Source organism: Mixophyes fleayi, chromosome 5, assembly GCF_038048845.1.
Source record: "Mixophyes fleayi isolate aMixFle1 chromosome 5, aMixFle1.hap1, whole genome shotgun sequence".
NCBI classification, from domain to species: domain Eukaryota; kingdom Metazoa; phylum Chordata; class Amphibia; order Anura; family Limnodynastidae; genus Mixophyes; species Mixophyes fleayi.
The window spans coordinates 220075433-220215125 of record NC_134406.1 but is presented as its reverse complement, the minus strand read 5'-3'; the positions used below and the strand labels follow the sequence as shown (position 1 = coordinate 220215125).

The 139693-nt window shown below is 40.8% G+C and overlaps 5 protein-coding genes and 1 non-coding gene across 6 annotated transcripts in view; 4 read left to right on the top strand and 2 right to left on the bottom strand.

Annotated features, from left to right (window-relative positions):
- Positions 1 to 28943: 28943 nt before the first annotated feature.
- Positions 28944 to 38061, bottom strand: UBE2V2 (ubiquitin conjugating enzyme E2 V2). The gene is made up of 4 exons (XM_075213497.1): positions 37954 to 38061; positions 34983 to 35128; positions 34318 to 34443; positions 28944 to 30723 (listed from the first exon to the last, which is right to left on the bottom strand). Exons 1-4 carry the CDS (start codon positions 37967 to 37969, stop codon positions 30577 to 30579), a joined length of 435 nt encoding a protein of 144 aa, XP_075069598.1. The 5' UTR covers positions 37970 to 38061; the 3' UTR covers positions 28944 to 30576.
- A 298-nt stretch (positions 38062 to 38359) lies between these two features.
- TRNAA-AGC (transfer RNA alanine (anticodon AGC)) lies at positions 38360 to 38432 on the top strand. The gene has a single exon. It is a non-coding gene; the product is annotated as a tRNA-Ala (tRNA).
- Positions 38433 to 42950: 4518 nt separating this feature from the next.
- Positions 42951 to 54578, bottom strand: MCM4 (minichromosome maintenance complex component 4). The gene is made up of 17 exons (XM_075213495.1): positions 54490 to 54578; positions 53169 to 53242; positions 52483 to 52638; positions 51740 to 51903; positions 51554 to 51655; positions 50084 to 50179; positions 49488 to 49583; positions 49221 to 49359; positions 48832 to 49052; positions 47786 to 47906; positions 47241 to 47500; positions 46420 to 46785; positions 45730 to 45857; positions 45395 to 45602; positions 44314 to 44542; positions 44024 to 44157; positions 42951 to 43327 (listed from the first exon to the last, which is right to left on the bottom strand). The coding sequence occupies exons 2-17, from the start codon at positions 53236 to 53238 to the stop codon at positions 43235 to 43237; spliced, it is 2583 nt and encodes an 860-aa protein (XP_075069596.1). The 5' UTR covers positions 53239 to 53242; positions 54490 to 54578; the 3' UTR covers positions 42951 to 43234.
- Positions 54579 to 59841: 5263 nt separating this feature from the next.
- Positions 59842 to 71242, top strand: LOC142159524 (DNA-dependent protein kinase catalytic subunit-like). The gene is made up of 6 exons (XM_075214419.1): positions 59842 to 60231; positions 60788 to 60864; positions 60966 to 61058; positions 69423 to 69497; positions 70246 to 70345; positions 71046 to 71242. Exons 1-6 carry the CDS (start codon positions 60015 to 60017, stop codon positions 71240 to 71242), a joined length of 759 nt encoding a protein of 252 aa, XP_075070520.1. The 5' UTR covers positions 59842 to 60014.
- An 11340-nt stretch (positions 71243 to 82582) lies between these two features.
- LOC142159523 (DNA-dependent protein kinase catalytic subunit-like) lies at positions 82583 to 93820 on the top strand. The gene is made up of 8 exons (XM_075214417.1): positions 82583 to 82651; positions 82758 to 82788; positions 84192 to 84349; positions 86655 to 86801; positions 87062 to 87226; positions 87596 to 87764; positions 92501 to 92550; positions 93605 to 93820. The coding sequence occupies exons 1-8, from the start codon at positions 82583 to 82585 to the stop codon at positions 93818 to 93820; spliced, it is 1005 nt and encodes a 334-aa protein (XP_075070518.1).
- Positions 93821 to 115478: 21658 nt separating this feature from the next.
- The window catches only part of PRKDC (protein kinase, DNA-activated, catalytic subunit), a 144042-nt gene continuing 119827 nt past the window's right edge, over positions 115479 to 139693 (top strand). The window contains exons 1-13 of the mRNA XM_075213494.1: positions 115479 to 115594; positions 117988 to 118147; positions 118867 to 118973; positions 119331 to 119421; positions 120523 to 120686; positions 121597 to 121749; positions 124561 to 124668; positions 129654 to 129880; positions 130085 to 130179; positions 130291 to 130390; positions 132234 to 132367; positions 137672 to 137926; positions 139182 to 139408. Coding sequence (XP_075069595.1) covers positions 115487 to 115594; positions 117988 to 118147; positions 118867 to 118973; positions 119331 to 119421; positions 120523 to 120686; positions 121597 to 121749; positions 124561 to 124668; positions 129654 to 129880; positions 130085 to 130179; positions 130291 to 130390; positions 132234 to 132367; positions 137672 to 137926; positions 139182 to 139408 — 1929 coding nt within the window. The 5' untranslated portion in view covers positions 115479 to 115486. The remainder of the gene's footprint in view (positions 115595 to 117987; positions 118148 to 118866; positions 118974 to 119330; positions 119422 to 120522; positions 120687 to 121596; positions 121750 to 124560; positions 124669 to 129653; positions 129881 to 130084; positions 130180 to 130290; positions 130391 to 132233; positions 132368 to 137671; positions 137927 to 139181; positions 139409 to 139693) is intronic.

Here is a 139693-nt window from a genome sequence, read left to right as displayed (position 1 = left end):
AGTAGAAAGGAATACAATAAAGAAAGCTATTTCCTATAATTGGAAATGTTCAAGAGATGCAGACCTGAGTTAGGATAGCAACATCAGAACATTATATCAGAAAAATATAAGGAAAACAGAAAACGTTATGAATTTATAAACATGGGTCCCGTTTCATTTTCAAACATAGCAACAAAATTCATGGTTTTCAGTATCCAAAACAGATTTATTATGTGGTGTGCATGCAATGATTTAACAAGGTAATACAGTGGGAAAAAAGGAATTGAAAATGCACACAACATTTTGTAAAGAAAAAAACAAACAAAAAAACAAGGATCTAAAACATTTCAGAACACAAATAACTGATTTACAAACTATTACAATATGAGAAGCATTACAGGGTTAGGATGAGATAACTTCTGTGCTTATGTCTAGAAGTCATTGCTCATACATATGTACTTTCTTTTTTACACATCTCTGGTTTAATTTGTATATACTAAGTATAGTCCTATAGACTCAAATTTGGAACTCGGAGCACTAGATTTTTTGACAGGCCCATATTAACACAGTCAATAGTCAGAAAAAAACTAGTTAAATAGTTAGACACGCTGGTACCTCAAGATAGGAAACACCTATAAAGTACTGGAAATCTACCAAAACTAACACAGTAGTGTTGTACTTACAGCATGTTACATGCACATGAAGAACAGGAACAATTATCAATGGACAGATAAACGGGATTGCCAAATTAATGTCACTGTATTTAAATCCCTATTAACTTCCCTATATAGGTACCCCCCCCCCCCCACCACCCCTGTTCCCTATGATGACCGCTGTTTTAAAGTCACTTTAAAGTGAAAATTCTATCTATGTGGTCCTTTTTTCCCAAGAAAAGACCAGGAAATGCTAAAAGATGAGACAAGATCAGAAGCCGTACCCTTCTGCTTCTGACAAATCATTGGAAAAGGACTGACGGGATACTGCATAAACAAATTATCACTACGTGCAGATAAGCGGATAATGTACATCCGACCACTGAGGAGCTTCCTGACTGACTGGCTTAGGCTGGGTACACACTACAGTGTTTTCAGCCGAGTATTCGGTCAATAAAACGATAAACGACTGTTCAGGCCGATATTGCATTTGTATGTACGCTCCAAAGCACAGAATATCTTTTAATTTGATTGTTCAGCAGAACAATCTCAAGCTCATTCAGCTATGGAACGTCGTCCTTCCAATCCAGCAGTGTGTATGCACTCACCATCAGGATCTCCATAGAGTTTACAGAGTAATGATCTTTTCAGCCGACGGTTATGACAGTTGAAGAGCACAGATCTGAGGGTAAATCTTTTAAAACATGTATAGTGTGTACGCATGAATCGGCATGCTGATTGTGACTTTTTTTTTTTCAGTCGTTGGTACAATCACACATTGGTCGGAAAATTCTGTAATATATACCCAGCCTTAGAGATTTGGTTACACTCATTTATGATCATACGATCTGCTCTTTTAACCAGCCTGGCACCTGAAACGCAAATACCTTCGAGCTGTGATACACTATCTTGCAATTGCAGCCACACAACCATCATCATCATCACCACAAAGCTACTCTGCAAAGGGAAGAGTTAAAGTATCCTGTAAAAATTATTTCACGTTCCAAAGGTACAAAACGATTTAAAAAAAATCTATGTGGGATTTAAAGTGAATATAAATAGCTCCCTGAAGCTGGCGTACATTAACATAATTGACAAGTTTTACTGTCAGCTCTGTTCCGAAGAGCAGAACTGGACAGCGCATGTGTGGAGGGATCATGTGATCCCTCCCTGTCACATTAATGTACTTTGGGGCATATTTAACAATTGACGGTATTGCACTATCGTGCACTTACCGTGTAATTAGGTAATGGAAGTCTCAAATTGATATTTATGAAAGCTCCATCGGACTGTTCAATCTCAAAAACCATTAATTTTCTCTGCACTTTGTTTTTTCTAGCAGTCACCATACAACAGTATGGTGACTGCTCGGGGCCGGCATTTAACAAGTTCCGAAAAAAATTTTTTTTCGGAAACTTGTAATGTAAATGTACGCCAGCAGCTGAAGCTGGCGTACTTCATCAGAACTGTTACAGAATCCTTTCTTCCTCGGTATGTCCAGCTCTGCTACGGAGAGAAGAGCTGGACAGCGCATGTCCAGGAAGTGATCTTGTGATCCCTCCCTGTCATCTGATCTCATTTCAGACTACAGATGCAGAAACACTAGTCTCGTGTCTGTGCACAGCCTGGAGGTCTCTAGACTGCACATGCGCAGTTGCATCTACAAATGAAAAAAAAAAAGAGGAGGAGGAGATGGGAATACAGCGCGTCCGAAGAGGCAGGTAAGTATGATTTTTTTTTTCACAGAAACAGCAGATTATCGGGACTGCTGTTTCTGTGCTCCGGTTTTGATAAATTTGAGAAATGAATCAATACTTATCCGTCCGATAAGGATTGATAACCATTTCTCTATTTCAACGATAAATGATAAATGTGCCCCTTTGTGAGGTTTCTCTGTTCGCATGCCCGAACTTTCCGGCCGGTGCATGCGCACAGGGATTTAAAGCAACCATGAATCCACATCAAAAAAGGACAGCAAGGGAGCCTGTGAAAAGTATTAAACTTGACAGGAACAGCCGTATTTTTGGAACGGCTTTTCCAGTGGATGTTTTCTGATAAATATGAAATATATTTCAATCCTTATCTATGAAATAAGGGTTGAAAAGTATCTTTCATATTATGTGGTGCTTCTTAAATAGACCCCATGTAGAGCACAGATCTGAAGGTAAATTGTGTAAAATCGTGTAAGTGTGTACGCATGAATCGCCATGCTGATGGTAACTTTCAGTTGTTGGTAAAATCGTTAAAGATATTGCACTGAGAGAACTTTTCTGTAGTGTGTACTTAGCTGTATTGGTGGTTTGACTGGCAAAAAAAAAAGGTAGTTTTTGGAGGTGTCCTGTTTTTTTGCAGCTCTTCTATTAGATAATCGAAATCCCCTTTCATCTGGGTTCAATCAACGTTCTAATCGGTAGAATCAACCCCTTCTCAGCACTTATATAGGTGGAAGCTTTTTTTTATCCAAGTTTCCTGAGCATTGTTTTATCAACATCGGGAGAGAGCCCTATTCAATACCTGGACCCGGGTGGGCAGCGGCCATACTCTCCCCAGGTGAGAGAGTCCCTTAGTTATCCATCTACCACCTGTCATTACACCGCCCAATATGGGCGCTTCTCATAGGAGTCGAACCTGAACCCTAACAATTAGACGTCCGAAATCTTGCAGCAATATCCTGGCAGCTCCTTCGAACTCCGTGAAATGTGCTGTGGTTATTATTACTAGGTTATTATTAGGTCCGAATGATCTCACCATACACTCCCTTCACTTTCCCACTAACTACCTTCTCCGGCCGTGGCCGACGACTGCATCACCCACCGCCGCTGCGTGGATCTAACAACAGCCACTGTTAAAGTCAGTTAAGCAGAATATCGCACCCGACCGGGTTCTCTTGTTTGAGAGGAGAACTCTGCTCCCGTTCGTCGCATTCCATCACCATACAAATATAACACCGCAGTATACTCTGCTATTATTTCCTTACATGATGCACATTCAAATCATCTATAACTATTCAAGTGAACACTTTACCTGTAGAGGTGAAAGAATTGAACAACATATTAGCAGCCATCTTGCTGTGGGCTATGCTTAACTGCATACCAACTATACTCATTTATGATCATACGATATTGATCCAAATTCTTTACCTTCAAGTGCACACTTTACCTGTAGAGGTGAAATACTTTAGCAAGATATGAGCAGCCATCCTGTTGTGGACTCTGTTTAACTACATATAAAGCAATACAGCTTAGACACAACATATACATTTCTCTACATCTTGTCATTCAGAACATAAGAGGATGCATTTTAACCATAGTCTGTGTACCAAAGGTGAGTATGTGGAAAATAAAGTTGAATAAAGTATATTTTATTGTATTTAGCCTTCAATAAATTCAATCAGAAAACTGACATAATGTAATCACCATACATCCATGGTGCCCAGCATCCAGCAGTCTAAATTTTAACACACCTGAAGCCGGACAAGAATAATTGTGTAGTTAAATCACAGAGGCCTAACTGTACTCCACCTCAAGATTAGTACTTCCTGATAACCAATTAAATGTATTGACACTAGTCTCTCTCCCATCTACTTGCTGACATAATATGCTATGGCAAATCAATGTAAAGCACCTTATTAGGCCAGGTCCTCCATCATGGTACTTTGACAGTTTGTGTTTAGCCTCCACTGGTCCCCCTGTGACATCTGTTCCAGCTTCAAGTACTTGCAGAGAACTCAGTGCATTGTGTCAAAAGAGTGGAGTGAGGCCAGGGGGTACTCTCAGGGCCGGATTAAGGGAATGGAGGCCCCTGGGCTAAGGGGCCCTCCATTCCCCGCGAGGCCCCCAATGTGAGCCGTCCGCCGCCCCCACCCCCCGCGAGGACCCCCCCAAGCACTTACCTGTCAGTGCAGTCCTCCGTCCCGGCGCGCTGTAAGCTCCTTACTGAGGAGATCTCGCGAGAGTTTGAACTCTCGCGAGATATCCTCAGTAAGCAGACTACAGCGCGCCGGGACGGAGGACTGCACTGACAGTACTCAGCAGCATCGATCGGGCCGGGGGCGCCCCCGCCCCCGACCGATCAATAATGCTGCTGAGGAGTTTGAAGGGCCCCCTGGATGCCCGAGGCCCCTGGGCTATAGCCCAGTTAGACCTCGGGTTAATCCGGCCCTGGGTACTCTCCATGCTTTGACTTGCTCCAGAACCCAGTACACAGAGTCCCCCTTAGAGCTTCCCTAAACCACAAAGGGCTAAACCACCAGCACCTGAGTGGACAAAAGTGACCCGGGGGTCCACCAGAGAGACCACACCACCCTGACCATGTAAACTCAGAGACGTGATATAACTATCTACATCATCCTTAGGTTGACAAATTGAAAGGACATCTAAGCTGAAGCTATAGTCTTACTTGGCCCACTTCAGTCATTTACTGGCTTTGAATGGTCTTTTCATCTACAAGATGGCTTGAAGTTTCCTTCTACATATTACTAAGATTCTAATCTAGTTTCTGAGTTCCTACATTTTCTTGCTTTCTGATAGGAGGTGGTAGTGTCCCCCTCTCATAATCTTGATCTCTTGTTACTTTGACATTCTTAGCCCCCATTCAGTTGTTCTACTTGCTTAGTCATATAATATGCAAGTTTATTGGTTGCTGAGTATCTCCATACCCCCCTATATTTTGTATACTCACTGTATTTTGGTGCTTCACTGTCTTGTATAATGACTCATTGTTTTTCCTAATATATGATGTCCTCCCCAACACTCCTTATCTTTCCACTTTACTCCCACTTCCCATTACCTACTGTTCTACTTCCCCTAGGGAAGGGATGGAGTGCCTATCTGCCCAATGCATCTCTTATGCCTCCTTCAATCCCAGGAACCCCCCCCCCCCCCTCCAAAATTAGTCACCTGTCCCTTCCCCTCCATGCTTCTCCCCTTAGTCTCCCTTCCGTCCCATAGACACAAACCTGCACATTCAGATTTCTCATACTCACCTCCGTGTGAACCAAGTGAGGCTTGTAGCCAGGAGCACTCAAATATTTTGCACTTAGTCACCCCCCAAGCACCTTTAATTCTTTAATAGAATAGTTTCTCCCATTCAAGATTTATTCATGAATCCTTCCAGAGCTTCTTTTTACAAGGATTATCAGGCTATCAGGCTCACCTTTCCCCAATACCCATCCTCATCTTCCCATGGCAACTACCATTTCTTCATTTCCATTCCCATCTCCCTTAGATCCACACAGACTTTTTTGATCTCGTCCAAGTGCTCATGCTGTAGAAATCTAAATAAATCTCCAATGGCATAAAACATTATCAACAGCAAGTGGTGTCAACGTTTGGCCTGAACTCACCTAGAAAGCAAACAATGGTCCTGGGGGCCTGTAGGATGGAGTACGCGGACATGTGTCAGATACACATTCCTAATCTCAAGGTAAGACATTTTCCTAGAGATTTTTTAGTCTGTTGACTGTAAAAAAAGAAAGATATCCTGCGCTAGGCTGTATACAATGTATATTAAATTAGTATATATGAAAGCAGCTGTGAAACAAGGGGCTAATTGCCAATCCCCAAACGGAGCAAAGCTCCAGACATACAACTATAAGCAAAACAGAGCGCTAAGCTACTTAATCAATTACTGTATGTATGAGCAAAAACCAGGGCAGAAAACATCAATAAATAAAAAAATATATGCAGAAATCGTCTGTTGTATCTAAAAATACAACAGACGATTTCTTTAATAAACTGCATATATTTTTTTATATATTGATGTTTTCTGCCCTAGTTTTTGTTCATACATATAGTAATTGATTAAGTAGCTTAGCGCTGTGTTCTGTTGACTGTAAGAAACCAATCCGGAAAGGGTGCATCTTACCATTAATACTGGTCAGCACTCTCAGTTCTGAAACGGTCACATTAGTCTTTATCTATGCTCCAAAACAAATGCATGACTCCTTTATCAACATTGTCATGTGCATTAAATAAGTTGTGTAGTGTCACATCCTCATAGGTGGTGACTTTAATATAGTATTAGACCTGGCAGGTGGTGGGGTTCAAATAAATTAACAACTGGTTCTCTGCCCTAATGACCGTTTTAAGTATACAAAAAGATATACCGAAAGGTAGTTTACTATTTCATGCATTTAATACTCAAATAAGAACAATAAAAGAGGTACACAAAACTAGATTATGCTATAAAAAAAGAGTTTTAAAATATTAATGAAAAAATATTAAATAACACCTGACAAAAAACTAAAAAAAATATAAAGCACCAACAATAGAAGTTACTTGGCAACACATACATTGAATCACATAAGGAATTAAATTTAAATAGAGGCAATAAAATAGTACAAATTATTAAGACATTACACAGACAATAGCAAAGTAATAAACAACAAATATTATGAAAAACTGCATAATGATAAATTATTTATATCAATATCAAAAGGCAGTTATCTAGTCAAACCCAGGTGTGCGTATAAAATATTTCTTATTTTATGCTGCTAATATCAAGATAATAATAGTAATGAGTCATGTTATGCCACACAGTAGTGCCCCCATCTCAAATTATGCCACAGGAATGTCCCTCTTCATCACACTGTGCCATGCTGCATTTACCCCCCTTCACACTGTGCCATGCTGCTTTTACCCCCCTTCACACTGTGCCATGCTGCTTTTACCCCCCTTCACACTGTGCCATGCTGCTTTTACCCCCCCCTTTACACTGTGCCATCCTGCTTTTACCCCCTTCACACTGTGCCATCCTGCTTTTACCCCCTTCACACTGCCATCCTGCTTTTACCCCCCTTCACACTGTGCCATGCTGCTTTTACCCCCCCCCCTTTACACTGTGCCATCCTGCTTTTACCCCCTTCACACTGTGCCATCCTGCTTTTACCCCCTTCACACTGCCATCCTGCTTTTACCCCCCTTCACACTGTGCCATCCTGCTTTTACCCCCTTCACACTCTACCATCCTGCTTTTACCCTCTTCACACCCTACCCTGCTGCTTTTGCCCCTCAAAACACTGTGCCATGCTGCCTTTGCTCCTCAAATCACTCTGCCATGCTGCCTTTGCTCCCCCTTCACACTCTGCCATGCTGCCTTTGCTCCCCCTTCACACTCTGCCATGCTGCCTTTGCTCCCCCTTCACACTCGGGCATGCTGCCTTTGCTCCCTCTTCACACTCTGCCATGCTGCCTTTGCTCCCCTTGCTTCCGTTCCTTCACTTACCTTTTCTGTCGGCTTTTTTCTTCTCTTCGCTTCTTGCCGACTCCTCTCTGCACCGCTCCTCACTGAACGTTGGGCATGATGACGTCACGCCCGACATTCAGTACGGATGGAGCAGGGAGGAGTGCCGACGTAGCGGACAGGTGAATATCTTTTTATTTATTTTTTTAAACGGCCTGCTCCCCCCACCAACGAAAAGGGTGGACTCAGTCTGTAGTCACCGATTCGCCAAACCGAGCCTTCAATTAGGTATCGATTCTGGTGAACCGGTGAGGACTGGCTGAATCTCACCACTGGACCTGGCACTAAATAATCCCCCCTCCCTCCAGCAAATTAGAATCCTTCCCCTTTAAAAGACACACAAATGCTTAAACGTTCTTACATTTAGGACCAGAATTCTTATTTAGATTCACTTTTAATTGGTCCTCCTGGTTCACAACCCTCCTTGTTCCACTCCATTCCTTAGTGGTAAATCAAAAGGAACCTTGAACAATCCAAAGAAATATAAAATATTTTGCATTGTGGTCTGATGCAGTTTGACATTAGGTTTAGGGAAGATCATCATCATCAGCATCTATTTATTTATATATATAGTGCCACGAATTCTGCAGCCCTGTACAGAGAACTCACTCACATCAGTCCCTGCCCCATTGGAGCTTACAATCTAAATCCCCTAAATTACACACACACAGATCGAGAGAGACTAAGAGCAATTAAATAGCAGCCAATTAACCAAAACTAGACGGATGCGCAAGTAACACATGTTATACAAGCTTCAGATACTTGAACGCTCTGAGGATTTTTCTATCTTGCAGATTCTTTTGTTACAATCAAGTGAAAGAAGTGGTTTACAATAATAAGAATCTCATAATTTCAAAATCTTTAAAGCTTATTCGTTAAGGTTTACATCTGGGATTGTTCTGTGTGTAGGGCTCATTGCTCTGCATTCTGGGAGATTCTTCTGAAAAGGAATTTCTTTATCCAACAGTCCGAAAACTGGCCCAAACCAGTTAATCTTATACCACATGAACTTTACTTCTCATCTAGTGCCCTCTAGTGTTCTCTTAATAAAACACATACATTAAACATTTTCAAAATGAAGATAATTATATTCATTCTACAATCTACTTTTAAATGTATACTTAACTTCATTCAAATATAATTATCTTTAACAAGAGCCACCTTACCTGTGTTACAAAATATTATCTCCTGTTTCACATAAACAAAGAATACATTGGCTATCCTGTCCCTCAAAGGGCAGCTGGATTTGGCGGTATTCATACCTAGACGTGTGTGTCCAAATCCAAAAGCTTGGATGTTACAGCACACCATCACAGCATATGTGTGGTCATCGTCTCACTGAATTCGGCATTCATCTTGGCCAACATCTGATGGCTTAATAGACCCGTACACACTGCATATTATGGCCAAATTTGCTGTCAAGATCAGAATGTAGGCTCTTACGGGCAGGGTCCTCTCTACTTATAGGGTCTACTCTCAGGCTTATAACTCTCAGCATATCATGAGATGGCAGAAAGGGAATGTCACAGTGCAGACAGAGCTCAGAGGGGTGTTCAAAGTCTCTGCTCAGTCAGTCATGTGACTGTGGTTACCATGGTAGTCCAGAGTAATAAGTCATTAATAGCATCCATAAGAAAAAAATTAATTAAATGTTATAACTGGAATTTTGATTTACACCTCCAAGATATTCACTGTTAGTTTTAAACAGGTTGTCCGCTGATTGTTAAGCAAACATACTAAGCTCCATACTTTTCTAACAATGAAACACTATAGAATTAACCAATTTATTTTATAAAGGGATTGGACCCCATATAATTTTTATCAACTACATGTGTTGTTAATTAAATAATTACTTAATCAGATTACTTAATTGTAATTACCAGGTGTTACAAATATCTCTGCACAAGGCCTAGACCAGCAGTGGGGAGTCTGTAGCCACTTGTGGCTTCGAGTGCGGTCTGCAGACAGGAGACTAATTTGTGTTCTGAAAACTGCCTCCTTGGAGCACTGTGTTAGCACTCTGATGAGGCAGTGCTCCATATCAGGGATCGGCAGGAGGGAGCTATAATAAACAGCTCCCTGATGTCAGCCCTTTAATAACTTGCCTTGCATTCTGGACCACCAATCAGAGAGGTCGCCTGCTCAGAGATGAGGAACTTCCTCTCTGAGCAGGCGAGGAGCAGACAGAAGAGATCAGAAGCAGTGCAGGTGGACCGGATGGCCTACAATTATAAAGAAAAAGTTTATTTAAAATAAATCAAGTGAATATCAGGTTTCTAAAATGAGAACATTACCAGATAGAAGCGTACTAAATTTTCTTAAATCTGTGCTGGTTAAGTGAAACAATTCTCATTAATATTTTCCCAAGTTTTAAAGGAAAAGAACATAATATGTAAAATATGGATATAAACTAATATGTAGATGTTTTTGATTCATTCATTGAAGTGTACAATTAGAGATTTAAAGATTTGGAAAGCAATGAATTCAAGGTAAAGTTGGCTTTGCAGCCACATCTGGTGAACATCGCCCAGGTACTTAAGAACTTACAGATGGAGCTGATCGAACCTTTGGCGGAGAACATTACAAAGACACTTTTTAATAGCAATGTAGATCCTGTAGAAATATGGCAATATGCTCAGCTTTTACTCTTGCTTTGGGACAACTTATTGATGCGTGTTTACGTTTTCGCACATGGGAAAAGCTGGAACTGAATATTACATTCCTAACACAAAGCAAACAGGAACAAAAAAAGTAATTTGATTTGTAAACCATTTTTTATTACCTTTTTTGTCTCAATAATAGAGTTGAGAGTAATTTAGTAACCTATTTTCCTCTCAAAGTTTAGTTTTGCGTTATAAAAGTGTGTTCTTATTTCTTTTCAATAAAGACGTATATACAGTGTATATATATATGTATAAATATATATATATATATATATATATATAGGAGGAGGAATTTATTAGTTTTACAATGAAGCAATGAAGGCAGTAGGAGAAGTGGCGGTATGACATACAACCATATACACCCCCACTTCCACCACTCTATATTTACACCGATCAGCCACAACATTAAAACCACTGACAAGTGAGGTGAATAACATTCATTATCTTGTTACGCTGGCACCTGTCAAGGGGTTGGATATATAAGGCAGCAAGTGAACAGTTAGTTCTGAAAGTTGATATGTCGGGTGGTCTGGACGCCATCTCGGGAGGTTGGGATCTTTCTGAGCTCCGTTCCAACTCCCAATTAGTGCAACTAAAGAGAGATTTACCCCGCAGAAAAGTACAAGTCACGGGGGTTAAACCCTCCAGGCACAGAATTGGCTCATCAGATCGGCAAGATACAGGCTCCAGGCTGTTTCCCCTCTACTTGTGTGCTGCCGGATAGCCTGACTCCCGAGACCGCAACGCCACGTGGCTTACCTGGGCTGCTGAGTGCTGGCGGGACTCCCACATCTTGCCTGGACAGGCAAAAACTGCCAGACTTCTCGGCGGGACCTCCGCGATCTGCGGCCTCGTAGCCGCGGCTGAAATTTCCCTGGGAGGTATGTGTGGCCCGACTTCCGGTATTCGGAAGTAGACTTCCGGTTGGCGGTGGGAGGCTGAAAGTTGGAGAGTGGTGGAGAGACGCCGTCCCGAGCGTTCCCAGCAGCGTATACATCCAGGGTCAAGAGATCTAACTACCCATAAGGCTTACTATCGCCCTGCTGCGGGGATCCCCACTGACAGAAACGAGGCTCAGCCTGCAGCCACCACAATCAAGAGGGACCCTGTTGATTGCAAAACAGGTCACCCTTGCAGGGTCTCATTTGGTGCTACATGAGTAATGTGATAACAGACCCCAATCCTGTGACCTGTTGCCCCCAAGTAGCACGCGCAGAGGTGCATCGAATTAAATTCATATTGCTCAGCTAAACCCTAGCCACAGATATCAGAGACTTTCTTTCTGCTGCAGATTCACTATCCAGTTCAAAGATCAATAACTGCATCATGATGATACCTGTTGCGTCTGAGGTCCAGTGGATGTGTGGATGCTGAGGGGTCTCTGGCAACTCCTGTTATGCTGGTGCAAACTCACCTCATGTATTCCTGTACCTGACATGGCTGTCTAGACCTCAAATGGGGGACGGGTCTAGTGACGACTAATCTATATGCTATAGTACTGACGAAGAAAAACAGTTTTTGTAACCTGCCAAAGATACCAGTCAGAGGCCCAGATGGGCAAGGATAAAAAAGGTTCCACCAAGTAAGCTTCTAAACAACCTGCGGCTACACCTCAGCGCTCGGATCTACGTGCCTTTCTGAAATCTTCATCTGGATTTGAAGCAAGTGACATGGCGGCATCCACTAGTCACTCGCGGGCATCTACACCCGATTCCCCAGTAACCATCTCCCAGGCCGCTGGAGCTTCTCCCGCCAAAGATCAGCTAGAACTATCCCAGATCATGGGCATGCTGCGGACGTTGCCAACGAAACAGGAGGTCCCCTCCAAAAAGGACTTTGAGATGTTGGAGACCAGACTGAAGGAGGTGGTCCGTCATGAGGTGGCTACTCTTCAAGCAGACCTGGCACACCTGGGGCACAGGTTGGTGGCTCTAGAGGAGGGCAAAGAGGCAGAGGAAAGCCGATTTACTACTCTTGAATCCACGGTGTCGGCCCAGGGAAAGGCTTTACAGTGGATGCACTACAAGATGAACGACATGGACAACCGTGGCCGCAGAAATAACCTGAGGATAAGGGGCCTACCTGAGGATGTTCCTATACAAGGTCTGGTGGACGCCCTTACGAAAATATTCAACTAAGTACTAGAGATGCCACCAGAGAATGTCATTACCTTTGATAGAGCACACAGGGCATTGCACCCACGAGGGGCCCCTTCAGAAAGACCTAGGGATGTCATCTGCCGCTTACATTACTTCACACAAAAAGATGAAATTTTGCGGAAGCTGCATCGTCTGGATGGTCTCCAATTTAATGGCCAAGAGATCCAGGTCTTCCAGGACTTATCCTGGCACACGCTTCAGCAAAGGCGGATGTTAAAGCCCGTTACAGAAGAACTACGGAAGAATAACATGAAGTATTGCTGGGGCTTCCCCTTTCAGCTGCAGGTGGTTCATGAAGGCAAATCAGCTGTTCTGATGGAACCAGCAGGTCTTTCGGACTTTTGCTCATTATTAGGCATCCCAAAGGTCACACTCCCAGAATGGCAAGAGTCTTTCTCACGTCTGACACTGATGGATGCCCCTCAAGGGGTGGATAGGTTTCGACAAGTGGGCAGTACGAAAAAGGCTCCTCAAAAGCGCCAAAATCAGCCAAACCAAAAGAGCACATGATCAACTCACAAAGGTCTCAAGAGACTTGATATTGCAGGGAGGCGACTCAAGAAGGCATATGTCGCTGCCTGTCTTCTGCTATTACACATGGGACACAGTAGAGTTGCCTTGCAGATAAGCTATTTGCTCTTCATGTTCCTTTGTTTCTCCCTCCTATTGCACTACTCCTCTCTTCTTCTCCCCCTCCCGGTACTTGTTTCCACAGGTGGACAGGTTTCGACTGTCAAGAGAATGGTCGTAAAGCCTCTGAAAGGAAGCACCAGTTTCCTGTGGTCTGTGTGGCATGGATCTTTCTGTGTCTTTTCATTGTTTTACCGCTGAGAGGTCGGGAGGTGGGGAGGGGGCCGCTCCCTGAGACCTGTTGTTAGTCAAAACATCTGTAAAGTTAGGTTATTTAGAAGCATAGCCAATGTTTTGTTCACCTGTATCAGTTTCGGATATGTTAGGTTACATATTATTCCTGTAATAAGTTGAAATAGCAGTACAGAAAAAGTCTATTACAAAGTTGTCACTGACATCGTATCCCCCCAGTACCCCCTGAACCAAAAGAGTTTTTCCGAGGCAAGAGGGATATTTGGTCCCTCTTGTTTCCCCGGAGCGGTTTGTTATTTCTGTTTAAAGTACCAAAAGGTTATTTTCAAATGCTACCACTATGTTATGATTCCCAGTAATCTCAGCAAGCAGCCACGGAAGTATAATACAAATGTCTTTATTCCAGCAAAATATATAAGCAAGGGTTTAGTTCAATGAACATGCAGGTTTTCATAAACAGGTATAACTCCCAACATAAACATGAACAGGTGTGGCAGGAAGGTACACAGAAATAACAGGTTCCACAGTATGCTAATGTAGTTTGAATGCAGGAATAAGAATGGTGAGTTACCCAGTTCCAGGATGCAAAAGTCTGTCCAGGAAGCAAACAGAGTCCAGGCAAAGTAACTGACACAAGCAAATAATCAAGGTCCAGAAGTCAGGCCATAAGGTCAGGGCAACAGGCAAAACAGCGTGGTCCAAGGTACAGGCAAATGATTCGGGGTCTCAGGCAAGCAGTCAAGGTCCAAGGTACTGGCAGGGGTCATACACAGAAGTTCAGTCCAGCAGGTATATATCAAATAACACAGGAGCAGGTTAGCAGCAGCCAGGAACAAACGGGATGAACTGCACAGAGCACAGCTTGAGGCAGGTATTTAAAGCAGTGTGACAGGTGCAGTTCTAATTAGGCCTCAGGCAAGAAGATTAATTCCTTCAGTCATGCTGAAGAGTTAGGAACAGAACAGCAGCACCTCTGGTGGTATAAGGTACTGCTGCTAGACACAAAACACAGGAAGAGTTGTAACATAGCTCCTCCTTTAAGGAGCGGATTTCAGACGCTCCATACAAGCTCACTTCAGGTCTTCCTCCTTTTCTTTTTCTTTTTATTGCAGGATGGTGATATATCCAAAATGCCAGCTACCAAGGTTGAGGTTTCTTGTGATTGAGGTGGCACAGAGAAAACTGGATCAGGTGTCTTGACTGGAGATGAAAGATATTTCTGACAGACTGCATTTATAAAGTCCATGGTGTTGTGGGTAATGGGATCATCAGATTTAAGAAGGGAAAAAGCCCAAGTCTGCGGCTCCCCTCTGAAATTCCTGATAATCATTCCAACTTGGTTAAATTGGTCAGAGAAATATCCTGGAAATTCTTCAAATTGCTTTATACAAACTTGAAGGACTAAAGCAAATTGTTTCAGGTCTCCGTCAAAGAAGGCTGGAGGAGGGTCTGAAGATTCATAAGAAGCCTTTGGGCGTTCAGGCTCAATAGCAGACTCTGAAGAGTTCCCAGCTTGTGCAGCAGTCTCTGGAGAGTCCCCGGCTGCGACGGCAAGTTGGGCACACTTGACGGGAAGCCTGGACTGGGCACAGCACACCGACTGGATAGCACTGTGAGATGCCTCAGAGCAGACAGCAGTGTGAGATGCCTCAGAGCAGACAGCACTGTGAGATGCCTCAGAGCAGACAGCACTGTGAGATGCCTCAGAGTAGACAGCACCAAGTGGTAACTCGGGCTGAACCGCATGGACAGGCAACTCGGGCTGAACCGCATGGACAGGCAACTCGGGCTGAACCGCATGGACAGGCAACTCGGGCTGAACCGCATGGACAGGCAACTCGGGCTGAATCGCATGGACAGTCAACTCGGGCTGAATCGCATGGACAGTCAACTCGGGCTGAAACGCATGGACAGGCAACTCTGGAGCGGACTGTAAGGGCAGCGCCCCCTCTGGAGCGGACTATAAGGGCAGTGCCCCCTCTGGAGCGGACTGTAAGGGCAGCGCCCCCTCTGGAGCGGACTGTAAGGGCAGCGCCCCCTCTGGAGCGGACTGTAAGGGCAGCGCCCCCTCTGGAGCTGAAGACTCGGGCGTAGAGGCAGCGTCTGAAGACTCGGGCCTGGAGGCAGCGGCTGAAGACTCGGGCGTGGAGGCAGCGGCTGAAGACCCGGGCGTGGAGGCAGCGGCTGAAGACCCGGGCGTGGAGGCAGCGGCTGAAGACTCGGGAGTGGACGCAGCAGCTGAAGACTCGGGAGTGGACGCAGCAGCTGAAGACTCGGGAGTGGACGCAGCAGCTGAAGACTCGGGAGTGGACGCAGCGGCTGAAGACTCGGGAGTGGACGCAGCGGCTGAAGACTCGGGAGTGGACGCAGCGGCTGAAGACTCCGGAGTAGACACAGCAGACTCAGGACCGGACACAGCGGACTCAGGACCGGACACAGCTGCAGGAGACTCAGTGCTGGCGGTAGCTGGAACTGGCACCACAGGACAGGCAGCAGCTGGAACTGGCACCGCAGGACAGGCGGCAACTGGAACTGGCACCGCAGGACAGGCGGCAACTGGAACTGGCACCGCAGGACAGGCGGCAACTGGAACTGGCAGATTAGGCTGAAGTAAAGCAGCAGGAGGTGACGTGCAGAACAATCCAGGGTCTGGAGAGGAGCACACTGAAGGCTGCTCCATAGGATGTTGTGGTCTGCGGAGCGGACAGCCTTGTAAGAAATGTTCGCCACTGGCGCAGTAGAGGCATAGTTTACCAATCGTTATGCGCCATCGTTCCTCCTCAGTGAGATGGGGACGCAGATAGCTTGGTCGTTTAGAATCCCTAATGGTAGGGACCGCAGGCAGTACCATAGATGCAGCACCACTGTCAGAAAAAGTTCTGGGAAGATTCTCTGCAGTCTGCATGCTTTCACCAGAGGAGTTTGTTGCTTTAAAATCAGAATTAGTGTTGAAACTACTTAACACAGCAGCAGGAAGGGTTTTAAGCAGTTCTTGGAGTAGAGTGGACACCTGTATGATTTGATAACGGAGCTGAATAATGTACATCTGCAGTATTTGTAGTTGTAGCCAAACACAGAGTTCAATACAAAAATACTAGGAATCACGGGACTAAGCAGAGGGCGTGCAGTCAGCAGGCCTAGATTGTATAGCAGTTCATCATGTTATGATTCCTAGTAAACTCAGCAAGCAGCCACGGAAGTATAATATAAATGTCTTTATTCCAGCAAAATATATAAGCAAGGGTTCAGTTCAATGAACATGCAGGTTTTCATAAACAGGTATAACTCCCAACATAAACATGAACAGGTGTGGCAGGAAGGTACACAGAAATAACAGGTTCCACAGAATGCTAATGTAGTTTGAATGCAAGAATAAGAATGGTGAGTTACCCAGTTCCAGGATGCAAAAGTCTGTCCAGGAAGCAAACAGAGTCCAGGCAAAGTAACTGACACAAGCAAATAATCAAGGTCCAGAAGTCAGGCCAAAAGGTCAGGGCAACAGGCAAAACAGCGTGGTCCAAGGTACAGGCAAATGATTCAGGGTCTCAGGCAAGGTCCAAGGTACAGGCAGGGGTCATACACAGAAGTTCAGTTCAGCAGGTATATATCAAATAACACAGGAGCAGGTTAGCAGCAGCCTGGAACAAACGGGATGAACTGCACAAAGCACATCTTGAGGCAGGTATTTAAAGCAGTGTGACAGGTGCAGCTCTAATTAGGCCTCAGGCAAGAAGACTAACTCCTTCAGTCATGCTGAAGAGTTAGGAACAGAACAGCAGCACCTCTGGTGGTATAAGGTACTGCTGCTAGACACAAAACGCAGGAAGAGTTGTAACACACTATCTGCATTTTCTCTCCCCATGTCCCTCTTTCCCAACCCCCTCTTTCCCTCCTCCCACCCAATCCCACTTCCATTGTTTTGGGCCACATGGAAACGCATTCCACAGAACAGTAGCTCTACCAGCATGTATTCCTTTCACAAAATAGATGACAATGGATAAACTTAAATGTATGACCCTTAACGTAAAGGGTCTCATTATACCAGAGAAGAGATCTAGGTTAATAAGGGATCTCATAGCAGCAAAAATAGATGTGGCTTTTCTGTAAGAGACACATTTTAAGCTGGGTGCGGAACCCCGCCTTCGTAGCCAACAATACCCACACAGTTTCACCTGCAACAATCCTGATGGCAAGACACTAGTGGTAGCTATTCTTCTTTCCAGATGACTACAGATTAAATATATAGTAACCCACAAGTTGCTAGCGGGTAGGGGTCTAGCTTTGACATGTAAAATTTTTGACCAGCCCTTTATCTTGGTGACCCTATACGTGCCTAATCATAATTAACCTGTTTTCCTATAAGCCATTCTGGACAAAGTGGATCCGTTGAGGGAAGGTATTCTCGTGCTAGGAGGAGACTTCAACTGGGTGCTTCATCCTGCCGTCGATGCCTCTTCCAGGTTGGCCAGGTACTCTGGTAAACTTTACCGCAAGGTGAGACGTACCATGCATGGACACCAGCTGGTCGACACATGGAGATTCAAACACCCTACAGAAAGAGATTATACTTTCTTCTCCCACCCCCACAATATATACTCACGATTAGACTACTTTTTCTTATCACACAACCACCTAGAACTGGTAAGGGAAGCAACAATAGGCCAAGTCACATGGTCGGACCATGCCCCAGTATACTTATCTCTTTCACTACCCCAACCTGGCCATAAAACATTTACTTGGAGGTTAAATGAGCTCCTTATTCAGAACTACAGTAAAACACAAATTGAGACAGCACTGGACGACTATACACTACTTAACGACACCCCCGACATATCAAAAATCTCATTATGGGAGGCCCACAAATGCATTATTAGGGGAAAGATTATTCAATTAGGTACATTTATGAAAAAAAGAATAGATAGCCTACCGAGATCTACTCTTGGAAAAAATCAAATCCCTTGAAATGAGGCACAAAGTCTCTAAAGAATCAGAAACCCTGGCTGAATTGGCGGAGGTGAGAAAGACCCTCAATAGGCTGATGTTGGGTAAGATACAGCTGGACTATCGCAAGTGCCTAAATAAATTCTGTCAGTGGGGTGATAAAGCCGGAAAGCTTTTGGCCCGAGCCCTTCGAGCTCAGAGATCTCAGTTGTATATATCACACATCAAATCAGACACCGGGAGACTCTGCATCACCTCCTCAGACATAGCTAGGACGTTCCACACATATTACTCAAATCTTTATAACCTTAATAAGAAGATATCGCTGTCGGAACACTCTGCTAAACAGGAGCGCATAGCGAGCTATCTTGAGAGGGTTCAATTTCGCAAACTAGACACAGATGCCAATACAATTGCTGGAGGCCCCTTTCACCCTAGAGGAACTAGAGGAAGCAATAAAAACAACACCCTCAGGGAAGAGTCCTGGTCCAGACGGTTTTACAATATCCTTTTATAAAACCTTTAAAGCCAAATTGATACCGCTCATGCTCCAGGCCTTCAATGCGATCTCGGCCCAAACTCACTTTTCACACCAATCCTTGTCAGCACACATCACAGTATTGCCTAAAGAAGGGAAAGACCCAGCGCTTTGTCCAAGCTATAGGCCAATATCTTTGCTTAATGTGGACATTAAATTATATGCCAAGCTCATAGCAAACAGAATGAAACCACTCCTGCCTAAAATTATCCACTCAGGCCAGGTAGGTTTTCTCCCAGGGCGCGAAGCTAGTGACAACACTACTAAAATAATTGATTTGATCCAGCAAGCCACTACTACCAAATCTTCCACCGTTTTATTATCTACAGATGCAGAGAAAGCCTTCGATAGAGTGGAATGGGATTTTATACAGGGAACACTTAGTCATTTGGGTCTGGGGACGGTGGGGTTGGCGAGAATTCAAACATTGTACACTCATCCAATGGCAAGAGTTAGAATTAATGGGGACTTATAAGAACCCTTTAATATAGCTAATGGAACGAGGAAGGGTTGTCCACTTTCTACCATGATTTTCATTCTATGTATGGAGGCACTCGCGCGATCTATTAGAGCAAACCCAGACATTTCAGGGGTCCGGGTGGGAGAGAGGGAATTCAAATTAGCCCTCTTTGCGGATGAACTTCTAGCCATCCTCACGAATCCGACCGTCTCAATTCCGAACCCTGTGTCGGAATTTCGTGTCTTTGGAGAATTATCCCACTTTAAAATTAATTATTCAAAGTCAGTGGCCCTTAATATTTCCTCCCCACCCAACATAATTGAAGGTCTGAAGTCGGCTTTTCCCTTTGTCTGGCACGCCACGCATCTCAAGTATCTGGGGGTGATCATAAACAAAGACAATTCAAAAATATTCGCAGATAACTTCCTACCTATTACTGCGACCAATATGCGCCAATCTGAGGGATTGGCTTCAGAAGGACTTTTCCCTGATAGGTAGAGTTAATGTCGTCAAAATGAACTTACTCCCGAGGGTGTTATACCTACTACATACGCTACCAATTCAGGTTCCCACCTCATGGTTCAATGAGCTACATAAGGCCATTAGACATTTTGTCTGTAGGGGTAGGACACCTCGCTTCAGCCACGACATATTATATAAACGCAAATGTGATGGTGGTCTGCAGCTCCCACATTTTTTAACATATTACGACGCTGCTATGCTGAACAGGGTTCTAGACTGGTCACGAGGAGGAGGGGACAGACAGTGGGTCTGGATTGAGGATTATGCCTTAAAGACAGCGATTGATCTTGTCCCATGGCAGCCTTCTCTTCCCATTGTTAAACACCCGACTATATCTCCCACCCTGGCCAGATGGTCAAAACTGCGTCATATCCCAAACATCTCCACAAAACACTCACCCTTGACGGCACTTTTTGATAATCCGGAATTTCCCCCCGGCTTATCGAGACAGTCATTTAAACATTGGATCCAGTCAGGGATAACCCGTGTTGGCCAGCTGGTGGGCAGGTCTGGGGTCATACCCTTTGTTGAGATACAGGCAAAGTGGGGTCTACCTAATGTGAAAATTTGGAGACATATCCAGTTGAGACACTTTGCCTGCTCCAGGGGAATCCGTGAGGAGGCTGGCAAGACTTGCACACAGTTTGAGGCCCTTTGTACTGCAGCACACCGCCCTAGGCATACTCTATCATCTATTTATAAGATATTGATCGAACAATCATCCAAAATGCTACCTAAATTCACAAGGGACTGGGAGCGGGAGTTAGACATAGCCATACCGGAATCAGAATGGGGAAACATATTTCAGCGTACCCATGTTAGTTCAGTCAGTGTGAGAGTGGTTGAAACTCATTTCAAGGTACTGACTAGGTGGTACCGTTGTCCCAGTCTCCTAGCAAAAATGATTCCCGGGTTCTCAGATCTATGCTGGAGGTGTCAGTGAGCTTTGGGCACTCCATTACATATCTGGTGGGATTGCCCGGTAATCAGACCCTTTTGGGATACGGTTATTCTCATCTCCAAAACGATTGTGGGAACTGAACTACCAAATTGCCCAAGGTTCTGGCTACTTAACGACACTAACATGCCAGTCTATAAATATAAAAAGTCCTTGGTAAAGTATCTTAATGGCGCTGCAAAGGCGGTGATTCCGGTACACTGGAGGTCACCGCTGGTCCCTACCATAAAAGAATAGTTTACACGGATAGATTTCTATATGGGAATGGATGAAATAATTTATTCGGCAGAAGATAAAAATAGAGCATTTTACATACTGTGGTCGGAATGGATTGAGTTAAAAAATAAAGTGTCGTACGCTCAGTGGGATGTATAAAGCTTTTCGCATACCCCCTCTCTTTCCCATACCCCCTTTTTTCACAATTACTCCACCTTATTTTATCGTATTTTCTCCTTTGAGAAAAATTAAGCGAATGTACCTCACCATGGGTGAAAACGCAATCTGCTGAAGTGCAATGTAAAGTTTAAAGTATTGGAATTTTGAGCTAATGTTATTGCATATACTTGTATATGATGTTAAACTTCAATAAAAACGGATTATATTAAAAAAAAAAAGTTGATATGTCGGAAGCAGGAAAAATGACCAAACGTAAGGATCTGTGCGACTTTGACAAGGACCAAATTATGATGGCTAGACGACTGGGTCAGAGCATCTCCACAGCGGCAGGTCTTGTGTGGTGCTCCGGGTACGCAGTGGTTAGTACCTACCAAAAGTGGTTCAAGGAAGGACAACCAGTGAACTGGCGACAGGGGCACGGGTGCCCAAGTCTTATTGATGCATGTGGGGAGCGAAAGCTAGCACATCTAATCCAATTCCTCGGAAGAGCTTCTGTACAACAAATTGCAGAGGATGGGGACAGAGAGCAGAGGATGGGGACAGCGGGGAATAGAAGGGGGACAGAGAGCAGAGGATGGGGACAGCGAGCAGAGAATGGGGACAGAGAGCAGAGGATGGGGACAGCGGGGCAGAGAAGGGGGACAGAAAGCAGAGGATGGGGACAGAGAGCAGAGGATGGGGGCAGAGAGCAGAGAATGGTGACAGCGGGGCAGAGGATGGGGACAGAGCAGAGGATGGTGACAGCGGGGAAGAGAAGGGGGACAGAGAGCAGAGGATGGGGACAGAGAGCAGAGGAGGGGCACAGGAGGGGCACACAGCGTGAGAGGGGCAGTGGAGGGGGACACAGCATGAGAGGGGCAGTGGAGGGGGACACAGCGTGAGAGGACAGAGTAGGGGGACACAGCATGAGAAGGCAGAGGAGGGGAACACAGCGTGATAGAGGGCAGAGGAGGGGGACAGCGTGTGAGAGGGCAGAGGAGGGGGACATTGTGAGAGAGGGCAGAGGAGGGGGGACAGCGTGACAGAGCAGAGGAGGGGGGGTGGCGTGACAGAGGGCAGAGGGGGCAGTGTGAGAGAGGGCAGTGTGTCTGGATGCAGAGGGGGCAGAGTGTCTGGATGCAGAGGGGGCATTTTTGCATACAACTAAATAAGTATTTCTGTCCTGACCTAAATACTTATTACAATTTTTTGACCCAACTACTTCTAAAACAGGACTGCTCAATAATTATTTTGGAGGGGTGCCTTGAAAAAATTTGGAGACTCTAAGGATGCTGCGAATTCCAAAAGTTTGGGAACCACTGCTCTAGGCAATGTTCTGCTTGGTTCCTGGCATTCATGTGGTTGTTACGTTGACTAGTACCACCTACATAAACATTCTTGCAGACCAAATATACCCCTTCATAGCAACAGTATTCCCTGATGGCAGTATCCTCTTTCAGCAGGATAATGTGCCCTGACACACTGCAAATATTGTTCAGGAATGGTTTCAGAAACATGACAAAGAGTTCAAGGTGTTTATTTGGCCTCTAAACTCCCCAATTATCAATACGATTAAGCATCTGTGGGATGTGCTGGAAAAACAAGTCCAATGAAAGCCCCAACTTGCAACTTACAGGACTTAAAGGATCTGCTGCTAACGTCTTGGTGCCAGATACCACAGGAAACCTTCAGAGGACTTGTGGAGTCCATGACTCGAAGGGTCAGAGCTGTTTTGGTGGCATGAGGGAGACCTACACAAGATTAGGCAGATGTTTTAATGTTGTGGCTGATTGATGCATATACGTTTTACACATATATGCTGAATGTATACACTTATACAATCTGTAATACAACATAAGGCCTCATGATATCCTTCGGAAATCGGATGTCAAGTTCTGATAAAAAAGGTTCTCCACCTCTGGGGAAATACTACAGTTAAGATGCTCAGTATATGTGTCTGATACTCGAGGAAGAAGTATTGCACCATGACACCAGTCACAAGTACTGTGATACAGATTACCTGTCTTCTACATGGTTCAGGGCTACCATAATCCCCAAAGTGCTGTATATCTGCAAAACTATATGTGAATAGATTTGTAGTTTTGTCTGTAATAAACTGTTTTGCCACTGTATTGCTAGCCCTGGTGATTCCTCCCAGGTGTCCTGCATCCAGGACAGGGGCACTGTCAAAGTGCCCAGTCTGCTTGATTTAGCCCAATTGTAAGTATATATATTTTTATGGAACTAAAACCTTTTTTGCATTTGCATTGATCTATTATGGCTTTCTTTCATGTTTTCTCTTAGCGCCTATCCCTCTATTTTTATACTACTATACTATCTAGCCAGAAATTAGTTTTCTCTGTACTATGCTATCTCTACCATATACCATCAATTCAATTAGAATAGCAAATTACATAATTGCTTTTAAAATTGGTTTCTATTAACGTTATTAAGCAGCACAGATGCATTGAATTCTTTTACACTAAATTTGACAATTAGATTAAATTAACATCTCATAATTAAAGTGTGCACCCGGGATGATCAGCATTACGTGTCTGATGCCTGAGGAAGAAGTGTCTTTTACCAAACACATTGCAGGGTGATTACTAGATACAGGTCACTTGTTTCTTCCTCACTCAGTGCTACCATAAGCCCCAAAGTGCTCAAAATACACAAAACAATGTATTATATACCGAGGACAGGGGGATAAAATACACAACAGACGAAAGTACCCAAAGTGTGCCAAATATTAGCTCCATATAAATGCATATACTTTATGAATTAATTATTTAATCCTCCATATATTTAATCTATTGTGGGTCTTTTTCCTGATGTTATTCCTAATGCCCATCCACCCTCACTAACTCTGGAACATATACAACTGGGTGGCTTTGACTCTTGGTTCTCTGGATGGTGCATCTGCATTAGGGTTCTCTTACTAGATATAAAGGAATCCTTTTTTGGACCACATTGGACTTTGGGGTAGTGCTGACACTAGAACACATTTTAGTTGTACTTTGTTGGAAACATTGTCAGACAACTGACGATGTCTGTGCTTCCAGCATTGCAGCAGTTTTTATGTTCCTCTTTCCACTTGCATTGGCCCGGCTTTGTAATTGTGAAAACACTGATAGCCCTGGTTTCTACCATGTTAGTTCTACCTGTTGGAGAAAAAAATTAAATAGCAGACAAGGAAGAGAAGGCGATGGATAGAATGGTTAGGAGGTGGTAGGATAGGTGAGCTGATGAGACGCTATAGGAATATTTTGAACTCACAGATGGAAGCATCGAAAAGGGGAAGAGAACTAAGGCAATTCCGGTTTTATTACTCTTGGACTGTCTCTCTTTACAACGTCATGCTTTCTGTTGCCCTTGATACTGCAGCACCCGCCACCCCCCTCCATTCCCGCCAATATAAACCCCAACTGTGGCACTCTCCTCTTACTTGTTTCTTCCAAAAGTGATCCCGCTCCTGTGAACACCCAAAGGAGGAAATCCCGCTGCATTGCTGACTTCATCCACTATAAATTCATCCTTTCCTCCTACTATTCTGCTCTCTCTTGCCAAACAAACCGATTTCACATCCCTCATCTCCTTCCTGTCCAATAAACGCCTCTTTGCTATCATTAATTCTCTACTGTATCCTCCCCACCTCCTCAACCATCGATTTAGACTTTGCCACCTACTTCAAAGACAAGTGATTATCCGCATGATATCTGTTGCCGTCAGACTTGCCTCCCCCCACCTGTCCTCTCTCTCACTCTGTCACCCTTGGCTGCTACCCTCCTGTAACTGTGCCTGAGATGCTCCCTCTTCTTTTACAACCTGTCCCCTTCAAGTTCCTCCGCTCCCTCTCTTCCAATGCCTGTTGTCACCTTGCTCAGCTCTTTAACCTCTCTCCATTGGTATCTTCCCCTCAGCCTTCAAGCATGCTCTCATCTCTTCTATTCTCAAGAAACCTTCCCTTCACCCATCCCCTCTCTCCAACTATCGCCCCATATCTCTGCTTCTCTTTGCTTCTAAAATTCTCAAACGACTTGTCTTCAATCATCTGACCCACTTTCTGTCTTCCCACTCTCTTTTTGACCCTCTCCAGTCTGGCTTCCGTCCCCTTCACTCATGAAACTGCCCTCACTAAAGTAACAAATGACTTGCTCTCAGCTAAATCCAAATATCACTTCTCCCTTCTTGTACTCCTCAACCTCTCTGCTCCTTTTGACACCGTCGATCATTCTCTTCTCCTCACCACCCTTCACTCCCTAGGTCGTTGCAAAACAGCTCTCTCCGGTTTGCCTCCTACCTCTCTGGCCGATCTCTTAGCGTGTCTGCTTCTGACTCTCTTCTCCCCAACCTCTTCCCCTTTGTATCGCAGTCCCACAAGGCTCTGTCCTTGGGCCTCTGCTCTTCTCTCTCTACACCACCTCTCTTGGTGAACTTATTCAATCATTCAGCCTCCGATACCACTTTTATGCTGATGACACCCAAATCTATCTTTCCTCCCCTGCCGTCCTAACCCAGATAGCTGTCTCTCTGCTGTAACTACCTGGATGTCACAGGGCTTCCTGAAACTCAACATTTCCAAATCCGTGCTCACTATCTTCCCTTCTGCCAATGTTGCTATCCCTCCCAATATAGCCATCTTGATTGACAACATCACTCTTTCTCCTGTCACCCAAGCCCACTGCCTTGGAGTCTCCCTTGACTCGGCCTTCAGCTTTGCTCCTCATATCCAGTCCCTCCCCAAATCCTGTCACTTTTGCCACCGTAACATTATGAAAATCCGTCCCTTCCTCTCTCAGGAAGCAACAAAAATCCTGGTCCATTCACTCAGCATTTCTCGTCTCGATTATTGCAACCTCCTTCTCACTGGTCTTCCTCGCTCTAGCACTTCTTACCTTCAATCCATATAGAATGCTGCGGCTAGGCTCATCTTCCTCTCCCGCCGCGCCACTTCCGTTTCTCATATGCTTAAATCCCTTCATTAGCTCCCTATCCATTTCAGAATTCAGTACAAGCTCCTTACCTTCACTTACAAAGCCTTTACCAACACTTCTTCCCCTTACATCTCTGACCTTGTCTCGGGGTACGTACCTACTACTCCGCTCTGCCTTTGAACTCCGCCTCAATTCACCTCTCATTACCTCCTCCCATGCTTGCCCCCAAGACTTCTCCAATGCTACCCCTAATCTTTGGCACTCCCTACCCCGTCTCACTCGACTCTCCCGCAACCTTCAGTCCTTCAAACGCTCAATCAAAACTCACCTATCCTAATCATTCTATCCATCACCTTCTTTTCCTTGTCTGCTATTTTTTTTTTTTCTCCCAGTTGGTCCTATTGTCTCTCACCACCCCTCCCTTTAGAATGTAAGTCCACGCGAGCAGAGTCCTCTCTACCTATTGTTTGTCTATTCTATATAGGCATCACAGATCTGCAAGAATAAACAGGTGAATGACACAGAGAAACTTGTGAGTGTTATTGACTATGGAATTTTACAAAGGGTTAAACAGGAAGCAAAATTCAATTTATTTAGAGATGGCTGATGAGACACTGTAGGAATATTTTGAACTCACAGATGGAAGCATCGAAAAGAGGGAAGAGAATATTGAGGACAAGTGCAAATTAGTATATATCCCATCTGCCAGCTTCTCCTGGAGGTAATTGTATTAAGTACCAATTTCTGCAAGTTGCCGGAAACCGGGGAGTTTGCAGTGAAAATTTAAATTGGCAATGGCTTTAAAGGCATTGTTTTGCATTGCCGTTTTAAATTTTCACTGCAAACTCACCGATTTTAAAAAATGTAAATAAAGTTTGCTCTTTTAATTCTGATGGGTTATCCTTTATTATTGGGTACCTTCTAAAGGAGCCTTTATGGGCTGATTTATCCTGACTTTGTGGGAAATTTGATAATTTTGGACAATAAAAATCTTTATATGTGCCCCATAAAAGAATAACTTTATCTTGTTCTGGACTTGAACCTTACACCAACTTAGAGCTGGCGTTCTTTGGGTCTCGTCTTATACTTTGAGGGGACCTATTTTCCACTTCCTTGATGCGTTTTTCAAAGTGTGCTCTGATCAATATGGTCATGGGTCGACTCTGTCCTCACCTCTTATATCCCCAATCTCTCTGCTTTACAGTAAGGAGTGGGGGGAATGAGAGGAGGAAAGGATCTATAATAATAATATGGTCTCTATCCTGTCAAAGCCACATGTGTGTATGGGTTGTTTTTGTGACATCATGACAGGTAATGTGGCATAGTATTATTAAAAGGGATGCCATCAGGAAAATAGTGTATAATTTAAATGTTTGATTAAACTCAGCCTTTTAGAAGCATAGTCAATAGCCACTTAAAGTGGATAACATTATTCACCTAAAGTGATAATTGCTATTGTTGGAGCTGCAGTTATTTTCACTGTTGCTTTTTTCCCCTCCGTCACAATTACATGTCATTTTTCCACTATGACGTAAGCAAGGTGATTAGTATTAGAACAAAATGTGATCTATAGTCAAGGTAGCCCGATACTCAATACATATATGAATGGAACAATAGATTATATGATGTCAGGCTTAGCTACTCTTGCAGAATCAGTGGACCTTGGATACTTTACAGATCAGAAAAAAAAATGTGGAGCTACATTAGAAGCAATTGATTCTTCTTTTAGGACGTGCCTTTGTGCGCATCTGCACCCATTTTTGTGGACAGCTCAAAGGATGAACATGGCAAGATGACAGCAACGATTGCACGTATTAAGTTGTGTGGATAAACCTGCCATTTCTCTGTGACATCCTCCAGAATAGTGGTGCTTACCCAACGCTCTCCTCTTTGATTTGCACGGACAGGTCAACTTGTCAAACAGTTATATCGTCATGGTCAGGAGACACTAAGAGGTTTTTCTGTGGACAGCTATAGACAGCTGTCTGATATGTCTGTAAAGATGCTTTTAGCATAATTAGCGGTGAGAGTTGTCTAGTCACATGTCCACTCACATGCTAAGCCAGAGGGGAAACGTAACACTCCATCATACTTAAGTTTGCAACAATGCTACAGTGATTGGTTTGTGCATTTTAGTATATTTTATAGAGATGACAATTTGGGAAGGGGGTTGCTAAATACTGCTAAGGACTTATTGTACAAACAATATTGTAGAGCATGTTTTATTGATAGAGGTATGCTTCCCCAAGCTTAAAGCCAAGATGGACGAGTTACGACAAAGCAGAATTATTCTAAGTGATCCTCGTCCTGACATTTAAGGGTTTACTCAGACAAATTTTCCCACTGAGCATACTTAAAAGAAAAATATGCAAGAAAACTGCAGATGCATTCTCACATCTGAATGCTAACTATGAACCAGTCCAAAACGTGTTTGATACGAGTCCTATTGATACAGACAAGTCCTGGCAGAACACTGCTAAAACGATCTAATAATTCAAGGAGCAGTGAAAAACTTTGTGCTCTTTGACAATTCCTTTGCTAGGCTTATAAGCCACACAGAAGTCCTCTCCATGTAACTAAACTAAGATTCAGTCTTCAGTGGACATGTCCAATATGTAAAACCTCTAAATAAGTAGCCAAAAACGCTATGTGGTAAATAAAAGATTGATATTTGCACAAAACCACAACAACAATCTCTTCAAACACTTTCAACGTTTTATTTACATTGTAAGACTAGCTGCGACCTCAGATCACATTATCCATTTCCTCTTCATATACGTCTTCTATAATTAGAATGCAGTTTATTGGAATAAAGGCTGTAAACAAATGTTTGCTGCTTGTTACACTCAACAAACAGGAGCTGTGATACATTCACCCCCGTGGCATAAATACAATGAGCATGATCAGACTTTATATCACTGACACAGCCAAGTCTCCTAGTCTGCTTCTATGTCTCTTGCGAAACAATAGATTTCAGCATCTGTACCCACTGCATTTGCTACTTTAAACAGCATTTCCTTGGTCAAGTGGGTGAATAGCATTCTGTTTTTGACTTCCAGATCTTTGACTATCTAGGCGACACATACATTAATCTCCAAGTAACTATAGCTTATCCTCATGCACTTATCTTGTGAAATCTGCATGACAGCTTGAGGCAAATCAAGACTTTCTAACACTGCCCTAAGAAGAGGAATACCAACACGTGCAGCCCTCTCTATACTGTGCCAAAACATGTGTGTGCGACAAATTATCCCCTTACAAGTAAAAAGGTTGAGAAGCAGTTCATGCTATGTTCTGTGATACGTCCCTGCAAAGGAATACAACTCAGTGGGGATGATTTATTGACAAACAGCAGTAACCCATAGCAACAAACCAGCAATTAGCTTTGATTGGGCTAATGGAATTTAGACAAAAACAGCAAAAGCCTGTCTGTCCGATATGGGTTACTGCACTTCGGAAGTTAATAACCCCAATTCATTAGCAAACAATGCCAAACAGTGTGCTGGGCTTTCTGCCAGTATGATACACCCAAACATTATCAAACTGATAAAATTAAAATAGGAGTCTAGACCTGGCACCGTACATAACACTTATGGGGAAGTAGCTGGGTTTGGTAAAACCAGCAATTTTAGGTATGTGCATGTTCCCCAAATGTAATAAAATCAAGAGTACCAGTTTAAAAAATATATACGTTGTTTAAATAGATGTGCTACCCAGGTTGTAAAAAATGTTAAAGGCCATTTAGTAAAAGGCAGTAAAGAAAAAAAAAATCAGAGTGCTTCATGGCTGAAAGCTCAGCTTTCTGAGATACACATCATCTAGTATAGCTTGGGACCCTCTCTCCATCATCCTGGGTATCAGAAGCTAGCAATTAGGACTTTATATCTTTATTACATTCAAATATCATTTAGGAGTCATTACTATAGACCTATGTTTACCTCGACACTGTAATATACATGTAAAACAAAAATCCATTAATCCTACAACATGAACTGCTGCTCTTTAAGAAAAAAAAAATGCCCAGAATGTGTAAATCCCAATGATCAAGCAACACTACAACAGGAAAAAAAGAAACTTATTTGCAGCCCCTACACCCCTGACTATTTGTTTCGGAGCAGGTGTATGTGGATTGGACTACAACTTACATGTTGTATAATATGTCCATGACCAACGGGAGTCAAATTGGGAGACATCTAGGCCAGCAATGGGGAGTCATGTGCAAATTGTGCCCAGAGCTGGAGAGGCAGAGGCATGCAACATTAGACATTGCAGGCCATTAAGAAATTTGTGGTGGGGGCTAGGAGGAAGTATGGAAACATTCCCACATCAATTAATTATTGTAGGTTTGTCCTTCTGGAGGCTGTGGAAGCTTCATATTTTCTTTGGACATCATCATGCGTCTAAGTTCTTGGAGAACAAATTTAATGCTATATGAATTTTGCCATTTAACTAAACAAGGTATGCATCGTGAATCCACCTAAAAAACAAAACAACATTTTTGTTATTATAATTATTATTACAGAGCAGAAAAAATAGCAACACAATAGCAATGTTGAAACACTAGTGTTATTCCTTCAAGCATCAGTTGCTGCATACTGAGGACTGTACACACATACACAGTTGCTACAATTTATGGCTCTTTGGTAACACACATTTACTGTATTCTCATACACTAAAAGTACTTAACAAATGCAATATATGCAGCTCAATCTTCTTTACAAATTTTTTACAAATATATTTCTATTCATTTACATAGTAAAAGATTTCCCGGGACAAGAGAGAGAGAGAGGAAAAATAACAAATTAAATGTGTGAAGTTTTTGTTTCTCAAATAGAGGTGTAATCTATTGTGACAGGTACACACAATATGTTATTGCATAATATTGTTGCTCCCACCATTACTTAGCCAGTGGCTGTCTTCATACATTCTCTTCCCTACATCATGACACCGACGGTCACATGCAGTCCTGTCTTCACATACACAATCACAGGAGTGGACAGGTTACTGCATCCTACAAGATCATAATACTAATTTTCCAAAATACTCTGCGCTGCTGTGACCATTGCGCTGATCTGATTGGTTAAAGGATGTCCTCCACCCACCCAGTTCACAAACAGAAGACACAATGAGCAATAAGTGAATAATGGTAACAACAACCCTAGTCAAACACACCTTTTAGAAAACAAAGCTTCATACAATATTATAAATACACCAAATGTGAATCAATTTGTGACAGTAAAATGAGAGGCCAAAGTCCTCTTACTTTCCACTGTAGCAATTCATATGAGAGGCAATCTACAAACAGCAAAGTAGAAATTCATAAGTCAGAAAGTTTTTTGTTTATTGCTTTCTTTTAGTTAATAGGCATCTTGGGCAGACATAGGAAGATGAGCAGTGCAGAGTCTGAGAGCTCGGCCTCCAGTCTTCTAGGTAAAAAAAATGCCAGACTGGTGGGCACAGACTAGTTGTTGATGTCACCAAGTCTGAAGTAGAACAACTGACATCAACTGCTTTGATATTTGTGCTTTTTGACCCATATTAGCAGCTTTATGCCCACTGGTTAAGTGATGTGGGATCTGACTCGTATTTAGAAGGGTGGGGAGAATATATTCTATATAACTTCGACAGTATAAGTATCCACAAGAAGGAACACATTCACAGTCCGCGACCAGGCAGCAGCAGACGGTATATGTAATACAATCTGGACACTAAAAGTAGTTACAGAATTCGGTCACATGGGTGTAACATAATACAGCTGGAATGTAACGTTCATATATAGATAATAACAGGCTGTCTTCGTAGTATTTGAATCAGTATGGAAAGTAATTATGCAAGTGGATCAGTAAACAAAAAATGCACTGTAGCAAATCATAGCTTGTGAGAGCCATGTTGTGTAACGGTTACGAGAGGCTTACAAAATGGATCTAAATACAATGAAAAAAGATCAATACATCAACAAACCGCTCACAATATGACAACAAATGATTCCAGTCTTGCACATCTGCTGCAGATTCTTGCACCAATGTTGCAAAATGTTTTTCCCACACACTGCCATGCAGCTGTAACAATGATTATCATGGGCATTTCTTGTATGTGCAGTTTTTTACTTTATTCATTGGATTAAAATATATCTTAATATATTGGAAGTATCATTTGTATTTATATTTATCCTGTAAAAGCCGATTTCTTGGTTACATAATGTTTCACAAAACAGCATATAGGTAAACTTCAAGATCTGATAAGATCTGTATCTTCACACACCATTACAGATACACCGAAAAGAACCAAGACGACAACATTCATTATCAGACGTTTCCATTTACACTATAAATTATCCAATTAATGTATTGAATTTATTCAATGTATTAAAACTAAAAATGACAGCTTATTGTTTCCAGATCAAACTCATTCAGAATATTTTTCTTCTTTAAAAATATATTGCAGAGCATTACAAGTCAGCCAATACACAGCAGAGAAATTATAAAAGTGATTTTGACAAATTATAGTTCCACTTCACTCATTAAAATGCAACCAACATGTGGTGACCCTGGACCATTTTAATGCCTGCGCCCCATCAAACCCCAAAGAAGCACTTAACCAACCACTCAAATGATGCCCACAATTGTCCAAGTAAATAAAAGAACCAGCAATGTTTTAACCAGGCAAGCCAAGCTTTCCATTTAATTCAAGAGGATCCATTAAAATTAGGCATAGAGAAATGATGACCCACCAAGTCAGCCAACAAATGTCCCACTTTGCATCAGAAATGTTTGATCTTTCTGCAAGGTCAGAAATAATATAATGTAAATAAAGCAGAACATTTGTAACAGGAGAATTGTACTTTGCAAAACTTGTGATCCTACTCAGCAGATCGTTGGCATTTGATTAGCTGATTCATATTTCACCTCACCATCATTTAAAATGATAGAAGAGCGGTAAAACAAACCATACCATCTTTGAGAATGAGCAGGACGTGGAGAAGGAAAAGGTCCATAATTAAGGGTTGCTGTACAGCAATGCATGCCATACAACTATGGGTGCTTCTTTTTGCCAGGTCGGAGGTTGCTCAGAGGGTTAATCCTTTTATTTAAGTGAGTGCCAAACCACCAAATATTCTGCTGCTCAGTCAGTGGTATCTCTCAGAGAGGTTCATTAAACACTACCTAAATGTAAGTCAATTCTGGAAGTGTTCCCTGTCTTTGGGTGTAATCAGTTTTTTGTCTGTGGTCAAGGTATATGGGCAATAGATTGTAAGTTTGTGTATCAGTCTGGAGGTGTGAAGAGTTAACCCTCTACTTGCTGGTGTGGGTCTTGCCAGTCTGTGGATAGCTAGAAGCCTGTGTGCCAGTGTGGGACAGTATATTGGGGCTCATTACCCGTATTCAATATGTGGTGGGAGAACCTGAAGAGTGTGAGGTGTGAGGGCGATTCAGTAGGTCTATAACCTGTGTGATAGGCAAAGAGACTACGGGCTGGAATCGTGTGACCTCATATAGCAAACACCCCAAACTCACGGCAGCTGGGAGCGTGTTTGTGACAGTCGGGGCTGGCCTTATTTAATTCTCTTAAGGGCTTTGGTTTGCTATTAATATGATTTTCCATTTTCTTGAATGGAGTTAAAGACAAATCAAAAACAGTTCATAAATGCCTTTCAGCATTTTCTGTTAGAGAATACCAGACACAGGAGTTGAAAATGAGGACTGCTCCATTTTACATACTCCTGGACACCGCATGAGGTACATCAAAATGCTGCTGTTCTCTAATTATAATGCTCCAAGCTATTGTTTTTTGTTTTTTTTTTACCCCTAGCATCATCTATTTTTTTCGGCTTTTTTTATATAGATCATCCTTTGGAGCAAGCGGAAACATCAGGATTAAGGCATGCACTATGATGTGAATCGAAGCGGTGTACTGGCGTTGAGATCACATCATCTCTGCGCACTGATACAACACTGGGCCCTTAATATTTTCAAGATTAAAAAAAATATATTTGACTTGATTTAATGCAGTGTCCTATAGACTAGTACAGTCATGTGAAAAGAATATGCCACAATAATACAATCCAACTTACCATGCCATTGGAGCTATTTATCCCATTCATGTTTATTTTTGTTTCAAATCTAACTGTAGGAGGGGCTTCTGGGTACTTGGGTCCACATTCTATTTTCAAGCTGTATATTCTATTTTCATAATTTGTCTGAAAAATTAAAAAGCTCTTAATAAAACAAATTTATGGCATTGCAGTAATAGCCCAGACTTAAATAATACCAAACATTTGGATAAAAGGAAAAGCCATAAATCAATATACGATTTTAGTGAATTTATTGATGCTCCAATCTGTGTTTCTCTGTTTCACAGACAGTCTAAATCTTTTTCTTGAAGATCACCTACTGTTATTCATTACTTTACAGAAAAATTGTGTGCATCACACACACAATGGAATTTGATAATTTTACAACGAAGGCAGCAGGAGAAATTACGGTATGGCATACCATTATATACACCCCCACTTCGACCAGTGTGTGTGTGTGTGTGTGTGTGTGTGTGTGTGTGTGTGTGTGTGTGTGTGTGTGTGTGTTATAGATATATACACACTGTCATACATATACACACAAGGCAATTCAGCCTTTGGTTATAATCATAAATACATAAGTATATAAACTGATTTCTAAAATATATAATAGAAAAATTGAAATAATATAAACAAACCGCTAAGAAAAGCAGTTGGCGACTTACTCGTGGAGGCCCAATTATCATTCCTGTCCATCTAGCAAGTGTCATATCTTCATCGTTTTCAAGGCCCCAACTAACTGTACCATCTCCAACTCCTTTTTGCCCTTCTTCAAGTTCTTCCAGTAATTGAAAGTTACGAGGAACTGTAACTAATAATGAAAGGAAGATAGAAGTCAGACACCGCTTACAGCTTGTGTTAAAAGAAAAAAAAAAGAAAAAAAAAAATTATTTGCTTATTTCATACAACCTTGCACTGAAGGTATTAGAAAGTAATATATATTTTAATTAATATTTTAAAAAATTCAGCATAAGGGCACTTGAAGCTACATACAAACACGACAAAGCAATATTTGTTGCAAAAATGTGCTTAAGTCTACTCAACAGTGCACTGCAAATCCTGGTGAGATATAAAGCATAAAAGTGCGAGATGGACCTAAACATAGTTAAGGCTGCCACTTTGTACATTATAATTTACTAAAATGTAGCTTTAGAGAATAGTAAAATTAGAATCCTGATAATCTAAATAGCAATCATTGGCCTATTAAATACCCAGTTAAAGGGAAAGTTTGTAAGAGCTAGGAACAGCCAATTAGGAGATTTAATGTGATGACCACTGCATCACATATATTCACACAACTTAAAAAAATAATGCAGCATTCATGATATGTTTTTGAGCAACATGATTTGCTGCTATGGCCACAGGGATCAGCAACGATGGTATACACTGGTTAGCATTGCTGCAACCTGTGCTGAGTTTATATAAACTTCCTGTGTGTAGGCTAATTTCAGGTGCTCCAGTTTGCTCTCATGGTCCAAGATATTGTAGGGGGTTATGGAAATATATATATAATTTTTTTTTACTAAATTACCCCTGATATGTTTTGGCGTTTTATTGTGGAAGGTGATTTAAATTTTAAGTACCATTAGGGTCAGGGACCAATAATGCCAGAGTAAAACGGTCTTATTCTAAAGAGCAAAATGTATAGCTAAATAAAGGATCATAATTATAATCATCTTGATCGTGTTCTCCTGCAATTATTAATATTTTAGTCTGATTGTGATTGGGCATGCATTAAAAGAAAAGCTTGCTGAAGAATAGATTGATAAACACAAATGAAAACAGTAAACAGACTTGTTTGCAACTACAGTGAGGTTAATCCAATAAAGTTGACAAATAAAATGGTGAACAGAATTCAGCTAACAGCCAAGTAAAGCAGCTAACTCATAACTCAAAAAAACAGGTCATATGAATTTAGATCCTCAAGACACCTAAGTACAGTTGTGCATTTTTTTATTTAAACATTTATATTACTTTGTCTTTTGTGTTGGACTTCAGATGGCAAAGAAGATGCAAAACACAAATTTGTAAGCAACATCTTTTAGTAAGGATTATTGGACTGGACCACACATTAACCAAGAAAGCAGTAATGCAAAGACTGCAGTATTTTCAGTGTACTTTTCTTATGTCTCATTTCAAACTAAGTGCAACATGAGAAAATTCACCCAAAGCAAGTCTGGACGACACTTAAAGCTATATTTTTACACTGTTTTCCTGTACTGTCAAACTACTTCTGACACTGCTGGCAGTTGCTGTTTTCCTGAGTCATTGGGGAATTACCCATTGTCGATGTACATTTTTTTAATGCAAGTGAATATGATGACAGCATATTTGTAAGGCTTCCTCTTGAAACAGCTTACTTTACACAAAATTTGCTAAAATATAAAAATAAGGTTCATTTACTAACACTGCACAATGTGCACTAAACCACTACATCCACACATTGTCTAATTTTCACTAGACAGATAAAAGCCAATTTGTGATTGGTTGCTGTTTGTTGCAAATTGTGCCCAGAAAAAACAGTATTAACAAATAAGCTCAGCACTATCAAGAGCTACCAACAGGTCATGTTTTCAGGATTTGTCTGTAGAAACAGGTGGGTTAATACCTGACCCAGCCAAATAAATTGTTCACGATTAAAGAAATCCTGATAACATGAACTGTTCAGAGCCGTAATTCCAGCGCCCGGGGCGAGAAAGACAAATGCCACCCCCTAGCCCTCAATTTTACCCTAAAATATTCCTAAATTGCGCCCCCCTTCAGCGTTGCGCCCTGGGCGGTCGCCCCTGTCACACAGCCCTAGTTACGGCCCTGCTGTTGGTAGCTCCTGAGGCTGGAGTTTGGGCACCTCTGGCTTACTCCTTGCAGGGTAATGAAACAAAATATTGGGAAGAGTTACTCATGTATAAAAATGTTATAAAACATAAATGACTCTAGTTTCATCCCATAAATGGTAACACTACGCACACAATTCATTCATGTACTAAATAATAATATATCTTCAAACAAAGGACAGATTTCATATTTAGGTCTGCAGACATTTAACAAACCAATGTGTGCTATAAAGTCCCGTCATAAATGTGGAAGGATATTTAACAGAACAAATACAACTCGTACATGTGAGCTGTTACATCATAGCATAAATACTATCTTTATTCATAAAACAACTAGAAGGATCCAGGATTGACATGCCCAGGAAGAGGTATTCAGCGGTACACTATATGACTGATACACTATATGAATGGCAGGCACACAGATGAGAGACACAGAGGGGAGCACACAGAGGGGAGCACACAGAGGGGAGCACAGCAGGACATGTAGACGTGTGAAGCGGCCAGAGCCAGGCTAGCAGCTCGGGACACAGTGACATAAGGGGGAGCAGCCAGGATATATACCAGAGCCCGGCAGTAAGGAGCTCAGGCCCGGGCACGCAGTACTCGGGTGGTACAGGAGGGGTCTGCCAGGGGCGGACATGACGGAGCACTGGTGACGAATCCTGGAACCTCCGGGGTGGAGATACCACAGCCATGACCATGAGACACGCCGTACACTACATGATGGAGGGGATCCCTATGTATCATGTGTATCCCCACGGCCGCTGTCTCAGCCATTCTCCCCACCCGCCCTCACACCAACCTGCGCAGACCGCCATCTTCTCCGCCGCCCAGGACCGGAGCCCACGCAGGCCTGATGTCAGCACGTTCAACGCCTCCGGCCGGTCGGCGTCACTTCCGTCACCAGGAGACGGTGCCGAGCGCTGCGGCTATCAGCCTCTCAGTCCTAGTACATGGGATGGGCGCTCTTACAGCGTGATAATGACTGACAGGTTCACTGCTGTGCTGCTCGGTGACTGCCTCTGTTACAGGCTTAATACCTGGTTACATGTGAGCAAGTTCAATCATCTACATACACACGGGGCAGAGGTCACATATTACATATACATATTACTATAGTGAGAGACATTTTCCTTATTTATAACAATAGATATAATGTATACAGTGTGCCCAATATTAGTGGAGTGTGAGCCCCGAGCTTCAGGAACGGGGAATTAGCTCAAATGGTAGAGCGCTCGCTTAGCATGCGAGAGGTAGCGGGATCGATGCCCGCATTCTCCAAGATATTTTTAGCCTCGACTTTTTTTGTTTATTTTAGAATAAATACAAATTTACATTCATTAAATAGTTATTCTATTTTTCATCTAGAATATGCACGGTAGACTTTTAACATATGCCTGTTTATTTTCTTTCTTCATTTATGGGCTCATTCTGATAACAGACAATAAATCAAGCTGCCTTTTTTTTTTTTTTTTTGAAACGAGAAGTGTCACAAGAAAAAACAAGTAACAGTCCATGTGCATTATTATCGCTTTCATTATAAGATTACATGTGCTTCCTCGTCATTTTATAAGGAAATGGAAGGATGGAGGACACCAGAACAATACTTGGGCGATAAGTAACACCTTTGCTTAATGGATGATTGAAAATCCTAGCAGTGAGCACTGAGCCCACCAATGTGATAAGTGCTTCCAGGTATTGCACCTTAGAAACTGCTCACTGAATGGTAATACATTTCACCGCATGCAATAGAATACTTTTTTGTATTGTAAAAAAAAAAAAAAAAAATGACCACGTTATTCAGTAAAGATATTCCCTCAAAGTATCAGTCAATAACAAAATCTGATATTACCACCAGTCGTGCAAAAATAGCTAGCTTGTCTGCAAGTGCAGAGCTCGGTCACTTTGCAGGAGGAGTGATTGTTAGCAAACTTTTGGCTGGAGCTTCTGTGATAGTGATGGGTAGTTCACGAATGATTAGTTCAAATGAACTAATCTTCAAAGTGAACTAAATCATTTAGTTCACAGCTCTGGCAAAGATTAGTTCACCAGGAACTAAAACAAGTGGGAGGAGTTAGAGATAAAGCAGAGCAGCTCCAGCAGCCTCATTCACTGTCTCAGTCACACTGGCTCTTTTGTTTCTATCTATTCAGCTCTCATTTAATACTCATGAGTCAGTACCTCTAAACTACCAAAGGTGGCGCTGCTGTGCTCAGACATTGTGTGAGACTCTGGAGCTGATCACTGAGCTATGAGTCATGAGTCATTCTCCTCACTCAGGAGTTTAATAGTTCATCTAGTTCATTTCACTCTTCGAATCTTTCAAATCATTTCACTCAGTAACTCATACGAATCTTCAAATCTTTCCACTCACCGAATCTTTTCAATCATTCAGATCATTTAGCTCATGAGTCACAGGATACATTTCCTTCCCTGTCCGCTCCAGACACACTGCACTGCTGAGTGCTGCATGTTATATACTGTAGTTCTGTTTACTGCACCATATATACAGGAGAGATGTATTAAACCTTCAAGAGAGATAAAGTGGAAACGTTGCCCATAGCAACCAATCATTTTCTGCCATTTTATAGACTCTGCTAGATAAATGACAGATGCTGATTAGTCATACACATTGGTTACATCTAGGAGTTACTGGAACGGGGTATTGGCGTAGGGGGTGGGGCTTTGAGAATTGCACAAATTTTAGCCCCGCCCCCCAGTGATATGCCTATTTGGGGTCTTTTTACAGCTGTAAGAATTCCCCCCTAAGGTTTGATACATCTCCCCTATATCCTGATTGCACTGATCTCAATTTTAAAAGCAAAAAAGTGACACTTTTTTTTATAATACTCTGAATTTGGGTCTTTTTCATTTGCATATTATAGAAATAAAACATAAAAATGAAAATGTAATTAACTTTGCAGAGCTCAACATGTCACTACTAGTTTTTGTATAAGTGATTGCCCTTTTTAAAATATTAAAAATGATCTGACATATTAAACTTATCTGATCATTTTAACAGGACTATAACTCATCTAATGAGATGTAGTATATATGCCTACAGTATGTGTAATAGACTAGATCTATGTCTCCAATCACTTCTCTCGGCAGTGTTCCAGAGCCAGTGATCTAACTGAACTAACTGAGCTAAATGAACTACTGAGTGAAATGAGTGAAAATAACTACTGAGTGAAATTAACTAATCTTTTGAACTAATATTTTGTGTGAACTAGATCAGAATGAACTAATTTTCCAAATGAACTAGATTTCCCATCACTATTCTGTGATCAAGAAAGCTCAACTTGCTAATGTTTCACAAGCAGCGTTGTCAGAAGCGGAATACTGAGGCGTGGCCCTGGTGGGGGGAGGAGGGAACCGGGCCCCCTACCTTCTACATCTGCCATACAGCGGGCCACATTATCTCAATGAGACCCAATGATCGTGGTGTCTAAGGTGATGTCAGCATGGACCTCTGACATCATCAGGAAAGGAAAACTGGACATTCTCCAGGATTGTAATAATTCAAAACACTCTAGCAACTGCAGATCAACTGAGTGCGTGACCAGCAGTTTCATGGCTAAAGGTCAGATGAGCGCTCCACAGAACTGGATATCAGCCAGGTTGCAGTGCAGACTGCTCATCACATCTGGCAATGTGGTGCTAAGAGGACAGCCAACTACCTTTTAGGAGAGGATTGTGATATAGTTAGATGAACCATAGAGAAAACTGTAGATAGGTTTGCGCTTATATGAATGAGTTTGGTTATGCAATTTGTATTGCTAAGATTCTGATACATTATCAACACAAAGCTTAGATTGAGCAGCCAGGAAACAGATCAATCGGTTCCTGCCCACTCCCTGAACTTTTGGTTGTCACAGACATTATCACTCATTTTTCTACTTACATCACCAACAATGTATAGTGTGGTGCAATGACAAATTACTGCAGTCACAGAGGATGCAACAGTGACAGGGCTTCAAGGGACCCATGCCACCTATAACCCCCGGATTTTTACAGGCTTAGTAAAAAAGGAAGATTGCATAAGCACCGGTGTTTGGCCGTTCTTGCCAAAATGCTGAGAAACTGCTGGTGCTCTACATCAGTTGCAATATCTCCGTCTGCTCTGTTCTTGAAGTAGCTTGGCCTGGCTTCGTGTAACTGTGGGGAACACAGTGCTCATATCCCAGGCAGAAAGGAGCAGTGTTAACACGAGCAGAAGATAGAAAATTGATTGTGATCTAATAAAATTCTTAGAAAAATACCAATGCCTTTATGGCAACACATGCAGAGGATAATTGTCAGGCCAAGCTGCCAATATCATGGTGTGTAGCCAGCATTAGGGCGCAATACTAGTTGCTTGGGTCTTACAGGTTAGAGGTTGACCTTTGCAGTTCAGTAACAAAATGTTCAATGTAAATCGAACCTAGCACTAACATACCTTATTAGCTATGGCATATAATAAAATCATTAGCCTTATGTCCAGAATTAGTTCAGTTATTGAATAAGCACCAAAACTCCTTGTACCACAGTAATGGAACTCCCGCACCACACAGGCAAGAAATCTGTCCACCACCCCCCCAATATGCACAAATGAGCAAGTCGGAAGCTAAATCACATTAAGTGAGCTAGATACGAGGAAATAGAACAAAACAAAGCTTCCAGATTAAGGCACTTTATTAATATGAACATAAAGAAATACATTTGCGCTGTCACATGATAGCTTTGCAATAAACCTTGATCTGTTGAAAGGGTTTGCTCCGTTTTCCCCCATTTCAAGCGCCATCTGTGAGATTTTGCAAACTATTGTCAATCATTGCTTACTCTCACATTGTACATTTCCCTACAAGTCCAATTTGTGTCAACTTCAAATAATGAATAACGTGTGTGTGTGTGTGTGTGTGTTAGGACTGGTTTATAAAACCTACAACCTAAATCCACTGCTTATTGCCCCCTCTATATCCATAACAGCATCAGTCCATTATTCACCAATAAGAACATGTTGAACAATAGAAATTTAGATTTAACCCACTTCACATACTTGGGCAGTGATGGGGCGCATGCAGCCCCCTGGAGTCTTTCCCTGTGCCCCCCAGCTCCTTCCTGCTTTATCAGATTTGTTATTGACTTGTCTAGAATGCCTGCTGATGTTTCTACAAGTAGGTGTCTTTCCATGATTCAGCCCCTGAATCGTACCAGGTTACTGGTCTAGGACAGTCACATTATCCAGCCCTTCAAACCTCAATCGTCTTTGCCTGACAAGCTCCGGTTCTTCCTAACTGGTCCTGCAATTTGATTACTGAACTAGATTGTCTGTATAGCTCCTCGTGCCTCAGAGTACTGAAGCATCCAAAGTGCCATTCACATTAATTGAGGTGGAAACCTACAAAATCTCTATAAAAGCACAATAGGTGAACCAATATAGGCAGGTACTTCAGACAGAGTGCAGTATATTAATTATACCCTCCTGTTCTACTCTGGTGTGCAAATTACCTTGAAAATAGAGTTATGCAGAATATTTTTCCCCATAACAGAATTTGGTTGAGTAACAAAAATACAGGGAAACCTGTTGCATCCCTTTGCATTAGAAAAAAAAAAAATCTACACATAAAACCAGAGTGGCTTCGGGTCATTTCTAAATGTGATGAAGAACTCCTTGTACAGGAAACATTTTACTAACCGGTAACTCAGCGTAAAACTGACAATTACCAAAACATTACAACTAAAATATGAAACCAGTTGAAAATGTGTATTTATTGCATGTAACAAGTTTAGACATTTCATTTTTTTCCCAGGAAAAAAAAAAAAAAAAAGAAGTGTAGCATTGAAAAAAATTACATTTATTCCATAATTACAGACATCAGCACTTTGCTTAGTAGCCTAAAACAGTTACATATATCAAACTATGGCAAAGCACTTAAAAGTTACTATTTACTTTATGAATGGACATTCATAAAATCCATGTGAAAGGAATATATACCATCTGAACCCATTTACACCATCACTCCTCATAGCGTCCACCATGTATGGATTCTTCTGCATCATGTGGTGGTAAGCAGTAACACTACTACTGAAGATAAGCCAGTTTACAGTAGCCGAACAGTCTTCCCAGTCACTGTTAAGTAATCTTCATCTGCTAGTGCATGCAAGGCTTCTTCAAACATGTCTTTTGTAATTGCCTGAAACACAAAATAAAGGATTACTGACCTACCAATTCCCAAAATCACATTGAGGACACTTTAAAACAGTAAAATTGATTAGTTTACTAGAACTAAAATGGAACCACTCAAATCATCAGTGCCAGGAATTTTCAAACTATCACAACAGCAAACAAATACGAAACTAGCACAGTGTCCTTTTGATAATTTATTCAGAATGTGCAAAATGAATTTAACATCAGACAGGAGTCACAGAAATAGAATCCTGCTTACCATGAAGTCAGTGGAACATAATTTGTATATGAAAGTGGCAACCTGCCTCTTTCATAGATATATGCCATTCCAAGGCTTCTTATTACATACTGTGGACTCCTATCTGATTTATGGTAAATTCATTTTGCAAGTTCTGAAAGTCATCTCCTGGATAAAGAGGGACTCTGTGCTAGTATGATCCTTTTATTGTAATAAAAATTGTTTAAAAGGATATACTCTAGAGCGGTTGCTTTCAAGTTTATATTTCATAAATGGTTAAGAACCCTCTGTTCATTAATGAGGTTGTCTGAATACACCCCACAGGTGGGAGCGCAGTCTTGAATGAAGATAGAATACAGATACCTGTAGTATTTAAACAAAAAAGGAACTACAACTTTACTGTGGTACTTAATACTAGAGCTTTACAAGAGGACCAGAAATAGATCAGATGAATCTGCAACTTACTGCATCAGATTGTCCACGAAGATCCTCAAACAGCTGCTGGTATTTCAAAGCTGGTGTTTTACCCTTAGATTGGATAAGTTTCTTCAAAGCTTGAGCCAATTCCTCCTTGCGTTTACGAGCTGTGGCACTCATTCCTTTAATGTAAAAATAAAAAATAAAAATGAAACACGTTATTGCAGAGTAAGTAATGCAAAAGAAAATACAAAAAAAAATAAAAATTACATTAAAATTCAGGGATGCATTGACCCCAAACAAGGACAGGCAGTAACAACTTCCTAAATTGTATTTACCTGTTGTCAGAATGGAGATATCTACAATTCCAGTTCTGGGATCTGTGGCAGATTGTTTTAATGCCTCACGGTGAAGACGTTTGGCTTCTTCAACATCAATGGTTTCAACTTTATTGGAGAAACGCACTTTAGCATAAGCTTCAGACAGTCGGATCAGAGATTCCAATTGCCTTGGATAAGCAGACACCATTCCACGACCGCTGCCAATTTTTCTCATGTCTACATAAGCCTAAAATTTTAAACAAATGTTGTATTTAAATTTTATATTAAAATGTTCAATAGTTACAGCTACTGCGAGGTAATCAAAATAAAAGAATTGTCAAAATGTAGCTCTAGTTTTCTATTGTGGCATAGTAAAAATGCTAACCAACCCATAGCAGCATGTTCACTGTTCAGACTACTTTTCAGTGGGGAAAAAAAAGACTGAGCAGCTTAGTTCAGTTATTTTGCTTTGCAGCTGCTTAATTCTAACATGTAACTCAGTTTCTGGTTTTTACTTTCTCTGCAACTAGAGATCTTTCACGTTGAGATTGGACTTCGACCGTAAAAAAACCCCCACAGACAGAAACGCTTCTACAACTATGATGCTTATCTGTTTCCGGACCCTAGAACAGCATCATACTTTGTACACATATTTAGTATCCCCGTCAGGAAAGTTATTCACAATAAATTAATGCTATAGCAAAACATGCAAGTGGGTCATTTCATAAAAGGGGTAACAACTCCTTAAGTAGCTAAACTAAATACACCCACTGATAATTGAGGGCAGTAGTCACGTTGTCAAAGTGAGCTATTATCATTTATATAGCGCCAGATTCTGCAGCGCTGTACAGAGAACTGATTCACATCAGTCCCTGCCCCATTGGAGCTTACAGTCTAAATTCCATAACATACACAGACTATGGTCAATTTTGCTAGCAGCCAATTAACCTACCAGTATGTTTTTGGGGTACGGGAAGAAACTGAAGCACCCAGAGGAAACCCACGCAAACACAGGGAGAACATACAAACTTCACACAGATAAGGTCATGGTCGGGAATTGAACTCACGACGCCAGCGCTGTGAGGCAGAAGCTATGTACCTCAATGAGAGCTTGACTGGCTTCCTCACTAAGCCGTGGATGGACATAGGTACGAGCATAGGCAATATAATCTTTTAATACTGCCATGTCCAGTTGCTCTTCAGTCATCTGCTCCTCGCTCTGATAGTACAAGGCCACAAGATGGTGAGCCAAGCGTCTGTCGTAGGTCTCATCTTGAGGATCCAACATCAAGAATATAAGGTCAAATCTTTAAGAAAAGTAAACAAAAAAAATTTAAAATCAACTTTTCCCCTTAATAACTTTTATACGAGTAAATGTAGTTTTAGGATGCATCTCCCTACACAGAGCAGTAAGTTAATGTAAAAGTGGTATACCTTGACAAAAGTGTGTGTGGAAGTTGGATGTTCTCAATAGTGGTTTTCTTAGGATTCCACTGAGATTCCACAGGGTTTGCAGCAGCCAAGACAGAGGTGCGTGCATTAAGCTGACAGATAATCCCAGCCTACACAAGAAAAGGAACGGGGTAAAGTCAAAAAGCGTAATGGGTAAGAAACAACCACAGTGAAATACTATAAGAAAAAACAAAACTGCTGCCCTATGTTTGTGTGTTGGAGAACTTAGACTGTTCCAATAGGACAAGACCCGATGTGAAGGATTAATCGTTTTCTGTAAGCAATGGATATAATCCATTTTAGGAGGTATGCATCGTAACAGGATGTATCATAATAGAGCAGTTATTAGTTACAACATATGAAGTTACATTTTCTAATTTTATAGATTAGATATAATTTTTTTATTTTTATAAATTGTGCAACGTAGGCTACATAAGCTTGAGATAAAGCCAAATAAACCAATAGCTGGAACAGCTACAATAAAATAAAAACCACTCTGAGAAATATTTATCAACACAAATCGCTATTAACTATGCACTTGTAAATGTTAGGTTTTAAAAAATAAATTACACTGTCCTTTTTAAATACCCCTGGCCTAGCATAATGTACAGTGTTTTTGGTATTTTAAAATTTGTTCCAGAAGAATGTCAGCATTCAACGTTCCATACAAACCTTGGCAATGGAGAGGGTCTGCTGTTCCATGACTTCATGCAACACAGATCTTGTGCTCTCATTCATTTTGTCAAATTCATCAATGCAGCAAATGCCATTGTCACTGAGCACCAGAGCTCCTGTTTGCAGGACCAGCTGCCTGGTTTCTGGGTCCTTCATCACATAGGCTGTTAAACCTACAGCACTGGATCCCTTTCCAGAAGTGTATTGACCTCTGGGTACCAGGTTGTACACATACTGTAGAAGCTGAGATTTACTGGTGCCAGGATCACCGCACAGAAGGATATTTACTTCAGCACGGAATTTGCCTCTTCCAGTATGACTGAAATCTTTGCGTGTGCCACCAAACAACTGCAGAAGGATACCCTGCAGAGTTAAGAGTATAACATTTAGTAATCATAAAGTTTCCCTTAAAAGTGTATTCAAAAACTAACTAAAAGTGACCAGCAACAGCATCTTTATGTCAAACTTTTTTGACAATGATATCTATTCACAAAATACAGCATATAGATCGTAATAAACCAACATTGGCAACTCATCCAAAATACTGAGGCTTGAAGTTTATAACTTACGGTAATCTTAATATGGTGACAGTAATAAATATGGAGCACAGACCTTGCCAACAGTAACTTTGAACACTTTTATAAACACATTAAAAAGCCTCCATATTAAACATTGCCTACACTGAATTTCAAAATTACTTAAAGTATTTTACTAGGAATAAATACTGAGAGACCTCTCTTTTTTAAGTATGTCCTGAATACATCATATAACAATGTATAAGAACCAAAAGAAACCCATCATCTAGCTTCAAAAAACACCTTTTTAATGTCTTCATGTTCATATATACTTGGTGCTAGAGCAGCAGCGAGCCTCTCGTAGATGTCAGGTTTGGCAGCCAGTTCCTTTAAAACCTGTACCCGTTCCTCAGTGAACATCTTCTGCTCACTATCCTCATCAATACCGTGTAGGCGCTTGGAGTCTGTCTTCCGGTAATGAATGACATCAATGTGAGTCTTATAAACAGACTTAACATTTCTAACTCTGGGGTTCACACGAATAGGGACTGCTCTGTAGATTCCTAAGAGGAGAAAGAATATTGGAGAGGTTTCAGATTTAATAAGCGTCACATGCAGCATGTTAATGCTTCACTAGTTTTACACAGCTAAGAACTTAAGTTTTATGGCTTGGTTTGCTACACCCAAATACCATGGATGGGTCATTACTCCAAATCCAGACACTGCTGCCTGTCAAGTCTGTCCAGGCACAAATCGGCCACCAAACAGCAAGCGGAGGGACTCCTACCAAACAGCCAGTAGGATGGGGCAATAGTAGCTAAACAGAGATAAGTCGTCAATTTGTGTACCTGTCACGTTCACCCTGTCTCCAGGTTGCACCTTGTCCACCAAGTCATTGTGACCATATAAAATAATTGTATGAGGTGTCTGCCCAGCTGGCATGTCTTCAGGAGACTCTTGCAGTTTGATCTAAAAAAAAACAAAATAGGTTCAAAAATATATAGATAGGATGCACAACTGATAGTACAGTGTTAGCCAAATCCAGTATGCTCCTGCAGCAGGAAGATCTGTCCACAAGATGGCGCCAGATGCTCAGAATACTTCTAAATCAAGAAAACTCAGAAAAGGTTATTCAGTAGTATTGCTCCAATTGGCCTGGCTGCTATTGGTTACAGCCCAGGTATTCATTGTATAAATAATCTGCACTGAACAGAAGGTCTGCATTATAATTATCCACAAAACATAAGGACAGAAAGAATCTCTGCCCACCACGTATCCTGAAAAATCTCCTTCATGGCGTGTGAGCTGCAATTATCCCCTTTATGGTTCAGATACACGAATACAGTGGCAGTTACAGCCTGTACCCTACTTGGCCCTTGAAGGGCAGTGTCACATTACCAGATGCATGGCCCTGAACGCCAAGACAATGATCTATAGAATAGCTGGCAGAGAGCACATAAAGGCTGGGGTGTGTGATGACCATATGCCAAAAAGAAAACAGGAAGGGCCTTACAACTGATAAGATGGTATTAAACAATCCACTGCCCCAGAGAACCCTCGGGAGATTCACAAAACACACAACCCTTTGCTATCAAGTGAAGGAGAGCTATACGAATAGGGTGCATGTGGAGCAGAAGAGGTGCCACCACTGAGGCAATGACAGCACAAAGGAAAGCACATGATATTGGAAGTTAAGGCCACTCTTGCTATGACACTATGCATGGGACAGACGAAGCTGCAAACTTATTGAAGGCCCGTGGGGTAGCTTTTACTGTACATCTGCAGCTTTGTATAATGGTAGGGAATAAACCTCATTAATTACCAAAACAGCCATATGTAAACTTGTATGAAAGTAAACAAAATTCTGATAATCATTGAAAATTAGATAACTTACCATTTGTTTATCTGAAAACATCGAGCGGTTGTGTACCAGAGCCATGCTGTGTGTGGTGTTGCAATGTTTGCAGACAGACGGCTCGGCAATCCGGCCACGGTCAATCTCCACCCTGGTGGTAAAGGCACACACCTGACACTTAAAGAAAGCTTCTTGCATCTCAGGGATAATCTGGGAAGTTCTGATGACCATCCCTCCAATTGTGATCAACTGGTCAATATCTGAGGAAACAATTTAAAATACAGTCGCTTAACACATTTATAAAACACAATGTTATTGGCCAATGCTTACACTGCAAGAGTACCCCCACCCATTAATATTTATAGTTGTATTTTAAGCAAACAAATGATGGTAAGAATATTTCTAATATTTATAAAAGTAAATTTTACCTTCGGGATTTAAACTCCTCATATTTCTGGTTTTTAATGCATTATAAGGTCTGACTTGGATCTGATGCTCCAATATAGAATCAGGGTAGCGATCAAAGAAAAGCTGATTAACAGCCATATCAAAAGTTGGAATGACTTCCTAGAAACACAGAAAGAGACAATGTATTTATCATTCTGAGACATCCACAACAGGTAGGCTTGAGAAAATGTCAAATCTAAACACAGATATTCAAGGATTATATCTGTATAATTAGCATGCATGGTTACCTGTGGATAGCAAACCAGCTGTCGGTACAGATCTTGGTCAAATGTCCTCAGATGGTCACAGTCGATATTCAAGAACGGTTCCCCAACCATATTGATCTATAGAAAATAAACATAAAAGTGAATTGTGTTGCACACTCATACATGGTCTGAAACCCATGTGGGCTCAGCATAGGGCAGCAGAGAAATCTCCAAACATGCAGGAAACCAGCACATGCTATAGCAAGAGAAAAAAAAAATTTGACAATGTTGCTCTCAAGCAAGATATAATTCACATTACTTTTATGTAATATCGTTTACATTTTTATTCTTTCCTTGCCAGAGGTTTTCTCATTAAGCAGCATCTAAATGTGTATTCACAGTAGTTGGTTGTTTCAGAACTTCCAGTATTGATCACTAGCCGGAGTATGAACGCTGTGCTGAACAATCATGTCCATCTCTAATGGAAAGCTTTATGCTACCTATATATACTTCTCTATATCTACACACCCATTAGATCCAAACCACGTTTCTAGACAATTGAAATTATACACCTGGGCTAGATATTCTAACTTTTTAAAAAGATACATTCCAAACATATATGAAAGTTATAACTGTACCTCTTCAAGTCTTTGCATGTAAATTGGCTCATTCAGATCCAAACCGACATTATCCGCCTCTTTGGCTAATGGATCAATGAACCGCTGGATAAAACGCTAGGTAAAAAAAGTAAATTATAAAAGTGATAAACCAAGATGTTATAGGATTATTAAAAAAACAAAAACAAAAAAAACCCCCAAAACTACCAGTTACAGATTTATTTATAAAATAGTGATTTACAATGGCATAACATTACAAAGATTTAGATTATATTCATTTTAGAACATGATGACTGCCAAAGGGTGCAGTTCTAGAGGTAGAATAGTTGCAAGGCTAATCATACATGAAAAATTGTGAGTGATGCACAATTACACACAGCGCACAGTAATACATTTCCTTGGTATAAAGAGCAATGCTTTAGAAAGCGCAGGCACCATATCAAATAGGGTCCATTATGTTATTTTGCAGGTAATTGAGCAGAGGTCCGTTGGCCACTATATGGGTTATGGTTCTAGATAAATGATGGGATAGAAAAAGTTTATTAAAAATGAAAGCATTATATATCACCTCACTAAGCACAGTAAGAGCTTGCTTAAGGTTTTGCATTAAATGCCATCAGAGGGACAAAACTATGCAGGATATACTACAAACATATACACCACGTGCTTTGAACTTAAAATAAAATCCTGGTATGAGGAAAAATGCATTAAGCAACAAAATAAGTACAATGTTAAACTAAACATTGCCCAATATTGCTTCTGGCAATGGTTTGGTGCATAGATTTCACCAGATCAAAAATATAATTAAGTAGATAACCAGGGCTTCACTATAGAGTGCGAGTCAGTCAATCAAAACATTACCTAGCTCCATGTATACTATCAACTGTGTAGCTCAGTAACCACCATCATTTTCTAGATGTTTATATGTGCACTATAAATTCTTGATTAATAGTACTGAGCTTGGGGCATCTACAATGATTTAATACTTGAAAAAAGCAGCAATGTATTTTACTTTGTACCATTTCAAGTGAGGATTGTAACAAAATGTAACTTCTCATGAAGTCCAATAAATATTAGATACCTCCTGCACTGGCAAAAAGCATTGAAGAGTAGCTCTGTTTACTGTGACAGAAAGCCGACAACATATTTATTTTTTTAATTAAAAACCTGATACAATAAATAAGAAACATAAAAGTGTAACTCTTACAGGCCTGCAGAAGAGTTAGATGCTTATGTTGAAACAATTCTTTTCTCCACTTTAACCTGAGCAATGTTATTTTTTTGCATAGCCCATGACACCCAAGAAATTACTTTTGGTAAGTTTCTCTCATAAAAGATGAAATTTTTCCCTTAAAATGCACCACTCAGCATCATTGGGCTTTTCCTCATTTAATGAGGACCTTGTAACTTGTATTTCAACCCGGGCATACTAAACACCCCTTAAAGATACAGATTATTCCATCTCACTTCTTGATTACTGTACTCTCTTACCTGGAATTTCTCTCTGCATGTAATAACATTGACATCAGTGCCCCATATCACCAGCTTCTGTTCCAATGACTGATCACTTGTAACCAGTTCCTCAGCAGCAGGCTGAAAATAAATCAGAAATGTTTTAAATAATGTCAAAATGGTCACTGGAAAGTGGTCAAAACAATGTATGTAAAAAATACCCACCTGGTCTGACTGTAAATCCACTTGCTTAAGTTTTCGAGCAGATCCCAGATCAGGCCTCTGCCGGGCAGGAGTCCCTCGGATGCCACTCCTAGGTGTGCCCTCCACTCTAGAGCTCGGAGTGCCATATGTCAGGGGAGAGCTCAGGTCAAGTTCACTCTGAATAGCTGCAGGGAACAAAGTAATGTAAGAATATGAAGACATCATCTGTCCATTACCCCACTAGCTTAAGGAGTTATGAATACAGCTACAGCACACTCACCTGTATCCTAGACACCCCACACAATATTTAGCCATAACCCATCTGGTTTCAGTTTAAGAACAATATATAACAGTATCATTCCAATATCAACAATACACATTTTCACAATGGGCAACACATTGTGAAAAAGTCTCCAACATATGCATGGCTACATTGTCCCATTATCCCCATCTAATGAGACACTGCACTTGCACTCTGCGGGACACTAACTGGGCTATAAAGATACACAATATAGTCCACATTTTTTGATAAATGAGGGACAGACTGGTTAAGGTAATATCAAATTGTGTTTAATCATAAAAAACTGCATGTGTACTTTGTGCGTCATATCACACATACAATAAAATCCATTAAATCCTACAATGCACCACAGTATTGTTAATGACAATTGTGGTATTTGTGTTTTAATAGTCCTCCCCACATTCCAAATAAAACTTAGTGACATGCTTATGATTCAATCTAACAAATAAACAAAAACACATACCAGAGTGTCGAGATGGTGCTGGACTAGAAAACAGTCCACTGGGGCTCTGGATATCACCAGTCGGTGAAGTTGGCATAGGCAGCAGTTCCCCAATTGATGCAGAGTCTTCCGTTCGACGTCTTTGTGATGGAGGCGAGTGAACCTCCTCACTGCGGGCTTCAAGACAGAATAGGCAGAAAAGGTAAGATATGCAAGTGTATTTAACAACCACACAATTCACAATATTGTTCTTCAGTCCATTGAGCTTTGAAAGATACAACTGAACCTAAAGCATAATGGTTCTCTAGTAAGTAGAGCTGTACACTTGAAAATCCCAGGTAATTATGTAGTGGTCTTATAATTTCTCAACAACATATCTCAACATATACTGTACTAGACAGGAAGTACACTGAAAGGGTCACCTAATAGGAAAGGATCTATGACAGCCCAATTAGGTGCAAACCTTTACCAGTGCATGCAAGACACCAAGATCATGCCTCTAAAAATAAATCACAAAAATGCTAACGTTGTGGGTTCCAATTGATGCATTCCAAAGTTATCTTGTGATCGGATTTTTAGAGGGGGCTATATCAGGATTGAAATCTCCTCTAAGGTTACCTAAATTTAAAGAGGAAAACAAAACACACACTCCTAATATTTTGGTTTTAGGACACAGATGTTCTATTTGTACCAGACAGTTTACTTACGAGTTGGGGGATTGCTACTGCGCCCACGTTTGTTCCTCCTACGGCTTGGTGTTGATGCTGGAGAAGACATGATGCTGCAAAATATAAAATGGAGACGTTAGTGACCAACAGAAATGAAAACAAATTGCACACTGCCAAGAGAGCATTTGTTAAACTACGTTTTAACACTGACCTCAAATATATGTTCTAAAGACTTTATAATTGTAAACTAAGGTTTAAAGTCAAGAAACACAACAGTTCCGATCTTTATCCCTTACATTGTGAGCCATTCATTCTGCATGGTAACTTGTTTTACTTGGGATATCAAGTGCTGTGATCGACAATAGAGTAAATTTAATAAAATGGAGATTTGTGGAGTGGGACAGAAACTTCAGCATGCAGATAACCAGCACTTAAACTGACATGCCTCATCAAAAACATATGTAAAGCAGACTCGGGACTGTATGCAATAAATTTAAAACCCATTATGAGAAGGGGCAAGGCGCCCCCTACTGAAATAGTGGCCAAATGATAGCTGCAGACTCGGTCACCTCCCCACACTCGGGAAAGCAAAATGAGCTTTATATGTCCTGAGCACACCAAAGGTGGGAATGACAGGAACAAAGGGTTTATGGTGATTGTGTACGCCTATGATTCTTTAAACAAGCACCTTCATGAGGACAATGCTTCCCATCCATTGCCATGATGTGTTAAAGACTGTCTTGCTTTGTTTTTATCCAACAAAGTTTTGGAGCCAGAGGTAAAAAAAAAAGCATTAGTAAGAGTAGGAAAAGACATTGACCACACTAGAAGTGTCAATGGAGAAAGCAAGGGCTGCTCCAACTTCATATTTTACTAATAACATGCAAGAGAGCAGGTCTTGTAAAATATTCCCCTTTTACCTCAAATCAGTATAGTTCAACAGCTGGGGCTATACAATATGGTACTTCTATGAGTATGTTAGATGACCTTTATTGTCATCTTAATGACGAAGGAAAGAAACTAGACTAAAACGAAACAGATAAAACTCACTTACACATATAACTGCAAAACATGAAGGACGATTTCCATAAAAAGTTAAATGTAAGCATTTGAGCGAGAATGGCGGAAGCCCCTTTTAATTTATTTAATAAATAAGTCCCGCACTGCACATCCTTTATATGCTCAGCTTTATATAGAGAACACACCAATCAGGGCACCACTATATTCATACACATTATGTAACCGGTATATGTAAGGAAACCGATCCGCTTGTATAACCCCCAGAAAGCAAACTCCCCTGGAGTATCTTGTTCCAGTAACCCCGCATGTCACCATACTATACTCATGGTCTCACACTGACCTGTGATTCCGATACCTCTTGTACTGACACCGCTCCGGCTACAGCTCCCAAACCCGCCAGAAAAATTCGCGCCAATCGGAGGATCACGTGGTACATTTCGCGGGGTTTTTTGTTATACAGAGACCAGAAGGAATGTACAATTCCAGATGGGGGTATTGTTAAAAAATCGAATGCTTTTTCAGTAATTAAATAGGAATACAACATACACAGTACAGACTTCTAATAGCTATGTTAAAATCGTTGTTTTTAACTACAGCTCGCTGGTTATCTTTTATTTAAATATATATTAAACTGGATATCCCCCTCCGAGAGATGAGATATGGTACAGTCGTAACTATTTCCGGTTTGTACTCAATGAGCCAGGTCCTCCTGTAGCAGAAGTTGGGTCCGTACAACACAATAACCAGGGAACTGGCCGCATAGTGATACGCAGTGGCCGGGGAACTTTACAATTAGACACCATTGGCAGCCAGTGAAGTCTGTATATATAGAGCTGACAACTAGAGTATTGCTCTTCACATCCTGTTCACTGCAGTGCAGTCTGTCTCTTCAGTGTGAGGAGGTTAAACCTGTCACTACATTATAACATTTTTAATAAGTAGCTGTAGTTTTGCAAATTTAAATTCCATTGGGCCACCAATTTGATAGTGGAAAACAACAAATGGTGGTTAGTTACATGCAAACCACGAGTCTTTTACCTGACCCAACACTGTTTTGGGCATGAAATCAGGTGGCAAAGTGGGCACATTGGTTTTTGACCATTTTGAATAAGTAGCTGCATTTTGCAAGTGTTGTTTTTTTTTAATTAAAAATTGAAACAAAATTAAACCCCATATCACTTTGTTCAAAATAAAATATACTATATACAACATCAAGGAGTAAAATGGACCAATAGGAATGAAACTTCACATTATCATAACACCCAATTCTACAATCCCTCCATAAAAACTACTCACTTCACAAATGAGAAAAATGATATACATCAAAGAAACATGACATCCTCTCTGCATAACACAATTCTCTGCATTACAACAACCCTGTCAACAATCTATAATACCACCCACACACCCTTTACAGTTAGGAAATGAAAGCAAATTTTATATGTACAGTTATGGCCAAAAGTTTTGAGAATGACAAGTATTGGTTGATTGGTTTTCACAAAGTTTGCTGCTTCAGTATTTTTATCATATGTTGCTATGGTACACTGAAGTAAAATTATAAGCGATTCATAAGTGTCAAATGCTTTTATTGACAATTACATTAAGTTTATGCAAAGAGTCAATATTTGCAATGTTACTCCTTCTTTTTGAAGACCTCTGCAATTCATCCTGGCATGCTGTCAATGAACTTCTGGGCTACATACTGACTGATGGCCGCCCATTCTTGCCTGATCAATGCCTGGAGTTTGTCAGAATTTGTGGGGTTTTCTGTCCACCCACCTCTTGAGGATTGACCACAAGTTCTCAATGGGATTAAGGTCTGGGGAGTTTCCTGGCCATGGACCCAAACTTTCGATGTTTTGATTCCTGAGCCACTTAGTTATCACTTTTTCCTTATGGCAAGGTGCTTCATCATACTGGGAAAACCATTATTCGTCACCAAACTGTTCTTGGATGGTTGGGAGAAATTGCTCTTGGAGGATGTTTTGGTATCATTCTTTATTCATGGCTGTGTTCTTAGGCAAAATTGTGAGTGAGCCCACTCCCTTGGCCCGAGAAGCAACCCCACATATGAATTGTCTCAGGATGCTTTACTGTTGGCATGAAACAGGACTAATGGTAGCGCTCACCTTTCCTTCTCCGGACAAGCTTTTTTCCAGATGCCCCAAACAATCTGAAATGGGATTCATCAGATAAAATGACTTTACCCCAGTCCTCAGCAGTATAATCCCTGTAGCTTTTGCAGAATATCAATCTGTCCCTGATGTTTTTCCTGGAGAGAAGGGGCTTCTTTGCTGGCCTTTTTGACACCAGGTCATCCTCCAAAAGTCTACGCTTCACTGTGTGTGCAGATACACTCACACCTGCCTGCTGCCATTCCTGAGCAAGCTCTGCACTGGTGGTGCCCTGATCCCACAGCTGAATCAACTTTAGGATACGGTCCTGGCTCTTGCTTCTTGGGTGCCCTAATGGTTGATTTACATGCAATCTTACTAGCAGCAATATTCTTGTCTGTGATGCCCTTTTTGTGCAAAGCAATGCTGACTGCACGTGTTTCCTTGCAGATAACCATGGTTAACAGAGGAAGAACAATGATTTCAAGCACCACCCTCATTTGAAAGCTTCCAGTCTGTTATTCTAACTCAATCAGCATGACAGTGATCTCTAGCCTTGTCCTCATCAATACGCTCACCTGTGTTAATGAGATAATCACTGACCTGATGTCAGCTGGTCCTTTTGTGGCAGTGCTGAAATGCAGTGAAAATGTTGTTTTTGGGATAAAGTTCATTGTAATGCAGAATACTATCCACAACCTCACTACAGAGAAGGATTTTTCACCTAATGGGCACTAAACACTGTGCACTCCAACTCCGTGTGTAAAATCTAACAACTGCACTAACTAAAAAAATGAGTGCTTTCCAATACCCCCCTCCTAATATTTGGAACAAAAAAACAAAACACCACACTCTTATACAACTGTTAGAGGTATTGTACTACAATTTTCTGCACATTTCAGTCCAACTAAATGTATGTGTAACTTGCTCGTCCTTTTTAGTTTTTTTCTGTGTATTGGCTGTATTTATACATTGTAATTTGCTATGGCCTGTTTCGATCCTTACTTTGTTTGTGGAAAATATGTGTTGGTGTTTTATAAATAAAGTTCTTAAAAAAAAAAAAAACTCCAAATAGAGACTCCGAGATGAACAGCACTGGATTTCCCATTCCCAGACCATGTTCATATTTTGGTTTGTATGCCACATTACTCTTGATAAAGTTCAACTTGTTCATCCATAACAGCTGAAAGATCAATGAACTGACCTCATCTCGGGAGTCTCTTTTTGGTGCACTGTTTCTCAACGCATGTTTGGATGAGGGTCCTGTAAAAAATCTTTGAGTAAAGCATGGATACTTCCTGGCCTATCTGGTTCAGGGTTTGAAGGTGACAAGGAAATGGCAGATTAAAGTGGGTGAAGCAAAAAACTCCTCTAGGAGGGTGTTGGAGGGGAGGATTTTGCATACTCACTTTGATGTGCCCCTGTTACTAAAGGATTGCCTAGGTGTGCTTGAAAGGTCTGTCTTTGGTGAATTCCAAGCAGATTCTTCCAAAGTTTAGAGATCTAACTTTGCTCACGTTTCACTGGAGGCTCTACATTAAGAGGAACCTGAAGCACAGAAGTGTCGATGATCGTGGTTGTCCACGGTAAGAATGTTATGGGTAGGTGGAGACAATGGGTGACTTCTTGCTTCAGCGTCCTTTTACTATAGAGGTATACAAGGGAGTGTCCCACACCTTAGGTCTTCCCTCTCTTTCGGGGCTTAGTTACTCTGACTGGGTGTATGGAGTGCTCAAAAGGTGTGGGGAGTTTGAGTTAAGCACTCATTTTTTTAGTGCAGTTGTTAGATTTCACACGTGGGATGCACTGTGTTTAGTGTCCATCAGGGGCAAAACCCTTCTCTGTAGTGAGGTGGTGGATAGTATTCTGCATGGGGTTTAGAAAATAAGGGAAATGGAGAGGAGCCGTACGGATTTTGTGAGCTGGGGTAGACTCTGGCGGGGGCTGAGACCTCCCTAAGTGGTAGCTAACATTTGGCAGTCTTTCGATTCTTGGCTATCTATCCTGCTCTTTCACTATTAGATTTTGTGGAAATTCCTTTTTTTATGGTAAGGTTTACATACATTTAAAGTTTGCTTTAATTTCCTGACAGTAAAGGGCGTGTGGGTGTTATTATAGATTGGTGGTGGGGTTGTGGTAGTGCAGAGTATTGTGCTAGGGGTTGTCATGTTTCTTTAGTGTATATAGCTATTTTATTTGTGAAGTGATGTATTTTTTTTTGTGGTAGGATTGTAGAATTCGGTGTGTGAAGTTTTGTTCCTATTGGTCCTTTTTACCCTTTGATGTTGTATATAGTCTATTTTATTTTGGACAAAGTGATATTGGATTTATTTTTGTTGCAATTTTTAATAAAAACAACCCTTTCAAAACTACTGCTATTTACTCAAAATAATGAAAATACTATCTGTGCCCACTTTGTCACTTGATTTCATGCCCAAAACAGTGTTGGGCCAGGCAAAAGACTAGTGGTTTGCATGTAACTAACTACCATTTGTTGTTTTCCACTATCAAATTGGTGGCCCATCGACATTGGGTCAGGCAAAAGACAAGTGTTTTATATGTAACTGAGCACCCTGTGTTGATTCCCACTATTGGTGGCCCAACGGCATTTAACCCTTGCAAAACTACAGCTACTTATTCAAAATAATCAAAATGCTATCTGTGCTCACTTTGCCACATGATTTCATGCCCAAAACAGTGGTTTGCATGTAACTAACCACCATTTGTTGTTTTCCACTATCAAATTGGTGACCCATCAACATTTAACCCTTGCAAACCTACAGCTACTTATTCAAAATAATGAAAATGTTATAGGTGCCCTCTTTGCAGGGTCGGGCTGGCACATTCCAGCCTGGGGGGCGCACAGGCGGCCGCATCACATGACATGCATCGCGTGTCATGTGATGCGGCCGCCTGTGCACCGCTGGAAATATGTACCGCTTGCATCCACAGGAGGCCGACCGACCGGCCCAAACAGTGGTAAGACTGAGCAGCCCGGGGGGGGGGGGCAATGCCCCCCTGCCCAGCCCGCCCCTGCCACTTTGTCACCTGATTTCATGCCCAAAACAGTGTTGGGACAGGCAAAAGACAAGTGTTATATATGTAACTGACCACCCTGTGTTTATTTCCACTATCAAATTGGTGGCCCAATGGCATTTAACCCTTGCACAACTAAAGCTACTTATTCAAAATGTTATAATATGGTGACTTTGCCCCCTGATTTAAGCCCAAACCCTTGTTGGGTCAAGGTAAATACTATTACAGCCTGTGTAAGGGACACCCTTTAGTGTCCATCTGATGTGAAATCAGTGATCCAACTTGATTTAATCCTTTAAAAATAAGTTTTCCTGAATAAGAAGCTGGAAAGTGAATAAGATGTTGACTTCAGCCTGGTCATGTGTAGTATATATGTTCCAGCCTATGCAAATCCCTGAAACAGCCCCTGACAGTCCCATTTTTTTCAATTCAGACATTTTGGAGACAAAGTAAGACAGACTCAAAATCGGGACCTATAGACATTTGGGTCCAACAGAGGTACTGTCTACCATAAAGCAGCCATCTGGACAGGTATAGATACATTCTTCATTCGGACAATATTAATACTTAGACTCACTGTCCCTTTTAAAGGAGTTTCCAGGCATGTTCCAGCGGCCGCCTCCCTCTCCCTGCCCCGTGATTGGTGGGCTGGCAGCGCCGTCCCATCAGTATATCGCTCTCCCGCTCCTTCTGTCAGACCTGGGCTGCTGCTGACATGTTGCAGTCAAGTTCTAGTGGTTCCCAGGCTGATGGAGGCGGAGGAGATCCCCCGGCTCCGGCTGAATCAGCTGGCGGTGTTTTGGGTAGTCTGCACCAGCTGCACCGCCTGCTTGGCTCCCGGGATCCTGGGCTGTCTTGTGAGGCGGCTTTCGGCCTCCTGCGCAGCCTAGGAGAGGAGTGTGTGGTGACCACGCAAGGAAGCAGTGTGCAAGGTGTGTGTGATACAGAGCCTGGGTCTGGATACATTACTATAGTTTATTAGCGATCTTCCAGTACGTGCACAGTTATTGGATCAATAATCAGGCAGGGAGGAAATCCCATTTCATTTTTATTTTGGGATGTTTGTTAAGGAAGTTTTACACACGTTAAATAAACATGGATATGGCTACAAAACTTGAGCCTGTAACCAGGACGAAGCATACTGGAGGATGTCCTGTATGAGCCTGTGTCACTACCCATACTCTGCTGACTTATTTAACAGTTAAATGCTGCTTATAATCTAGTAGCAACAAAGGCACATACAGGTAAAACAGTATTGCATGCTGTAAAATAAAATGACTTTTAAATTGTGCCATTATATATGAAATGCTAAAAAGTAGTATTTCTCTTACAGTTTTTGAAATAAAAGCTACATATTAGGATATTGAGAAGACTCTGGATTTAATGTCATTTATCATAGGTCCTTATTGCTATATATAATGTAATGTTATTGAGGTTTCATCATGGCCACCAAGCTCTGTACCAAATACCTATCCTGTTTTCATTTAGATTTGAATACATCCTTGGTTTTCTCTAAAGAGTATGGCTTGCTTGTGTTTATCCACAAGTCCCTCAACATTGAAGAAGTAAGTCACTTTAAAACAAGCCACCTTGATTTGTTTTTAAAGAACACTATTTGTACATTTACCCTGGTTTTCTAATGTATCTTAACTTGTTCCGTCTTTAGTTTCGAGATTGTCGGGAAGAAGCACTTAAATTCCTAAGTACTTTTCTTGAGAAAATAGACAAACATGTCCAGCCTTATGCTTTAGACATTAAGGTAAGATTTAATCCTTTTAAGGTAATTATAAACAAACTTGGTAGTGCCATGTTCTCCCTCCTCCATGGGTGCTAAAGTCAGTGTATAGCTTTCTTATGACTTCACTGTGCCTTTATTTTATTTAATAATTCAAAATAACACTTGGGCGTTCTTCTTTTTTTATTTTGCTAAGATGTAAATTATCTATGCATTCACACTCTAGGCAGGTGTGCACTTAGGGGGGTCCGGTTGCCCAGATCTAACCCTGCTCTCTCCACTTGAATCGCATGATTGGTACACAGTTCTACAACTTATAATAATGTATCTCTTGCCCATCTGCCATCTTGCTGCCGCTCATTCCCTGATCTTTGTTGGCAGTAATGTGGGGGTGTGGCATAGATGTCAATGAAAGTTGGTATAGTAGTGCTGATCTCGGCTGGTACAGTCCGCTCATCTGCGTCACAGAGCAGGGTATGGATGCAGCACCGTGTAGATAGGGACAACCTCACTGGCATCAAGAGGGTACTGACACTTCAGCAAGCACTGGGTGGGGGGGGGTGTGAGGTGAGCTGAGCTGGACACTTGCTTGTTATAATCATCCTCCTCTTTTAATGAACACATACAGCATTGTATGTTGCTGTTGAGTATTATTTTCAGTTGGGTGCCCACCACACTGCAATAAATGAGTTCACCTGTATTAATGAAAAGTGTTAACTAGGTATGGTTATTAAATGTAGTATAAATGGTGTGAATTGTTATTCAATAAGTTTCTAATTTCCATTTGATGGAAATTGTTAACTGGGTATCAAAATGTGCCCAGCTGTTTACTGGGCATAGAATGTAAGGGGGTTAATTAAGGCTGCACAAATATCGATGTATGAATGAAGAGAAGGAACTGATGGACAACTTAAATAGAGGCTTGGAAGGAAAGGATTGCATATCTTTAAGCTGAAGAAGAAAAAATATCAACAGTACTCAGTTGAGAATAAGTGCCGTTTTTTTAAGCATAACGTATGTTCTTTTGTATATCCCTGACGCTCTCCTGCTTATGGTGGAGGGAAGGGCTGGAGCAATTTCGTGGTGACTAATAGTATGGCGTCCCCCCAAAGAATCTGGTAACTGCTCTAAGCTATGACAGTCTAGACTGGTGACACCATAACATGTAGTGTGCAGTTTCCTTGTCGTAATGTCACACAGCCCCAGCCCCCCTTTGGGGAAAAGAAACAGCCTTGTGCAGAAAACACTAGGGCTCCTCCCAACACCTCTGCTGGTGGGTGTTGGGGTAATAAAGAGTTAAATATTCTAAGTAGAGGCAACAGCGTGCCATGAATAAAAAAAACACCATGAAATTTTTTTTTCTAAAAAAAATACCAAAAACACTGTGCAGCACATATACCTCCCAATTTTGGGGTAGGCGGCATCGGGAAGGGGCTCGGTCACGTCAAGAAGGCGTGGCCTCGCCACAATGGGGGGCCATGCATAGCACATTTGATAGACTGCTTCGTTCTCTCCACCTCTCCCCTCCAAACACCTTTATGGCCATGCGTATGGCACCTATTCACACTGTTCTGCAATGCAGAGCTGGAGTGAAGAGAATACTTCCCAACGTTCGCACCTGCGGGACAAAGCTGTCCTGATCGAGATGACGAGACTGAGCTCTGTCGGGATGATTAGGAGGCATAAGCACACTCATTTATCAGTTATCTAAATCCAGGAGGATCCCTTTCAATTTTAAAGCTTCTAATCCAGTAGAATTTAAAATAAAACAAAAAAAATTGAACAATGCAGACTTACTCAAGGAGCTTCAATGTGTTACTGACATCCCTCTTTGCTTGTCAGTAATAATGAAAAGTGGCTTTGTTTTACTGAACTCTTATTTTACAATCGCTTAAAATTGTAATCAATACAAGAGTAACCGCTATCTGCTCTCCCTGATGTGTGAGTGAATATTTGCAGCCAATAGGAAGAGAGGGGTCTTACCCTTTCCTTTAAATCTAATATATACAAAAACAGTTCCAAGTTGCAACAAATAGTTAAATAACTTGAAAAGTAAAATACCGTATATACTCGTGTATAAGCAGAGTTTTACAGCACATTTATTATGCTGAACCCCCCTTCCCCCCCTCGGCTTATACACGAGTGAACTTACCTGTTCTCCGGTCCCTCAGCTCTTAAGTTCCGCAGTGGAACGCATGTGCGTTCCACAGACAGGAAGTGAAAGTCTGAAGATATCTCTCTTTCCTCGACTGCTATATTGGCGGCTTTTATGTCTTGGGGGGTGAGTTCGGAGCCAAACTCTGCTTCTTCTCTTTGGGGACACCCTGCTGATGATCGCTTTTTGTGTAGTGTCTTCTTAAGGGTCTTCAATACACCAGGGTAACCGGAATTTCCAGCTTGTTATGGCCAACTGTAAGTAAAATCAATCTCTCTGTCAAAGAGATTTTGTGTACCTGTTCTCGTGTTGAGCCATGTTTCTACTTAATTTCAAGACATTTATAAACACTCATCACATGTAATAAACATCCATGAAAAACACAAATATCTGTCCATGCCAAGATTCAAAGGTCACAAGACAATTCATCAAGAATGACCCATCTCTCTCCTCCACACAGGATTATCACTTACTGATGGTCTCTTATTAGTTTACAAACAGAGATTTAATAAAAAAAAATAGTGCATTTATCTAATGCATTGAAGCCACCACCCAATATTTTTATTTTTGAAATTTACCAGTAGCTGCTGCATTTCCCACCCTAGGCTTATACTCGAGTCAATAAGTTTTCCCAGTTTTTTTGTGGTAAAATTAGGTTGGTCGGCTTATACTCGAGTATATACGGTAATCCTATTATTCAACTTCCCATGATGTTGTAATAGATGTCACAATAAGCAGATGTTTAGTAAACAGTATGTGATGTTCAAGTGTACTATAATAATGTAGCAAAATCAGGTTCAATGGTAATGTAAATAGCAATTAAACATATTGAACACATTTATTCAAGTTTTAAAACAATTTGCATGAATATAGCTATGAATCTTGACATTGTTTATACATAATGTAAGATAAAAATAGAAACAAGTATGTATATCTCTGGATACTTTATAAAACTCAAATACACTATTCAGTGTAAGTGCTGTTTTGGAGTACATATGTTAATCTCTTGCCCATTCCGAAGTGGCAGGATTGAAAAACCTCTTTAAAATCTCCAGATAACAAACTGGTGGAGTGCTACTGATTTGGAACAATCGTGGTCCTGTTTGTTATATCTTAAAGCTGAAGCTTTGGTCCATATGCATATCCGTATGACCTTTACAAATCCAGTTACTAGTATATCAAGCAGCAGAGGATTAGTCTGAAATGAACATCAATATTAAGGCATGTCACAGTCACACATTCATAAATTGAAAGAAAAATAAGGCACGTAGCAGTCACCAGTGTCTCCCGGGGGATATGTACTATTACAGAAATAGAAACCTTATATATTGTCACCTAGCCAGGTATTGTTTTGGACATTAGTCTTAATAGGTAGGTTTGTGTCAGGATTCCTAGCATGATCTCCAGAGAGATGATTATGTAAAAGTAAAGTGTCTTAGGCAGGAGAATGGTGCAGTAAATGATAATAGTAATACAGTTGAAAGCAGCAGATACAACAGCAGGACTGGCAATATAGCTGAATAACTCAGGAAATCACAATTGGTAAAACAGTTCGCAGAGGTAGTACTGAGGAGCTGGATAGCAGACCTGGCTCAGAGGCTGGAGAATCAGAGAAGGTTGACGACACAAGGTGTACCACGGTGTCAGGATACCTGGTAGAGTCAGGAAGGACTGGATAACCATAGATGGCAGAATACCTGGTTAACTCGGGAGGCACGAGGTACCTGATGAACCATGGTAGACAGGAGTCGAGGTCTTGCCAGGAGGCACAATGCACTTGACCAATCCGTGAGTGTCAGGATAGAGTAGGGTCAAAAGCCAGGAGAGCAACGAAGGTACCAAGGAATGAGCTGGAGCATAGTCAAAAACGGGGTCTGGGTCAGACATAAGCAGTGTAGCCAAGAGACAAGCAGGGGTCAATACCAGGAAGTCAGACTGGAACAGGAAACTCTGGAGAATCAGCAACAGCAGGTAAGACAACAATGAACTGCCACAGATTACTGGGAGAAGCAGTCTTATAAACGCAGTGAACTGATTAGGGAATGAGGTAGAGGGGGGTACTACAGGCCAGGTTCACATAAAGGCAAAGTTCCAGCATAGTTCTTAGCAGACATGAGCTGTCGTAAGCAAGCAACATCCTCATGGAAGATACTGCAGTGCGGCCAGACGCAGATCGTGACAGTTTGCTACTTATTTTCCCCACCTTTTTGTATGTTCTAGGTTTGGAATAGGTTAGGAGAATTTGAGTCAGTTTATTATCTTTTTGGAGAATGGGTCAATGTTTATTGATTATTTATTCCATAGCCCTTGAGTTGCTGGATGATAAAAGTGATATCTTCCTAACTACCTATTATCCTTTGTAAAGTATGGTATGAAATAAAGGGCCTGAGTCATTAAGGAGAGCAAAGCATTAAAAAGGAGTAACTTTGAACCTGGGCAAAACCATGTTGCATTTGAGGGGAGGTAAATTTAAAATGTATGTACAGATTTATAAATCGGGTAGGGAATGTCCCAGATCAACTTTCAATTTCAATGTAAGAATAATGCTATCAAGTATCTGTGGGCTAAATGAAAAAAACATCCAGCATTTAACTTATGTGCAAAATAATAAACTAATTTGCACCCCTTGCATTGTAACATGGTTTGTCCAGGAGAACATTTACTCCTTTTTTTGCCTTGCTTTCCTTAATGACTCGAGCCCAAAAAGTTTCAAGTCTTTGCATTGGGATCTTCTACTGACTGGCTCAATTTAAGGAATTAGTATTGGGTCGGCCAGCCGACGGCCGGCAGCAGTACTGGGTCGGCCAGCCGACGGCCGGCAGCAGTACTGGGTTGGCCAGCCGACGGCCAACCGTATTTTAGGGTTTGGGATATTGTCGTCTTTCAAACCCTGTCTATATTATAGTGTCTGCCTTATAAATGTCGATCATGTAACTGTTAAGCATATGCATCACACCTATGTGATTCACATAGCTTAAATCTCCCATTACTATTCTCTGAATTAAACCAGGTAGAAGGAGATATTAACTTTAAATATTATGTTTTGACAGAGCTAATAGGGTGGCACCCATATAATTAACAAGCATTGTTATGAGTTTCCTTTATACAATCACACAATGAGTTATATTGCTACTCCGTTTATAATATATCTCACAGTATAAAACACTTATGAGAAAATCTGAGAGAAATAGATGACCACTCTTCTTATAACATGTTTATTATTGTGTCATTTTCAGGAGAAAATGGGGGTAAATAGACATCTGTTTAATACGGTGAAGTTGTTTTAAATGCACAAAATTTCACTGCTGTATTATACATTTAAAGTGCAGTGTATAGTCATGAAACTATTTAACAGTCCTGTTTTTACACTTCTCCTGTAAGTTCTGTCCTTTTGCCAGAGGTCAGATGTAACACCTAAAATTAGTGACAATGGCTTTTTGGTTATCACCAATAGGTTATTGGACCTAGTTTAGGCATATCATCATCATCATCATCATTTATTTATATAGCGCCAGCAAATCCGTAGCGCTTTGCAATTGGGAACAAACATTAATAAAACAATACTGGGTAATACATACAGACAGAGAGGCAAGAGAACCCTGCTCACAAGCTTACAATCTATGGGATATGGCATATTTGCTTAAACTGTCACGGAAGGCCACTAGGTACCTGTTTTGGCAAATTCTGGTTCAGAGTTTCCTGTTCTATCCTTCTTTTCATCATTTTGTTGTAGATAGAAGTAGTACTCCATTGACTGCCAGCATTAATTCTGCCTTGCTGTCCTTGGGATTCCAAGCTACCTCTCGTTACCCATACTCTGTCTTCTCCCCAGAAAATTTTGCAAGCTAGGTGGGGGCAGTGTAATACTTTGTAGTTCTAATAATTAAATAAATAAAAATGGAGATTATTGCCAACATTTATATTTTTTATAAAGAGTCTTGATGTTATTGCCCACTTGCTGGCTGGACTGGACACATGTTTATAAAGACTGGCAGATATTGCCCACACTTACTTATAAAGACTATAGATGTTATTGCTGGTTGGCTGTACTTCTATCTTTTTTTTTTTTTTTTATTTTTAGAATAAATAAGTTTTTTTTATGCTTGGCTGCCGAGCCTCTGACTGCCAGGACTGCACTGACCTATGGCATGCTGGCATATTATAATATTACTCCGTCAGACTCCAAGAGCCGGGTGGAGCACCCAGGAAATAGGTCCTGGTGAGCACACTGCACACTGTTGGCCAGTGGTTTACTTAGTCATGGTAGTGGAGAGATTCTGCTGAACAGATATTCGGGTAAACCAAGAGTACATCCGTGAATACATTTTTAAGATACCCAGGTGAATATTGTTATTGTCCAAAGGGCCTTTCCTTTCATCATCATCATCATCATTTATATAGCGCCACTAATTCTGCAGCGCTGTACTAACTCACATCAGGCCCTACCCCATTGGAGCTTACAGTCTAAATTCCCTAATATAGACACACACTCACAGACAGGAGAGACTGGGGTAAATTTTTGATAGCAGCCAATTAACCTACCAGTATGTTTTTGGAGTGTGGGAGGAAACCGGAGCACCCGGAGGAAACCCACGCAAACACAGGGAGAACATACAAACTCCACACAAATAAGGCCAAGGTTGGGAATCAAACTCATGACCCCAGTGCTGTGAGGCAGAAGTGCTAACCACTACGCCACTGTGCTGCCTTTCCTCCCTATATGAAAGCTTTGGGACATTTCGGAGTAGTTTGACTGAGAAAAGTTTTTTTTTATTAACTTGTTAAATCCTTATTTCCAAAGCCAACATGGGGCACCAACCCAGAATGTCCATTTTGGGACTTCTTCTCTGTAATGGTTTACCTCCTCATGTTTTCTGTTCCCAGATGTATTGCCTATTTTCCCTTTGCTTTATGTAACTGTTACCGGCCTGGCGATGGGAGGGGCAGAGCTAACCACGGAAGGAGTTCTATACTTGGTGTCCTACCTTCAGTTACGTTTGTTGCCCCCATGGTATTCTGGACAATAGGATTTAACATTATGTTAATAAATTCACCTTTTTTTATGACTACAGCAATGGTATAAAATGACTAAAATGGTCTTCTGCATGTGTTAATGGCACTGCTGGTGTAATTCACCTAAATGAGGGATGGTATATCCTCAGAAGCAGCAATGTAGTCATCTGTAATTTATTTTTTTAAGTGGAGCAAGATAATACTGCATGAATCGATGCTAGAAAAAGTTCTCAAATGATTCCTGGATCATGACTGTGGTGTCAGCGTCATGCAGGGACCTCACAGTCACTCTAATAACACACTTGTGGGATGAGGTTAAACTTGTATTTCAGAACGGAAGCTGAATTGAAACAACATTGGGAATATTGGCATTGGTCAGCATTCATGTGCTCTACTTCTGACACATTATTTAGTCCATGTCAAATTCAGACTTTTCTGAGGGCAAATATGGCATCAACTTGCCATTAGGTAGATGTGCCTAATAAACAATCTACTAAGGGGGTATGTACATGGCAGAAACACAGTCCCAATAAACAAGTTTTCCACAGCCAGCTTTTCCACCGAGGACCTTCAATGCAATTTATAGACCTCTTGACACCCTCTTGTTGTTGAGGCAGACTGTCACAGGGATCTTGTGTCCTGATACTGCAGGTTGAGAGTGCTTACTTAGCGTGTGTGGTGGTTATATAGCCTGGCAGACCAAACTCTAGAAATGGCCTAGTGAGCAGTGCTCCCTACAACTGCTCACTCCAAGGCACCCTTTCTTTTGAGAATCCCCAAAGGCTGGTTATACCAAAATGACACCAATACAAAACGGATACATTGGAGCTTATATACAATTTTACACCCTTTTAATCCCATTTTCCTCCAATGTTTTCACAGTATCCTTTGACTGTAGTTGCATACCCGCAAATGAGGACCTGGAGGCTCTAATGGACCACCATAAACAGTGTTAGGAGATTTATTTTTGCATTGGTGCTTGTGACATACATTCAGGGTATTGGCCAGTAAATGCAGTTCACATTACTACATAACCGTGCGTTTTATAGGTTTAAAAGATGTTTGGAATTAAAAGTACTTGTATGGCACCATCCCAAAAATTTGCAATGGATTTAGGAAGTTTAGTTGGGCTAAATGTACTGATTTCACAACAATTAACAAATGTTTTTGTTGCCAGTTAATATAAACTTATCTTCAATTTGGATTTTGTTTTCCACCAGAACATCTGTGTCATCGTGTACACAAAAGAAAAATATGCAAAATGTAAAGTAGCTGCTTTAGATCTTCTGATAAAGGTAAGTTAGGTCCTATTTATTATAAAGTGTTTACTTTTAAATTAAAGATCATTATTGTAATTTAAAGTATTGTTCCAGTCTGTTATGTTTAGAAACCTGTGGTTTGTGTGTATATATAGTGGAAATTAATGGTATACATTCTATTGCTTCTTGCCATCATTATGGTGAGCATCTTGACTAAACATTTGGTCATGAATGGAACGCTCTCTTCTGCATGAATCTGTAGCCAAGAGCTTGCTCGTGCTTGGATTTCTTACAATAACACACACTGCAATGAAAAATAGCATACTGCAGTCCATAGCTCTTCAACAGCGCTATATGGAGACATCTAGGCTTCTGCTTTTATGGATATTTCCAGGTGGGGGGGGGACCCTTTCTATTTGTGATGCATATATGATTAAGGAGGTTAAAGGTTAATTTATTATTCAAAGGGAATTTGGTTACAAATACATTGAAATATGTGGATACCATTGACATATGAAGAGGGCAATGTTTCTGCTATAGCTATTTACTATTTTACTATTAAAATTGTTAACAAAGAAATGTCCCTTAAATTTCCATGATAGCCGGGGTTCCAAAAGAGTTTTGGAGGGCCTCCAGTTGGACGGCCATGTGTTTATACTGGGTCATCACACTTTGCCAGTTAGCATGCATTATTTAATTATAGCTTACAATGGCTTATATTTTTCGATTGATGTGCAGGACTCTAAAACAGAGATACATGTATACTCGTTTTTTTTCCTTTCAGCTTTTGAAGAAATCGAACAGTCTTGAAGAATTTAAAATTTATGATATTTTCGTAAAATTTTATGGGGAAATCGGTATTAAAAGCAAATTATCAGACACAGGTAAAAATATGTGACAAGAACTGTCAGTGTTCTCTGTTGACAACCATGCATAAGCATTGTGACATGGTCTCTATCAGTGTATCCTTGGCTGGTACAGTATTCTGACAGACAGGTGCTGCTTCTTTCTTATAGATAGTCATTTATTATTTAATTGCTTTCACTTCTTTTTTTACAAGCTACTTCCCTTTCTCCCCCCAGATACTGTACTTGACTTATATTTTTTGCATTTATATTGGTTATTTTTTATTTGGACAGTTATAACAAAAATACCATCTACTCCACCATTAGTCACCTGATCTTTTTCCAGCCAAAAGTGATTGTTACTAATATAGCCACCTCAAACTGCTTTTTGAATTCAAGATTCTGCTTTATCAATATGGGAAATATAAATGTTATATTTGTAAACTGCAGTTCCTTTCTGTGTTTGTGTATTCGTTGGATGCTTTAGCCTGTTTGGGTGCCATTGTATACTGAAATCCACATATGTCAGCTTGAGAATGTTGCACTGACTATCTTCCAGTGTTATCGTCTGCAGTTATGTACAGGCTCTTAAGGGAAAGGCAGAAAGAACATTAATATTAAATAAAACTGCTGTATTTTCAAGAGTCCCACCTAATTTGTATTTAATTTGACTTTGTTTTGTAAGACATCAATTTCATAGTGTATCTGTTGAAAATATATTACAAACTGTCTTCTGCAGTTCTAGAAAAAGTTTATGACCTTCTCGGCGTTCTGGGAGAAGTACATCCTATGGAAATGGTGGGCAGCTCTGAGAACCTCTTCCGAGCTTATCTACAGGAGTTAAAAATACAGGTACCAGTCTTGGACATTGATATTTATTTACTTATTTTAGCTTGGCTCCGTGGCTTTGCGGAACCTGTGGATTATATTCCTTAAACATTTATTCAGAATCCTCTATATTTTTATAGTCCCATTTTAAGGAAATAATCGCCTCTTCTTTCTCCCCCAACTGGAAAGATTCTATGCAAGTTCCCTTGAGAAAATGTGAAATTGTAGTTACAATCATTATATGCAGTTAAGCATATTTTGGCAGTGAATGTCTGTTGTCAGTAGGGATACTCGCTACCTCATTATAAAATCGTGGGGTTTGGATGAATTATATTTTGAGTACACTTTCGATGCAAGAATCACCAGATGCACAATGTTATTTGTGGGCATATACAAGATGGTGTGCTATGGTGTAATGTTATTACCTGTACAATGTTTACATTTCTTATTTCTCTTATTAAAGGTTCTTATGTAATCGGAGCCACTCGAGCGTTATTTATATTTGCATTTGTGTGTATGTCATTTCATGACAGTTTTCTCATCCTCTGTAGACCACATATTTTTTTCAAACAAGTAACAAATATAGTTCTTGATCCTTCTTGGCATAATCTATTAAAGCATTTTTATATTGCTTCACTATTAAATTAGTCTACTAATGATCTAATGCAGTCTGGTAAACTGTCCTTTGAATACTATGGGCCTGATTCATGTTCAGACGTATGTCCGATTGCATAGCGTCTCTTGTGTGAAATAGCTCTGCACATGCCCAGTGACGGACACTACAGCAATGAGCGCAGGTTCATGCAATTCATGTACGCACGCAGCCAGCACAATTGCCTAGGACTTGAGATGCAGAATGGGGAGGGAAGGAGCGGCTAACATAGGCCATGTACGGTAAGGGTGTTCCAAGGCAAATGAGGGCGACTTAATTCCTGTGTTTGTTGTAATTACGCGTATTCTCACAGCAGTGTTTTATACCCACTACAGAGCAGGTGTAAATGCTGACTGATGGCGATAACTGAATGTCAGTCTTTAATTTAAAAAGTATGCGTACCAGCAGCATCACAGAACAGCTGTATGCAACTAAGATACACTACTAAAATGCCTTGTATGTACTCTATGCAGTATTATGTAATGTAAGAACAACTAAGAAAAATTAGATTTGATCATAAATATTTAAATGATTGTTTTATTTTTTTGCTCAATAAAAGTTTAATACGATCTGATGTGAGCTTCTATTGTACTTACGCGTACACTGCAATGTGTTATGTATGTCTACGTACAGTAAGTACTGATGCAGAACAACTTTCACCCAGATTGAAACTGAAACGTATCTTCAGATGCGCTTAGATCTGAATATGTCTGAGACCGCTCAAGTTGCATGTTCTTTTTAAAAATGCAACTTGTGTGCAAGTTATGTTCTGGCATGAATCAGCCCCTGTATGTTTATACTGTGTTTGTTCAATAATGAGATCTTGATTTTTGGTATGGTAGGTGATGTCTTTAACAGCATGCAACATAACACAATTAACTTTCTTGCGCTTTAGCTCAGTGTAATTTTTGATTTTGTCCCCTTCAAATAGATGTCAGAGGCTGAATTTTTTTTCCCAACACCTTAACTTATTAAATGTTCTCAAATTGTATCTGTCTCTCACTGCCTCTACAAAGATGGCCGTCTGCAATATCTCTCCACTGTCCATTGGTTTTGCACCTGTAGTGCCACAAGCAAGTACTAGAACTCCGTATTCAAAGCCCTTTGTGTATTCTTCTTCAAGGCTATTCCCCTCTATCCCCATTGAGAATATCTCAGTCCATAACAATTATAATGACACATAGCAGCACAGGATCTTCTGAGCTAATCTCTCTATCCCGATCTTCTTCACTCTACTGGCAATATTTTGTTAAGTTAGACTTGTGTGGGGCTTCCAGGTGCTGCTATTCTGCAATCATGTCTTCACATTATTTCCTGGGTATGCAGTTTGATTCTTCAAACTTATTGTATTTGAAATCCAGCCAAATGCATACAATTTGGGTTATTTTTGAACATAGGCACTGTAACATAATCGTAAAAAGGTTTGTTATGTAAGGTTTGCATGTTGCTAAATGATGTGTCCTCCCCCGCCAATTTGAATATATGTTTCTAGATGGCTTCATCCACTAGAGCACCTAAGATGGCAGTGATAGCTGGATGTCTGAGGGGATTATCTGCGCTGTTGGTCAACTTTACAAAATCTGATGATGAAGGTACAGTTATAATCCATCTTTTATTATTTCTGTGTTTCTTTTAGGACCTTTAATCATTACATAAGAACCACACTGTAAAACATCAAATAACAATGTACGGAATTGTGTTAAAAACAAGGTGATCTCCTCTTTACACAGCTCTGACATGCTCCACTATGTTTTCACATTGTGTGCTGATTCCACCATACAGGCTTCAGTACGCGACCATACAGCACGCTGATGCCGCCTAACAGCTAAATTAGACTACTTAGTACTCCTTGTTTAACCTCCCAAACTGGACTGGAGAGTCAAGTGACATGAATATGCACAAGTCCTGGTTTAAGTTACACATTTTGGCAATGATTGTCATGGGAATAAGAGCAAGTTGATTGTAGTGGTGAAAAGGAGATGTGCTATAGGGAGTGGGGTCCAATGCCAGAAAGGCATGACATGGTAAGGGGGGAGCTGTGCACAGGAGGAAGGAAATTATGAGAATGGAATAGTGCAGAGATGACAAGATGTTGTTAGCTGGATCTACTGCTTTGTGAATGGGTTTTGGGACATGCCCGGTGTGTGTGTGTAGTTTTAGAGAAAGAGCTAATGTTTGCAATACAAGTCTCCTTATATGTAACTTTTCTTTAGTATTATGGAAGGCCAAAAATAAGGTTCGTCAAGTTTTGGTAAAATTAAACCGTTTATAATGTATTATGTAGTCTCATATCCTTTCCCTATTCAAAAATTATCTTCCTAGTTATAGCCCATTAAATGTATTTTATGAGACATAAGCATTTACATAAGATATAGATAGAATTGCCATTTTAAATGTCAAAATTAGAATACATTTTCTGGGAAAATAGGCTTATTTTGGTTATCATACACCATATTTTTATAAGGCAAGCTTTGGTTATTGCCACTTCTCCTACTACCGTCATCGTAAAAAGTCTATTTGCTTCCATTTTCCATACTGCCTCTAGTAACGTTCGACCACATTCTATCTATCGTGGTTTAACATTCAACTTGTACGCCAATCATCCACTCCGCTATGATGGATGTCCACTGATTAATTGGTCTGTAGACTCTATTGATAGTATGCAAATTCTTTCACTGTGCTGCTCCCATACTCCACCACCTGAGTTATTTCTGCTACTATAAATTTTCTAATGAGGTAATACAATTCAATAATATCAACATCGTAATATGGTTCCCATTTAACCTGCCAATTTCATCTTTCGTATTACTCCTCGGCGCTCAAATCTGCATCTTCTTGGGATGTATGCCTTCTAGCTAATGAGATTGACACAGAGCTTGGTAGCATTACCCTACTCTCATACATGTGGAAGAACAAATTGATTTAAGATATTTGGCCTCTTGGTTAGCAATACATATTCAACATTTCCATTGTTACGTGTGCTGTGCAGAATGAAAAGCTGTTTAAAATCATTTCAGGCAGTTGGGAGAATTTTGGACATTCTTAGAGCCTTAGTATACATTCTCATTTACCACATATTTTAAAATAGGGTCCTGGACTTGTCAGCTTGATACTGTTTGTGATGCTTTGTCCAAGCCTTCTGATGCTGAGATATTCTTCTTTTGCTCCACCTACTTCTTTTTTTTATTTAGCAATTGCAGGACAGGAGGGTGGGTTATGTTTCATTCCTACTAGTCAGAGCACTAGAAACATATATAATGGCTCCTTTCTTTCTTTTTTAATACGTCTGAGGGACAGCCTCAATGGGTGGGTCTTATTTGCAAAAACTCAAAAACTATAAACTCTGATTAGCAAGTTTCTTTGTTTATTTCATTAAACATGCATATATGTGTATGGCTAGCTCAGTAATGAGTAGACACACCGCATATTTTTAATGCATAACATTTTATATCCAATATTCTATTACAGGGAAAAATAAGGACAATAATAACAAATTGTTAGAACCAAAGAGAAAAACAAGGATGAATGTCTGTTCACAGCATCCTATCTTGAAAGAATAGTTTCACAAGGTCTGAAAAAGGAATACACCCTTCAGATGCTGGCACATTAATACAGAGACAAGAAAATTTTACAGAGCACATGCCACTGCAGCACTGCTGGTCCTCTTGTTCTGGGCAGTGCATTGGCCAAGAGCTGTAAGGCAGTCACGCTCTACGCGGCAGATACCTCTAAGACTGGTACATACCTCAGAACTTTCATATTAGTGGACAGTCAAATGACTCATTATTCATTTAAAGATAGTTACTGTTGGCTGTGATAAAAAGTACTGGCTTGCAGAACAGTGAGCTTCTAGAGGGTGTCCCCTGTAGACTTCCAATTTCGAAGGTGCAGGACAAATCATTTCCTAACACAAACCAGCAACTAACATGAGTGGTGAGATAACAGTTCCTGTGCGGTCAGCATATCTTCAGTGCTACAGCCTGCCACCATATGATTTTTCTGACTGCAGAAGCCTATACAGTGACCACTCATTGATCAGCAAGAGATGACACACTATCCTGAAAAGTTGGAGCCCTGGGAAATGTTATTTCACTTTCATCCAATCTGGGGGACACCATGCTACCATGGGATTGTGTAAGAGGAAGAGGAGTTTGGCACTTAACTAGTTAACTCTGTTATAGTATGCGGTTGACAAACCCCTCCCCTCCGCAACTCCCCTGTAGCCTTCAGATCCTGTTGAGTGCCCAAGGGAGTTAGGCTCACTTATCTAGGCAGTAAGTTTTTTTTTTTTTTTCTTACTTTTAAATGTTTTATTTTACTTTACTTAATTATTTTATTATTAATATTTTACATTTTAATGGAGGTGTGCTCTGTCAGAGCACACTCGTTAGTTGAAGTAGCAGCTGTCAGTTCTGACAGCAGACATATTTTTTTTTTTAACTTTTGTGCTGGCTCCTATACAGTGCTGACAGGCGGCTTATACAAGCCGCTGTCACACTGATCGCTACAGGTTACCGGCGCTGCCACAGAGGCAGAGAACGCCGGTAACCCTCGACGTCGGAGGCTGAAATGATGGACTGTTCCAAGTCCCCTGCTCAGTAAAGGAGGGGGGAAACTTGGTATTCATCCGCAGCGGCCAGGAAAAAAGCGCAGAGGCGATTACTGCTTACAGAGAAGCAGTAAATCACCCTTAACATTGTTACCCTGCTAAAATGGAGCAAATACAGGATGGGAAGAGCTAGGATAATAGAGCTTCCCCACCTGCAAACTAATATTGGACTCTCCCAAGGGGGCCAAAATTTGCCCGGGAAAAGCATCAGCTCATCCTGAGGGATATGCAGATCTGCTGACAGACTTCTCCTGCTCCAGCTTAGCCTTGGAAAGGCTAAGCACCAAAAGCTTTTTTACAATACTTACTATAATAGATAGAGGGGTATTAGAAAAGTTATTCATGCATATATATTAGTAGATAGAATAATAGGTGCATAAATACTTTTGTTTTCACATATAGCCTCTAGAGGGATACAATCTTTTGACTCCTGTCATTGATTAGTTAGTATCTTCTGTCTATTTCTTGTGTGATTGCCTGTAGTACAATTTATTGCTGTACTCCGTTACCTTAAATTGTCTGACAAAGGTAAAGCACCTTGTGCTAAATATTATACTTGCTTCAAGTGTAAAGTTAAATTACCCATTGAACAGCAGGACCCGGGGGCACTTAGTACTGACTGCGGTGGGGCTTCCATGGTAGCGCAGGCACAGGCTAACGCCTTAACTATAACGGAAACACCAGCGTGGGCAGCTGCCCTGACGCAGGATGGATACCACAACTGCTTTCTAAAGCCACAGAAATTCCAGCGGTTGCTGCGGTACTCACTTCAACCTCTGGAACGATGGCCCCCCTTAGTTCATTTGGGACCACGGGGACTACAGAGTTCGTTGTCTCTGGACAAGTGGGAGATCTATCTGCACTACCATCTCAAGCCCCCCTTACGGGAGAACCGGCTTGGTCTACATCATTGGTCAGGGGCCTAGATCTGTTAAATTGTTATTTGGAGGCCCCAGACCGTAGATTTGTTACTCCACGAAGGTACCTGGCTTTATACCCGCTACAGGAAGATGATCTAATCCATTGGGAACAGGTCCCAAGGGTGGATACGCCAGTGGCACGCTTAGCCTGCCATGCCACACTCCCTGTTCCAGGGACCGCCTCCCTGCAGGACTCCACTGACCGTAAGATAGAGGCTTTCTTAAAGTCCATCTACATGGCAGCAGGTACTTTAGTCAGACCCATGTTTTCATCAGCCTTGATTTTCAGAGCTATGGAAACATGGGCTGACCAGTTGGCTACAGCTTTGCAAGATTCTGACTTCCCCCTGGCTCTTCACCAGAAGGAGGCTTCAGGGTATGTGTATGAAGCTGCCCAGAACTCAACTTCCATTTCCTCCTCTGTTTCAGCAACAGCAGTAGCGGCAAGGAGGCCCCTATGGCTGAGGTCCTGGGATGCGGACACTGAATCTAAGAAGTCCTTAGAGCCTCTCCCTTATCCCAGGGAAGTGTTATTTGGGTCGGAATTGGACAGCATAATCCCAGGCCACAGGAGGCAAAAGTACCTTCTTACCAGTCAATGTCCCAAAGCCTAGGACACCCAGGTTTGGCTCATTTAGACAGCCCTTTCGAGGGGGCCCATCTGGTAGGAGCCAGACACACAGGTCCAGACCATCTGGCACCAGAGGACACTCACACCGAGGTATGTTTTCCTCCTCCTCCACAAGTCGTCCCTCTTCTAAGCTCCCAGATAAACCGGCGGGAGTGGGGGGGATGTCTGCTTCTGTTCAGAGATCAGTGGGCAGAGTCCTCTGAGGACAGTTGGATTTGCGGGATCATGACAAGAGGTTACATAATAGACCTAGTGGGCCCAGTCCCTCGTCTTTTTTAGCAACCAGCTTGCCCCACGACCCACAAAGAAGACAGGCAATGCTTCTCTGTGTTGCCTCTCTTCTTTCTGCATGAGTTATCTGGAAAGTTCCGGAAGACAAAAAGAGACACGGGTTGTACGCCAACCTCTTTTTCTTCCAAAAGCCGGATGGCTTCTTCCGCCCCATCTTGGAACAGTTGAACTTTCACCTGCAGGTGGTCAGATTTGGAATGGAATCCCTGAGGTCAGTTATCAACGGACTGGAAGCAAACCGGTTCATTGCGTCGATAGACACCAAACACTCTAGGATCTTCTCATTACCAGTTTACGGCTATCCCATTTGGCCTTGCAGTAGCACCAAGGGTGGTTCAAAAATGATGGCGGTAATGGCGGCTTATCTTTATTCCAGAGGTGTGCAGTTAATGCCCTACCTGGATGATTTACTAATCAAGGCTGCTTCGGCTCACCTGTTCGATCAACATCTTCAGCTCACCATCAGGATCCTGGAGAGGCATGGGTGGCACATAAATCGCCTCAAATCCCAGTTAATCCCTTGCCAGAGAATGAGTATTTTCTGGGACTGATAATGGATACCAACAATCAGAAAGTATTCCTTCCAGAGGACAAAATATGATCCCTGTGGAACTCTGGCATTCGAGTTTTGTCCTGCCGCAGACCGCCGGTCCTTTATGCGCCTAATTGGAAAGATGGCGTCGACCTTCAAGACTCTCCCTTATGGTCGAATCCACTCTCGTTGCTTCCAATGGGACTTCCTAAAAAAAAAAAAAAAAGTCTGGATCCCATCAGAAGTTAGAACATCAATTGATTCGCTTGTCATCGGAAGCGGGACAATCCCTTAGATGGTGGATAGCCCGGGACAACTTGCTAGTCGGCAGGTCCTTTGACCCATGGTCTTGGATCTTCGTATCCACAGACGCTAGCCTTCGGGGGTGGGGCGCTGTGGCCCTTCATTGGAGACTTCAGGGGCGCTGGTCCGCTCAGGAGACCTCTCTCCCCATCAACTTAATGGAACTAAAAGCCATGCTAAAGGCCTTACAGGACGGACAGTCCATCTTTCAAGGCCAACCGGTCCGTCTGCAGTCCGACAACGCCACGGCAGTATCGTACGTCAACAGGCAGGGAGGCATCAGGAGTGCAAGAGCAATGGAGGAGACGACTCAGATTTTCACCTTGGTCGAAAACCACGTCCCCGACATTCCCCCAGTCTCTATTCCAGGCATCCAGAACTGGCAAGCAATCTATTGCTAGATGGCTTACATCTACTATTAAGCAGGCTTACATCAATGCTAACCGACCTGTGTTCGATCGTATTGTTGCCCATTCTTCCCAATCTGTGGGTGCGTCTTGGGCTGCGTGAAATTGGCCTCAGGGGACCAGTTATGCAGAGCAGCCACCTGGTCCTCGGTCCATACCTTTACTAAATTTTACCAATTCAATGTCTTCGCGTCGGCAGATGCCAGTTTTGGCCGTAGTGCTCTACGTGCCGGGCTGTCAGAACAGTCCCTCCCTTAAGGGGGCTGCTTTAGAAAGTCCCCATGGTTGCAGTGTCCCCCAGATTGGATGAAAGAGAAAAGAGGTTTTTTATACTCGCGATAAATACGTTTCTCTGATTCCATCTGGGGGGACACTGCGTTCCCTCCCTTCTGCTCTTCTACTGTTTTGGTCTTTGGTTGATTGACCCGCCCCTTCCTTGGGGCTTTATACTTGGACTGAAGGCTAAAGGAGGGTTGCGGAGGGGAGGGGTTTGTCAGTAACATACATTAACAGAGTTTACTAGTTAAGTGCCAAACTCCTCTTCCCAGGGTGGAAGGTATTCACCAGGAAATCCCACAAGGGAAATTGGGCTTAGCGGCTCCCACCCTGCAGGTCGCGGCCCTCCAGGGAAGTTCCCAGCGTAACACATGGGAGAACAGAACCAAACAGCATACAGAGAGATACAGTTCAGTATCAATTTAATAATAACTATTACCACTTAGAAGTGGAACATGAATGCAAGTTCAATGGAGTACAGGATGCACTGTAAATGATGAACCATGGCAATGTGTAGAAGGGTAGCATTAATCACCTGAGTTCCACAATGTAAGCATAATACATAGTGAATGTAGACAACAGCAAGGGCTCCTAGAAAGTGAGATACAAATACAAAGTTCACTGGAGTGCAGAGAATACTGTGGATGGTGGAGCACGGCTGTTTATACAGGAGAATAGACACAGTCAATGGAGTTAATGGTTCAGCTGAAATGTAGTAAGCATCAGCAACAGCGAGTATCACTAAAAGTCAAATAAAATGTGAGTTCGATTGTATCCATATATGCAATAACGAAGAGATGTGGAACGAGTCGGCAATGGTCAGCAATCCATGCAGAGTCAGCGGGTGTTGATAGCAGAGATCAGTGGAATTAGAAATACAGCAAAGATGAGCAACGGCTTACCACAAGAGTGTGGACCAATTCAGCAGTAGCCAGCGGTACATGTAGGAGAGCTAGCGGCCGTAGACCACAGCGACACCACAGATGAAATGGACCAGATGAACAGAGATCAGCAAACACTGAGTAACAGCAAATGATAACCCACGGCTTACCACAGGGATGTGAAAAGAGTAGCAGCAGTCAGCAGTGTATGCAGAGTAGCTACCACTACACCACCGTGCTGCCCATATAAAAACAGAACTAGTTAACTATGTACCCATATAAACTAACAAGCATATATGAATGGCTGAATAACAGCTCTGTTGTGAGTAACAATGGGACTTTCCCCTACTCATGCAGTTTGCACCAATAGAGTGTGAGCTTTTTTTACCATTACTGCACACTTCGGACTATACTAAGCCTGTTACAGACATAACATGCTACTGTATTATAGGCGTGTGCGGGCACTGTCAAACACCCTTACAGATCAAGTAGGGAAATTTAGTTGACCAGTCAAATATGTCATCTTCCTTTTTGACTGGATCTTCATTCTCAAAACCTCTTCTTTTTTTTTTTTCCCCTGCATTTCTATTGAACCCATGAATCTTAAGTGATCCCATGTTTAGATCATGCTATGAGCACAGAATCCCTCCGTCGTTTATATGGTTTGGGAATCCTACTTGGCCTGTTGCTGTTAGTTTTTATGATCAAGATGTTTTAACTCTTTCTTAGTTGCTTCATACAGAGGGATCTGGAAAGAGGTCTGCCTTTGAATTCTCTTAGTGTGCAGGTGTTTTCTGTTTTCTTTTTTTATGAAGTACCAGCTGGAAGGTAATTTTTTATATTTCATCCAGAAGGTAATTATTCTGCTAGTGGTTTATGAGGACCACAGGGCTGCAGAGGCTCTTCTGCTGAACTGGATATTAATACGGCAGTTCTATTCTGGGTACCTGTTCCCTCTTGGCTGATGGCAAACTTGACTAGGACTGATGGTCGCAGTGAAACCTACTTATTCTTCAGTAAGGTGAGACAGTCTGGCAGCGAATCAGAAGGAATTATCTGCATTCCGCTTCACTGCCAGACGGTCAGTGTACTGTAGAGGTTAGTGTCTCTCTTCCATTCCCAAGGGGGCTTGTTAACTGTATTGAGAGGTATGGCATATGTACAGAATGGTTCCTCTTTTCTTGTAGAGTTAAGTTTTTTATTTGCACCCTTGGTATAAAATAAAGGCTGGATATCCACCTCTGCTCATAATCTGCTATACATAGGACATGGAACATTATGCACCAGTTTAATTAGTGTAGTTAGGTTAGTTTTAATAGGTGAGTGTGTTTGTCACTACTCTGGGCAGGACTGACTGTTACTGTTCTTGAGTTTGTTAGTAGCTATGCCCAGGAGGCATAAGTAGCATCCCAGAAAGTTGTCGCAGTCCTCAGATTTTTCTCCACCAGAAAAGCAGAATTCAGATAACACAGCCATTTCTCCCCATCTCTTGACAGTTCTGCTGCTTCTGCTTTGCACTAATTTCAAATACATCTGTCATAATTAAACGCTCAATTACACAGCTGTATTAAGTTACATGCTGGTTTAAGGAAATGTATGTTTCTCTGTAAGCAAAAGGCAGGTCAACTTCTGTAAAATTTTGTAGGTATACTCCTAAGAAGTCACTGTTGAAATCCATAGCTCAACCTATTGAATATAAGTAGAAGCAACCTGTTGGTCGCTTATCAATTGCAAAGCAATTCCTCAGCATGTTCCCTGTCCATCATCCCTGTAGAATTCACTTACCACTGTTGGAGGAAATTGGATCTCCTGGGAGAAACACCTATATACACAATGTATATGTCCTCTTTGTTCAGATTTTTTTTTAGGTAGATTTATTTTATATTATATATAAATAAATATGTATGAATATTATATATTTTATTTTAACTTATTAAAACAAAAAAATGTCTTTCTCAGATGCAAAAACCTCAAAAGAGATTTATGAATTCACAGTGAAGGCAATAAATCCTCAGGTACTGTTACTATATGGTTTAATATTCATGCACTTTAAGAATAGCATGTTTCTCTTTCTTAAAAAATGCGTGATAATTTATATTAATATATATATATTTTGCATAGATCGACCAGAAAAGATATGCTGTTCCTTCAGGTGAGTCCATGCATGTCCTCTTTGGTAGAAATGTCTGTGTTTTAGATTACTTTTGTTTTTACTTATAGTCTTAACGTGACCACACACTGTGATATTGGAAATTACCAGCTGTCACCTAATTTTGCCAGCTATTTGTGTGGGCAAATTGGGTAGTGATCCTGTTGCTCATGTTGCCAGCTTATCATCATAAATTATGTGAATGGATTGTTCGACTTGCCTGTCTCATACCCTCGTATTTCCTAATTTAAAGCTCTGACACATCAAGATCGTTTGCCTGTCGTCATTGCTTGTTATCTCGAATTTCCAAGATTTATGTTCACCATATTTAATCTGAAAAGCTCTTCATTATTCTATCAGCCTGTCATTTGCTCTTCAGGGCTTTAAAGGAACACTTATTCCCTAATGCAGAGTTGAACGTACACACCTGTTTGTGTAACTTAAATTGCATTAATCTGCTTTGCGCATACCCACAGAAAAATCCTACAAATATGCAGAGTTGCGCTTTTAGAGGTGTGATGTGGGAGGGAAGAGGAGATTCTAATGTAGGATCACAAGCCGATGCAGACCTGATTGCAGAAGCAGTGGTCTAAGTGGTCCATTAAAACATTTTTCAGGAAATATTATAGGGATTATTACCTCAAGAAACGTCTTAATTGTGGCTTGGCCAGGAAACTGTATATGCTTAACATTGTTTTATGTCAGGCCAGATCTTGTATATGGGCACCCAGGATTTTTGTAGATCCTTTTCTACTGTGAAAGAGCATAGTATACTGCAGCCAACTTCTACATTCTACTGTCCTGATCTGACATGTTAATCACACCCTAATAACAGCCCTTAATCATGTGGCCACAAGTACCCTTTCTTGGTGTCGTTCATAACTGCTGTGACTTCCTAAAATATACTGCTATCTACTACTTCTATCCAAATGATTTGGACACTGACCAACACACATACTTCCAGACTCTCATCTCCGCTCTGGCTGTTAACTCTCTGTCTCTTTAATACATTTAGGGGGAGATTCAATTAGCCACAAAGTCCCCAAGTTTGCGGTGAGGGATGTACATGGTTATTATGTTTATTAATAATGATGAAATTAATTCCAGGCTGATATATAAATGTGCAGTGATATATACCTGAGAGAAGGACAATCTTTGATTGCTGATAGCCGTTTTGTGGATGAAGCATCGTTTCAAAGCATTAATTAGTCATCAGCGCATTTAATGAAGTGGGGGGTGTGTGACGTCAACATCCTTTCCATATGATTGCATTCTCTTTTGATAATTTGTTAATTGAATTGGAATGGACCAATTACTTATTAGAGATCATAGATTTCTTCAATAAATAATCTTTATTTAAAAATGTTAAAAAAAAGAAATAAATGATATCTTTATATTTATTGCAGCTGGCTTAAATCTTCTGGCTCTACATGCTTCCCAATTTAGTAACTATCTTATGGAACACTATCAATCTCTCTTTGAAATACTATCCAAGTGGTGTGGCCACACAAATCAGGAGATGAAGAAACTTGCATTTGCAGCTCTAGACTCCTTCCTGAAACAAGTATGTGGTTTTTGTTTTTGTTTCTCTGCCTAAGGACGGACACTGGTGGACTCCTTTTTTATGTTGGCAAAGAAAGCATTTTGGTTTTTTGCTGGATTGCTTTTATATAAGTAACAATGCCTCCATCAGTTATCCCTGTGTTTAGTGAGCTATCCAGTGAGTCTATCTTTACTAACTTACCAAATTTTGTTAACAAAGTTTCTGCCTTTACAAATGTAAAATCACCAAAATGATAACCGTGAACCTTTCTTAGAGCTTGGTTATTACACTAAATACACATGGGAATAGGTCAGTAATAAGTTGCATGTAATATTTTACAGACAAATATTCATGTATATGCAGATGTACACAAATATAAATGCAGTAGTTTTTCAAGGGAAGACAGTGTAATTTTGCCACTGTATAAATCATTGGTAAGACCTCATCTTGAATATGCGGTACAGTTCTGAACACCACTCTATAAAAAAGATAATTTGGAACTAAAAAAGGGTTCAGAGAAGGGCGACAAAATTGATAAAGGGTATGGAGTCATTAAGTTATGAGGAAAGGTTAGCCAGTTTAGGCATGTTTACTTTAGAAAAGAGGCATCTAAGGGGAGATATGATTACTATGTACAAATACATTAGGGGTCAATACAGAGAGCTTTCATGGGAACTTTTTACCCCAAGGACCGTACACAGGACACGTGGTCATCCCCTAAGGTTAGAGGAGAGGAAATTTCACAACCAGCAAAGGAAGGGGTTCTTTACAGTAAGAGCAGTCAAGATATGGAATTCATTGCCAGGGAAGGTTGTGATGGCAGATTCAATAGATATGTTTAAGAGAGGGTTAGACAAATTTTTAGCGGAAAGGTGTATCCAGGGATACGACCGTTAATTTAAAATAAAGGATAGTAGTGGATATAGGGTAAAAATTGGATTGCAATATTGAGTCTGGGGGGATTTTCAAAATTGAAACAGATGGGCGGTTGCCTACTCTGGATTAATTTCAAATATAAGTGCAGGATCGTAGGAGATCCAAAATAGGTTGAACTTGATGGACTGGTGTCTTTTTTTCAACCTCAACAACTATGTTACTATGTATTATATAGAATTCATCCAAACATATAAAAATTATTAATTAGACTTTTAACATTTAAAAAAAATAAATAGTACAAACACAGTTAAAATATCACTTAATATTCTATAGAATAGAATATTCAGCACGGAGAGGAGTAAACAGATAGTGAATTGTAAATATTTATATTGTACATTTAGAGGTAAAAGTTCCCTTCACTTAGGAAGCAATATTATAGATCCATTGATGGGAAAGTGAATTATGGATTGTACCATTAAAAAGGGAGTGTGCAATAAAGGTAAATAAATTGCGAAGAGTGGTCAGTGGTTGTTAAAGTAAAACACGTGTGTACAAACCAGTGTACTGTATTTCTTAACGTTGCATGCAAAGTAAGCATTATTTTGACCACTATTTAGTGCGTTTCCATCCAAATTTCAGACTCCTATCCCATTACATGGGGAAATCATATTTGTAAATCCAGTAGGATTCATGATGGTCAAGTATACTAAATAATCTCTGCCAACGCCAACCCTATTTGCTATGTACATCATATCAGCCTTAAAATATTTAGATTAGATTTATAAATGTGAATAGCATGTTTGATTAAAATATAGAATTTAATGTAAATAACGAAGTTTGCACAATATTCTGTGTAAAACTGTTCGTTATCAAAAAAAGCCACACAAGTGAAGAGAGAGAACCTGCATATGATATATCTGTTGGTACAACACAGGACTTAGCCATGAATAAAATCAAAAATATAAAATTATTCTCCAAATGTATTACATAATTCTAAGGAATGCTTTATTCTTTAATATTATTTCCATTTAAGTGGTGGCAAAATTATGAGACGACCTAATGACACATTATGAAGTGCAAACTATTACGGTACTCACTTGTTCCATTATTCCAGTCATCCTGTTGTTACTTGAAATAGTCTAGACCCCAGTTTTTTAACTGATCCGCTTTGTAATTGGCTACATACTGTATACATACATAAATGTCTGTAGAATATTATGGATACATTTTTACAGTTTGTTTTTCTGTCTGTTTGGCGACAGTATATGTAACACAGCTGTCTGCTATTGATGTGTAAACCACAAATTTAGATGCTGGTGTGGTATCTAGATTATGCTGGGTTTGAAAATTGTTTTAACTTTTATATTAATAAAAGCAATACAAGACCTCAGTATAAATATGGACATCTCAGTGTGGTGAATTCGCTATGTTCTATCCCCCACTTTTCTAGGTAGCATTGCTGGTTACTAATGATGCTGCGGCTCACAAGAGCAAGCTACAGTTCTTCATGGAGCAGTTTTATAGGATTATCAAGAAGATGGAGTCAACCAACAAGGAGCTCTCTATTGCTATCCGGGGATACGGGCTGTTTGCTGCGGTATGATTAATTTTTAATTTATAACTATTTTGTTGTATATGTAATATGATATTTTGTAATTAATCAAATCTGAGATGTGAATTTGAAAAAGTATTAAGTATACTTAACTCATATAATCATTGTTGTTATGTGGATTTTAATATTCTTTATGGGAAAACCTTGCTTTTCCATACCGGAATGACAGTTTCTATAGTATGTACCATTGTTATAGTATAAATGAAATGCAATTGACATGTCTTTTTGTTACTTTATATTTAAAGCCCTGCAAAGCAGTGAATGCAAAGGATGTGGATTTTATGTATATTGAACTCATTCAGCGTTGTAAGCAAATGTACCTCACAGAGGCAGACACAGAAGAGGACAATGTGTACCAGCTGCCAAACTTCCTTCAATCAATTGCAAGTGTCATACTTCATTTGGACACTGTAAGTAGATCCCATACTGCTAATCACAAAATATGTACAATGCATCCGAAGCTTTTCAAAGCAGAATCCCAGCTCTGTGCCTCGCATGACTGGTTTACCCCTATAACCTTCTCTCTGATGTGCAGTGTTGATGCTTTTGCACCCAGTTTGTTTATTAGTTTATTATGTTTGTCCCCGATTGTAAAGCGCTACGTAATATGTTGGCACTATATAAATAAATGATGATGATACTGCCTGTAGAGTACAGCTCCTGAGACAAGGTACTCTCCTTACCCTGTCTCCTTAAATAAGGTACCCTTTCAAGCCACAGAAAAGTGGGCGTATTTATTGTAGCCAACACAGGCCATTATGATATGCTTTTCTTTTCAGATTCCTGAGGTGTACACACCTGTTCTCGAGCGGCTCCTGGTGCTACAGATAGACTCCTTTCCACAATACAGCTTGAAAATGCAGTCCTCTTGCTGCAAGTCAATCATCAAAGTGTTCTTGTCTCTGGCGGGGAAAGGGCCAGTTCTTTGGAGCCTGATTAGTACTGTGGGTGAGTTTACAAAATCAGTTGCAATTGAAAATGTTGGTTTAGTCTGCAATAAAGCATGCAGAATTTTTGGTACTACTACACGCCAGTCTTGTCTATAACCGTGATGGGCAACAGTAGGACCGATAGGACAGACATGATCTGCTGTGTTCTCCTATGCGGTCCCCAGCTGATTTCTGCTTTATGTCCAATCAGGGCTATAAGTGAGGTGTTTTAGGGAAAATGGGAGGTCGGAGAGGAATTTTGAATAAATGAGATTGTAAAGGATATTTCTCCTTCATCCATTCTGGGGGACACTGCTACCATGGGGTTGTATGAGGGCGCATAGAGTTGGCACTTAAATAGTTATCAACTAAGTTTGCTGCTGACTCTTTCCCTCTGCAGCCCCACAGACCTCAGTTTTGTTTAAGTGCCCAAGGAGTTGGGTATTGTTTCAGTATTGCTCTGCAGTACATGGTGCTAGATTAGATTTGTATTTTTTTAGTGTTATTGACATGTCGGTGAGGTTAGGAGGTGATTAGTGTTATGTTTTACACTGGTTCATTTAGTTTTAAATGGAATTTAGTTCCGTTTTTGTTTATTAAAAAAAGAACAAGAAGAAAATAGAATCAGCCACTATGTGACTGTCACTGTATTCTCCCAATGGGTCTGGCGCTGCCTCAGGCATAGAGCGAGGGGACTTCGTCTGAGGAGCGGCCATTTTCCGGGAAATGCCAAGTTTTTCGCTGACGCGGAGGAGGGACTTTGATTTCATCTGGCCACAATCTGATCACAGATTAAAAGACTGCAACGCAAAAGAAAAAAAGGAGAGCTATAATAAGCAAAAGCCTCCAGTGAGCGGGTAGGATAATCCTCCCCAGTGCGGGGAGTGTAACAGTGACCCCCCCTGCTGATTGATGCACTACAAAGGCAGGAAAATTCAGAGTTTACCTCAGAGGACTCCTGACTGAAATAATGGTGAATCCATCTGCTGCTGACTTCCATTTCTTGAAGAAACAATTTCAGCCAAGTACCCCAGTGGGGGAAGTTGTTCTTGATATAAGTCAGTATATATTTCTCTACAGTTTAGAGTTTTATTATAGAATGCTCTAAAGTTAATGGAGACAGTATTTCACATGAGTGTTCAGTGAAATTATTATGAGACATTCATTTTATTACCCAGAGATTAATTTCCATACTGTTTTGAGGCAATAGCCAGGGTCAAAACATAAGTGATTAAACTATCTATTATCTCAGCGGTGTTATTGTTTATGGCATGTCTGTTTCTTTTTAAATAATAGTGATTAAAAACTGAGGAGGAGCATGTCATTTTCATATAGCACTGCTCTCCCTTCACAAATTGGTATGTTCCTTGAAGCCAATTCACGGAACTGGACAGGCTGCTCTCTATCAGTAGTATACTGTGTGTGACTGACAGGCTGCTCTCTGTCAGCAATATACTGTGTGTGTGTGACTGACAGGCTGCTCTCTATGTGCGGGTACTCTGTCCTAGACATGGTTCTGGAGGGATGAGTGCTTTACATCAGTTTTTCCTTACACATATATATACAAATAGATATCAGTAGAATATTTTCTGATTCCTTCACATAGTTATCAACTTATTGATGAGATTCTTCTATTGTGAGGATTATTCTGTTAAATATATTAACACAAGATTATGTTGGGGAGTACACCTCTGGGTTTATTTCTGTAGAGTTAGGAGATATGTATGTGTATTTATATAAACTCATAATGCTATGTATAAACACTTAACTGAAACTATTTCTCAGTTTGATCCAGAACTGGACAGTATGATTAGCCAAGCAACCGGAGGTAAATATACTTACCACTTGTCCATAAACCACGAACTCCATGTTTCGGGTCTTTTTGGAGATCCTTTCATGTGAACATGGGCTATAAAGTTCAGCCTGCCAATAGAAGTAGACTTCTTGCAACTTGAGGACAGTTGCAGACAGGTAGAGATGCTTACTCCAAAAGACGTCCAAATCACAAAATCTTAAAAAAATAAATAAAGATAAAGTAAATTTTAAAGTTTTATTCAAACCTGTTCTTAGTGCCCAAACAAGATGGTTCATTTCTATCAATTCTAAACCTCAAGGGGCTAAACCAACATCTACGAGTAGACAAGTTTCGGATAGGATCAGTTCTTTGTTTTTACAGTAGGAAGCTCCCATTATCAATTTAGGGTGATCCCCTTCGGCTTTTCACAGCCCAGAGAGTTTTCACAAAAATTATGGCATTAATGGCAGCACATTTACGTGCCTTGGGAGGGAACATTATTCCGCATTTGCACTATTTTCTCCTCAAAGCCTTATCAGGTTCTTTTCTCTATCAGCATCTGACCATGTATATTCGAATTTTCGAATTCTGGAAAGCAACATGGTTGTATAATCAATTATTCCAGATCCCAGTTGATGCCTTCACAGAGGATGAAGTTTCTAGAATTAGCTATGGACACCAATATTCTGAAGATCCTGTCTCCAGAATTTTCTCTATTGATCCCTACAACTCTCTGTACGGTTAATCCTGAGTCACCTTTGTCCTATGCGCTTGGGCATGGGGATTCTAGGGTTCATGGTATCGACGTTCGAAACCCTCCCATTCGGTTGTTTCCACTCTCGTACATTTCAGTGGAATTTATATAGACAATGGTCAGGCCCCCCTTTTTTCATCTGGAGACCCAACGAATCAGACTCTCCAGAGAGACTCCTCAACCTCTTAAATGGTGGCTAGTTCAAGATCTTCTGATGATGGGCCAATCTCTTGTCCTGTTTCTTGGATTCTGGTGACCACAGATGCCAGTCTGAAGGGCTGGGGAGCTGTTGTTCTCCAGCTTAGTTTCCAGGGTCTTTGGACAGACAGGGAGGCACTTTGGCCCATAGATGTTCTCGAGCTAAGAGCCATGCTGTTAGCCCTCCAGGGAGCTCAGTCTCTCCTTCATGGAAAACCAGTCTACCTTCAATCCGTCAATGCTGCTGCAGTGGCATATGTAAATCGCCAAGGAGGAACAAGATGTGCAGGAGCTATGCTGGTAGCGGAACAGGTCTTCTTTTGGGAGGAGAAATTCGTTCCAGCGATTTCGCCAAGGTTTATTCCCGTAGTGAACAACTAGAAGCGGATTATCTCAGCAGGCATGCAATTCTTCCAGGAGAATAAGAACTGCATCCTCAGGTGTTTCAGGTGTTAGTCTGAAAATGGTGCCTGCCAAATCATGATTTGATGGCATCCACACACAATCACTAAGTTCCACTAAGTTCCAAGATTCTGCGCAAGAACCACAGTTTCTCTGGCTGTGGATGTAATGTCCATGAGGTGGGACTCCTGTTTAGGATATCACTTCCCACCAATTCTGATGATCCTGCGGTTTCTAAGGCAAGTACTGTTGGAAGGTTTTCCGGTCATTCTGGTGGCACGGAATTGGTCCAGGCGGCTCTGATTCGCCAACATCTTGCTTCTGTTGGAAGGATCAGGCTGGGCTCTTCCTCTCAGGCCCGATCTTCTCAGTCAGGAGTCATTTACACCATCCGGACTTACCTCAGCTGGCTTTAATGGTGTGGCTGTTGAAGCCGACCTCTGACGGTCGAGGAGGTTCTCTTACAGGGTAGTGGAGACCCACAAAAAGGGTCGGAAGCCGGTATTTGCTAAGATTTATTACAAAATGTGGAGGATCTATGTGCAGTAGTGCGAGAAGAAGTGTCATAACCTTGCCTCTTTCAGATTAGCCGTTTTTCTCTCCTTTCTTCAGGATGGGTTAGAGATGGGACTAAGACCGAGTTCTTTGAAAGTTCAGGTCTCTGCGCTTTCTATTTGTTTTCAGCGCCGGTTGGTTTTCCTCCCTGACATTTGTACTTTCCTTCAGGGGGTGATTCATGTTTAGCCTCCCAATGTTAATCCGTTGGCCTCATGGGATTTGAACCTGATTATTGAGGATCTTCAGTGCCCTCTATTCGAACCCCTGGAGTCGGCTGATCTGCGTTTCTTGACGTGGAAGGTGTTGTTTTTGCTGGCCATTGCATCTACTCAACGGGTGTCGGAGCTTGGAGTCTTGTCCTGTAGGGATCCTTATGTGGTCCATGAGGATAGGGCGGCAGTTCATTGTTCCGCACCTGCTTTTTTGCCTAAGGTGGTTCCGGCCTTTAAGAGAAGGGATTGCACCTTCTGGGCCTTCTTCCTCTGACGTGATCCGGGCTTTACGGGTTTAGATGGACAGGACTTCTGCTGGTTGCAGGTCTGACCCTCTTTTTGTCCTGTACAATTTTCAAAGGAGAGATTGGCCGGCCACTAAGCAGACCATTGCTCGTCTGATTAGGTATATGTTTAAGCTTGCTTATGTGTGTAGATATCGGCCTGTGTTTCAGGTTCTCACGGTGCACTCTCCCCATGCGGTGGGGGCTTCCTGGGCTGCTCGCCATGGGGCATCTACAGAGCAGCTGTTTAGGGTGGCGACCAGGTCCTCGGTTCATACCTTTTACGATGTTTTGCCAGTTTTGCGTCTGCAGACGCCAGTTTCGGCCACAGTGTTTTGCGAGCTAGTAGACCAAAGCATTCCCTCCCTTCGGTGCTACTTTAGAAGGTCCCCAGGGTAGCAGTGTCCCCCAGAGTGGATGAAGGAGAAAAAAAAGATTTTTGTACTTGCGTTAAATCTTTCTCCGATTCCACCTTTCAAGTAAAGGTGTTTTTATTTTCTTCTTTAAATTGCATTATTGATTTGTATTCTTGTCTAAAAATCATTCTTACAGTTCATCAAGGATTAATCAGAGTCTGTTCCAAGCCAATCGTATTTGCAAAGGTAATGTTTACAATATTATGTTTTCATTTGTAAGTAGTTTGTATGTGAGTTTTAAGCATTGGCGCAATGACAACATCTCCTAATATTATAGGTTTAGAAATAAACTAAGGTTTCTCACATCAGTCATTTGAAATTCATAGCATGAGTGTTGTAATACTACAGCGCTAGAATATACTAGATTGAGGACAAGGTGGCATATTTTAAGTTGCATTTGTGGTATAGTGAAAATGTCTATACAAATTGTGCCATGCTTGGTGAATATAAAAACAACACACTGGTTAGGGGAATAAAGTTATACATGTTGTGACTCAGTAGCGATTCCACTCTTGTTAAAGTGATAAACTGTTTGAACCAGTAATATAGTTTGTTGATGGAGATGTGAAGCCGACATGGTCAGTGAGACCAGGGGGTATATTTACTAAACTGCGGGTTTGAAAAAGGGAAGATGTTGCCTATAGCAACCAGATTCTAGCTGTTTTGTAGAATGTGCTAAATAAATGATAACTAGAATCTTTTTGCTATCGGCAACATCTCCACTTTTTCAAACCCGCAGTTTAGTAATTATACCCCCAAGGCTTCACAATGAGAGGGGGGTGTAGGCAATCACTGTTTGACATGTCATGGACTGCCAGAGAGGCCTGCTGGACTGTATGTGGCCTGTGAGCTGCCTGTTGAACAGCGTCTGTTACAGACAGCTCATACAGATCATGCAGAATTTCTGGTAAACCAATTTTAAATACATGTTTGCCTATTGGTAAAATTGTCCACATGTAATTTGTGCTTTGATCAAACCAGTTTTTGTCAGGATCAAGCAGAGTGTTCAGTAACAATGTAAATTAATTTTCACAAATTGCTGTTTACTAAATAAAACAAACTAACATTTAAATACTGAATAGAAATCCAATCAAGGTATATTTTTTTAATTTTAATTGGGGGTATTGATACATGTTCTTGTAATGATTTTGTATTCAATGGGGTTCATGGTTTATTAATGTACTGATTTGATTAATACTTAATGACTTTGAGCGTTATTGATTGCATGTCTTTTGCTTAGGACGGATATGGGAAGGATGGCTCTGATGAGACCACAGCTTCTAGTGAGGTCCGAGCAGGGAAGTGGAAAGTTCCCTCTTACAAAGACTATCTTGATCTCTTCAGAAAAGTATTGGACTGTGATCAGGTAAAATATAATTTTTTTTGTTTTAATTCGCACACAGATGGAGCAGGATTTTATTTTGATGATACAACGCCTGTTATTACAGCATGCTGATTCCACAGCCCATGTATAAGTATGTAGTTTTTCCGTGGTCCCTCTACCAGTAGAGAGCTGGGTTAGCTTGGCATGATCTTCACCATGATGTCCTGTCAGTGGGAGGCGCCTGATCACATCATGTGCCCAATTCTACCTTGCCCCATCTGACCATTTTTAGCAGTGTACAGTTGCATCATTTCAACAGTATTGAGTGGTGCACTATCAGGTAAATGGACCTAAACATATCTCCAAAAATACTCACCTATGCTCTGCTCCTCTCACTGCTACCACCTCTGCTGAAAGATGATTTTTGCCCACTTGCTTCTATCCATTAATATATCTTGGACTGTCAATATTAATAACTTTGGTGACTTCTACAGCAGCTAGTATGAGTTCAATCTCTTCCCCAGGAAGAGCTGAGCGATCTGGAAAAAAAAGACTTGAAAGGTCAGTCTAATTAAGACTCCACCCCAAATGGCTTCTTCGTAATCTGCTGAATTTCAACACATATATACTGTATGTTATGTTAATTTGGTCCAGCAGCTGAAATTGAGTAAACATTGCCAATCCCCTAGCTGGACAGGATTATAAAACTGTAGATTGAGATTAAATTGGATACATAGATATTATATATATATATCACAATTATGAGCTACTAGCAAACCCATATACTGTATTTTGTTTTTAAACAGCATTGAATAAATTAAATATTTTATGATAGTTTTCTTTTTATCCACAAATATATTTTCACTTTAGTAAATTCTTCATTAAAATAATTATGGAACACCACTAACTGTAACATAAATATTAATATAAACTTTTTCCATAGTTACCTTAAAAGTGCATTGCAAAAATACACCTCCACTGACAATTTAATTTGACCAACAAAGAAATGTGATTATTTCCATTCACAATATTTGCACTGTCCTATAAAGTGGTGAGTGGAGATAACAAATCATCTGAGCCAAAAAGGGTCACAATGGTTTTCTGTCATAGGATTGTGCTGTTTTGTGAAGCAGTGATCAAAAATACTAACAGTTCAGCTTTGCCAAATAGGGAATGTGGTAATTTTCATGCATAAAACTAAGCTGCTTGTGACAGGATGGACCGCCTATGCCACCCTGTTTGTTGTTGCTGGGAACCGGCTGGGTTTACTTTACCACCGTTCCCTTTCGTTATTACGAATACGCCCCTCCTTCCGCAGTGGGAGGGGCCTGCTGCCACCACTGAGCTCCTTCTATGGTACTCGGAACCACTTTCCTTCTGGGTCGCTGATGCTGCTAGCGTGTCTCATTGCTGATGTACCAGGGCTGGTAACTCTGGACCTCTTACTATGGATCCGGGTTGCTGTGAGTGGATCCCCCCTGGCCTATCACATTGACCGGGGCTGCTGGGTAGCAGGCAGAGCGGTGGTGCTGAAAAGGCTTGGGTCCAAACCTCAGAGACAGCCGGAGAACGGATTAGATTTAGGGTCTAATCTATGGATCACAGGAATACAGCGATATTGAAGATGTTTCCAAGCAGGTCTTTGAAGTAAGATGGTTTATTTGCTCACACTAGTTTGAGGTACCAGTGATCAAGTCAGATGTTGAAATCAGAAGAACACTTACATGCTCACACAGCTCATCTTTTATACAGTTCAGAAATAGTCTATTTTTAGAATCAGGATGTAACTCTGCTTAGCAAAACATAAATTTACGTGCATTGCAAAGCTAACGATATTTACATTTATCTGTCAAATTCTAGAAAAGCTGTGATGTCCTACACCTGGTTTTCAGATGCAGAAAATACAGGAGCCAGTCTTAATTAAAAGTTCCTGCCTTCAATGTTGGACCTTCACACATCAAAAGATCTAATTAACATGAACATGAACATGTTCATCAGACCGTTCGGAATACACATTTACACAGAGCAACAAAAACAAGCTAGTTTCCCACATCACAATACACAAGAGGCCTTTGTAAACAAAGGCTCATTGTATCAGATATATACATCAGAAATAGGCATATCCTATAGCAAGGTTAAACAAGAGACAAATTTCTTCCCCTGGTCTCAGAAATAATGATTTCCTATCTCGCAATATACACAATATCAAAAAATAAGTGCACATGCAATTACCTGCCCTGCGCTATTTGCTTTAAATACATTTTTGCCAAAAGTTATTTAATAGTGATCCAGTCACCCTGCTACGTAGACAGAGCTGGGTTAGGGTTTTTTTTGGCCTGGGGCTACTTAAGACAGGTGGGCCCCTATGGTCTAAAATGAAGAGCATAGTGCCATTACTCAGGGAGGCAAAGAATTAATTGCTAATCTAATTCACATGATTCTGAGTATACTACAGTATTAGGTCCCCTATTGATCATAATAGTGCCCCCCATATGAGTGTAATTAATAGTACCCCCTTGATGATTTACCTTAGGGCTTCTTCTTTCTTCTCTTTTGTTCCTGCACTATATGCAAAGATCCTGGCCCCTATAAGCGTTGTGGTCATGACGTAATAATGGTGCAATGCTATGGGTGATCGAAGCCCTTTGCATACATTTGCATCCAGAACTAGGAGCTGCCGGGGTTGTTAGGGCAGCAATAGCTTAACAGCCCTTGTGGCACTGTTTCCCAGACAGAGGCTGCCCTTGAACCCCACCTCCCATCATTATCCAGCTCTGCATAGAGAGTAGTGGATAGAGATATTAAGAAATAGTCCAATGAATCCTAGTTGCTAGCTACAATCCATTTCAAAACTTAGCTTTCATATACTTTCACTGTTTCTGTACATATTGGAGTTTTCACAATGCATGCTGCACAGTAATATGATTGGTTCTTGATTTGAGAGCAGAGTATAAGTATATAACAGTGCTTTACTCACAGCTGCCTGCCATTTCAGTGGGCTAAATTGAAAAACCATTTAATGCTCACCAACCACTCAAGGGTTAATTAGCTGTATTGCATGAGAATAATACCTCACATAAGCAGGTAGCTTGAATAGGAACGGTCAGTGGTGACCGTATTGAGTGTTTCACTGATTGAATTAACAGCACTTTAACTTCTTTCTTAAAAAGATCTTTGCTTGTAAACCAATCCCCTTGTAAATTCAAGAAAGAACAAAGTTATTTTGATATTTCAAAAAGCATAACATTAAATAATGTTGGTTCTATTCTCCAACCAAAGTCATGGTATCAGTATCTATATGACTCAACATGAAATGTACATTCCTTGGAATGGTCTTTTTTTAAGATGTTAAGGACAATGCTGTTCAACAGGATAACCTATGATCCTAATTTTCTTGGAAGTATTATTTTCCTAAACCTGCTTCTCTGAATGTTGTTGATACTGTAAATGTGAATCCTGTGGGTTCCCATCATGAAATGTTGATGATGTATTTTGATTGATCTGAGCAATATTTATGTATTCTGGCTTTTTTTCGCATGTTTCTTTAATTTTGTATCTGCTTTCTTTCTGTTTTCCTAAAATACCTACAGTAACTGAATTATCAAAAAATAAGTAAAAAAAAAAGTGTCTAAAATGCTGTATGAGTTCTCGTTTGTAACAAATAAGACCACAGGGATAATGAATCAAAAGAAATGGGTCCATAATAGGGAAAGAGGGAAGGCAGACTGCTAGGTCAGGGTGACACTTTTAGAGAGGGCTCCAGGTAAGCAGGATGGGGCGGGGTTATCAGTTGCAGCTCAAAGTGAACTTGATGGAGCAGTCTGAGATGTAGCCATGTAGTCTTATTTTTCATCCTATTTGTGTGACATTGCAACCTTGGGGTTTGCTGTGAGGGCGTAGGAGTTAGGCTCTAAATAATTAACTATTGAAAAATTAAAGTTCTTCCCCTCTCCCAACCCTACTGATCTTCAGTTTCTTTTTTAGTGTCCAAGGAGTTGGCCTGTCGACGTGGATGAATGATGCTGCCTGCAGCATTCATTCATTCTCTTCACTCCTATGTGAGAGCTTATATATCATGAGGCGAAGGCAGTGCTTATTGATGCTATTTACCTCTCTCCTCGATTCCCCCCCCCCCAGCATGAAGATAGATCCCTTTCTGCAGAGAGGTTACTTCATTCAGAGTGCTTTGACACTCTGTGACCTCTCTGTTTAGCTTGCACTGTATAGTGCAGGTTTTCAAGATGGCCGCCACCACCCGAGCAGCTCGGCATACCATCAGTTCCCTGGCCACCGGGGAGGCTCCCATTGCACTGGACCTCACCATTTCTGTTGAGTTTCTCCTCCTTGATGGGCTTCCTTGTAGGAGACCCAGAGGATCACTCCTAGGAAGAGCTACAACTAGCACACATATGTGGGCTACAGTGCCTGGTCTTTTTGATAGGAAATAGTGACTCACCTGACTCACCTGTTCCTGGATTGAAGCTCTCCCCTCTGGAACTCTTCTTAAGGGCTCCTGCTGGGTCTGGAACACTGAATTATGAAGTTCCTTAGATTCAGAAATTTGTTATATTCTATAAAATCCCTGTATTGTGCTTGTGTGGGAGTTTTACAGATACTGTCACTTTATTCTCTATTGACATTTTATTTCTGGGGAAATTATTTCTGGGGATTTACATATTCTAGCTCAGATTCGGTCATTTAATTCTTCAGTAGTTAACTATTTAGTGCCAAGCTCATGTGCCTCACCATGACCCCCAAGGTAGCAGTGTTCCCCCACATAGATTAGAAGAAATGGATTCAACGGCAAGTACAAAAATCCTCTTACCTTCATGACATCATATATCCACATAAACCATGTCATAATTTATGTCTGATTTGTTATTTTCTCCCTGTGTCTAATCTGTTAATTTTGGTGAAGCTAAGCAGGAACAGTAGGTATAATCTGAGATTATAGTCTTGGAATTGCTGTGTGTGTGTTGATGTTTAAGAAGGGATATTTATTTATTTTGAGGTTGAAACTAGAAGGTACGTTAAGGGGGTCTTGTCTAGTGAAACACCCATAAACTCTATGGTAATTACATGAATTTTTACCAAAACTGTTCAGTCTAGAGCAGAGGTGTCCAAACTCACTCCCCAAGGGCTACCAACGGGTTATGTTTTTTGGATTTATGTTTGTAGAAACAGGTGGGATAGTTACTGCCCCAGCCAAATAGATTAACTCACCTGTGCATGATTAAAGAAATCCTGAAAACATGAACTGTTGGTAGCCCTTGAGGACTGACTTTGGACACCTCTGGTCTAGAGCATTGCCACCGAATGTGTATCCCTTGTTATGTACATATAAATTCTGAGTCTGCTTGAGAGAATCCCTCCATGCTAAAGATGTGTTTATTTTTGTAGAATCTTGGCTTTGTAGTAGTTGGTCCTGCAAATTCAGGGAACATCTAGTGCACCTTTTTAATACTAACTGGAAGATTATTAAGTCTAGGTACATTTTTATAGATTATGGAGGTCTAGGTACATTTTTAAAAACGTGTACGTTTTTCTGTAGCAAATTTCCTTACCTTGCTCCATTGACTAACGTGAATACATTTTACTGATTCATCTATGTATTAAACAGTAAACAGAATTTTCTGTGTTTTAAACTGATTCAGTATTGAACAATATTGAAGTATGTATTTAGAATTGCCTGACTTTACACCACATTTAAAATGTTCTATTTAGTATATACAATACATGCAAGCATCCTTTACCTACTAACCTAATTCTTGCTAGAGAAAAGCATGTAGCAATGTTCCAAATGACATTGAGAAATTATTTCACATGTAAAAATACCTGTTCTATCTATGAATAATATTTTTTTTTCTCTAGGAATCAATGTCCTCTGAAATATTTCAAACTTTAAATTCACCGCTACAGTCTCTGAATAGATTGTTATATGATGAACTTTTAAAATCTGTTCTCAAAATCATTGAGAAATTAGACCTTTCCCTGCAAAAACAAGAGCCTGGGCAAGAGGTGAGAATTCCTTTATTAGTCGTTCACAAAGTTCTGCCTGTTTGGTAATACTTTCATTTGTCAATTAATAGTCAAATTAATGCACGCAAATGTCTGACTGGTTGTTGTAATTATTGTAATTACAAGCACCATGGGAGATTACAAACTATCATACATTTACAAAATAAAATTACATTTATAAATTTACAGAGAGGGCTCTTCACCATATTGGTATATCGCACCCACTGAGCAGCTAGCAGTCTTTCTTTTCATATTTGCATTTGTAAGCCTTGTATGATTATGACTTGATAATATGGTTAAGTTGGAGCTCTAATATATTTAGTTGGTAGTATCCGTATTGAAGTACCGTATATACTCGAGTATAAGTCGACCCGAATATAAGCCAAGGCACCTAATATTACCACAAAAAACTGGGAAAACTTATTGACTCTAGGGTGGGAAATGCAGCAGCTACTGGTACATTTCTTTGATAAAAAAAAAACTTGTCAGCTGACCCAACGCCACTCTGTTTGCAGGATAGACTGTTATAATAAACCATAATGCTAAATCAATCGCTAGCAATAACATCAAATAACACTAACACTTTTTAAGACACTGTGGTACACGATTCAGAAGAGCATACAACTCAAACTTCAGGACAAGTCAGGCAGAGTGAACAAATACTTAGAATACCAATTTATAGGAAATAAAACTGTAACCTTCATGATCTGCACTTGTTCAGAAATGTTCTAGAATTGAATGGAGCTCATTGATGCACTGCCAACACTCACAGATTCACAAGTGCCACGTTATCAGCACGGTAAGAGACACTCCTCTATCATCCCACACCTCACTCAAAGGGAACTAACTGTTCAGGAAGTACTTAAACAGAACATTATTCAGAATGCAGGAGCTATATTACACACAATACATAACATACATGTCTTTTATATATACAGTGTCCTCACATTAACGGTTTACTAGCCACTGACTACACAATCACGCAGCCCTTTAGGAATCTTGTGGATAAACGAAGGCTGCTTATAAACAAAGGACTTCAGTACTACTGAACAAAATGCAGATGCTGAAATTCATACCGACTACGCTGGCTGACATGAAGAAGGCATGTGGGGAAGTGTATGTGCCTTATGTCGCAGGTCCCGATGAAAACATGTTGATATGATCGAGAGAGAGAGATGTTTCACTTACCTCCGCAGTGGAACGCATGTGCGTTCCACAGACAGGAAGTTCGGCATTTGAAACACAAATGCAGAACTTCCTGTCAATAGAACGCACATGCGTTCCACTGCGGGGGTTAAGCTGTTGACTCGTGTATAAGCCAAGGGGTTGCTTTTTCAGCATAAAAAATGGGCTGAAAAAGTCGGCTTATACACGAGTATATACGGTAGTATCTAAGATTTCTCTTTTATGACTTCTGAATATTATTTTTCATAATGGGCGCACCTAAGCTTCACTCCTCCAGAGGTTTGTATGCTTAGGTTTCTCTTTTTTCAAAGTCTACATGCAGTTTATGGTATTTTCTTTTGTGTACTGTATAGTGCACACTTAAAAATATGAATTTCAAAATGACCTTGTTGCAGAAGATGTAATGCATTCTTTGATGTGTAATTGTTGAAAAATACTTCTTTTGGTCAGGCAGTAATTGTCCTTATCTCACACAAATTGTAGGTTGATGAAAATCAAAGCAGCGCTTTGGTTATTGCAACCTCTGACCCAGCCGCCAACCTTTATCCTACCAAGCCAAAAGACTTTACTGCATTCGTTAATTTGGTGGATTTCTGCAGGTATAGTATGTTCCTGAGACAACTCAAGTAAAATAAAGTGTTACTTCCGCATAAAGTAATACTATAACATTACTTTTGACTAGGTATATTTTTGTACTCTTTCCATGTTTGCCAATTACCATATGTGCACTCTAGTGATTTCCCCCCTATTCCCCAACCACCAAGACTTTAAGCACTCACCCCCTGGGGACAGTGGATTAGGTGTACAACATGCCTATCCTATCCCTTATTAACCTTGTCGCCCAGCCAGAGACCTCAGTTTTTCAAGTGCCCTTAGCACGGTAGTTATTGTCACCGGTATGTCCCATGTCTTGTTTTTGTTGTGTTGTTACCAGTTAAGTCGGGATCCCTCCTCCCAGATCTCTACCATTCACACTGCTCTCTCTGTTCCTTGGGTGCCCTTGTGCATATGGTTTAATTACCAGACCTGCCACTGGCCAGACAATCGCTCTCTCATCTGAGATCTCGGAGTGCTCTGGGTGTCCACTGTGCCACAAGCAGAAGTCCTTATGGTTCCTTTTATTAGGGTTATCTCTTGTATAAATTCTCATCTCAGAACTCAGGCCACAAAAGAGGATGGGATTTCAGCTCTGGACACCATCCCCCAGATTTGTAGACTGTTGCGATTTACGTTAGAAAGTGACTCACAATTTCAGACTTAAGCTGATCCTGACAGAAACCTTCTTTCACCATAGACTTTGCATCAGTCACAGAGGCTTGGTGCTCAAGTGTCATTGTAATCACAGCTCCAATGAGGCCATCTGCCTTTAACACAATAAAGGGGAAAAAGCACTGAATTGGCCCTTTGGATACTGATCCAATGGAAGTAGTTGTGCTTTCTTTTTTTTTAAGGCAATTAGAAAATGCCCAAGTTATCTAAGCCCATTACCTGGATTCTTTAGCTTTAGTCAGCAGCATTAGGGTTGCATTTTGTCCAACCTGTACATCATTTTTACATTTAGCTACAAATTTTTATTTTATTTTATTTTTATTTTTATTTTTTCCCCTTCTTTCTAAAATCTACACCTGTATGTCTGACAAGGAATGTTCTGAGCAAAAAGTATCCTCCTCCCTGGGCTTAAGTATTTCCAAATTTAACAATCAAGTCATATAAATGTTATTAGTGCAGGTCCAGGTTTCCTCCTATGCAGTTCTGTCTCACATGCAGCACTTTCCTCCAATCCCCCTTGACAGGGCAGATCAACCCTCCTTCAGGATTGGTAGGAAATCCTTGTGCAGTCTGTAAGCTCTCATTCTGCGACCCCCTACCTCAGATTCCTGCATGAATGTTTCCTTGAGACAGCACATCATAAGCTCCTCCCACTCTACCTAAAAAGTCTAAATATTTTACAAGCTCTATTGCACAAATAAGTTTATCAAGACCATTCTAGAAACATTGAAGGTACCAGATTTCTGTATGTCGGGTCTGACCGTGAAATATCTTTTCACACTTTGCACCTTCTCAATGAACCTTTTCCCTTCACTTTACAGACCACTCATCCTTAGTTAAGGCCGTGTGGCAGCCTTCTTGTTTTTATGTATTTTTATTTTTGTTTATTGTTATCAAGCCATGAGAGGTCTCTCCGGCATCGGCTAGTACTATGCTGCAGCGGCAGCAGTGTTATACAGAGCTCCATAATTTTAGCTCAATGTCCCTGGGTGCTAGGGAAGGAGTCAGATGGGGTCCCCCATACAGCCCTGCAGTATGCAAGGGAGGTGCACAGGGAACGGCAGCCTTCCATTTGGCTGGGCCATGGGGGAGGCGTCATCCCTGCATAGCACCTCCTCCTTGGCGCACTAACAGTCTGGCGAGCACGCCAAAAAGACACACTGCCAACGTGGGAGCAGCAATTTTGTTCCTGCAGGGAGGAGGTAGGCTGTGGGTAGTAGGACGTTTTTAGTGAGGTTTATTTCAGGGATGAATTTCATCTACTCAGCGCTTCTCAGGCCCACCCTGTTCTAGGTGCCACACAAAATTTGTGGTGTGCACAGTCTGGCCAGGGCGCCCTATGCACGGTTTGAATGGTGGAGGATCAGGTTTTGCACTCGCCTGTGGGGGCCTGTTGCAGACCTCTCCAAAGCAGCTCATTGCAAGATTCTCCCTCCTCCGCCCCTTCCTCAAGAGCCACAGGGAGTTATTAGCTTCGGCTTGGTCAATGAGGCAGTGGAGAGGTGGTTGGAACAGCTGCCTTATGGCCTGTGATCCTAGAGACCCAGAACGGGTATCTAATGTTGGTTGAGGATCTCTGTGATGCATCAGAGTATCTGGGGTAAGCTGCCATTGTCGCTGAACTTCTGGAGGTGTGGATCTCTTATGAACCTAGGCCTTGGGGTCCTAGTTTTTGCCCCTTTCGCCTCCCAAGCAAGGTAAGGAGCCTTATTTTGACACCTGACAGCAGAGTGTGTTCCTGCCAGAGGACAAGATCCTCTCCTTAAAGGGATTGGTTATGTCTCTCTTAGCTCAAAGACTCACGACGGTGCTTTTCTGCATGAATTTGTTAGCAAGATTGTGTCCTCCTACAAGGATGTATTGCAATGTTTCATTCAAGGGAATTCCAGTTCGATCTCCCCTCGAAATGGAACAAGTTTCATCTGCAGCTGACCACTCAGTGCATCAGACTGTTCCCAAACATTCATCAGCTGTTCCTGTGGTGGTTGAGGGGCGACATCCTCAAAAAAAATTGCCTATCCTCCATTTGGGCCTGGACTCTGGACATGGAAACCAGCCTCTGGGGCTGAGAGTCTGTTACTCTTCAGTATTGGTTTCAGGGTCTTTGAACTCCGGATGAGGTTCAAAGCTTCCGATAAATGTACTGGAGCTAAGGGTGATCTTCTAGTCAAAGCCTGTCCTGTCCTGTGAGGGAAGTGCAGTTAATGTCCAGTCCAACAATGCAATGGTCGTGGAATACCTAAGTCACGTGAGACTATTTGGATCCAGCCATCATGGCAGTGTTCATTCCATGAGTGGAGAACTGGTAAGTCTACTTCCTCAGTAGGTAGGCCCTTCATCCACGATAGTGGTTTCTCCAGTCAGAAATGTTCCAGCAACTTGTGGACAGGTGGGGTCAATCCTATATCAACATAATTGCATCTCGGTTGAATAAAAAGATGGGGAGCTACTGCTCCAGGGCAAGGGAGCTCAAGGTGTTTTTTAGACGTCATGTCAGTCCCCTGGGATTATACTCTCATTATCCTCTCATGTACCTGTTCCCTCTGGTAGCTATGATGCCAAGGCTTCTAAAAAATGGGTAAAAAGAGAGGCTGTCTGAGTGATACTAGTAGCTCCAGACTGTCTGAGAAGGTTGGGGTACATGGACTTTCCATCCTGCTAAGCCATGGTCTGTTTCTGCACCAGACTTTACCTTGGCTGTCGTTAGCGGCATGGCTGTTTAAGCTATGAACCTTAATGCCAAAAGGGGATTACGGACATTGTACATTTCCTAGAACAAGGGGTTTTCTTCGTTCCTTCCGGTTGGCGCGTTTGCTCCATTTCCTGCAAGAGGTCTAGATGGGGGCTTGAGTCTTAATTCCTGTAAGGTCCAGAAGCCTGCATTATCTGTTTTCTTCCAAAGAAAACTGGCGTTTCTACCAGAGGTGCAGACCCTTCCTACAGGATGTGCTGCATGTGCAGCCTCCATACACTTCTATGGTAGCTCCCTGGGATCTAAATATGTTGCTCAATGCTTTGCAGCATCCTTCATTTGAGCCACTAGATTCAGTGCATCTTCAGTTGCTGGCCTGAAAGACTACTTTCCTCCTATCCATCTCTACAGTTAGGAGTGTCTCTGAACTGGGGTCTCTGTAAGTCTCTCTTCCTCATTTTTCATGAGGACAAGGCTGTTCTTCGGACTAAGAATTCTTTCCAACCTAAGGTTGTATACAGTTTCCAAGTGAGTCAAGACATTGTGCTTCTGACTTTGCATCAAGACAGACCCCTGGATGAAGAGGGTCTCTTTTCATTGTTTGGATGTGTTCAGGGCTTTATCGACATATGTTAACAGGACCAAGGACTTCTTGATTCTCTGATGCCCAAAATAGAGACTGACCGGCTTCTAATCAGATCATTGCCAGGTGGATTACGTCTGTTTTCCACTGGGTGCAGGGCAGGTCAGCCTGTACCTGTGAATGTGAGGGCACATTCTGCTAGATCTATGGGTGCATTTTGGGCAGTGAGACACAAGTCTACTGCTAAGTAGCAGTGCAGAGCTTCCACCTGGCCTTCGGTGCACACGTTCACTAAATTACACCTTAGCTTTGGGTGTAAGGGGCTGCATCTGAGCGTACCCTAACTTAGGGACAACTATGGGACATCTCCAGTGTCCCCCATAGAATGGATGAGAAAATGGGTTATTTGTACTTTGGTTAATACAATTATGGAGGTGGTTCCCTTTGTGTATTTCCAACTGCATCTTCTGCAAATGTCTCTGTTACATTATCCACCCATCTCCCAGAGTTCAGATAATTGACTATTGGGGTTGATCGCCTTGCACCTGTCCACTGTTGAGCTTTGACTCTGAAGTGTTAACCAGTCTGAAGAATTGGGGTGTCGTTTGCCAAAAGTGCAGACTACAGGACATATAGTGTCCTTTAAATACTACTAATCGGTGTTCTGTAACTCAAAGCGTTACATCTGGTCCTGTATGGGGGAATATTACCTGCTGATTGGCAAGTTGATCTTAGTCTATTTGGACAATGTCGCTGTAGTGTCTTATCTATACCTTTTTGAGGTGGCATTTGCATGCAGATGTAGAGCTTATATTGCACTGGCCAATCTGTTGGCAATTTGCTTCCATTTGGAGGCATAACGTCCCGAGTCGCAAACCCAAAACTCTGCAGCGTTTTCTTGGAAATCTTTTTGCAAATACCATCTGTACATACCAGGTGATGCTATGTTTATGGTTATTGTAAATATCTATTGCACACTGCAATTCAAGAAAAAATCAAAAGCAAAATCCTTAACAGCTCCAATTGACATGACAAGTGACAGGAGCTCTAACACGATGTTCATCTAAAAGAAACATGCTTTCGATATGTGTTTTTTGTTTGTTTTTTTTCTCTTTGTTTGCTGTGCTGGCATAGTATACATGATATTGCCATTGCTGCTTTTAAGCAGTTTTGATTTAATTTTTAGACTTCAGCTAAAATTAAATTTATCAACCCTTCAATAAATTTTGTTGGCCAAGTTGATTCTGCGTTTCATTTACATAAATATTGTCTTGTTTTTCTTTCAAGTGAAATAATACCGAACAAGCACGTGGAATTCTTTGAGTCTTGGATTTATGTGTTTGGCTATGAGCTTGTACTGCAGTCCACACGACTACCTCTGATCAGTGGTTTTTACAGGCTTTTGTCTGTTGCAATGAAAAATGCAAAGAAGTTAAAGTATTTTGAGGTAAGCCCTGTTTGGTAACATTTTTAAAGAATTTGCATAAAATAGCCTAATTTTAACAAATACTGTAAGGGATTAATCATCTGTGAATATTTTCAAACATGGTTTGTTTTGTTTTTTTCCTCCTAGTGTTGCTAGAAGTTTTTCTAATAACATCCCCGCTCCAAAATAAATTAAATAAGGTTTCTCAGTTATGCTGCTTTTCCTTTTCTTCATGGCATTTGCAACTGGAGAAACACATCCCAAACTGTATTCCACTACTCTAACTCTGTATAGGGTTGTAACCTGTATGTGCTCTACTTGCTGCCTTGTCATGTAATAGGGCCCAGACACAATAGCAATGGTTCTGAAATGCAGAATACAAAACCGCAAAAGGTCTACATGTATAAAATAGTCCCAGACATATTCATATAGGGATATTTTTGAGAAAATTGAACACCTTTATTTTGCTAATATTTATTGGAATTAGTTGCCAAAAAATTAATATTAATTGCTTTGTTTTTGGGGTTATTTTACGACAGCTTTTCTAAATTCATGCTGTGTTTACAGAGGTTCTGAAATTCCAAAACATTAGGAACAGCGCCAAAATTTCACCATCTGTAAAAGTTTGTTTTTCCCTTCTGAGATATTTATTCAGGGGCACGTCACGATTTTTTTTTTTTTTAACCTCTTCTTTTTTCTTTTTTTTTTTTTAACTACCATTTTTTAGAATTGTGCACCAAGAAATGGAAATTGCCTTTTCCTCACTAACGCTTCACATTTTTGATGCATTTTTCACACACAGCTTGGGCAATTGGATAAACGCACCCTAACATGTATACAGCTACATTTGTGTGCTTTATCTGTTGTCTGATCATGTTGTAAGGCCTGGCATGAATATGTGAAATTATTGATATCCATTTGCATTTATTTTACTTCACATTAAGTTCCCAGAAATTGCATTCCCAATATACATTTTTTAATTTACCCTACATTACAACCGCCCAACATTATATTTAGTTTTATCTTCTATTTTGGAGGAAGCTATTAGTTTTGGAGCATCTACATGAAACTTGAGCAGATATTTGCACATGAGCAGTAAATGCATAAGTGTAAAATTGCATATATTTTTTTTTTATTATTATTTATGTTTGCAATGATTTTGCAGTAGGATCCTAAATTTAACAATGTATCAGCAAATGTGCTTAATTTTGAAAGCCAGAAAAGTAAGGGCATTCATTTCAGAGACTTCAAGGGATTTTTAACATTTTTTTTCCAATAATATATACAACAAATGGATTGGGGAGGGCATGTTTGGGAGAGAACAAGTTATAGAAAGTGAAGATGGGAAAGTGTAATTGAGCCATTGTTGTTGCTGCATGCTAGTAATATTATGTCATTTAAACAGCCCTCTTATATTTTTATTTTTTAAAGCCAGAAGTTATTAGCTGCATAGACACTTATCTTCAATTTTGTATTCACCAGACACTGTAGGAAGCTTTTGCGGTCTGACAGTGTTTAAAATGTGGTGCACCTGTGTGATAACTGTCAGTGTACAGCTGCTAGCCGTGGTTAAACAGGGAGGGGAATTAGCCCCCAGGTTGTTTTTCTGTTGGTGCCCATATAAGCGTATGTGGAACTAGTGCTTTTGTCACATAGTTTATATATTTTAAAACTGCACCTGGTCTCCTCATTTGGGTTATAATGTGTTTTTTTTTTTGTTTGTTTTTTTTTGTTTAGTTTTTTAAAACAAGTAGGAACTGTACATTTAGCAATTTGAAAGCCAGTCAGTCCCGATGATCGCTTCATCATCGGGACTGACTGCGTGTGATACAGCGGTAGATCCGTGAATATATCACTGATTTTCATATATGCAGAGTTCCTTAGCGAAGTGTCCGAATTTCATCAGCACTTTTCTAGTGCACAGGTACTTTCATCTACAGGTTGCAGTGTTCTATTTTGGGAGAACTTCCCCCTATACTCTACTTGGATTGGCGTTTGTAGGTCTATTTTCTGGCTTGATCACATATGTACCATTTGCATTTACTGGGCTTTGAGATATTCCCAGTTTGAGTTCTATATGTGTGCTTTTTTGCATATGATTCAGTTATTAATATCAGATTCATTGTCATAAGGCTTACTAAGTCCTAGTGCATATTTTGCTTCTCAATCCACGCTTTTTTGACTTTGACTCTCAGCTTTGTTTATATTCATTTTATATATACATGCAATAAATTGTGATGTTTTATTTCCATATGCCGGTTTGTTATTTATTTTTATCACTCATTTCCTGATTGTATTCTCGCGCTGGTTTTTTTTACCTTTTTTGTCTCCAATTTAGTGTGGGTTTGCCAATTCCCACTTCCAGCTGCAGCTACATCAGGTATATATTACTATTATCACTCTAGCGCCTGTACACTATTTTTGTTAGTCCGCCTTATCTACCTTGTCATAGAAGCGTTGTTGGAGTTTCTGCAAAAGGGAGGCCGCTCTTCGAGATAAAAGAGTATTAAGCTGACCCTTCAGGGAGTTCATTTGTGATACTACGGAGGAATCAGGGACCTGCTTTTGCTGAATTAGAAGAGCAGAAATCCGTGGTTCCAAGGAGGAGACCTCTAGAGCGGTCTTCTGTCTCACCTGCAAGGCAGCGCACTAATAAGTCAACCATAAATGGTTGCTTTATGAGCTTCCCAGACAACACCCAGAGCTACTTCCTGTGAGGTGTTCTCAGGAGAATATTCAGAGATAGCTGTTTTGATGTTGGTAAAGGTGGAAGTGTTTAATAGCAGGGAATCGTCTAAGTGCCACCTAAATGCGCGTAGATATTGGTGTAGGAGATCAGGAAGGATGTATACTCCCGCATGATCAGACCATGAAAACGTAATGATGCCTGCTTGAGTGGTTAGGGGTATTAAGGACTGGGAGACATGGAGCATGTCAATGCGGGAGTATATCTGATGGGAAGCTGAGTAGTGGGTATACTCTTGCGCTGTTTAATTTTTGAGGCGCTAGGTGTCATGTAAGGAGTGGTGTTGCAACAAAGCAGAGGAATCCTTAGAAAGAGCATTAAAAGGAAGCGACCCTCTGGGTCAGAATATGTTGAATGCTGAAAAGGGACCTAATTATGTGTAAGTATTGCTACCTCCCGTTTTTTACAGTCTGTTGAGGCGAAAAAGGTCTGGGAGAACTGCTTACCCTGAAGTTGTGTATGGGTACCTGTAAGATGGATCTCCTGAAGGAAGACTATATCCACTTTTTCCCTTCTGCTGGCTCCCAGGACTATTGTACATTTACGAGGGGAGTTAAGGCTGTTAACGTTGATGGAGAGAAGTTTCAGAGCATTGGAGAATGAAGTTGGGATATACACTGCTAAGGAGGACCTTTGAGTACTGTAATGATAAAACGGATTAGTCCAGAGATGTTTAGATGGAGGTCGGGGAAAAGGAAAAAGAGGGAGGAGGAGAAGAAAGAAAGCCACAAGAAATGAGAAAGAAAAATAAAAAGGTGAAAGAAAGAATATCCCAATTGGGCAATAACCTTTTAACGATGGGATCCTGGAGGGATACAAATTGAATACATATAAACATTGTAAGGCTAACCAGTAGTCGTATAGGGAGCATGGGGTGTGGAAAGGCAGCATCAGTACAAACATGCTACCCGAGCCAATGGCCCTATTAAATACTAATGATTACGATGAATACAAAGGACCACTGAAGTAAGCAGACAGTGGTGAGAAAAGTCATCTCTGCAGTATCAAACTGTCAGTCGTATAAACTTCAGGACAGCTAAAATTTGGGAAGAAGGTATTTGAGGATATTTGCGCAAATCAGGTTGGGGAGGCGTCTCGAGATTGAAGCCAGGAGACTTTAGACCACTCGGAAGCTGGAGGTGATGATGGACCTTGCCTTGAGGTAGAGTTAGGCAGTGAGACAGAATCAGGTAGTATGTCCATCTTGGCTATGATTTCTTGGCCTTGGTCGAGGGTTTTAACGTAATGAGTGGCGTTTTCTGCAAAGATTTGAAGTCGGAAGGGAGATCCCCACCAGTAGCGAATATTATGCTGGCGTAAAATCTTGGTGACAGGTTGAAGAGATCTCCTTTTCTGAATGGTCGACGGGGCAAGGTCTTGGAATAACTTTATGTCCATATCTCTAAAGGCAATTGAGGAGGAATTCCTTGTCGATGCTAGGATGCGTTATTTAATGTGGTAGTAATGAAAGCACACAATAATATCACGCAAAGGCTGGTCAGCAGTTGGCTTGGCCCTGAGGTGAGCGCGGTCCATCATGCAGTCGAGATCAGACAGTTCTGGGAGAACGTGCATGAAGAGGACGTTAAGGAATGTTTGAATCTCAGATGGTGAGACATCTTCTAGTATGTTAGACACGTATATTATTGCGTCTGGACCGATTTTCGGCATCCTCCTGTTTTTCTTTTAGCACTTCAATCTCTTCATACAGGCGGGATAATTCTCTGTCAAATGTCGTTTGTTAGCGACACAGATCATCCGTTTTTGTTTCTAAAGTATCAGTCCTAGTACCTAGGGAGATGAGTTCTAGTTTGAAATCGTTAACGGCTTTTGAGAGTTCCTGCTTAAAAGCCTTTTCAACTCCTACCACTAGATTCGTCATAACTGCTTGGATCTGGGGATCCAGATCAGATGAAGGAGAAGATGGTGGGACTTCAGAGAGATCGGACAAGGCTTGGGAAGCTTTATCCTTTTTTCCAAAAAATTGGAAGAAGACGAGCTGCCTGGAGGTTTCTTGTTCTTCTGCGACATGGTGGCAACGCTAAGGATTAAGCAAGATGTGAGGGGCAGAAGGGGGAACAATGAGGTTGGAGAGGGGAGAGGATGCTGCACAATAGAGTTTAGTGAATCATTCAGGGCGCATCAGTCCCGAGGCCGGGATTGAAGAGTTACTGCATAGCGTTCAATAAATAGTCAGGGATGTGACGGACGCCTCGAATCAGGAGACCCTCTACTAATCCTGCCTTAAATGAGAGTAATTACCAATATGTTGTATTGAGTAATCACAGCAACACAGTGTAATATCGAGATTGGACACAATGTGGTGGTGTGCCCCTGGTAGAAACTTAAATGTGGCAGCCTCTGTAACTTAGGATTAACCCCTGACAAGTATGGGGCTTGAAGGTGTTAATTCCAGTCGTTCACCTCAAAGGCTCCAGAAAAACCTTATAAATAGTCCCAGTAACTGACCTGTGTCCCCGCTGCAGGTTTCCTCTGTCGGCTCTGGCTGGGTTCCCTGTAGAGGTTGAGGGAATTCAGAATTGCTGTGTCAGAGATTGAGCAGCCAGGGGAATGTGAGAGCAGCACCAGAGGGACCTCTGTAGAATGTGGATTCTATGTGCATTAGCCCTCTTTCAGCTGGGTGAATAAGAGACAGGCTGAGTCCACCTCTGGTCTGGTAAGGCTAGCTTAGGTGTCACTAAGCTACCTTTTCCTCTCTAATTCAAGTCTTGGCAGGAGGGGGTGCAGGGATGGATTGGTGCCCACTTGTAGGCTTAGTTACAATAAGGTGTTCGGCAGTTTTCCGAGGTCCAGAAGTCAGATCGCGTTAGGAGCTCCCTAAATTGAGGCAGAGGCTTCAGATGGTTGTTAGGCTGCTAGATTGTTAGGAGGTCCAGGGGTAATGTGTATGGACTAAATCAGGCCATGGCAGAACCGGAGTTGCCGTAGGGATAAGGGCGCATGTGCAGGCAAGGATTTGGCCCGGGGAGAGCCGTCTAGACCCCAGACAGAGGACACACTCCGGGAGCTCAAGAAAAGCGTGGCCGACTAGAATGGCCGCCAGGCCATGCCCCGGGTTATAATGTTTTATACAAAGTAAAAGGCATTTATCATCTGATATTGTTTAGGTTGTGTAAATCTTCTTGCAGACAAGAGAAGAAGGTACGGTTTGAGTTTATGCAGGTAGTCGGGTCTGTGGTCACTTTTTGGTAGGCAGAGGGTGTTGGTGTTGAAATGTAAAAAAATTTGTTAGCATTTCCTATTGGGACCTGGATATCACAGCTGAATATGTGTGTGTGTGGTCCAGTATGATTTCAATCCAGATTTTTTTGTAATGTATATACAGAATTTGAGCCCCCAAAACATTTTGAGCTCATGCATAGTTAGAGGTGGTGTTCTCCGCTATGAATTGATGATGATTTGTTCGCTCAACAATAAACTCTAAGGGATAGATTTATCAAACCTTCTAATAAGGAAAAGCCCATAACAATCAAATTCTAGCTATCATTAATCTAGTACATTATACACAATTATAGCTATAATCTAATAGGTTGCTATGGACCACACCTGCACATTTCCTTTTTAGCATGTTTGATAATATAGAATCTAATGGAATGAAGTTGTTTGCAAACTGGTATACCTGGTATATTAGGGCGTGACCTCAAGTTAAGTATTTCCTGTGGCACACTTCTGCAGGTTATTTGGGACACTCGACTTTGCCTTTCAAACTCAGTGTTTGCCCTGCTTGTACCACACTGCTACTATGTGGCAATGCCTTGTTACTATCAATTTGTTCTAGACTCCTGTGTGCCCCTTTGCTAAGCACTAACACTCAGTCTGCCATTGTGTGTGTCCAGTTGTAGTGTGGTTTGGTGGGTAGGAACGTGTGATTATACTGAATAACAATCGGAAATGTAGCTTATTGTTGATTTAGCACAGCTCATGGTGTTCCACTGGGTGACTTCATTTTCTTTCCTCCGTCTTTGAACACAGCATTTCATTTGTCACCTGAAACATAAGGAGGTTAATGCCAAAATCAAAAAGGTCTCTGGTCTTTCAATACATTTATGCTTCAGATATTTACTGTATACAGGATATTCTTGTAACCAGCAAGCTTCTATCCTTACGAAGATCCTGGGTGGGTTGGCCAAATCATTCCTCTTATTCATCCTATTCCAGGGGTCTGTTTCTGTTCAGTCTTCTTTATTGTTCATCAGTTATTTATACCTGTGGCAGATATGTTTTTATTATTGTATAGTAAATACCTTCTGCTGGGTTCCTATGTGCCCTTTACTACAGTGGTTCTGTCCTTCAAAACACATTGCTCTTGCTAAATACCCAATCATACTGGGTTGTTCATTTCACTTGAGATCACATGTAGAACAAATTTTCCCCATCCTCTTTTTTTTTCCTTGGCCCATTTATTCCCTCTTCCTTGCAGAAAGTACAGACTACCAGTTTTCTTTGACGGCATCTATCCCATGCCCCTAGCTCTCTGTCCCCTAGTGACCCCTAGCTGATTGTCAGTGTAAAAATCTCCTATTTGTTAATCTCATATATCATACCATTCCCCAGCCAAGTCATGTCAAGACAAATGATACATGCACACTGCATTCACTTTGTAACTTTTTTTTTTCTTATGATTAGCGCAATGATATATAGGTGTAGTTATTTAGAATTATATGATTGTCTGCTTTTGTACTGTGATGTTATAGAAGTGTTTATTTGCCAGTGCAATATTTTAGTGTTTTCCTTTGCCGCCTCTTAGGGGCATATTCAATTGGCCGCATTACTGTTAAAAGTAAATGCGGCTTGCGCACTATTACCGTTATTATGGTAATAATTCGCGTAATTACCGTTATTACGGTACCTTTAATGCCGGCTTTCAGCTCGCAGTTCAGGGAGCTACGAGCTGAAATCCGGGTTAGAATTACCGTAATACCAGTAATCCTTTTAACGCCACGTTACTTTTGTGAGTAACGTGGCTAATTGAATATGCCCCTTAGAGCAGGTTTATATGTAAAGGTATGCACATTGATTCTGCTTATGTGAACATTGTATCTGAATAATCTGTTGTGGTTTGTGTATTCCATTGATTTAAATTAAGTTTCCCCAATAAATTCCTTTTTACTGAATAAAAAAATCAATGCAGAGAATCACCAATCTGTAGATGCTGTGTGAGTATGACGTACGCATACTCAACTGTCAAATTGAAACTTTGCGATGGCTTTTTCTAATACTTACTGTTAAAGACCTATTTACAACTCAATGTTATCAAATATAAATATATTGTTCATGGAAAATCAATTTAAAGTCATTGTGGCAAGTATTTTATGTACTGCAAACGTCCATTTGTAATGTTTGTTTTCATATAGGGTGTCGGTCCAAAATTTTCCAAAAAATGTCCACAAGATCCAGAAAAATATTCTTCCTTTGCTCTGTTTGTGAAATTTGGAAAAGAGGTGAGATGGTAACAATTCCAAATGTATTTTTTGTTTGAAATTTTTGCTTCATATGTCCTTTAGTTTACTACGGCTTTTGTATTGAAGATTATTTTCTAAACTTTTAATCTGAAAAGGTTGTGATTAAAAAAAAATATATTACAAAATAGACATTAAGGGCTTGATTAAGAGCTAGGAGCAAATCAAACTAAAGGGTATAAATTTGATCCTGAACAAACTATGTTGCTTTGAAAGGGGTGCAAATGCAGTTTTATTGTATTATGGGAATATACTGCCTGCTTTTACATGTAGTTCACAAATATTTTGAATTTAACACTGATTTAGAGTTGAGATATAGTATGTCCTTACTCTTACTTTGTAAATGTCTTTCTTATTGCATTATAATGGTGTGTCTGTTATTCTTAGGTATCTGCCAAAATGAAGCAGTTTAAGGATGAACTTTTGGCCTCTTGTTTAACTTTTATCCTTTCTCTGCCTCATGATATCATCATGCTGGATATGAAAATATACATACCAGCGTTACAAGTAAGTCTAGAAAACTTTTTATTTACCTGTCTTTATAGTTGTATGACATTGGAATTTGTTTTTTTATTGAGAAATAAAAAGTGTTACAAACCATGGATGATAGGAGATGGATGTTTTAAGTAGAGATGCTCAGGCTCTGTTCCCCGAGAAACGAACACACCGAACTTGGCAGATCCGAGTGCCGAGCCGAGCCGACTCCGTTCTTTCGCGCGCCCTCGTAATTAAAAGCACAGGGCAAAAATTCATGGTTACGTCGCCGGATCTCGCGAGTTTTGGATTATATAAGTACCGCCCTCCATGGCGATCCAGCACCATTTCAATTTCAAAGTGGGACACAGAAGCGGTAGCACAGTTCTTGGCAGTCTCTGGTGCAATTGGACAGCATCACGGGTAGGAAAGAAAGAGAAGGGGTACCAGTGTTTTTCAAAGTCTCCAGTGACATTCAGGAGAGCTCCATTGCAAATTGTCATAATTGAAATAGAAATAATAGGGCTGGCAGTGTTGCTCTTAATCTGCAGTCACATTGTACTGTGTTATCAAAATGGATTCACAGCAGTACACAGAAGACTAGGAGCACCAAGCAGCTGTTGGCACCAGTCATGATGATGGTAATCCTTCTATGTCATATGCTAAAGCCTATGTTAAAGTGCATAGTGTTTTTAAGTGAGGGAAAAAAAATGTAGAAAAACACCTTTTACCCTGGTCAAGAAAACAATACCTGTAATCCAGGCAAAGTTATCTGCAGAAAAAAAATTAAATTGCCAATATGCCATTCTACACACGCAGTGGCAAGGAAAGAATGAGGCCTTCGCCTTTCTCTATGAGTGCTAGTTCTGCAACTGTCACTGACGCATCTTCTTGTAAGGTCAGTCATGACCAAGCAAGACCTTGTCATTCTGACTCCAAAAGTGGTGTCCAAATACTTTTACACATAAAAGCCGAGCTGGAAGAAAACAGTAAGACATTAGAGGAAAATGTATGTTCAGTTTCAGAAATGGCAAAAATCCCTGAGGAGAGTCTATCCATGAGTGCTATGTGTAATCTTGACCTGTCTGATAGTGTACCCATAAAAAGGCCTCTTTCAGCATTTCTGCAGATGTGTGCATGCCAATTGTAACCGGTAATACACAAATTGAGGCTGCCACTTTGGGCTTGCAACAGGATGAAGGGGGTATATGTGTAGCTGACGAGGGCGCTAATGAGGATTTTGATGAGGATGATTATGTTTGTGTAACTCCTGCCCCAGTGGAAGCAGTTCTTGCACGTGATAAGAAGGCGGCCATTGTCATGCTTGGGCATAAGACCAAAAAATCCACTGTTATGTGTGTAATTATTTTTACCAAAATCCTGACAACAGTTGTCTAGCCATTTGCAGTGTTTGTAAAGCCACAGTAATATAAGCATGGATGTCTAAATAGACGTCTATATGTATTACCTTCCACTTTGCTGCTGTTTCATCAGTTTTGCACAAAGTGTTTGTAATCTGCACTTTACGTCAAAGGTACCTAACTATATTAAAATTCTTTGGGAATTGGTGCTGATTCGAAGCTCAGTGATGAACTTGCTTTTTGCTGTGAACTACAATGGCTCTTTTTAGTGCATTGTCTGGCACCCTGGATTGGTCTGGGTCTGATAAAATCACGCGTCAGGCCTTTATTCCTTGTTGAGTTATTTTTCCTGTTCGAGTAATGAGAGAACTTTTCACCATTGGTAGTTTTTCCCACTATCTGTCTCCGACCACTCTGTGATATCTCCAGTGATCTGAGAGAAAATAGGGTTGGTAAATCTTTTTCTTGGAGTCCCCAATGTCTATGCAGTAAAATGCATCCTGTTGTTTTTTCTCTTGGGCTGTAGTTCTTTTCTTTCCCACTTCCATGAAATTTTTCTTTTTTTTTTTTTTTCTTTTCTTTTTTTATGTTTTTTTTGACAATAGAGCCTGGAGGTAGTCACGTTCAAGTTACAGTTGTATAAATTTTTGCACATAATACCCAGTTGCCTGCACTGACATTATAGACTTCCAGAAATAGGAAGGCAGAGAAAAGAGGTATGGGACAGTGTCCCCCAAATAGAACCAGAAAAATTAAATTTAACAGTATGTACGAAAATTCTCTTTATGAATAGGGGCTATCTTCCTAAATGCTTTAATATCTAGCAGATTTCACAAACTTGTGTTGCTGCATCTTTGTCATGACCTCTTAGGTGTCTCCCCTCCACTGATCCCCCCTCTCTGCTTTTTGGCTGCATTGTGCATTATTGATGCTCTCCACCTTATTAGAAGTGGTTTATTTCTTGATGTTTTTTTACTTGTTTGTTTGTTCGTTCTGCCTGTAATTCATTAAAATTATATAATTTAAAAATGTATCTCCATAAATGTTGTTTTTCTGTTTATGTAGACTGCCTTTAAATTGGGCTTAAGCTGCCCAACTCTTGCTGATGCTGGCCTTGATGCTCTTGAAGATTGGTCATCCCGAATCCCTCCAAATATTATGCAGCCTTATTACAAGGATATCCTTCCATTACTAGATGACTACTTGACAAATTCATCATATACAGGTAATAGTGCTAAACAGTCTGTGTCTTTGACTTCCGATGCAGCTGAAAATGTGCATGGTGGAAAAAGAGGCACAAAATCCAAACTACTAACTCTTACAACCCACCCCTTTTGTATGTTTTTTTTTGTTTGTTTTTTTAAAGTTTTTCTTATAAATGATGAGAACCCAAACAACATTTTAGGTCTTAGATACTTTTTTTTAATGAATTGTTTAATGCTGTTGTTCATATACAGATACATTTAGAACTGATTTTTTAGCTATAATGTGCATACATTTTGATGTTTTATAAAATCCCTCCTCAGTGCTATTTTCAGATTTTTTTCTTCCTTTTGTACATTACATGAACTGTGCAATACTTCTGTGAATAGCGGCAGAGGAGTTGAACTTTTTTTTACTTAACAATATGTATTCGCTTTGTTTATAGTGTCTGATGTTGTTTTTGTGGCTATTTTTTATGTGATGCCACAAAAAGACATTTGAAAACCTTGCTTTAGCTTCTGGCCCTCATTTCATTGCCCATGTTTGATAATAGCAGTTACCACTAGAGGGCAGAACTACAATTAAAACTTTGCCTTATCCCTCTCAAGTTACTTGAGAACCCTCTCACTAAACTTTTATGCTTTTTGAATATTTTATTTATTTTTATATTATGTAAATTCAGACTTGCCACTTGTGCTGCTACAATCAATGTAACTAATGTTTTTATCTTCTCCTTCTCAGATGATTCACTCAATGCTGTTGAGGTAGCTTACCTGTCTCGTGCTTCACAAAAAGGATTTAATAAATATCTTATCAGGAAAATAAAGAGAGCGAAAACACTCTCTGTGGTATGTTTCTTCGTTCTTAGATTGCTAATCCATTTGTTATCTGTAGGAATATGAATATACAAATAAGCTAAGTATGTTTTTGAATGCAGAAATTGCTTCTCTCCTTCTTTTTGCACTATGTGACACAGGTTAGATTTGATTTTTAAGGCCAGGGGGTAAATGTATCCTAGTGCGGGTTGCTGTCATCTCGCCGATTTTACGGCTACTTGTACAACCCGCACTATGATACATTTGCCCCCAGATCTTTCCCATACCTGCCTTGTATAGCGTAGTGTTTTATTTGTTCTTATTGCTTGGCAATAATGCAAATCATACCATTATTACCATGACTTTTGGATTTCTCTAATCATTTTCTAGAAGGAAGAGTTGTCTTTGGCAGCAGTGAGGAACAGAGTAGTACGATTACTTGGATCTCTAGGAGGACAAATTAATCGCAGCTTGGTAACAGGTGATCATTTTTATTATTTGAGATATACATTTTTCCTCCAGTATTGTTACACAGCTTCACTTCCAGTTTTACAACAAACAAAAATGTTTTAGAGAAACATGCATTACATAAAACAACAAATATTTGACTGTGGTTATTGAAGGCATTTTAATGTTTGCTTATCTTAAAACAGACTTCATTTATCGTCATGCCCCATTTACTGGAAGAGGGATTCCATGTTTACTGGAGTTGTTTTGATCCTGTTAAGTTAGGTCATCATCATCTTTTATTTATATAGCGCCACTAATTCCGTAGTGCTGTACAGAAAACTCACTCATAACAGTCCTTGCCCCATTGCAGCTTGCAGTCTAAGTTCCCTAACACACACCCAGACTAATGTTATTTTTTTGTCAGCAGCCAGTTAACCTACCACCATGTTTCTGGCGTGTGGGAGGAAACCCACGCAAATACACGCTCCTGTGCAATATTATTCATGTTCTTCTCCATGCCATTCTGTGATTAGTAAACTGCGGAGAGAGATGAATACTCTCATGGAGGTTATTGCTCTCTACATGGCTGATTTACCAAAACATTGAGACAGAGAAAATAGAACACATTTTACCTCCCCCCCCCCCCCCTCTCTTTGGTAAATCGCCTGTTTGCATTGTACCGGTTAATGATTATGATCTTTAAATAAGTACTCCCATCTCTCCTTGTGTCAAAAAATAGAATGTAGTTCTGACTGATCCGTTAATAAATAAATGTTACATCTATACACATGAGGTTTCTACATTTATTTACTCCAGATTTATATGAACCTAAAGATTTCCAGAATAAACTTGCGCTGTTCAAAATAGCACACATTTTCTTCCATTTACAAAAAATGCAAATAAATTTGATTTATGATAGGGGTTACCTTCTTAGATTAGTTGGATATAGAAGCAAAAATTACTAATATATAATACTACTGGCTTTGATAGTAGAATAGTATCTTCTGCAATGTCTGTAACGGATAATAAGTATGCAGTCTTTTGTAAAGCTGTTGGATTCACTTAATGTTTGTCCTTTATAAAACCAGCACATCTATCACACTAAACAAGTTCCTTTGTTTTACTTTGAAAGCTGCGTCTACAGAGGAAGTGATAAAGAATCATGTATCGTGGGACACGGAGAAGAGACTGAGCTTTGCTGTACCATTTGTTGATATGAAACCTGTGATTTACCTGGATATATTTCTGCCACATGTTACAGGTTTGGCTCTTTGTGCCAGTGACAGACAGACAAAAGTATGTTCACTTTTATTTTTACTTTTGCTCTGTGTCTATAGATGTGCTAAGTGACTTGTTTTGCAATCTGTTATAGGGGGACACATATATTTTTTTTGTTTGTTTTAGACTTAGAAATATAATTCAACTTTTCTTTCTCAGTTCTTGCCCCAGTGCCATGAATAGGAGGTGTACACAGGACTTTTTATCTACATTTTTTTTTTATATATACATTGTTTGAATATTAGAGGACAGCCTAAAGTCTCCTTCGCCAGTTGAGGATGTTGGCCTCCAGGTGTAGCAGTGGTGATTTGCAAGGCAGGCTTGATGAGGCAGAAGTCCTCTGGAGACTCCTGCTTGTCACAATTGGGCTCTGCACGTGTGACCGATTGGTTAATGAGAACTGAGATCACAGCAGCTTCTCTTCAGTCAACAGGTCTACAGTGCTCCAGGTTGCTGTGCCTACTACTGTCTGCCTACACAGTCTTTTCCAGCCTCCATACTTGAGTCTGCCTGCTACAGCAGCCTGTGCAGTGACCAGTCAGCAGTCCAGTCATTCCAGTGTTCCACCGGAACCATCCCTTTTCAAAGTGGTGTTTCGTCTTTTCTACTTTTGCTCTGTAACTAGCCTAGCAATTGGCAAGTGAAACTCATTAGATGCTGATAGTACAGTCAATTTTTTAAAATTTCAAGTAGCAAGCAGGTCAAGGGGTGCTAGATCCCCCAACCTTGGTGGTCCACATTTGTCTGTGCCAAATGCCATCCTAATTGGTAATCATGTGATGAGTTTTGGAAGGAAATTAAATGCTCCCATTTGTATATTGTCTGGTAAAGTAAAAATGTAATGATTTCTGTAATCCAATGTTTAAATGAGTAGCTGTCTTTCTCATTGAGAACATTTTCCATAAACTTGTGTTTTATTTTATTTAAGGTCGCAGCCTGTGAACTTTTGCATAGCATTGTTACTTTTATGTTGGGGAAATCATCTCAAATACCTGATGCAAAAGAGGGTCCTCCTCCAATGTACAAACTGTTCAAACGCACATTTCCTGTGTTACTTCGCTTGGCCTGTGATGTTGATCAGGTACGCTACACAGAATGTGATATGTACTGCACAGTTTCTCTATAGTTTTTTTAGTTGCTAGTTTATGTACTTTTTTTTTTTTTTGTTTAAATAATGCCTGTCATAACAGTAAGATCTTGGCATCTGGTTTAAGGCACAGTCTGACAAGGTGGCTGCACATGGGCACAGCATGCTGGGTATGCCAGCAGGACTGTACCCCATTCCTCTGCGCAACCGGTCTCGCACTTCCTATTGACACTTATGAAATGCTTGTAATTTTATTTCAGTATACCATAGCAACAACTAACAAAAAGGTCTAAAAACACTGAAGCAGAAAACTTTGTGAAAACCAATACTTGTGTCATTCTAAAAATTATTGGCCATGACTGTATGTTGTTGCTACCTGGGTTAAGGCTTCCCTGCACACATGTCAAAGGCAAGGCCTCTCCCCAAGCTGTAGTAGCTATTGGACACCTAGGGAATCACCTGACACAAGTTGGATTTAATTAATCTAAACATGTGGTGTTTTTTTTTGTTTTTTTTTAATCAAGTATTTTTTATTGATTTTTAAAGACAAGCCTACAGAAACAAAAAATAACATAAACAGAACCGACAATAAACAAAGTTTTAAAATCCCAAACGACTTCTTGTGGTAAAAAGTACTAAGTGCTTTCCAACACATATGCCTCAATGTTCCTGCACAATGTTTATGTGAGTATTAGTAGTAGAGGTATGTGTAAATTACAGAATAAGGGGAGAAATTGATGATGATTATTATTATTATTACTATTATTATTATTATTATTATTATTAATGAAGTGGGTTTGTAGAGGTTAGCTGGGTGGGGGTTGAAAGGGCAATGGTAGGAAATTTGGGAACCTGGACGTTTTTGGTGATGTAAGACATATAACCTCTATGTAATACTATAATGAATATAGAGAATTGGGTCATATTAGTCAGGAAAAGTTTTAACTGAATTTCGGATTCTTTTAAAAAAAAATATAAATAAAAAATAATTCCATTGAGACTATATGCCAGACAACGTTTGAGGGCTGACATTGTAGGAGGCTAGGGATTTTTCAAAATTTTTGGCTATAAGACTTCTGGTGGACGCTCATCAGTTTCTTATAATGTTTATTTATATGTTGGTGTGGGTAACGCAGAGAAAGCTCTGTGTACTTATGTGTAAGAGATTCAATGATAGAGTCATGAGGGGACTGCATTTTGTCCCAAAAGGGGGAATTCTGTGGGCGTGTCCACCAGATGTTGAGCACTGTGCCCATGTGACTGCAGTCTCATGGAATTGTACCAAAATATATTTCATTGTTGGAAGATATTTAACTATTCACTCTTAGTTTATAATGAAAATATTCTTGATATCCTAGTTGTTACACACACATATATTATCATATACATACCATTATGCCATACACCATCCCCTGATTCATAAGAATCATTTTTTTTTTTTTTAATAGGTGTTCGAATACTAAAAATATTCCATTGATTGTCATATTTCCCAATCTTATGCCTGTAGGGTTTTAGGATCATTGTGTTTCTTATTTGACTTCACGTTGTACATGCAATGAGTAATAGTTTTCCCGTGCACACAAAATTATTATCATCTAGTTTATCTAGGTTTCATATATGCAAATTTCTACACTCTAAATAAGGTGTTATCTTAAATGACCCGAAACATTTTCTGATAGCAAATAGCTCAGGTCTATTCAATCATACCAGTTTTGTAGCCTATGGCTCAGTAATAATTAGAAACATTTTGCCATAGTACCCAGTGTGCATTCATTGTTAAATCCATGCAATATCGGAAGGATCCTTTTCTTTTTTCTTTTTTTTTTTTGTTTATCACACACTGAACCCCTTATTTCATAGTTTGTTTGTCAATTTCTGCTATATTCTCATTTATATTGCTTAGTTATTTATTTGTCCGTTATACTTGCACTCAATAGTGACACTTGTATTTCTCTACATCTCTACAGTTTGAGCTAGTTCTGGTGTTATTTATTAAGACCTCCACTGTGGCACTCTTTTTTTCACTAAGCATTGGATTTTTGTATTATATAGGTGGCAATAAAACATACGACAGAGATCCAATATGTTGTTACTTTTTTTTTTTTTTTTTTTTTTTTAAAGATTGCATCCCAATTTGCTAAACATGATTGTGTGGGTCTCAAGATTTAATAATAATGATAACAAATATTTATATAGATATATAATTTTTTTCCCTTCCTTTACAAATAATTTGAGATTCAATCATGAATTCTATTTATATTTGATAAAAGATTAGCGATTAAAGTTTTACTTGGATATTGTTACAAACGGTTTACTATGCAATAACAGGTAGATAGATAAGAAATCTTTAGTAAAATTATGAAAAATCTGAAAGTGATTGGGACTGCAATCTCTTGTTTAAGGTACCGTTCAAAAATATATATATATATATAGATTTAAGGATAAAAAGTGCTTACTGTGGATTGTATAAAGTCCAATTCAGTCTTATTGATGGATTTGCTAAAACGTCTAAACAGTAAAAGTGGATGTGTTGCCTATAACAAGCAATCAGATTCTAGCTATCTTATTCTAGATAGAATGTACTTGATAAATAACAGCTAGAATCTTATTGGTTCCTATAGGCAACACATTTACTTTTCCTTTTTAGAAATTGTAATAAATTGCCCCCTAGTCTTTCTCTTCTATAGTTGTGAAGGAAAGAGATTTTGAATCGGAAGTGCAAAATCAAACGGGTAAAGCCGTCTCGTGTAAAGTTTTCGGCCTACTAAATGTTTTATCAAAAGTGTTTTTTTGTTTTTTTTGTAGGTAACAAGGCAGCTATATGAGCCGCTTGTTATGGGTCTCATTCATTGGTTCACAAATAACAAAAAATTTGAAAGCAAAGACACCGTGACTTTACTGGAAGCTATTTTGGTATGTCTTTGTGGATCACCTTTTTAATATCAGAATTTGTTTTTTTCTGAAACTTAACCTCACTTACTTTATTCCCCATACACCTGCTGAGCAAAACTGGCAGTACAGGTGCTACATATATAGAAATATTTGTTTTCTGCAGCCAGGTACCAAGTCATATTTCAGTCATGTTGAATCTCGTTTATCAATCAAGGCTTCGTATATATGTTTAATGTGCATTCTCAAAATCCTTTTAAGAAAAACACTGACACCCATAGTCCAAAATATAATGTAAGCCAAATGGCACACATTCTGGCAAAGAATCGCTTTGCTATGCTTCATATCAATTACATAGTTGCCTGTAGCATTCAGACATGTTTGGTAAAATACAAAGCATTTATTTGGGAATGCTCATTAAGAACATATACTAAACAGCAGTAAAGCTTTAATACATGTTCATGAACACTATTCAAAAACTGTTAAACATGCTATAACCAGTGTTGTTTTCAGTTACCATGTACCTTATATTGTTCTATGTACTCTAGAGCAGAGTTGCTCAACCTTTGGGTCAGTACCCATGCAGTTGTCAGAAACTTGTTTTGGACTCCTATGACAAGCATATAATACATTTTTGGAACTTCAGAATAATATCACGTTTGAGTCGCTGAACTATTTTTCTCAATTTTTTCAAGTTGGCTGAATATTTATTTATTAATCCTAAAATGTTGGTTAGTTTAGTCTTTCATAAAGAAACAAACATGCTTTTACTATATTCGAAAGAGAACATCTGTCTCCAGATTATAGGACACCTGCTCCAAATAAATATTTCTCTTTCATCTTATCTGGGGGACACTGCTACCATGGGGTTGTGAGAATGGAGGTGGAGTTGGCACTTAACAGGTTAACTTTGTTAATGTATCAATGCTGACAAACCCCTCCCCTCTGTAACCCCATGTAGCCTCTTCAGTCTTGGTTAAGTGCCCAAGGGAGTTGGGCTTACTTTAGATTACAGGAAGTAATGTTCCTTTTTTCTAATAATTTTTAACTTAACTTTTCAGCAGTGTGCTCTGTTAACTATACAGAGCACACTTATTCAGACAGTGAGAGCAACACTGAAAATTAATTTTTTTTCTTTTGAAACTACTCAACGCTGACAAACGTGTGATAGCCACTACCACGCTGATTTAAGACCTATATACCGACGCTACCAGAAACTGCAAAGAACAACGGTAATCGGAACGCTGGAGTCCGCCATATTGGATTATACAAATTTCCCTCCTCAGAAAAGGGGGTACTTGTTTCTCCCGAAAGAACTCCTACCAGGTATCTGCTATCAGTGACTGCTGCATAATATAGATGTGGCAGATCGCTTTGTAAGCAGCAGGAAAAATTGCAGTTGGAGGATACTAAGGATAGAGTTCTACCCCATGCAGTCTGAAGTGGGCTGTTCCAAGGGCACCAAGCACTGCCTGGGAAAGAGCTGCTGACATTCTCTTAGCCTGATTAGAAGACTAAGTATCACTTTTATTATATCTCTATATTATAAATAGGGGTATATTGAAATAAAGTTGTAGTTACAATAGCATTTTTTAATAAATATAGAATACTAAGTGCATAACACATAGCCTTTGCAAGAGATGCTAACTTTGACTTTGTCATAGTTTAGTTACTATCTTTCTGTTTGTTTGTGAGTGATTGCCTGTATTTCATTCTGTTACTGTTATACTATTCCCTTAAAAAAATGTCTGATAAGGGAAAGGCATCTCGGGTAAAATATACCTTTCCCAAGTGTAAAGATAAGTTACCAATGAGACTGCAGAACCCGGGGGCACTTTTTGTTGACTGCAGGGGGGGTACCCTAGCTGTGCAGGCTCAGGTTAGCGCATCGCCACTGCCGGAAATTCCGGCATGGGCTAATGCCCTGACACGGGGTTGAGACATTGGTTAAGCTGCTATCTAAACCAACAGAGACTCCAGCGGTTTGCGACAGTTCTCCCCTCTACCTCAGTAGCTATTGACCCCCTCGTGACAGGTGGGACTACAGGAACCACCGTGTTCACTGCATTAGGAATAAGCTGGGGCCCCATCTGTCCTACCTCACAAGAACCTCCTACAGGAGAACCGGCTTGGTCAGCTTCCCTAATGGACTTGACAGGTTAAATCGGTTCTCGGATGCACCAAGACCCTTACCAAAAAATAAGAGACACCGATCCACTAACCCCCTTCTGACCCTCTCTGATTCGGAGGGATCGTCAGAAGAGGAGGGTGAACTGATAGAAGACTCTGATTCTACACAGGTCTTAGACCCAGAAAAATCTTCCAGATATCTGGGTATTGACGACCTGGTGGTAGCAGTTTGTCAGACTTTAAGTATCTTGGCTCTAGAGGAGACTAGAACATCAGGTCAAAGTCTCTTCAAAAAGGCTAGGGAACGTGCAATCCGCTTTCCTCCATCAGTGGAACTGAAGGAACTAGCGGAAGGATCCTGGAAACAGCCAGATAAGAATTTTACCGTTCCGCATAGGTATTTGGCTTTATATCCATTACAGGAGGAGGATATCAACCATGGAAGCAGGTTCCAAGAGCTGATTCACTGGTGGCGCGCTTAGCACGACACACCACACTCCCTATCCCAGGGACAGCCACCCTGCAGGATAATACTGACAGCAAAATAGAGGGTTCTATTAAAGTCTATCTACATTGCGGCAGGTACGTCATTCAGACCTATGGTTTCATCGGCATGGGTTGCCAGAGCTATGGAAACATGGGCTGACCAATGAGCAGCGGGTCTGCAACATTCGGAATTTCTTACCCTTGCCTTGCATCTCAAGGAGGCTTCCGGATACTTATACGAGGCAGCCCAGAATGCAGCCTCCATTTCTTCATCCATTTCTGCAACCGCAGTAGCGGCCAGGAGAACCTTATGGTTCAGGTCCTGGATGCAGACACGGATTTAAAAAAGTCTTTAGAATCACTCCCTTATTCAGTGAGAGTGTTACTTGGCCCTGAACTGGACCGGATAATTTGCCAGGCCACAGGAGGCAAATGCAGCTTCCTCCATGTAAATGTTCCAAAACTTAGGATACCGAGATTTGGGTCATTTTGGTAGTCCTTTTGTGGTGGCGCTACTGGCCGGTGCCAGACACATAGACCGAGAACTTCGGCCTCCAGAGGACAATCGTATAGAGGTAGGCCTGCCGCCTCTATAAATCGTCTATCTTCTAAGCTTTCAGAAAAGCAGTCAGTTTGACGATCTCCCTTTCCTCCTCGTGGCTGCGGGAGTGGGTGGACGTCTGCTGCTGTTCAGAGATCAGTGGGCAGCTTCCTCAGAAGACCGTTTGATTCAGGGACTCATGATGAGAGGATACATGATAGATCTATCAGGTCTGGCGAAGCAACGGGGATGCCCAGTCAGTCTAGGGGCTCCTGCTTGGCCAAGGCGCGTTTGGTACTCAGAATTCTGGGGCTAGCAGTAGGTCAGGGTGTAAAATTACCTCTTCGAGAAGACCTTCAGCAAGGACCATTCACACATCAGTAACTGCCTTGGCTCAATTTACCGCATGGCTGTTGATGCCAGCCTGTTGAGGTCCAGAGGGTTCTCTTCACGAGTAGTGAATACCCTTCTGCGGGCTAGAAAATCAGTTTCTGCACGTATTTACCACCGCATCTGGAAAACCTACATCAGATGGTTTGAAATCCAAACATGCCACACTGCTGCCTTTCATCTTCCACGGCTTCAGGCTTTTCTCAAGGATGACTTGGAGGTGGGCCTTCGTGTAGGCTCTTTGAAAGTACAGATATCGGCACTGGGATCTTAATCTGGTGTAAAATATGCTTCAAGGGCCTCCGAACCATTACGCACCGCAGAATTAAAGTTCTTGTCCATGAAGGTTGTATTTCTACTAGCTATTGCATTGGCTCGTAGAGTTTCAGAATTGAGTTCTCATCATGTTGTGAACCATATCTTATTTTTCACGATGATAAGGAGGTTCTTAGCACCGTTCCTGCTTTCCTTCCAAAGGTGGTGTCTAGTTTTCTTGTGAGCCAAGAAATAGTGGTTCCGGTTTTTAAGAGTGGCCCACAGTCTTCAAGGACAGGTTCCACGGAGTCTCTGGATGTGGTCAGGGCTCTAAGAATTTATGTCAAGTGGACATCAAAGATTCGCCGCACAGATTCTTTATTTGTTTTGTTTGACTCCTCAAAACGAGGATGGCCAGCCTCTAAGCAATCGATTGCTAGGTGGCTAACTTCTATTATTAAGCAGCCTTATGTCAGTGCTAGCAGACCTGTTCCAGATTGTATTGTAAGCCATTCTACCAAATCAGTGGGGGCATCCTGGGCTGCACGAAATGGGGCCTTAGCTGACCAGTTGTGCAGAGCAGCCACGTGGTCATTGATCCATACGTTTACCAAATTTTATCAATTCAACATGTTTGCATCAGCAGACGCTGCTTTTGGCCGTAGTGCTCTACGTGCCGGGCTGTCATAGCAGTGCCTCCCTTAAGGGGGCTACTTTAGAAATTCCCCATATGGTAGCAGTGTCCCCCAGATAGGATGAGAGAGAAAAGAGAATTTTTATACTTATGATAAATCCGTTTCTCTGATTCCATCTGGGGTACACTGCGTTCCCTCTCTTTTGCTCTTCTGCTGTGTGGTCTCTGGTTGGTTGACTCCACCTCCTTGAGGCTTTATACTTGGACTGAAGATGCTACAGGGGTTGCAGAGGGGAAGGGTTTGTCAGCATTGATACATTAACAAAGTAACCCTCTTAAGTGCCGACTCCACCTCCACACTCTCAACTCCATGGTAGCGGTGTCGCCCAGATGGAATCAGAAAAAAGATTTATCGTAAGTATAAAAATACTCTTTTTTTCAGCCATATTTACATATGTTTTTCAACTTTTAATATTTATGTCTGACTATGTTATATCATCCCTTATGTTGTATAATACATACATATTTATTATGTGTTCTGCTTGGGTACTGAAGTTTTTGTTTCCTCTTAAGGATGGGATTGTGGATCCAGTTGACAGTACATTGCGAGACTTCTCAGGACAGTGCATTCGAGAATTTCTGAAATGGTCAATAAAGCAGACCACTCCACAACAGCAGGAGCGAAGCCCCGTGAACACCCAGTCACTGTTCAAAAGACTCTACAGCCTTGCTCTCCACCCTAATGCATTTAAGAGATTAGGAGCAAGTCTTGCTTTCAACAACATATATAGAGAATTTAGGTGTGCTATTCTTTCTCAGTATCTTAATGCTTAATGAAGTTTTTAAAAAATGACTGTGTATGTGTTACAGATTCTTTCTGTAATTAGTACATCTTTTCTGGAAAAAAATAGCTACAGGGTGAACATTTTGCAAATAGAATTTTTTTTCAAGATTGAACATTTTTGCTACTATATGAGTTTAAGTTGGTTGTGTTCTGTTTGTAGAGAAGAGGAGGCACTGGTGGAACACTTTATATTTGACGTCTTGGTGGTTTATATGGAAAGCTTGGCACTATCTCATGGAGATGAAAAATCCTTAGGTAAGATACACACTAAAAGTGTTTGGGAAGAATTTCCACATTTACTATACACTTTACTCAGGTTTTACAATTTGCTTGTCATATTAATGTGTTTTCTTGCTCTTGTTATAGGTACTGTTCAGCAATGTAGTGATGCCATTAACCATCTGAAACGCATTATCATTCAGAAAGGCAGCTCTTTGAACAAGGCATCTAAACGTCGCATACCAAGGTGCATAGAATGTGTGCACCCTGCATAGGATAGATTCCTAGTAACTTTGTGCTTTTCTAATACTAGTTTAAAGCTGTAAGCTAGTTAATTTGTTTAAACAGTACAATTTATTTTAACAACTATATTTTGGTTTACAATTGTAGCAAAATAAAAAGTCACAGATATTGAATGTATCCATAAAGGAAACATTTACATATTGAATAGTGTATAAAATCAATACTGCCAAAGTGCAAACATAGATAAATAATATAATAATAATTATGGTAATAATAAAAGTATCTGAGTTCCCATTTAAGAAAATGCCTGTGTGCACTGAAGGTGAGAAGTTAAGGTTAATATAAAGAGATGGAGGGGATGAAAAGAGTGGACTGAGGTCAACCTCCGGGGTACGTCGGGTCCAGCAAGGATAAATGCAGCAATAGGAAGGACTTGTCGAATTTCAGTAAATGGAAAGGAAGGTGGACATATGGTAATTACTGAAGAAAGTCTGAGAGTTATAGGATGAGTTTTGGCAGGTTAGAGTATTCTGGTGATACCATAGGCTCCAGATCCAGTATTTGTGATATTTATTGTTTAGATAAGCAGATATATTCTCTGTGAATGCGAGGTACCATACTTTGTTGTACACGTGCTATAGAAGGGGGGTGGGGTACCAGTGGCTTGTTCTTGGGCATCTATCCATGTTGTAATTCTGGGTATCTAGTTTGTCAGAGGTTTTGTCCAGACATTCATTCGGTAGGCATAAAAGGTTCTTTGAAGGATGATGTAAACATTGGAAATGAGGGGTAGCTATTTTATCCCAAAAACTCACAATTTTAAGGCATGTCCACAAGAGGTGAAGAAATGAGCCCAAATCCTTGCAATCTCTTCCAACACTGAAGGGAAGTGGTGCCAAACATCCACTGGAGTCTAGTTTAGGCCTGGCCAACCTGTGTCTCTCCTGGTGTTGTGAAACTACAAGCCCCATCATGCTTTGCAAGTAGATAGCTGGCAAAGCATGCTGGAACTTGTAGTTTCACAATACCTGGAGAGCCACAGGTTGGCCAGGCCTGGTCTAGTTGGTACCAAGTTTCACCTATAGTAGATATTTAGGCATTTTATTTGATATGGGTTGAGATTGAGGACACTCTTTGCCTCACTGTTGACCATGGATCTTCATCTGGAGGCCTGCCCAAATCCATTTCCCAATTGCAATTTATTACTTTATTTTCTGTCCATCATCCTTTTCACTTCAACTAAACTAATTCTTGCAGATTTATTTATTCAATTTGAGTTCTTTAGAAACTATTTTTGAAAATGTTTAAAGAAGGCTGTAGAAGTAAAACCTTTTTCCCTCAGTTCTCTACTTCTATATGTATGGTGACAGATATCAAATGTGCCAGTATAATGCTATACACTATTATACTAAGCAGAGATTTGTGACCCTCCTCCCTACCAGCCCTGCGCTCCATTCCTGCATTTCACCCTTATGTGGACCAGAGGAACGACACTGGCTAGAATTATCATGCTGGCTTAGTCAATTAGGTTTTTGTTTTTGCTAAAGGCTAGCCAAAGTCTGCACCTAACAAAATATAACCTGTCATAAAAGCAGCAGGTTGTCTTTAATTATTATTAAATTATGATTGAGGAATTCATCACACACGCACATAATGTGTGTATTCTCAAATTCTGAGAAAAATACTATGCATTAATCTAAAAAGTAAATGGCTAAATCTACAGAATATAGCGATGCTTAGACTCTGTAGCAATCAGAAGCTGTGTTGCACTTGCAGCAATGTTATATTTGTTAGAGTTTAATGAGATTTCAACTAAAATCCATTGTGTTTTTTGTCTCCGTGTTTAGAGGTTTTCCACGAACAGAGTCTATTTGTCTCTTGGATATTGTCCTGTGGCTTTTAGAACAATGTGGGCGCCCACAGACGGATTGTAGACACAAAGCTATGGAGCTCTTCTTTGAATTTGTTCCTTTATTATCAGGTATCTTTTTATAAATATTGTTCATCGCTTTAAAAAGTTAATTATCTCTGCATGGATGATTATTTCCTAAGGACAGGAAATGTATATGAAACTTTGCTAATTTTATTGTATTTTTGCAAAAGAAAACAAAAGTGGTAACTGGGACATACCATACTAGGAGCATTGGTCCACCACTGGATCACCAATTATTTTAAGAAAATGTATTATATGTATGGGCAAATTAAATGATCATGATTAAGGGATCTCTTTTGTGCGCATGTTTCCTATATCAAGCTTATCATTTTTAGAACATTTGTGTACTTATTGTTCAGTGCAAAGACAATTTGATAAGAACTTTTTATTAAAATTCATAACCTATTTTCTCTTTCATCCATTCTGGGGGACACTGCTACCAAGTAGGAGTTGGCACTTAACAAGTTAATAGTGAGCTGCCAACAGACCCCTCCCCCTAGTTTTGTTTTATTTTATTTAACTAGAACCGAGAGCGCTCTGTATTACAGGGCACTCTCGGGTGAGGAGAGGTGCCTGTTATTGGAGAGCAGGACGACTCTCACTGACAGGAAGTTTTTTTTCATTTTTTTTTTTGCAGCCGCCTCCTGCAGTGTGACAGGCGCCTTAGACAAGTCGCCGTCACACTGATTATTCAGAATACCAGCGCTGAGCGCCGGTACTCTGGGCGGCTATGACGGAGCAAGGAGAAGGAGTGGAGCAGACTAAGTACCCCCCTCAGGAAAAGGAGGGGGGGAAACTAGTCTGCAGTGTCCGGGCCGAGAATGCGCTGGTGAAAGGAGCACTATGCAGGCGTCTCTGCATATTGAGAAGCAGAGATCGCCTGGGGGTAGGTTAGCCTCCATTAAAGGCAGCAAGAACACGGAGAGGAGTACAGGAACGCGGAAAGGTTATGGAAAGAGAAACACCCCCCCTCCCCGTCTCAGTGGTGAACTGGAACAGGCGGAAGCGCCAAGATTCTGTCCAGGAAAGACACATCACTGCTGTATCTCCATGCAGGCTTCTCCCTTCATGTTTACTTAAGAGGAAGCTAAGTGCCTTTTTCTTTCTATATACTCCATATATATGTAGATAGGAGGAATTGAAAAGTTGTGGTGGATTTATACACATAGTGGGGCATTGTATATGATTATATAGATACTTGCTCTCACATATACTTGAATACAGGGATACTATCTTTTAACTCTGTCATAGAGTAGATAGTATATTTAGTTTTTTTCTGTGTGTGCTTGGTTGTGGTTGCCTATACTGTTTTCCTTTTAAAATGTTTGAAAAAGGTAAAGCACCCAGGGCCAATTACTACACTTGTTCCAAGTGTAATACTAAACTGCCTACTGAACACCAGGAACGGGAGGCTCTCTGTAATGACTGTAATGTGGCTTCAAGGGCGTCGCAGACCAGTGCCCTACTTTTAACAGAAACTCCAGCGTGGGTGGCAACACTGATGCAGGGGATTAGTATTTTGGTACAATTGCTTTCTAAGCCCGCAGAAATTCCAGCGGTAATAGCGGCAATCCCTTCTACCTCTGGAATAGTTACCTCTCTTAATTCAGGGGTAGTCTCGGGAAATACCGAGTCTGTTGCTTCAGGACTAGTGGTACTTCCCTCTTATGATTGAACCGGCTTGGTCTGCTTCGTTAGTCAGGGGTCTGGATCGGTTGAACCGATTTTTAGAAAGTCCTAGGCTTTTGTCCAAAAACAGGAGCCACCGATTAGCTAATCCCCTTCTGACTCTCTCGGATTAGGAGAGGGGGGGAGGGGGGCTCGTCTGGCAGGGGTCAAACATTTACATCCAGATCGTCTGGGGGCAGGAGACACTACCTCCTAGGTAGGTCTTCCTCCTCCTCCTCCTCCTCCTCCTCTTTAAGCCTTCCCTCTTCTAAGCTTCCGGATAATTGGCAGCAGGATGTCTACCCTCCACTGTTTGTGGGGGACGGGGACACATCTGCTACTGTTCAGAGATCAGTGGACAGAGTAAAGGTGGATGTTTCTTTCAGGCCAGTGTTGAACCTCAAGCAGTTGAATTTTCACCTGCGGGTAGTTACAATTTGAATAGAATCCCTGAGATCTGTCATCAGCAGATTGGAGGCATGTCGCTTCAAGGCATCGTTTGATATCAAGGATGCCTACCTACATGTTTCAATCTGGTAAGCGAAGCAAGCTCTCCTCAGATTCACAGAGGGATCTGCCCACTATCAGTTCAGGATTCTTCCATTCGGTCTTGTAACAGCACCAATGGTGTTTACAAAGATTATGGCGGCTTATGTTCATGCCAGAGAGGTGCAATTAGTGCCCTATCTGGACGATTTACTGATCAAAGCTTCTTCAGCTCAATTGCTAGAACAACATTTTTATTTTATCATTTGCATTCTGAAAAAGCATGGCTGGCTCTTAACCGCTGAAGTCACAGTTAGCTCCTTGTCAAAGGATGTCTTTCCTGGGACTAATAATGGACACCAGCTGTCCAAAGGTTTTCTTCCAGAGGACAAGATAAGGTCCCTGCAAGAGTTGACGAACCGAGGGAAAATGGTGTCGGCCTTCGAGATTTTCCCTTATGGCCGAATCCACTCTCTGTGTTTTCAATGGCACATATTGAAGTAATGGGCAGGAACTCGTCTGAAGTTCGAGTGTCAGCTGGTTCTCTTATCTCTGGATGCGAAATAGTCTCTCAAATGGTGGATATTCCGAGACAATTTGATAGGCGTCAGACCTTTGCCCCCTGGCCTTGGATGTTTAGTATCCACGGACGCTAGTCTTCGGGGACAGTGGCTCTTCATCTGAGAATTGAAGGGCTTTGTTGCGTCCAGATCTCTCCCCATAAATGTTCTGTAACTAAAAGCCATGTTGAGAGCCTTGAAGGGAGTGCAGCTAATCCTGCAGGGCTTTCAGGTTTGCCTTCAGTCCGACAATGCCACGGCAGTGTCGTACGTAAGTAGGCAGGGAGGCACCGGGAGTGCAGAAGCAAGGGAGGTGACGTATCAGACTTTCGCAGGGGTCGAAAAACACGTTCCCGCTGCATAAACAGTCCTTATTCCAGGCATTTAAAGCTGGCAAGCAGACTACCTAAGCCAGCACGAGGTTCTGCCGGGGGAATTGACTCTTCATCAGAAGGTCTTTCAGATCCTGGACGACCAGTGGGGGCTTCCAGATCGAGATCTGATGGCGTCTCGATACAACAGAAGGGTTGCAGAGTTTACTCAAGGCCAAGAAGATCCCATGGCAGTGGCGGTGGATGTATGGACAATGCCATGGGACTTCAGGTTAGGTTACCTCTTTCCTCCCATTTCCATGATTCCCAGGTTCCTTAGGAGAGTCTAGCAAGGATGCCTGCCAGTCATTCTAGTGGCTCCAGATTGGCCACGGAGGGTCTGGTATCTGGAGATTTATATAATGGCGGTAGGTCCAGGTCTTCGGTTACCTGCTAATTCAGGGACCATTCCTGCATCAGGATTTAACCTGGCTGAATTTAACGACATGACATTTGAAGCCAGCCTTGGGAACCCAGAGGGTTCTCCTCACAGGTAGTAGATACTCTGGTTAAGGCTTGAAAGCCAGTTTCAGCTCTAATATATCACCGTTCTGGCTTACATGCATTAAATGGTGTAGAACAAGGCCTGCAATTCAAATCGTTCCATCTTGCTAGGTTTCTTGCGGTTTTCCAGGATGGTCTGGATGGAAGTCTTCACATAGGATCTCTATAAGTACAGGTGTCGGCTCTTTCTGTGTTTTTTCATAGACGTTAGGTAGAAATTCCGGATGTTAGGACTTTTTACAGGGAGTCCTACATATTCAACCTCTGTATGTCCCGCTACGGCTTCTTGGAATCTAAACTGGTCCTTTAATATGCTTCAGGAGCCTCCATTTGAACCGTTACAGTATGCAGTCTTACCATTCTTAACATGGAAGGTGGTTTTTCCTTCTTGCTTGCCCTCAGCCAGGAGGGTTTACGAGCTGGGGCATTGTCTTGTCGAGAACCTTATCTGGTGTTTCATGATGATAGAGCGGTTCTCAGAACGGTTCCATCTTTTCTACCTAAGGTGGTTTCTGGTTTTCATGTAATACAGGAAATTTTAGTTCTGGTGTTCACAGAGGACCCTCAGGAACCTGGAACAGGATCTATGAAAAATCTAGATGTGGTTAGGGCTCTTCCAATCTATGTTAAGAGGATTTCAAAGATTCGCCGTACAGATTCTTTATTTGTCTTGTTTGATTTATCGAGACGTGGTTGGCCAGCTTCTAAGCAGTCTATTGCTAGATGGCTGACTTTGACTATTAAACAGGCTTATGTCAATGCTTACCGTTCTATTCCAGATCGTATTGTGGCCCATTCTATCCGTTCTGCTGGGGCGTTATGCAGTGCAGCCACCTGGTCCTCGGTCCATACGTTCACAAGATTTTCATCATCATTTATTTATATAGCGCCACTGATTCCGCAGCGCTGTACAGAGAACTCATTCACATCAGTCCCTGCCCCATTGGAGCTTACAGTCTAAATTCCCTAACATACACACACACACAGACACACACACACAGACAGACACAGACTAGGGTCAATTTTTGATTGCAGGCAATTAACCTACTAGTATGTTTTTGGGAGTGTGGGAGGAAACCGGAGGACCCGGAGGAAACACGGGGAGAACATGCAAACTCCACACAGATAAGGCCATGGTCGGGAATTGAACTCATGACCCACAGCGCTGTGAGGCAGAAGTGCTAACCACTTAGCCACCATGCATGCATGCATGCAGTTGAATGTCCTTGCATCAGCAGATGCCAGTTTTGGCCTTAGTACTTTACGTGCCGGGCTATCGTAGCGGTCCCTTCCTTCAAGGGGGCTGCTTTAGAAAGTCCCCATGGTAGCAGTGTCCCCCAGAATGGATAAAAGAAAAAAAAGGATTTATATACTTACAATAAATCTGATTCCTTCTGGGGGACACTGCGTTCCCTCCCTTCTGCTTTTCTTCTGTATGTTCTTTGTTGATTGGCCTATCTTTTCGGGGCTTTGTAATGAAACTGAGGACTCTGGGGTTGGCAGGGGGAGGGGTCGGTCGGCAGCTCAAGATTAACTTGTTAAGTGCCAACTTCTGCTTCCCCCTCACTCAAACCATGGTAGCAGTGTCCCCCAGAAGGAATCCGAGAAACAGATTTATCGTAAGTATATAAATCCCTTTTTTCTCTGTAACTACCTTAAAATGTGCAATTACAAACGGTAGTAACTTTTTATGACCTTTATCCAAATGTCTTTATACAATTTTGTTTGATCATTAGCAATTACCAATTCCTTGTTTATTTCAGATAAAAAATCCCCATCTGCCTGGCTGGAGGAGATCATTAAGAAAGATGGAGTCAGTTTCTTGATTAAGAAGTTTGAAGGTGGAGGTGCCGGCAGTGGGGAACACTGTGGAATTTTGCACATTGCCACACTCCATGAACTGGAAGAGGCCTTCACTTTACGAGCTGTGGTTCAATGGATGGACATGTTGCTTGCAGCTCTGGACTGTTATAATACATTTATCGGCATGCGTGTTGTGAAGCCACATACATTGCTAGGTGAGGAGATGTAACTTTATGTTCATCGTTTATATGTTTGTTTGTTTTTTCAGCCACTGAACTTTTCTTAGGCTGGTCTAGATAATTTTACCCCAGATATGTGTGCAGGCATTGACTGTAGCTAGCTAAAATGTTCCTCACCTCCTTCATTTTGCTTGTAAATGAAGTCAGATTTCTTTTAACAAAATAAATGTTTAAAACTATATGCAGGTTAGTAAATGCTTATACACGTTTATGATACTTCTAAAAGCATAGAACACACAGACCACATAGAACATTAGGATTGGGCAATATTCCAAAAATTACACAACGATGATGCCATGGGTGAAAGTACACCCTGAGTTCTTCCATATCAATAAAGAAGGTGAAGGTAATTTTAGCCATGACTGATAATAAAGTCCTTCAGTGAAAAGGGTCTGTAAGATCACTTCCAAAGACTTAAGTCCATAATTCTATAATGACAAATTAAATACATTTAAGTCCGTTATCAATCTTACCAGGAGTGGACATTGTAACAAATTTACCCAAAGATCAGACCAGATCACAAAAAAAATCCTAAACGCTACACTCTGAAACCTAATGGCCTTTGTCAACATGGTAAATGGCAATTTGTCTACAGTCAGAAAAAAAAAATGGACAAATATGGCTTTCATGGCAGGAAAAAACACCCCGCCTCCCCAATTCAAAATAATTATAATAAAATTGCAAACCTAAGCTGTACTGCAGAGTTACAGCTGAATTAAACATACAACTTCTCTAAGAATGTCCATTTAGTAGTCAAGATCAAAGTGTTGATTTATAAACAGGCCCAAATTGTTGCCGATCGACTTCCATGATTTCCTGGGACTCTGTTTTGACACTACTTCAAAGAGTGTTCTTTCCCAAAGGTGCTAATCATTCTTTTCTGGGGCTAATTTTTACAACTTGGGATCAGCCTGTGTGCTACGATTTGATACTACATGAGGTTGGTAGAGATTATGATCTTCACTTTAAAAGTGGTACCGTATGTGCCGTTATACATGAGCTCCATTCAGTAGTAACTTTTAGGGTGATGGAGCATATCTTTCATGCACTTTAAAGCTCCCTTTCTTTCTAGTGTGGCAGGTTATTGCTACAGATCTCAGACTCGTAGGATCGGGTCTGGTTGTACAAAATAACAATGCCTATCGTACGTGGCCATCTCAGGTGACCATCCTACTGGTGTATGTGGCTTCATAAAGTCATTTTACAGCATACTGCATGTCCTTTCCCTTAGATCCATCACAGAAGTCATCTTTTCTCAGAGCATTGCACTTCTTCATCAATCATCTTTCCATGGAGGACATCCCAGCAGCACAAACCTGCTTCAAGGGTGGCTCCACAGCCAATTTATTCAGTCCCCAAGAGAGGGAGGAGTATAACAATAGCAAATGCACAATTATAGTGCGGATCATAGAGTTTGTAACTATGATCCTGGAGAATTGCCAGCCGGAATTTCAGAAGGTGAGCATTTCATTAACAAGCAGTTTTTTCCATTAAAAAAATCAAAAAGAAATGTAGCATGTATGTTAGAGTAACATACAGTTAGAGCAATAGGTTATAATAGGCTGTGTAGATAATTACAGGGTCACAGTAAATTAGTTTTCTGTATCCAGTCATATATGTTATTCTCATACTAAATTTATTAGAGTTAATTTGCATATGTAACTGTCCTGTACAGTCAAATTTTCTTATTCTGCCTAATTCAGCAATACTGCCTAATACACTGATCAGCCACAACATTGAAAC

Excerpts from the sequence above, each read along its gene's own strand:
- LOC142159523 (XM_075214417.1), top strand. The coding sequence starts at position 82,583 with ATGTCTTTCTCAGATGCAAAAACCTCAAAAGAGATTTATGAATTCACA. Across the intron at positions 82,789-84,191 it reads AAGATATGCTGTTCCTTCAG|CTGGCTTAAATCTTCTGGCT; the intron begins GTGAGTCCATGC and ends TATTTATTGCAG. Across the intron at positions 87,227-87,595 it reads TCATACTTCATTTGGACACT|ATTCCTGAGGTGTACACACC; the intron begins GTAAGTAGATCC and ends TTTTCTTTTCAG.
- UBE2V2 (XM_075213497.1), bottom strand. Across the intron at positions 34,444-34,982 it reads TGATAATTGGGCCTCCACGA|ACAAATTATGAAAATAGAAT; the intron begins GTAAGTCGCCAA and ends TTAATTTTTCAG. Across the intron at positions 30,724-34,317 it reads TAAATAGCTCCAATGGCATG|GTGGATTCACGATGCATACC; the intron begins GTAAGTTGGATT and ends TTTGTTTTTTAG.
- MCM4 (XM_075213495.1), bottom strand. The coding sequence starts at position 53,238 with ATGTCTTCTCCAGCATCAACACCAAGCCGTAGGAGGAACAAACGTGGG. Across the intron at positions 49,584-50,083 it reads ACATGCAAAGACTTGAAGAG|ATCAATATGGTTGGGGAACC; the intron begins GTACAGTTATAA and ends TATTTTCTATAG. Across the intron at positions 43,328-44,023 it reads TTCGTGGACAATCTGATGCA|GCAATTACAAAAGACATGTT; the intron begins GTAAGTTGCAGA and ends TTTGTGTTTCAG.
- LOC142159524 (XM_075214419.1), top strand. The coding sequence starts at position 60,015 with ATGTTGCAGTCAAGTTCTAGTGGTTCCCAGGCTGATGGAGGCGGAGGA. Across the intron at positions 60,865-60,965 it reads AGTCCCTCAACATTGAAGAA|TTTCGAGATTGTCGGGAAGA; the intron begins GTAAGTCACTTT and ends TTCCGTCTTTAG. Across the intron at positions 70,346-71,045 it reads AAGCAAATTATCAGACACAG|TTCTAGAAAAAGTTTATGAC; the intron begins GTAAAAATATGT and ends TGTCTTCTGCAG.